Consider the following 141195-nt stretch of genomic DNA (forward strand, 5'->3'; position numbering starts at 1 on the left):
GAAACTATTGCAAGCTACTGTGTACAGGGAAGAGTGGAGACACCCTGCTTTGGGGGGTGGGGAGCTCAACACTCCAGCAAAATTCTAATCAAAATCGCAATACGTTGCATGATTTTTCTCTTTCTCTTTTATTTTACTTAACGGAATGCCTCTAAATTTCACCTGGAAAACAAAACAAAACAAAACAAAAAGCTAAGGATAACAGCCAAGACTTAAAAAAAATTTAAATTGTTTCCTACCAGACATGAATATGTATGATGTTAATATAGTGTTCAAAAGATTGCTTCTAGAATCTTAGGAGAACAGGCCAAATCCAGGGGTTCTTAAGAATTCACAGTACGATCAAGGAGGGATTTCCAAGTAAGGCATTGTGGGAAGGGGCGATTAACATTTTAACAGTAAACCATCAAGTGTCTAGAGAAAATAGAAAATAATTTTCTTATTTAATCTCTGGTCAAACCATGAAAGAAATGACTGCCGAATTTTATTGTAAAAAATTCAGATCTTAGTTTCAAAAGAAAAATCAAGTGAAAACACACTTGGAAAATATATGGGTTAAGCATGTGAAAGAAATGGTTTATTGACTTCATTTAATTATCTCTTTCACATTTATAAGAGCATCATACCACCATAAAAATGATTTATGGATATGAGGGGGAAAGTAATAAAAAGGAAAATGCAAATGAGCAATAAATATGTGAAAGCAGTCCATAAACTACAAATAAAATATGCAAATGTTTAAATACATTTTTTGGCCTTTACAGTTAGCAAAGATTATAAAGAAAAATGATAGCCAGGATGGGCATAAGTTTGGGGAAATGCTCATTCCCATAAATTTCTGTTTGAAATATAATTTGTAAAACAATTTGGAGGCCACTCTGTACCAAGATTTAAACAGAACATGCACTTTAATGTAGCAATTATATTCTTAGAAATATGATCTAAGCAAATAATTGTCCTAAGATACAAGTGTAAGTACTTCGCTTACAGTTTATGTTAATAGCAACACATTGTCAAAAATCTAAATGTAAGGAAAACAGCAATAGCTTATAGGATGCCACAAGGTGGGGAATTAGATAACCATTAACAATTATAAAACAGGAATAGTAGGGATTGATCTATTTTTAAAAATCAGACATGTTCCCTAAGGGCTTGAAAACAAATGTAAAAGCCAAAATTTGAACCAAAAAATTAAAAATTGCTCTCATACATAATAATAGAGCAGGGTATGCAAGAATTTTGTTTACACAGACCTGGAAAAATTCAGAATCTGCATCATTCAATACAACTATCCCCACAAGAATAGACGAAGAATAGGGAGGAATAGTCTCAGGGAGTACAAATTTGCACTCATTGTGGAAATTTCTCATGCTGTCTTTGAGCCCCTCTCGGTGTTCTGATGCTGAATTGAGTGTTCTCATTAAATTAACTGCACGGTGCATTCTGGAGCTTGGTACTGTATTATAACATCAATTTCCACTTGAAAGTAATTGGTTTTCACAAATTTTGAAAGCCCTTAAGAGTGCTATCATTTAATGAATATTTGGATAAGACTAGTGTATTAATTAAAAGATTTAAAATGTTAACAACAGTGAATGTTAATATAACTGCCCAAGTTATAAAATCATTCATAATATTCTAAAGCATGAGTAACAGTGTGTTCATTTGAGGGCACTAACAACCCTGGGCTTGAGAGTTAAATGTATAAATTTTAATCTGTCTGCTAAAGAGATATAATTAAATTTCAATACTATAAGCACAGTTCGCAACTAGAGTTCCTTGCTGTTTGCGTGTTATGTGGTTCCTTACAATTTTTGGAAACCTTGGAAGACTTGTCTTATATTGAAATTTGCACCAAATTGGAAACATTAGCACACTTGCTTTAGATTTTTATAGATTTCCTTGTCAATCATATTTAGGAAATTTCTTTCTGTTCCTAAGTAGAATCTAAAGTTTATCAGATCCATTTTCTAACTTAGTAATATGACCTTTATTTGCTAATACTCACTTCACTGGTTAATTTTATAGAGTTAAACTGCATTCCTGGACTAAATCCAACTTGGTGATGAGATCTTACTTTTAAAAAATATTGCCTTTTTTTGTATCTATATGAGATGATGGATGTTAACTAAACTAATTGTGGTAATCATTTCACAGTATAGGAATGTCAAGTCATTCTGCTGTACACCTTAAATTTATGCAGTGCTATATGTCAATTATATCTCAAGACTGGTAAAAATGTTGCTCAATTTTATTTGCTAATGTTTTGTTTAGAACTCTTGTTCGTGAATGAGATTCACTTTTATCAAGAATGTTTCATTCTTGGGGCCTCCCCTGGTGGCGCAGCGGTTGAGCGCTGGGTTGGGAAGCTGCCCGCAGCCTCTGCGGCACCGGTTCGATCCCCGGCTGCTCCCCAGCCACTGGAGGAGGGTCCCACATGGCACGCAGACCTCTCCTGCTGCCCGCTGCTCCCCTGAGCAGTGTACTTTTGTCCTTCTGCCTGCTCTGCTCCCCGCTCTGGCTCTGGTGAATTCTCTCACCCTCCCGCGCTTCTGACTGTACCCAGTGCATGTATAAACAAAATAAACAAACAAATAAAATAAATAAGGAACATGCCTCTATAAAAAAAAAAAAAAAAAAAAGAATGTTTCATTCTTAAGAATATGAAATATCGTTATTTGATTTTTATATCAAGCTTATGCTGGCCAATAAAATTAATTGGGGTATAGTCCCTCTTTTTATATTGTCTAGAACAATTTCTATAAGATTGATTTAATTTTCTTTATACATTTAATAGGATTAACCAGTAATAATATATGGGTCCCTAAATTTTAAATTATGCATTCAATTTCAAAAAAAATTTTAAATAATTAGCTAACTATGAAGAATTTCTATTTCTTCTGTTGTCAGTTTTGGTAACTGATGCTTTTCTAGAACTTCATCTACTCATCTAAAAACACCGGTATTCTCTCAATTTCTAGTTTTTGTCTATATATATGACCCTAGACCATATATATTATCCTAGACAAGCTACTTACTCATTCTACCCTAATTTTATTGCTACTTTAAACCAAGAACAAGATTTAGGTAACTCAAAAATTTCAATCCAGCACCACCTACTGTTTATTGCTTACCTGTGCCAAGATCATCTAGTCCTGCTTGGTCTTTGCTTCTGACGTCTGTTTGCTGCATTTATTGCTGGTGTCACTTGCTTGCCTGGTCTTTGGATACAAGTGATTGTTTGGGTCTGACACCCTTTCTATGGCTTCTGGCCCAGTCATCCATCTATATCCACCTCATTCTTACCCAGACCACTCAGGCTCCGACCCTTCCATCACAATCAACTTTGCTGCTCCCTCCTCTCCCTGAAATTATGGTGGAAGGAGCTGCTGTTTGTGCCATCTCCATGACTGTTGGTGCCAAGTAGTCTCTCCTCCGCTGCAGCTCCCTTGTGGGGATCAGGAACATCACCAAAGGAGACCCTTCCTCTCACTGATTCTGTTAGGGGTAAAAGGATGTCCTAAAGCTAATTCCATACAGGCTTTGTGGACTCCACCCCCACTTCAGACCAAAGCCATCAGGACATTGGGAGAGACAAATCCCATCACCACCAAAGGGAAGGTTGCTGGGACCTGAGGGTGGGGTTAAGCAGCCAGGTTTTGTATAAAAACCAGACACGTGGGCTTTTGGTGGGGGGGGGGGGGTGTTCCTTTTTTTTGGCTCTCTGCCACCTCGCAGCGCTCTGGGCCAGCTCTCATAGTGCCTTTGGGTTTTCAGGTCAGCAGATCGGGTAGGACGCATTAAATCCCTATTTTCTCCCTGAGTTGTACATTTCCTCATTTCCCTTTCCCTTGTAAATAAACCTTTTATTAATCTTTTGTGTGTGCCTATAGTGGAGTATTAATAAGTCCCTTTTAAGCACGCAGGTGAGGACCCACAGTCAGGCAACCTGTTTTTATATCAGGGCTGCTCTGTAACAATTCCAGTGGAAAACTGGTTACAAGCCCCACCGGATGTGTGTCTTATTAACATCACAAGTGAGTCACATAGCAGGTGTGATGAAAGAATACTCCTAAATTTTCAGCCTAATCCTTGTTTATTCCTTAATCCACTGGCTTTCAAAGTGCAGTCCTCAAGCAGCACAACTGGCCTCACCTGGAAACGTTCTAGCACTCTGGACACGTGGACCCTGCACCTGACCTACTGAATCAAAAAGTCTGGGGGTATCGCTGCTGTATTAAGCCCTCCAAGTGATTAGGGGACATGCTTACATTTGAGAATCACTGTCCTCACATTCCCCTTCACACCAGGGCCAGGAGGGTTGGGATACAGGGAGGCAGGTGACTGATCCTGATTGAGAAACCAGAAGAGCCTGGGCCTGTTTATCTGACTCCAGATAAGCAGGCTCTGGCCTGGGCTGGGGCTGCTGGACTTGGTGCATTTCCATCTCTGAGAAGGGGAGTTTGCTCCCAGCCTATTGGCTGCCTATTGGCTGAGAAGTTTCAGACGCTAAATCGTTGGGGTCATGTGCTCTACCCCAAATTCTGGCAGCAGCAGCCCAGTGGTGTAATTGCAAGGATCGGGTGAAGAGGGGAACCAGAGGCGCAGGCTGGGGAGGCTGTTGCTCAGTCTGCTTCCCTTCTGTGTGTCCGGAAAAGGGTGTGGGAGTCCTGGCCTCTCCCGATTTTCTTTCCAGTTCCGACGTGTTTTTTCTCAGAGACCCACTCTCCTCCGGGGGGAACTGAGAAGAGTGGAGGATAAAATGGCTCTTTCATTTTTAAAAATCATGTCCCAAGTGATGGTCCAGGTGAGTTAACTTGTCTCTTTTTCGGAAATGCTGATAGTCTGTTCCTTACACATTTGCTTCCTTGCCAGTCTGTATTCAGATGAAACTAGTCAGCAAACAAGTTCTCTTCTCTGCCTTTCCTCTCGAAGTATTCACAGATTCATTCAACAAATCACTCAAGGAGGTACTGACCAAGAGGTTCCAGAAGATGTACCTCCAAGAGCAGGGAGGAAGTTTATTAAGACTTTGGCTGTGCAGTGCAGTCGAGCCATCTGAGCTGGGGGTGGAGGTGGACAGCAAGTGCTGGTCAGAAAGGTCAGTCTCCCCTGGGAACTTGTTAGAATTGCAAATTCTTGGGCCCCTCCCACCCTACTGAATCAGATACTCCGGAGGTGTCCCCTGCTGCTCTTGGGTCTTAACAAGTTCTCCAGGTGATTCAGGTGCCTGCTTTGTTCTGCTTTGTAAGGTTCAATGTGTGGCTCCTGCACCAGCAGCATCATCAGGGAGCTTGTTAGAATTGTTAGAACTTATTAGAGTTGCAAATTCTCAGGCCAGAGGTTGCATCTGTTGCTCTGAAACTTCCTGACTATCTGGAGAATAACAAATGGTCAGTGTGGAGTGATGTGATGAGAATGCAATAATACCAGGACACAACAGGATAAGAAAAGAAATGCAGGGATTACATGTAGGGCTAATTATCCTATGCATGCCACCAGGGTACAGCAGCGAAGGAATGTGAAATTAGTCTTTATGTAGAGAGGTAAGCACAGCAACAGTGAAAGTTCAGAAACAAATCAATGCAGACAAAAAGATTGGGCAAATAATGAAAGTTGTATTTAACAAGAGGACAGAGTTTAGTCAATGCCTGACAGTAAAGATCGGAAACAAACAGAACACCCACATATAGAAGAAAGGGTCACATTAAATCACACTTAATTTGATCAAAATATTCCTTAGAATGTGTAAGTGATTTTCTTGAATCTAATACATGTGACACTTGAGAATACAATGCAGTGGTTATTAGATTCAATCTTGACACACAAAGCTAAATGATTCTGGGATATCACACATCTCTTTTTCCTCTAAAAATTGTAAGAAATAATAAATTTCTCGCATTAATGAAAAATTTCAGAATAAAAGTAAAATTCTTAATTTCTAAACCTATCTTATTCTGAGTTTCATAAACTGCACTTTTAGTTACTACATCTGCGTATATATATATCTATGCATAGAATTAGTACATTTTCAGGTATTTATAGATAAAGGGAATCATCTATGTGATAACCTGTAAATATTGTTTTTGAACTTCAAAGTGTTCTAGAGATATTTCTGTGGCTGTCCGTAGAGATCTCTAATTCTTACAATATCCACATGCAATTCTACAGTGTGATTATTCCATAGTTAAACGATTCCTTAAATGATTAGTGTGTGCAATACTTTACTGTTGTAATCTATTGTAGTCTACTCTAAGTGTTGTGTGTGTGCAAATATTACTACTTAGTTCAAGATATGCACTAGTACTGCTTTCAGAGGTCTTACCAAGCTCTACTTTGAAAAACATAGGCCAGTTTTAAAACTCATTTCCAGTCTTGGAGAATTCTTGGGTTCTACAGCCTGACAACAGTACATATTATCTATGTTTAGGTGATGTGACTTTGTTGTTCTCCATGGATACAAAGCTGTGAATTTGATTAGTCTCAGCTCATTATTATTTAAAAATAATTGTATTTACCTGATTCCTTTGGGTCTGTCACCTTTATTAGCCACTTGTCTGCATTTTAAAAATGAATTGTTCACGAATCCCATTCATTTGGTGAATAGTTTCTCCTTTTAAAAGATTTTTTACTTTTTTTAAGCCTGTCCTTTTCTTGGTTATCTGTGTATATATTCTGATTAATTTTGGCTTTACCCTATGCAAACGTCTCCAGGTTTTGCAATCACCTTGCTTTTGGTGGATTGTCCATGAGTTCAATTTGCTTACCAGTTATTGGGCCCTTCAACCTACCTATTTCTTACTGTGCTTGTGCTTTTTGAGGAATCGTTTCATCTAAGTTGTCAAATGTGTGTGTGTAGGGTTATTCATAGAATCCCTCCTCCTTCTGATGTGTGGGGAGTCTGCAGTGGTTAGTCACTATTTCATTCCTGATACTGACACTTTGTGTTTGTTCTCAAACTTGCTACCAAATTTATTCTCACACTCAAGTTCCCATTTGGCATAATTCAAGTGACTAAGCCCAACCTCTCTAGGGCTACTCGGCTGTACAGGCAATTGGAAAATCAAGGTACTTGTTAATTTCAGGGGTCAGTGACACTTGGAGATGTGTTCGTCGACTTGTCTCAGGAGCAGTGGGAATCCCTAGCTGTTGATCAAAAAAATCTGTACAAGAAGGTGATATTGGACAACTACAAACATATGATGACTTTGGGTAAGAATGTATTTTCCTGCTGGTGGATAAGCTGCCTATTTTGATGTGCCCAGAACTCCTGAAATTCTCACCTAACTTCTGATTTCCTGTGTAAGCCATGGGCCTTTCTGCAGGGGAACATGGGGACAGCCATCTCCGACACTCAACTTCATGTACCCACATCTTCTCAGATTTCACACCTTTCTCAGATATGAGAATCCTCTGGCTACTGTGGCCCCCCAAATTTGCTGGAGAACTATTTTTAAAAAACAGATGATTTGTGGGCAGTTGTATGAGAGAATACTGCCCCCAGGCTTCCTGCGTGATCCTGCTTTCCTTACCTACTGTCCATACATCGCTTAGGTGGGGGCTGAACATGAAAGGGAGTGTTATAAATTGCCCTGGAATAACTAAAGCAAACTGAACCCAGAAGTCACCTGGCTTATGATCAAAAGATTAGATTTAAATTCTGATAGGTAAAGCATTGAAAAGATCATTTTATTTTCCTATATGCAGGACAATGGACTTTTAAGGCAAAAGTTATCTCATCTTTGAAGGAAAAGAACTATCCCTGGATGATGGTGAGCGAGGGAACAAGTACTCCATGCCCAGGTAATTGACAAACACCTTATTAAGAAATAGCTGGGGATTATCTGTTTTTTAAAAAAATTTTAAAAAGATTTATTTTTATTTATAGAAGAGCTGGGGTATAGGCCAGAGTCGAGGGAGGGTGAGAGAATTCCCCAGAGATGGAGCGGGGAGCAGAATAGGCAGATGACCGAAAGCACTGCTGAGGGGAGCAGCGGGCGAGACAGGAGAGGTCTGCTGCACCATGTGGGTAGCTCCCTGGCTGGCCGGGAATTGAACCTGCACCACAGAGGCTGTGGACAGCTTCACTCGACCCACTGCACCACCAGGGAGACCCTATCTCTGTTTTTTTAAAATAAAATATTTTTACTACTTTTTCCTGACTTTGCTATTTTAGATATTGACTCCCTCATTACACTCATACCCCTTTTCCATCCCCCAATATGCTATATGATCACTTCTTATTAAATTGGTTTTCAGTGTCTACACAATTATGACTGACTTTATAAGGCTACTGTTATTCTCATTTGAGGCAGGTTGGGCGACTTATAATTCTTCCTGGGGCTTATATTTCCTTTAGCTTTTTTCCTCACTTTTTAGCTACAGGTCATTAATTCATCTCCCAAATCTCTGGAAAAAAGGAAAAATCTCCTGCTACATTAATTATACCAGGTGTTATTCTAACAATTTTTCTTGGTGAGCCATCTCCCCTGAAATCTCCATTTTTAAAACAAACTTTTTGTTGTTTTTATGCAATTCTTCCCATAATTCTTCATATCCCATCTGTCTTTAACAGGTTACATCGCTATTTTAGCTACTTTCATGCCAGCCCTTTAAGTAACAAAATACCTCTGCTCTTCCTTCAACAAATGTTAATGACCAAATTTATTTAAACATAGACTCAAACCTATTATTTCTATTTTGTTCCTTTTTTATTACCACTTGATTCTGTCTTATGTTGAATGTTTAGAAAATATTATTCATGGATATTTTAATCCACTTTCTAATCACTAGAGTAGCATCCCAAGGTCTAGAATTAAGGAAAGTAACAAACTGATGCTAGTTCTCCATCTTGCCAATGGTAGATTTTTTGGGTACTTATTAGCTTATCTATAATATTTTGTATGGTCAATTTTTTTCTTAGCAGTTAACTAATTTCTATTTAGATTTTATTTAGAACTTTTTATCAAAATGTGAAGTCAGAAGTTTGATAGTCTAGGCTAGACTCTAGGGTTATCAAGATACTAGAAAATCATGATGTTCATATAAGGACATACTTGAGTGTAGTGTGTGTATATTTAAGGACTCTCATTCCTCACCAACTATATTTCAACAAATTAACAAAGATATACACACATATATAAGATTATTGTTAGTGTTCATAGCAATAACAAGACTAAATACAACTCAGATATCCAAATAGAGCAGTAGCCCAATCAAGAATGGGGCCACCATTCAGTAAATACTCTATCATGTAGATTCAATGTCAGTAAAATTGACAAACCAGATTTATAATTACTAAAGATCTCCAATTTTGTTGTTAAAAGGAAAAAGTATGGGGCCTCCCCGGTGGCGCAGAGGTTGAGCGCTGGGTTGCGATGCTGCCCACAGCCTCTGCGGTGCCGGTTCGATCCCCAGCTGCTCCTCGGCCACCAGAGGAGGGTCCCACATGGCGCGCAGACCTCTCCTGCCGCCCGCTGCTCCCCTCAGCAGTGTACTTAGGTCCTTCTGCCTGCTCTGCTCCCCGCTCTGGCTCTGGTGAATTCTCTCACCCTCCCACGCTTCTGACTGTACCCAGTGCTTGTATAAACAAAAAACAAACAAACAAACAAACAAACAAACAAATAAATAAAACATGCCTCTATTAAAAAAAAAAAAAAAGGAAAAAGTATAATCACCAATCGCTATGTTTATATATAGAGAGAGATTTTAAAGGCCCTTAATGAAAAGAAAACGTGACTCCCTGCTTGGAATTCCATGTGATTTTCTTTTTAAAGATTTATTTATTTATGCATACAAGAGCTGGGGTAGAGGCCAGAGATGCGGGGGGGTGAGAGGGTTCCCCAGAGACAGAGCAGGGAACAGAACAGGCAGACTGACTGAGATACACTGCTGAGGGGAGCAGCAGGCGAGACAGGAGAGGTCTGTGCTATGTGGGTTTCTCTCTGGCCGGCTGGGGATCAAACTCATGCTGCAGAGTCTGTGGATTGCTTCATAGTGCCGTGCTCAACCCCTTGCACCACCAGGGAGGCCCCCATATGATTCTTTTTAAGTGCTTTAAAATTTTCTATTTAGGTAATTAAAATTTCAACAAGATTTTTTTCACAGTCACAAATATAAGCATTTCAAGTTTAAAGAAAATTTTCATTGGCCACATGTTGATCACATGAATTACTCCTGTACTGGGAGAGTACTCTCTCTCTCTCTCCTAGCCCCAAAAACTCTTACTTTTCACCCCACCTCTCTCAAAACTTCAGTATCTGAACGCTTTTCTCCCCAACCACTTACTAATTAGCTTGCTGTTTGTTGCTGTGCATGCTCTAACCATCTACTTTTTCTTCTCTTCCTACTAGCATGTCAGCCAGCACTGGCAAATTATCACCCCCTTAATGAATCTGCAAATAGTCTCAGACAGATTTCTCACCATGCTAAATATCGGGGACTTTGTACTTTAACCCAGCGCTATGAATGTGATGACTGCAGTATGGTTTTTAGCCATATCTCACAACTCACTGGACATCAGAGGATTCACAAGGTAGAGCAACCCCCCCAATATCATGAAAATGCAGAGGTTTTTAGGCACTGTTCCTCATTTGCGACACTCCAAAGAATGCATGTTCTAGACAGACTCTTTGAATGTCACCAGTGTGGCATCACCTTTAACAGAGCTTCAAAGCTTGTTGAGCATCAGACCAGGCACAGCGCCCTGAAGCCGTACAGATGTGATGTGTGTCGGAAGACCTTTAGGTTTCTCTCATCCTTGACTACACATCAGAGGTTGCATGCCAGCAACAGAGCCAACTTGACTCAGTCTAAAAAATTTCACACTCAAAAGAAGCTCTTTGCCTGTCAATTTTGTGGAAGGGCCTTTTGCAGTTTCTCCAAAAAAATTCAACACCAAAAAATTCATGTTCGAAAGAAATACTATACATGTAAATACTGCAAAAAGAACATCAGTCCGTTCTCGAAATTTATCCTGCATCAAAGAGTTCACACTGGAGAGAGACCCTACAAATGTAATGATTGTGAAAAATCCTTTAAAACCATTTCAAATCTTAATAAACATCAGAAAATTCATATTGGAGAAAAGCCTTTTTCATGTGATAAATGTAAGAAGACCTTCACCCAGCTTATAGATCTGACTCGTCATCAACAGAAACATACTGGAGAGAAATGTTTCCTATGCACTGACTGTAAAAAGACCTTCGTCCGCTTCTCAGATCTAATTTACCATCAAAGATCTCACACAGGAGAGAAACCCTACGCATGCAATGTTTGTGGAAAAGCCTTTAGCTATCGTTCAAATGTTGCTAAACATCAGAAAATTCATTCTGAAGAGAAGCCCTTCAAATGTAATGAATGTGAAAAGACCTTCCGTTATTGCTCAGACCTTAATCGGCATAAGAAAATTCATACTGAAGAGAAACCCTATAAATGTAATGTATGCGGAAAACTTTTTAACCATGTTTCAAATCTTAATAAACACAAGAAAATTCATACAGGGGAGAAATCCTTTGTATGTAATCAATGTGGAAAAGCTTTTAGCCTAAATTCAAAACTGTCTCGACATCAGAAAACTCATGATAAACCCTAAATATTTGGAAGATGCTTTTTACTGGAAACTGGACATTTAAACCACAGAGATCAAGGTGGGCGAGTTTTTAGTCAAGCCCGTTCTTTTGCATGAATTCATGGAATGTTTTAGAACTAGAAATACAAATGTTGAGGAAACACGGAGATCTGATCAGAAATGCGCTCTGTACAGCTTGAATTGCATCTTTGAGGCCAAGTGGCTAAACATGTCTAAGTGCCAAAACCTGACATTAGATAAGGCAGCTCGAATGGTGGAAAGTATGCTAAGAGGCAGCTAGGCAGCTGTCATGCAGAAGAACATATTCATTCTGCTATTTGTTCATAATGTATTTTTACTGGGTGAATAAAATCATATTTTAGTAGAGGCAGCACTCAAAAGCTGTGAGCTTCTGCAGGAAGAGGATGCAACCTCAATTGAAGCGTAAGTAAGAAAAAGAAAAGCCATTTCACTTCCTCTCTCTGATCATTCTCTGCCAGTGGACAGTGCAAAACCCAAAGTGGATCATGAATCAAATGAAAAGATAAAGAGTTAAGAGAGTGGGCACAAGAAAGTCAAAGGTCATGAGCCGGTGGGAGAGAAGACAGTTGCTGTTGTTGCCTTGTGTAACTGGACATGACATTTAGTCTCCTTGCTCCTTGAATGGCTAATTCCCTGAAGGGTTAGCACCTTTGCTCGACTGTCTCAAGAACCAAGGAGATGGGTGAATTGTAATAATTCTGGAGCCTGGATTCCGAACAGCTGATCTTTTGCTTATCATTTCAGTTTATTTAATAAAGTTGCTTTCCTAATTGTTATAGTGAATAAATGCTAAGTATTCAAGTTGATGCTAGTGGTGTATCATGTCTAATACATTTGGGGCTCTTACCAGAATTCTAATTGTACTTTAGTGTTCCCATAATCATCTGTGCAAGTTACCCCTGACCAGTCAGGGGGGATGGGCATGATCTAACAAGTGTCTTTAGGACTGTTGTGCCTAATGGAGCAATATAAAGAGATCTATTTATGGGAGGGTAAGAGATTAGAAACAGCCCAGCACTGTGTTCTTTTCAGAAAATTTAAAAAGTTAGAGTTTGTACCAGTTTCCTGGGATTATGCTAATTTTTCAGATTACTAGCTCACATTAAATACATGCTCCCCAATGACAGGGTGGCAGACCAAGAAATAATATCGTCAGTAAAGAGCACATACACAAGGTGAAGAGGGATCCCAAAAGGAAAGTTTTTGTGTTATTAGAATTCTTTGAGGGGGTAACAATTTTATTCCTAAAACACAGTGTGTTTTTGTAGGAATATGAGCATTAAGACATATATGAGGGCCTAAAACATGCGTGGGGAATTCAGAAAACTACAATGCCTCGATATAAAAGGGTAATGAGGGTTGGACAGGGGGCAGAGAAAAAGAAGCCTTTATTTTGATGAGTCTTTACATTTTTAGATGGTAAAACAAACTTGCACATACAACTATCATGTATGTTTACTTAGAAACTCAGTTACTTTAAACTATATATTAATAGCAAGAAAGCTTAATTATTTTCTCATTCTTTCAGCCAAAATGCCAGTGTGAATATATGCCCTGTGGATCCGCAGGGAGCTCCCTGGTCTCCACTTTATTTTTAAAGATTTATTTATGCATACAAGAACTGGGGTGCAGGCCAGAAGTGTGGGTTGGTGACAGGATTCACCAGAGACAGTGTGGGGAGAAGAAAAGGAAGATCTACTGAAATACACTGCTGAGGGGAGCAGCGGGCGAGACAGGAGAGGTCTGCTGCACCATGTGAGTTAACTCCCTCCCTGACTGGGGATTGAAATCATGTTGCGTGGCTGCTGATAGCTCGATAGCGCTGTGTCTTCAATCCCTGCACCACCAGGGAGGCCCCTGTTCTCCACTTTGGGGACCACTGCTGTGCATGATTGGAATCCATGAATGTTTGTTAGCCAGCTGGAGTTTTGGGATCCAATTTGTGTTTTTAGAAACCAGGTTTTAGAAACTCTTGCCATAGAGCTTGGCAAGCTCCAGCCTGTGGGCAAATCCACCCCCAGAGACCCCAAGTTGGCCCTTGTGTTTGCACATGATCGACACAGTTTTCACACTACAACAGCTGTGTTGAGTAGATCTGACAGAGGCTCTCCGGCCAGCAAAGCCAAAGTGGTTATTATCTGGCCATTTTAAGGAACTGTTTGTTGTCCCCAGTCCTAGAAAAATGGGAAAGGACTTAAATGTCAAATAAAAAGAGAAGAAAATTAGCCATCACTGAGCCATGGCTGTAGGTAGCACCAGTGGGGAGGGAATCAACCCTATATGATGAGCAGCTAGAAGAGTTGGCCGTGAGCTGGTGGTGCTGTGTGAGGTGTGACGGCCACATTATTTTGTCTAATAAGCTGGGTAGATGCCAGTACCACACGCTCAGATTAGGAAAAGAAACCAAAAAGGAAGGGCCCCTGGGAAGCGAATGCGAGAATATTTAGGATGCTGTGTTGATTATACATTAATAGTAGCAAAGCCTAATTATCTCCTCATTCTTTTAGCCAAAATTCCATTGCGAATATAAACCCAGTGGGATTCACAAAAGAGATGCCCAGCTGGCAGGTGGCCATTCACTCCTGGAGCTCACAGGACAGGAAGAGAGTGGGGATCAAAAGCCACAGTTGATAAGATACAGTGACTTTGAATCCTCTGTGGACTGAAGTGGATGCTAGTGATTATGATTGAGAATATACTAGAAGTAGAGATAAAAAGTATAGACTATTTTTTTAAGGCAGCGGAAGGCCCTCACAAGCCCACAGGGAGAAAGAGAGCATTGCTAAATGCACAGGTGCATAACTATACCTGCCAGCTGGAACATTCCGCTTAATCTTTCAAGCTCACTGTGCAGAATTCATTTCCTCAAGGGTGCAGGGCTGGCTCCCCACTTTCCAATACCTGCTCACTGATGTCAACTGGCCCTTGCTACGTGCCCCCTCTGGGGTGTCCTTTCTCAGGACCCTCGGGGACAGGCTTCAGGCTTCTCTCTCGTGACCGCTGGAGAAAGCTCTGCTAGACCGCTAGTGCAAATAGGCCAAGCCCACTGGGTGATCTCCGATCGCCAGGTCATCTCGTGGGCCCTTAATTACATTAAAATAACCCTTCGCAGCTGTGTCTAGGTCAGGGCCTGACACACAGCCGGAGGAAGGTGTGTGGACGCGGAGGCGCGTGGGAGGCCGAGGAGAAAGAAGACCATAACCTAAAAAGGCAGACCGGCCTGCTGTGGGATGGCGCGATTTCTGTCCTGACCACGAGGTGGCAGCATTCACACGGGCCACGATGACCACAGGTCGACCTTTGTTGACCTTCAGGAGGTCTCAGGGTCTACAAACCAAGAAGGCCTTGCCGAGACCCCCCCACTCCGGTCCCCAGGCCAAGATCTTCATACAGCAAATGCCAGTTCTACTGCTACCGTCTACCTGAGCAGCTCTTCATGGTGGCACCTCTTTTGTCTTTGATTATTTTGGGGTTTGGCCCCTGGCCGTCCATACTGCCTTTTTCTGATAACAAGCACTTCTGTTTTCCTTTGAGAAACTATTCACTCCCATTATGTTGGCCACATACCCCCACATGGGCTGAGCGCTGCCCAACTCCAGAGGATCCCCCATTTTGACTGCTGAGAGGTACCCACCGAATTAAGCAATGCAACCTCTCCAGTGGTAATGATGGTTTAATGAGCTGCCCGCCCTACACCTGGCCTACGTGGAACCGCCCCTTTCTGACATGGGTCCCATGCATTTTTGCCACGTGCACCCCTGCAGTTCCCCTGCCTCTGCTTCTTTCCAACTCTAGCCCATCTCAGCCTGCCAGAGAGGATTTCTGTTGCTGTAGGATAGGGAAAAAATGTCAGGCTTTTCTGCCCTCCCGCCATTAGGATAGATGAGGAACCCTGTGGTCCTGAATGCATGCCTGATGGCGGGCACCTGGAGTGGATACACCTGAGTTTATAAGGGCGGCGTCGCGGGGACACCAGAAGAAGCCAAGAATGAACAGAAGCAGAGAAGCCGAAAGAGAAGCCGAGAAAGAAGCAGCAGAAGCCGAGAGAGAAGCAGAGAAGGCCGGAGAGCCCAGATAAAGTGAAGACTTGCTGGGAGCTGGGAGACCTGCCAGCCTCCCGGCCCACCAGCATCCTTGCCTGCTGTGTACCAGGCAAATCCCAATAAAAGCCTGCAAAAAAAACCACCGTGGGCTCCAGGACTCTCTGACTCCTCCTCTACCCGGTCTGCTGGATCAGAAAACCTGCACTGTGGTCCATTCCTGACCCTACAGTTGCCGACTAAGAACCCTAACAAATCACGACCTACATCTCAAATCTTGCTCAAAATGGAAGCCAGATCTCAGCCAAGGGTCTTGATTTTTATGATTAAAGCCTTTATTCATTATCCACTCATGTATTCTCCTACCTAATCTTTTGGGTAACTGTTATGTGCCCGGCCCTGTTCTACACTCTGAGAAACAGCAGGGAAAATGCTCCCTGCCTTCATGGAATCTTCATCAGAACCTGGTGAGAAGATCATAACAGACCGATAATCACAAACGGCTAGAGTTCCAAATTGTGAGGACTGACGTGCAGGAAAGAATAGGTGGCTTTGTTGAAGATATATATATATATTTTTAAAGATTTATTTTTATTTATTTATACAAGCACTGGGTACAGTCAGAAGCGCGGGAGGGTGAGAGAATTCACCAGAGCCAGAGCGGGGAGCAGAGCAGGCAGAAGGACCGAGGTCCACTGCTGAGGGGAGCAGCGGGCGGCAGGACAGGTCTGCGCGCCATGTGGGACCCTCCTCTGGTGGCCGGGGAGCAACCGGGGATCGAACCGGCGCTGCAGAGGCTGCGGGCAGCTTTGCAACCCAGCGCTCAACCGCTGCGCCACCGGGGAGGCCCTGTTGAAGATATTTTTAAGGAGATTTTTATTTTAGGCTGTGTGTAAGCAGTTCCTTATCAGGGGAGCAGAATGAATTGAGAGACTAGGAGGGATTGTTGAAACCTCAGAGAGGCATCTGGCCTTTACTCCTCACCCAGGTGGAGGGACAAGGGCTGCTGTCTCTGTTGCCTCTCCAGAAACACCTGGGAATCCAGCCTGTTTTTGATGGAACAAAAAAAAAAAGTCCCTTTTTTTCCTCCTGATGGAAATAAAGCATGAGAACCTCTTGACTATGAGGGACAGACTTCAAAAATGGTGCCAAGGCTGGGAAGATGTGGAAAACATCTTCATAACCACATCTTCTGCTCCACCCTGAACACCTGGGCTCTGGGTTCAGCCCTCCAGGGTCACTAAAGACAGTGTGGGGGAGAATGAATTCACCAGGGGGCATGGGGGAGTAAGGACAGGCCTTCTGAAGGCTGCTCTTTCAGTGTGGGGGCTCTGGAAAAGCCGGTGCTCTCTTCATTACCATGGCCACATGGTGGGCACATTAGCGGGGACACAGAGCAGGCACTAGGCAGGAGTGAAGGGGCTCAGGGACAACCCCAGGAAATCCTAGAGAAAGGCTGGGGAGTCCTCCATAGAGGTTAACCCCCACAGGGTTAACTGTTACGCTAAGCATTTGGGTCTTTGACATCTGCAAGGGAGTCACAGACCCCCAAAACCAATAGCCTGAGTCACAGAACAACAGAGCTGGAAAATCTAGGTCTAATTATTGATTTCTAGACGAGGAAACTGAGGCCAAGAGAACTTGGCCGATATGTCCATGATCACGTGGGGGTTAATGGCAGAGCTGGAAGTCATACCTATGCCTCAAGCTCCAAGTAACTTTTTTTTTAAATCTCATGCTGCTTATTCTACTAGGTTCACCCTGAAATTCTCTTGATCTTGTCTCTCTTGTGGTGTCAAACCTGGGAAGGCAGAAGCTGACACAGTCTCGCAAAGCACAATGCTCTCATCCGCAGGCGCCCCATCGCACTCCTGGGCGGAGATTCAGAACTCAGCTCAGCTGGACAGCTCCCACCTTTCTGTGGGGAGTCTCAGGTCCTTTGAAAGGTTTCTGAGGAGTTGAGCAGCTTCAGGAAAGCAACAAAACCCCTCGTCTAGCTATCCACCTTGATTACAGCGAGACAGTAGCCTTGGGGAGTGGCTTAGGGGGCAGGGCCTGCTGCCCCACTGATTGGAGGGGCCAAATAGAAGTCTCCTAGTCGACCTCTGCGCTCTGGTCTTGCATTCAGGGTGCGGAGAGCGTGGGAGTGCTCACCCGGACCCAGCTCTCCTTACCTTTGGGTTCTCAGATCCTCTGTCCCCTTGCAATGAGGCTGCCGAGCTATGGTTGTGAGCAACAGTGACCTGTGTCCCTTGCTGACTGCAGCATTTTCCCTCTGCTGCAAGGGACATGGCAGCCCATGCTGAGAAGCTGGCGCACAAGATGAAGTGGTGACAAGATGGAAGAAAGCTGGCCTTGAAAGGTGACTTTGGATGAGCCAGCGTTAAATCAGTAATGCTTGGGGTCACTTGTTGTGGCACCCAAACCTAGCCCATCCTGACTAATGCACACATCTCTTCACCATAGTCTAAAAGGTCATGGCTACACATAAAAAAAAATTTAAGGTGCTACTTTTGCAGGATATGTTTGTTCCTCAACCCAGCTGGCCTTACCCTCTGCTCTGGGCAGAGAGATTTGCCCCACAAATCTAGCTGTCCAGTGAGGCTGGGGAAGCCTCATTATCACCACTGGATAAGGAGCCAGCAGGTTCACCAGAGGGAGGCAGTTTGTCAGGGCAAAGACCCCCAAAATTCCCAGGAAAGGGCCAAGAGATTTCCAGGGGACCCCTGGCAACTTTTTGAGAACGCTGACGCACCCAGCTGCCACTAGTCCATAGAGCACATTTTTGTAAATTTTTAAAAGGTGCCCCTTAGATTTGTGTATTTATTCAACTGAAGGTTTTTTTTTTAAATTAAGCATACAAATCTCGGCTAGGTGTGATGTGAACGTGACCCCATAAGGGTGGACAGCGCAGAACCTGTGCACATCTGCTGAGCAGCCTGGACGCCACTCCAGCCCCCTCTGACAGCCATGCCTACCCTGCACTCAGTAGGGATAAGGTGGTGTGCTGACATCTGAAGATCCTGGTTCTGAGATGCCAGGATCTCCTCCCTGACTGGACATCATGCTCCCTGCCTCCTTCCAAGAGCCCACCCCATGCAGGGAATAGTCTCTGACGATACTGCAGTGCACAGGAGTGCCCTCCTGGGGCAGGCGCTTGGCCCAGGCCAGCCAGCACTGAACGAGCCCGCGGAAGGCCTCCCGGAAGCGCTGGGACATGAGGGCATAAATGATGGGGTTGGCTGCGCTGTTCAGGTAGATGCAGAGGCGGCAGAAGAGAAGGAAGCCGAGGTCAAGATAGGGAGGGTTCAGGAAGGAATTCACCACCACCAGGGTGCGGTAGGGCAGCCACAGCAGAGCGAAAAGGACCACCACCACGGCCAGCATCTTGGTGACCTGCCAGGTGAGAAAGGAAAAAAGGAACACATGGGTGCCACGGGAGACACCTGAGCCCTGGGTCTCTCTGAACTTGTAAGGAAAGAGCCAAAGAGCACCCGGGCCCTTGCCAAGCTGTGCCCTCACACGAGCCCTCCCTGCCAACTCCATCCCCAGGTAAAAAACTGCTGTGCATCCTTCCATGTCCGGCTCATTTTTGCTAGGAAAGCTTCCCTGCTCCACTCTACCTCAAAAGCCCTTGGATGGTTCAGAACTCACTGGGATCATATTCACTGATGCACTGAGCCCCGGGCTCTCTGTGTGATGGAGACAGACAGCCTCACCACAGTGGGCGTGAGAATGACAGGAGTTAATGCAGGGAAGGGAGGCAGAAGAGTTGCAGGCACAGAATGTGATGTAGGCGGTAGCTGCTGCTACCACTGCTGTCACAGCCTTTGCTGCTGCTTCTAGTACAGTTGCATGCGGTTCCCAGTTGGGCAGAGTCCGGTCGGAACCCTGGTTCCACTGCGAACCAGCTGTTTAGCCGCGGACATGCCTCTCAGACTGTAGCGTCCTCTCTGGATACTCGCAGCCACACCTCCCTCTGGGACTTCTGTTCTCTCCATTCCCTCTCTCCTGATGCTCCTTCTGCACTGGCCCTTGTCTGCCTTTCCTCCTCCCAGACCTTCCTAACTTTTCAGATCTCAGCCAGCACTTTCCTGAAAGCAGACTTTATTTTTTTTTTTTTACAGATTTATTTATTTATGCACACAAGAACTGGGTTCAGGCCAGAGGTGTGGGGGGTGAGAGGATTCACCAGAGACAGAGTTGGGAGCAGACACAGGCAGATCTACTGAAATACACTGCTGAGGGGAGCAGCGCAGCGAGCGAGTCAGGAGAGGTCTGCTGCGCCATGTGGGTAGCTCCCTGGCTGGCCGGGGATTGAACTTGTGCTGCAGTGGCTGTGGATAGCTTCATAGGCTGCGTCCCAAACCACTGCACCACCAGGGTGTCCCCTGAAAGCAGAGTTTAAACAAAGTTTCCTAGAGGTGGTACCTGCTAGAAGGTGTTTCAAAAGACCATTGATTCTAAATTCTGGAATGAGAAACCCTCAGGGGGCATCTGCTACAATGGGGAGCAGAGCGCACCCCCCAGACTTGCTGCTACTGCAGGAGCCCACTGCCCCTTCCAGACCCAGGCCAGAGGTTCTTACTAGAGCTGATGTTGCTCAAAGGGCCCTGGCATTGGCTCTGCCCAGAAAACCTTGGATACGCTCAATCAGCTCCAAGAAACATGACACAACTTTCTCATGGAGAACGGGATGGCATCTCAGAGTCCATGAATTCAGTTCCTCAGAGTGATCGCTCCAAAGAGGCCCGGCCCTAAGTCAACAAACTTGAGCCCAGAAGCCATGAAGCCTCAGGAGTGCCCTAGTCAGTCTGATTTTACCAAATTTGGATTCAATTCATTCCATTTTAGGCTCATCTGGGTGATAATGACTGAACAGCAGTGTGTGGTCCCTGGGGCCAGGCTGCCCAGGGCTTACAAGCACCGAAACCTTGGAAAGCCCCTTTGATGAAGGTTTACCACCTGTCAAACTGAGTTGATAACCTCAAGGAAAGGAATTATAGGGTTGCTATAAAAGTTCAATACACTAACTCTGTAAGGTATGCCTGGCGTGTAGCAAATGCCCAGTGAATGCTAGCCATGGTTATGACTAGGGTCACTATCACTATTCTCCACCTCGTATTCCTTGATGTCCTGCTTCAATTTAATGCCTCTTTCCATGGCAACTGTACATTGCATTCTGTAAGGGCGCTCTGGGGCATGAAAGGGAGCTCAGGTCATCAGCTCTCCACTGCCAAAAAAGACATTAATGCTCCAACAAAACACTCATAATAGGCACCCTAGATGGAACATTCACCTTATGCCAGATGCCTAACATTCACCACCATCCGCTGAAGTAGAAGGGTCTTGTCATGACTCTTCTTTTATAGGGGAGGAAATTAAGGCTCAGGGAGGTGAAGTGAGTTACCCCAAGCCAGTCAGTTACCAGCAAGACAGTCCCAAGGCTAAACATTCAAGCTACCCAAAGCCTAGGTCAGGGTGGGACTTGATCTCAGCCCTTCTAGGCTGAGCCAGAAGGTACAGGGAACAGTAAGCAGATGATGGGGGGAGAATGAGCTATTGTCTGGAGCCGGAGGTGGTGATGGGCCAATAGCCAGAGGTGAAGATTTCAGACCTGCTCAGCCTGTACCCTGCCTCCACCCCTATAAAACTATCTTGTGCTTGCCAGCAGGATGAACCAGGGGGGCTGTTTGAGGTGCCGGGCGAGCCCCCCAACAGTGTACCCACCCAGGGAGACGGCACAGATGGCTCCAGCCTGGGTCAGGAGTGATTCAGCAGGGCGAGGTGTCTGCCTTCCTCCTCCACAAGCTAAGGGCTGGGGCCAGAGGCTGAGGATAAAGACCAGTTGGGTCCAGAGAAAGGGCTCCCCCTAGCTGTGTTCCTGGAAAACCTAGGAAGGCCACCCTGCATGGGGTGTGTGTGTGTGTGTGTAGGACACAGGTACACACTTGGGTTCCAGCCCTAATTGTCATCTTGAACATTCCCTTGACCCTTCTGAATATGTTTCCTTATCCATAAAAATAATATCAGGACCAGTCACAGAATCAGGGACACAGTAAGTGCTCAGTGAATCTGGGTCTCTCCCAACCTCCCCACAACCCATCGCCCCCCTAGGCTCCCTGGTTCTCGGTCCACTGAGGCAGCTTCAGTGTCAGATGGAGTGACATGGGCTTGGGGAAATCACTTCACCTTTCTGAACCCCTATTTCCCTGGGAAAAGAAAGAGAATGGGGCCTCCCGGTTGGCGCAGTGGTTGAGCACTGGGTTGCGAAGCTGCCCACAGCCTCTGCAGTGCCGGTTTGATCCCCGGCTGCTCCCTGGCCACCGGAGGAGGGTCCCACATGGCGAGCAGACCTCTCCTGCCGCCCGCTGCTCCCCTCAGCAGTGTACTTCGGTCCTTCTGCCTGCTCTGCTCCCCGCTCTGGCTCTGGTGAATCCTCTCACCCTCCCGCGCTTCTGACTGTACCCAGTGCTTGTATAAACAAACAAACAAACAAACAAATAAATAAATAAAAACATGCCCTATAAAAAAAAAAAAAAAAAAAGGAAAGAGAATGCCGGCTCCTGGGCAGCTCCTCCCTGCGGACGATTAACGAACATTACTGCACATTTAGCTTGCCGCATGCAGTGGGCTAGACCCTTGGTTAATCTCACTTCTGCAGTGTGGTGGGCACTGTCATCACCCAATACCAGAAGAGGAAACTGAGGCTCAGCAAGTGATATCTCCCAACACAAGCCCAGGCAATGGCACAACAAGGATATGAACTTAAGGGGTTTGACTCAAGAAGGGCCCAGCGTCCATCCATCTGCTGGCTCAAAACTGGGGTCCCACTGAGGCTGGAGGTCCCTACCTGCTTCCTGGAGTTGAGGGCGCCTCTTTTGCTCCGGGAGGAGACGCGCACTTGGCCTGCGGGGCCTCCCTGGTGCACGGAGCCAGCGCGCCCCAGGTCTCCAGGCGGCAGCGGCCCCACGAAGAGGACGCGCGCTATGAGGGAGTAGAACACGGTGGCGAGGCCCAAGGGCAGCGCATAGAAAAGTGTGAAGTCCAGAAAGTAGACGGGCAGGTAGAGAGAGCGCGACACGCGGTAGTCGCACCGCACTTGCACCCCGTCGGCGAACGCCTGCTCGCGCGTGTCTACCAGGAAGAGCCACAGCGCGCAGTAGGCACCGGTGCCCACCCATACCAGCGCCGCGATGCGCTTGGCGCGCGCCACGGTGCACAGAGCCTGGGCGCGCAGAGGGCGGCAGATGGCGAGGTAGCGCTCCACCGTGAACGCGGTGATGGACCCTGTGGAGGCATTAATGCCCACGTACTGCAGGTAGGTGATGCCCAGGCAGCCTGCGTGGCCGAAGACCCAAACCCGGGTGGACGCCGCCTCGGCCACGGTGGGCACTCCGGCTGCCAGGAGCACCAGCAGGTCGGCGGCGGCCAGGCTCACCAGGTAACAGTTGGTGGGTGTGACCATTTGGCGGCCCCGGACCACCACCAGGACCACCATGACGTTGCCGGCCACACCCACGGCGCACACGAGGGGCACCAGGGTCAAGGTCACCGCTTGCACTGCCACCGGAGCCCGGGGCATCGTGCCAAGGTCCGAGGAGTTCGCTTGCTCGGGGCGCTCGGTGGGGTTCTCCATGCGCCCAAGCAGCGGCGAGTTGGAGAATGACTCCCAGCTGCCCAGGCGACTTCGAAGGGATCTGGGGGCGCTCTGGGCGCGGGAAGCCGCGGGTGCCGCAGCAGTCCCCAGCTGAACAGGTTTCTCCAGCTCTGTGCGCTCTCACGGGGTGGGCGCGGGACCCTGGGGCCCCCAGAGGAGGAAGCCGGGATCCGCGCGCGCTGCCTGATCGCCAAGAAGACTCTCTGCCCGAGTTGGAGCGGGCTCCCCCGGCGTGGGGCTTGCGGCCCGGGCGTGTCTGGACTGCAGAGTGGACCCCAACAATGGACTGGGAGCCCCGGAGCCGCCTCCTCCAGGGCCGGCTGCCCCCGCCCTCTCCAGCTCCGCAGGCTCTGGACTCCGAAGCGAAAGTCCAGCCAATGAGGCGCAGCGCGTGGCGCGGCATCTCCACCTCGGAGCTGCTCTCTTGGCTCTGCTTTCGCGCCCACCGCGCGCCGCTCCTCCGCCTGCCCCGCCGATGCCGCTCGCCTGATTCCGGTGGCCCCAGCCCAGCGCCAGCTCCTCCCCGCCCGCTCCGGGAGCCGCAGCCCGGACTCTGGGGGCCGGGGAGGCCGGGGTGCCAAAGGAAGCGGGGGCACTTGGCCTCCGCTCGCGCCTCCGCCCCGGGCCTCCGCTCCCTCCCTCCCTGCTCTCCTGGGTCGACGCGGGCAGCACCTGGGGTGGGGGCGGAGTCAGCGACCCTCTGGCTTCGACAGGATCCAGGAAACCGACCTGTTTCCGCTGGCAGAAATCTTTTTTTTAATTATTATTTAAGATTTATTTATTTATGCATGAAGAACTGGGGCACAGGCCAGAGATGCGCGGGGGTCAGAGGATTCACCAGAGACAGTGGGGAGCAGAGCAGGTGGATCTACTGAAATACACTGCTGAGGGGAGCAGTGGGCGAGTCAGGAGAAGTCTGCTGCGCCATGTGGGTTGCTCCCTGGCCGGCTGGGGATTGAACTCGTGCTGCAGAGGCTGCGGGTTGCTTCATAGTGCGGTGCTTATTAACCCCTTGCGCCACCAGGGAGGCCTCCACTGCCAGAAATCTTAGCTCCCCATTCACAAGGTGGGCCCTGAGGCCCAGCACTGGGAGAAGAGGAGGCATTTGCCCATCTAGACTGGGGGTTTCCTGGCTCCTCTTAAACTTCTGTCTCCAGTTCAGCTTTTCACCCTCTCCTGCTTGCCTTCCCCAGTCCTCTTCACTTCCTCACGAAGCCCGAGCTACACTTTCTTGAAGGGTGGTCGGTGCCTTCCCACAGGCCATCTCGTATCTCTAAGATACTGCTGCTCCCACGCACACACCATTTAGCAATCTATAGCCCTGTGTCTGCCTAAAAAGGTGCATAATGGTCCCGAGTGAATGAAAGAACTTGTTTCTGCCCTGGAAGAAGCTCCCTGGAGGTGAGGCCACACTGAGCTTCTGGAAAGGCTTCAAGGTGGCTTCCCAGGGAGCCTTGCTCGATGCCTGCGCACAGCAGATGGTACAAAATTACTGCTGATTCATCTATTGTGCGCTCTGTGACTATGTGGAAATATGGTGGAAAGTATTTTCCATCCATGAAATGGAATAACGATAATAACAGAAGTCACCGCAGAGTCCTGGGGAGGTTTTCATGAGTGATGTGAGGAAAATCCATATAAATTGCTTAGGTCTGTGCTGGCCGCTGACAAGGGGTGAATGCATTCCTGATTAGCTGTTGTAAATACATCCCTCTCCCTCCTCAACGACAGCGACAGCGCACAGCTGCGGCACTACAGTGACCTACAGTGCCCTTGGGGGCATCAGCAAGTGCAATGGCAAAGCACCCTACTCTGAGCCCAATACCACGCGAGGCCTTCACATTCGTTATTCTGTTTCCCACAGCCCTGGCTAGGGGTGATTATTCCTGCTTAACCCATGAGGAAACTGAAGGTGATACATACAAAAAGGTGTGAACCCTGGTAGATTTACTTGTCATTATTTTTATTTTTATGCCTCATGTATGTTCAATTTTTTTTGGTACACTTGTGACCATGGCAGAGGGCAGCCATCCCCGGGCCCAGCCTCACCAGTCGTGGAGGGTGGACGATGACGTATTTATAACTGATGGAAATCCATTTTGGCTACATGTAGTCAAAGCTAAATGTACTGAAAAAAGGAAATAATGAAAATAATGCAATAATAAAGAGCACGTTACATTTATCAGGGTTAATGGCACCCAGAGCCGAAGAAGTATTTGAAAGTGTACACATGACTCAAGCTTGGCAATTGTCATCTAAGTCTCCGTGTAAATACCAACCACACAAGTAGGATTTGCTCACCTCAAATTCCCTCTCTTCCTGATCTCCTGCCCCTGCCTCTGCCTCCCTTCCCTTTCCTAGGACTAGCAACTGTCACCCTAGGTGACCCTGGACATGATGGAAGGAGCCCCAGTTGCCTCCTATCTGGGCTCCAGGCAGAACAGATGTACGATTCTTCCAAATGGGCATGGAATCAGAGATGCCCAGAAATATGCTTTTCCTTGATGACAGCAGCCAGCAAATGATGGATAGTGTCGGCCCCTGGATGTCTCCCCAGGTGGGAGCTGTTACTTGTTAGCTGTTTGAGAGTCACCTCAGCCACTCCCCAGGGCACTTGGCCTCTGGCTTCTCTGTCCTTCTCTGTCAGCTTCCATGTGTTGCCTTTGCACTCTTAGTCTCATCACAAAATGGCTGCTGTGCCTCCATTTTGCGCATCTCACCACATTCAAGGCCAGATGAAGGGACAAAGGAGAAGTTTTCCTCACTGATGTCTGTGCAGCTGCTAGACTTAAGTGGCCTGCTCAGCCACCATTATGGTTACCTGCAGTTCTGCATTCCTACACAAGGTCAGAACTGCCCTTCAGAACGGGTCAATCATTTATGTGAGCCAAACCTTACCAGGTGCCTTTCATATCAATCAAGAGCAGAAAGCTTGCTCACTTTGGGAAGGGTGTGCATCAAGAGGTATAATTGGGAACGCCCGGGGGGCTGAGAACAGATGCACAAACTTACTCCCGACTCATACATCAGGAGGTATGTCCGGGAACGCCCCGGGGGCCGAGGATCGATGTATGACAAGGGACCCCAGAAGCTGATCAGTGGAATGCCTTGTTGATAAGATTAGGACTGTGGCCTGGGGTCTGGGGTGTAGTTTCGATTACAACACTTGGTCATCAAGCTGATAACATGGTCAGCAGACTTGTGTCCCCTCAAGCCCTAGATGACACTCCTGAGTTTCACCATCTTTCCCCTTGTCTTCCTGACACCCGTAGCTGATGCTCTGTGATTATTCTATCAATAAAGACAGCCAGGATTTTGCTCTCAGCAGCATCCTGCCTTGTGCAGCCTGCTCTACGACTCCCGTGTCTTTGTCAGTGTGGTGTTGCTTGACGCAACAGATGTCTTTATCTGTCAGCACATTATTTCCTGGCAGCAACCAGGAGACTATCTGAAAGCCCCATTGGTCAGAAGGGCATCACGTGGCTCTCCTAGGTGCAAAGGAGGCTGGGAAAATGAATGTCTGCCATTGCGAGGCCTCCATTGTCCTAGGCTCAGGGTCCTCAAACAAGTCTGGCTGCATATTAGAATCACCTGAGGAGCTTTTAAAAGACACAAATGGGACCTCCCTGGTGGTGCAAGGGGTTACAAGTGGTGGTGCAAGGTGGTACAACCTATGAAGCTATCCGCAGCCACTGCAGCATGAGTTCGATCCCCAGCCAGGGAGCTACCCACATGGTGCAGCAGACCTCTTCTCAGCACTATGTTTCAGGATCTGACTATTCTGTTCCCCATTCTGTCTCTGGTGTATCCTCTCACCACCACCCTCCCCACACCTCCGGCCTGTACCCCAGTTCTTGTATGCATAAATAAATAAATCTTTTTTTTTAAAAAAAGACACAAATGGCCGGATCCAACTCTGGTCCAACTAAATCAGAATCATTACAACTTGAGTATTTTTTAAAAGGATCCTAGATTCTACTAAGTGCTAGGGTTGAGAAGTTCTATTTTAAGCCAATCATAATCCACTCTTGGAGTGAGAGAGGGGCTTACTTTTCCTAAATAAATTACTGCCACCAGATACTTGAATAAAATTAGAGTTCAATTAGCAAGGAAGGATGGAAATGACTTTTAGAGCAGTAATTAAATACCTGCTGCACCATCCACCCTCAGGTGTGTCTAGATGCAGACACAGGCTCAGACGGGAAAGGGACCAACTTAACCAAGCACAGTCAGGCCAGGCGCTTGGACACGAGCTCCTTCCACGTGAGAAGCTGTTCCTGCCCTGGAAGGAGGACCAAACAGGAAAAGTTATTTGGCCAAGCTGAGCTGCTGATTCAGAAGGACTTGTCCCAAACCTGGCCCAGCCTCAGGCTCCAGGCCAGGTCCTCTTGGGAGGGAGGCATCCATCTTCCTGGGAAAGCCCAGTCAGCGCTTCCAGCCTGACACAGAATTTGGGGCCAGAGGGCAACTGTGGGCATGAGGTGTGCTGGGTGGTGGGGGGAGGGTGGGAGAGTGCGGGGTGGTTGGGAGGGGACTGCTGCTGCTGATGTCAGGAAGGAGGTTCTGCTAGAGACTTGGGGGGTTTTCATTCTCATGCATTTTTGTACACTTGCTAAATAGGTTGGGAAAATAAAGAAGCTACAGAATTGCAAGTATCATTTAAAATTCAACACACTATTTTTTCTACTTCTGCATTCTGTGTGCACATGCCTGCATAGACAAATATCTGGACGGTGCCGACCTCTGAAATGGTCTGTCTGTGGGGTGAGGAGGCAAACAGAGGGTGCTGGCCAAGGGGGACTTCACCCAAAAGCAAATGAACAAACCAAACCCTTAGATTCTGGTGACAGAATGGGGGCCACCGGGAGGGGAGGGGAAGGCAGAGGAGGCCCAGGGGCCGGGGGTGGAGGCGGACTGGCCATCTGGTAAGAAAATGTCCTTCCGGAGCCTATACAGTGTTGTAAACGAATGTTGCCTCAAGAAAATGAAGAATAAAGAAAAACAAAAACAGAATGCAGGTGGACTTGACACTTACTGGAGAGGCCGGTTAGGACCGTGAGCTCTTCGTGTCTCATGACCTGGGTTTCAATCCTGGTTCTACAGCGTTTCTATGAACTGTGAGACTTTGGGCAAAGTACTTCACTTCTCTGAATTTCAGTTTCTTCACCTCAGCAATAACATCCTCTCATATACTTTGAGGCTTACATGAGATGGTTTAAATAAGGTTTAAATACGATGACGCACATAAAGCTTTTAGTGGGGTTTGGGGGGCATCTAACGGTGGGCTGAGGCAGCCCCTTCAGCCCATGAGAGCGAGCGGTTGTGCACGCTCTTCACAGCCCCATCCGGTGACATCCGTGGGTGGCTTGACATTGCCTGGTGGGAGGATTTACACCATGGAAATCAGCCGACACTACACACGAGGGTGTTTGGGTTTATTTTTAGGAGCAGTTGTTAAGCATTGCTGTGCACACTCCAGCACCTCATAAGTGCCTGGCAAGCACCGGCTATTATTATCGGTGACGCTCTAACTCTTCTAAAGAGAAGGACTCATGTATCACTTGTGCAATTAAAAAAAATGTGCAGATGAGTCACCACTGAACAAACAAGCAGCTTTGTGTGTGTGTTTGGGGGGGTGCGCCCCCTGCCATGAGCACCAGCACCTCTGGGGGTAGGTGGGAAAGTGGCTGGAGCTGGCCCAGCTCACCTCTGTGGGGTGACTCACAGCCTAAAAATTCCTGAGTTGGGGCCTAGGAGAGGAAGGAGTGGGCTGGGGTCTCTGCTCCATCCCTCTGCAAACCCAGTCACCTGGATGTGCCCTGGGTGTAGTCCAGTAAAGCGTGGGCTGGTCGGGGGAAGACCTGGGATGGCACCCCACCTGCGTGCTCTTCCCCTGGAGCTCAGGTGACCTACAGGGAGCTTTGTCAGGTGGCTCCTCGGAGTCCCGCCTTCAATTAAACACTTTGCAGGAACATAAACCAAAAGGAGGGCAATTTTATTTTTACTGCGTTTCTTAAGAAAACCCTAAGTGGGGTAACAGCACAAATACGTATCCTCCTGGCAGTGGCTCCTACGGGGGGCCCCTCTTTCTTTCCTTATCTCTGACCTGCCTGCTGACACTGCTCCATCTCCAGGCCAGTGTGACCCCTGATCCAACCTCCTTTTTAATTTGCTACGTCCTAGCCAGTGAGGTTTTTTTTAACCATGTAATTAAGCAATTTAACTAGCATTTATAGTACTCTGCACCCAACAAATGAACATTTGTCCAAAAGCACATTGTACATTTAAAAATATGAATGGGGCCTCCCTGGTGGCGCAGGTGGTTGCGCAGCGCACTGTGACGTTGTCCACAGCCTCTGCAGCCTGGGTTTGATCCCAACTGGCTGGTGAGAATCCCACATGGCACAGCAGACCTCTCCTGTCGCGCCCGCTGCTCCCCTCAGCAGTGTATTTCAGTCAGTCTGCCTGTTCTGTTCCCCACTCCCTCTCTGGTGAGTCCTCTCGCCCTCCCACGCATCTGGCCTGTACCCCAGTTCTTGTATGAATGGATAAATCTTTAAAAAAATAAAAATATGAATGATAAAAGAATCCAGAAAGATAATCCCAAGAAAAATGTAAAGATCTGTAGCATACACATGTTTTTCTGACTACCATATCAAATTTAATATCAATAATTCAAAGGCAAAAAAGATAACATAGTTTTAGCAATGTAACCAACAATGTGATTTTTTGGGGATAGAACTTTTTTATTTTCTTACATTGTTGTTCACTTTGTACAATGTGTGATTTTTTTTTTTTAATAGAGTGGACTAGAGTGGATTAGGACCAGATTGATTCAATGGGGTGGGGTAGAGCAGTAGGGCTAGAAAATATCCAGCTACATTGCTCAACTTAAGAAATAGTGTTTTTCATTCATTTTTTTACTTCCACCGGGCGTGTGTATACATCTTTTTTCTTCTTTGCAAAGGTAAAGTTATGTTTCCTGTGGGTGGAAGTCGAAAAAATTTCAAAGGCATTGTTTTGGCCTGTCTTTCCACAGGTGGAAATATTTCCAGAGGCTAGAAAGCAGAAAAATGACATTTCCAGGACTTCCTGGCAGCTGGGGTTCAGGGTGCTGGGGGTTCCACATTCCATGAACCTGGGGCATATTTGGGTGCTGGAAGGAAGCAGATGTTCAGTTTCTGTGACTGTGGCTGTCGACGCCCTGCAGGCTGAGGGGCGCTCTGCATCTCATGGGGGCTGGGGGGGAAGGTCATTCACTGGTTGTGACGTGAAGGGCATCCCAGCTGCAGGGGCTGGGCGTGTGCAAGCAGATCTCAGCTTAGAGCCCCGGCTCCGAGCGAGTGGCACATTTCGCTGAGCCGTGTCTAAAACAGGCAGCTGGTTCTGTCCCTGGCGTCTTTCTCATGTGGGCACAGCTGAGATCGCCGGCTCTTCTCACGATGGTCTCCTGACTTCCTACTTCCTCATGGCAGCCCAGGGAGCTCCATGGTGAAGCCAGTCCCGGGGCTTCGTTCCCGGTGCCCCCTCCTGCAGCGCTTCCAAATGTTTTATAATTCCCTGCATGAAACCTCCCCTGGCTTAAACTCTCTAGAGCAATGCCTCCTGCCTGTAATAGAGCCCTGTGGGGCGCCCAGACAGCTCTCATGCATTCCTTTTACAACTTAGAATTTCACTTTTTAAAAATTTCCTTCTTCACCCATTTCTCAGATTCCACAGCAAGAAAAGACCTGGAAGCTGAAAACTTTTTCTGCAAGCAAAAAACCATTTTTCTGCTTGCGCAGGATGGGTGATGAAAAGATTACAAACTCCTTTTTATCTTTTCTCATCCCTGTTGCAAAAATGACAACAAAGCGAAATTTGGGGTTTTACAGTGACCATCTAGGGTGTATGGTCCTCGGACCACTCTCGCTGGACTCTGAAGGGGAGCAGAGGGCAGTGGAGGAGGGAGGCGTGTTTGCCTAGGGAACTGGAAGAGGCTGGCCAGCCGGGGCTCTGTGACCCGGGACACGACAGTCAGGGGCAGGGAAGTCCCCAAGGATGGGACAGCGAGTCGCGTGAAGGCACAGAGGTGAGGACTCAGTTAAGGAAAGACACCAGCAGTCATGGAAGCTGTCGTCCTGCTGCAGCCCCACAGACCCTGCCAGAAGAGAGCAGGCCGCAGAAGGGCTGAGAAGGACCTGCAGGAGAATCAGACCCACGGCACAGAGAGTCGTGAGTGCGTTCTGACTTCAGTGGGAACAGAGGTGCCCGATAAAACAAAGGTTCCCCAGTTCAATCTGAATTTCAGACAAACAACAGGTTTAGTGTGTTAGCATCAATAGGCCCTAAACCTGTGTCTGTGTTGACCTGAAATTCAAATCCAGCCTGGTGTCCCATATTTCCACGTGCTAACCCTGGCAACCCCTAGGCGGGAACCCCCCAGAGGAAAAGTGAAGCAAAGGCAGAACGTAATCTAAGTTGGGGTCTAATAAATACATTTATATAGTCACAAAAAATTTAAGCTATCATGAATACGTTCAGAATTTACGTTCAATAAATTCCAAAGTATTTAGACACTTTCGTGATGCCAAGTCTGAGCTACAAGGTAAAGGAGCTGGAGCAGAGAGAACCGTGATGGACCTCCGTGGCCAGGCCCCCCGGCTTCTCTGCCCTTTCTTGCTTCCCCTATGTCTCCTTCTCGTCTCTTCACCAAGACCCGTCTTGCCCAACATCTCACTCCATCCTTACCACAGTCCCGTGTGGGTGGCAGGTGCAGCGATTGCTACCGGGAGGTCCCTCTGAAGATTCAGAGAGGGGAAGCAATGCACCCAAAGTCACACAGGAAAGCAGCAGAAGGGACAAGATTACCTCTCAGCTCCATGGGATGCCCAAGCTCCTTCTCCACACCTCACTGCTCTCTGTTCTTCAAAGTGACCCGCCAGCTGTCGTCTGTTGACCCTCGAGGGCGCTTGCGGGCAGGCCCCGCGTGTCAGGAGCAGGGGGCGTCCCCGGGGGCAGCTGCTGGCCTCGGTCCCTGTCGTGTCTTTGCTGGAGCCGGGCATGCAGGTAGCCGGCCCTCCTCGCCTCCTGAGCCGTGAAGAAGGAGGCGGCGATGCTGTGCCGCAGGCGGCGGGCATAGGTCTCCAGGAGGATGGTGGATCCAGCCAGCAGCTGCAGGGCCCCCACGGCCAGGGGCGCAGCCCAGCGGGGGCGCTGGGCAGGCAGCAGCGGGCAGTCCGAGGAGGTGAAGCGGAGCTCCCAGGAGAAGGAGCTGTGGGTGGAGAGGAAGGGGCTCTCTGGAGGCGGCTGGTTGAAGAGGAAGGGGATGAAGCTCAGGACGGTGTACGCAGCCTTCGAAAAGGAGAAAAACCCCATCAACACACAGACACCCCCTTCTCTGCACCGTCCACCACGACGTGCGGTGCTGGCGGGACAGGACAGAACTTTGCCTGCCCTCATCTGCAAGCTGGGGACAGAAGCAACCCTGCCCACGGGGGTTGAGGACGGGCAGATGAGCTCAGGAGTCTGAGAGGGGGCTTTTGGCAAAATAAAAAGCACCATGAAAATGTGGTTTTGACTATTACTCAGATTATTTCAAGGAAATGCATCCGTTTGGAAGGGTGTTTGCTGAGCCTCCCTCAGCGAACAGTTGAGATGTTCCTGGGGAAGCTTCCCGAATTGACTTCACTATTTTTCTTTTTCTCCACCATGAGAAAGATTTGATGAGCTAAATCCATGTGAAATAGATGAACTATTTTGCATGTATCCAGTTAAAACTCTAAGTGATGGGAAGACATTGTGTCTTAACAGGCAACATTCCCTGTCCCAGGATCACAGAGAATGACGACGTGATTCAAGAGCAAATGGCGCTTTAGACACGATGAGATCCAGGAATCAGGTGACACACACCTCAGACGCTGCCTGTCACTATTCTCGGCTGCAAGAAATACCTCTTAGGGCACATTCTAACCATGGATTATAGTGTGATTGAGGGAAGAGTGCATAAAATAATACATACCACTGTCACTTATTATATACTCTAATCCATTCCTAGTCTAATCTATTTCATTTTTTTTAAAGCTGGCTGTGACCCTCCTCAATTGATTTTGTGCTGCCTGAACACCACGTTCCTCTTATACAACAAGCACTCTGTAAATATTAGTTACTATCAGCTCAGGGTCAATGGCTGTTACATGAGAGCTCACCATTAAAAATAAAAAGGATTGAGCTAACAGAAACGATTGAAAACCACAAATCTTGATCAGGTAGTAAATACATCTCATGTCAAACCGGCAGTAAATAACTAACATATCACAATTAAAATAATAAGTGGGGCCTCCTCTGGTGGCGCAGGATGTTGAGCACCGCACTGTGAAGCTGTCGTCCACAGCCTCTGCAGTGTCGGTTTGATCCCGGCCGGCCGGCCGGCGAGGGTCCCACATGGCACGGCAGACCTCTCCTGTCTCGCCCGCTGCTCCCCCCAGCAGTGTATTTCATCAGTCTGCCTGTTCTGTTCCCCGCTCTGTCTCTGGTGAATCCTCTCGCCCTCCCGTGCATCAGGCCTGTACCCCAGTTCTTGTATAAATAAATAAATCTTTAAAAAATAAAATAAAATAAAATAAAATAGTAAGTGTTTTAGGCCTAAGTCCCTGCTATAACCACCCAGCCTCATCTTCACAGATGAGCCACGGAGAACATACACGCAAATGACATGGCAGTGTCACTTATTAAATAAATAAAACTTAATTTGCAAAAACAGGACTTGGCCCTGGGTTGTAGGGGGTGGAACTTTGATCTAGACCATTCTCAGCCCTCCTCCAGCCTGATATGTGCATATGTGAGCTTTGATTGATTATTAAATATCTCCTAGGTGATAGGGAACTTACCATACACTTCAGAGGTAAACACATTTTAAGACTCAGTGACCTGGAAAGGCAAAGAGGATTGATCCAATTTGCACAAGAGGAAAGTAAGGCAAGGACATGTTGCCACTTGGGAAGCGTGGCCTTAGGGGGCAGAGTATTGTAACATCTCTGGGGGTCAGTGTCCGCACCTGCATGGGGGTGGACAGAACCCACAGCGGTGTCGGGCTGTTGTAGGTGTGAAATGAACTCATCTGAGGATGTGCTGGGGCTGCCAGTTTATCCCCTTAGCTTGGCTTGGAGGTGAGAAAACTCCAGTGTCAAGTCAAGGGTTTAACCAACCCTATCCCTTCCCTCAAGGAAATGACTCCTGCCCAACTTCCCACAACAGCACTTACATCATACTTGGCCGTGAGCGTGATGGGCACAACGGGCAGCTTCTGAGCCCAGTCCACAGTTGCCTGGGCCAGGAGGAAGGCCATGTGGTCTGTGGCCACCATCATAGCGGTGGCCAGCAGGAGCAGGGCGAGCAGCCCCAGCTTCAGGAGACAGCTCGGCAGCTCCCCCTGGGACAGCCTGGGCCGGGTGGCCCGGAGCAGCCAGGCTGGTGGGGAGGCCACCAGATGTGTGGCCTGGGTCTCTGCCAGGCGCCGGGCCAGCTGCCGTGTTGCATAGGTATTATCGAACTGCAGGTCGGTCAGGTAGCGATGGAGGTACCAGGCCGAGTCCAGAGGGAGGCCCAGCATGAATAACCCCGTGACCACCTGCTGGGTCCCCCACACTGCCACCCGGGCTAGGGACTCCAGGCCAGAGAAGTCCTCCAGGACCTGCTGAGTCACCTTGAGCATGTGCAGCCGGAGGGCGGAGCCATTGCCCTGGGCCTGGAACATCAGGCCCTTGCTGCCCGCATGGCCACCGGGACCCAGAGCCCTGGATGCCATTTGCAGGTGGCGAGTGGTGTTGAGTAGACTCTCCAGGGAGCCCTCAGTGACGCATTTCAGCACCTGCCCAGCTGCACCCATGTTGGCCAGGACATTGGGCACCACGGTGACAGCCAGGATGGCGGTGCTGCAGGAGAGGAGCAGGCGGCGGCCCTGGGCCATGCACAAGGCGGGCACACTGAGTGCAAACAGGCAGCGGGCAGGGGGCACCAGGAGCAGACCCAGGAAGACCAGGAGGCCACAGACAGCTGCCACCATGTCCGAGGGCCAGAGGGGATAAAACCATGAGGACACCATCCAGTGATGGGCCAGGCCTGTGGCAGCGACAGCCAGGGATCCGCACAGGAGGAACTGGGTCAGCAGCTGGCCACGGCTGGCTGGGACAGGCTGAGAGAAAGCAACCCAGGCGGCCTGCAGTGGGGCCAGGGCCCTGAAGAGCCCCACGCGCCAGAATCTCCACCTGTGCCGAGGAAATTGGAGAAGCTCTATCAACCGCTTGGGTTCAAATCCTGTCCCCTACTTACTGTCTGTGTGACCTTGGTTAAGTTTCTTAACCTCTCTGTGCTTCAGTTTTCTCATCTGTAAAACGATGCAGTAAATACAGTGCCTCATCGAGTCACGTGTCTGGACATAGTAAGCAACAGATGTTGGTGGTGAGATAATGACAGTTTTTAATCTGTCACTGAAGCATCAGTTCTATCAGGGAAGGGACTGGTCTCTTTTCTATATCTCAGGTTCCTAGAATAGTGTCTGGCATGTGGCATAAATATTTGTCAACTGTAGCATAATTGTCTCTGTTTGCTCAGGGGGCCAGGGAGCGAGATCAGCACTGATGGTGAAGATGCTGGGGGGGTGGGGGTGGGACGGACACAGGGACGGAGGTTATAGACAAAGAAGAAGGTGTAAGTAACTCTTCAGGAAAATGGGAGAGGAAATGAGCTAGAGAAATGGTACTGAGGACCCACTTGAGGTGAAAGACCAGGTACTGTGGTTATATGGAGTAATAGGACTCTGCTGGGGGGGGAAAGTCATGGGGAGGCAGTTCCCGTGTTGGTTACAGGCAAAGCCCCTGACTTCTTCCATCATCCTCAACTAGAGGGTGAGCACATGACCCCTAGCCCATCCGAGGACCACAACTCCTGACCACAGTAACCGGCACAGGGATTGACACCTCACCCAAGATGGACCAACGAAAGCCCACCGGAGGGTTTGCTGGAATACTGGGAAAGAACTCTTTATTGGGGTCTCCCCGGTGGCGCAGCGGTTGAGCGCTGGGTTGCGAAGCTGCCCGCGACCTCTGCGGTGCCGGTTCGATCCCCGGCTGCTCCCCGGCCACCAGAGGAGGGTCCCACATGGCGCGCAGACCTCTCCTGCCGCCCGCTGCTCCCCTCAGCAGTGTACTTCGGTCCTTCTGCCTGTTCTGCTCCCTGCTCTGGCTCTGGAGAATTCTCTCACCCTCCCGCGCTTCTGACTGTACTCAGTGCATGCATAAACAAAACAAAAAAAAACAAACAAATAAATAAATAAAAACATGCCTCTATAAAAAAAAATAAAAGCGAGAACTTGCTATAAAAAAAAAAAAACTCTTTATTGTCTGGAGAGCGAAGCTGGTGGCAGGAGAGATGCTTGGAACTTTGGGGTCCCCCACATAGTGTGAGTCTGCCTGGGATGAAGAGGACTCAGGAAGGCAGAGCTAAGAAACGGAGCTGGAGCATCAAGGGAACCACGTGTGGCCCTGGATCAGGACACACCCGAAGCCAGCTCTGCCCTGCCTCATGAGGCAGCAAGGGGAGAGAACTTTTTCTCTTAAGTCAATCTGAAATGAATATTTGGCGCAACTGAGTCCTGATTAATACGGAATCTTTGACACAGGGGTCCTGAGACAATAACATGAAGGAACGATGTAAAGGACCCCAGACAGAGTCTGGCACAGAGGAAGGACCCTGAGCAAATTATATTGCTGTTGATGATAATAATGATGATGTAAATATTCTCATCATTCCCTTTGTACCAGACTCTGTGTTAACCCCTGTGAATCAAGTCATGTCCATAGACACTCGCCTGTCTTTACACAGCCTGATTGAGAAGACAAGACACGCCAGCTCATTGGAGCTTAATTCCATGAAAGAAGATCCCTCATTGTGATACACCTGGGTCTGGGCAGGGTAAGAGGAGAGTAACTAAATTTTACCTGGAAAGCCAGGAAGGCTACTTGGAAGAGGCGACATTAAAGCTGGGTCTGGCAGGATAAATATCAGTTCTTAGTGTGAAAGGGAGATTGGGCATCCCCAACAGGAGGAGTAAGGCACCTAAAGGCCCTGAGCTCTATTTCATCCTTCCCCTCAAAGGAAATAGGGAGTTGGGGGGATTAGCTCACAGAGGGGAGCTGAGGGGCATGAGGCCTGTAGGGCAAGAACAGAGATCACAATTGAAAGTTCTCCATGCGTGCGTGCGTGCATGCGTGCGTGTGTGTGTGTGTGTGTGTATTAGCTGCCTCCCATTTGGAAATCAGGAAATTTCACATTAAAATCCAGATTTCCAGCTTCCCTTAAGAAAGTGGAGGACCTAGGTTGAAGGAGTTCCCACCTTTGTGGCAGAATATGGAGCCGAGTATCCACTACCCCCTTAAACAGGGGTTCACTCTGCAGATGATACCTCCCACTCACTGGGCACTGCAGGCAACCCCAGTGGCCTCCCATCTATACTTTGCAGGCAGTTGAATTTAGGACTAAAGCCCCTCCACTGCAGAATTGGTATTTAGAGGGGCCTCCCTGGTGGCGCAAGGGGTTAAGAAGCCTGTGAGGCTGTCCGCAGCCACTGCAGCACGAGTTTGATCCCCAGCTGGACAGGAAGCAACACATAAGGCGCAGCAGACCTCTCCTGTCTCGCCTGCTGCTCCCCTCAGCAGTGTATTTCAGTCAGTTCTGCCTGTTCTGCTCCCCACTCTGTCTCTAGTGAGTTCTCTCACCCCCCACACCTCTGGCCTGTACCCCAGTTTTTGTATGCATAAATAAATCTTAAAAAAAAAAGAATTGGAATTTGGAACATGGAGACTGTTAAGGTAACAGCTAAAAATACAGGCAACACGAGCGTGGAAAGCCAGTTCAGAGTGGTGCGGGCTGGGTCGAGTTGGAAGGACAAGGAAGCCAGCTGCTGTTCATCGAGGGCTCCCTCTGAGCCTCAGAGGGGCACATGTGGGTTCAGTTCTCCGATGCTTACAGACATTATTATTACTCTCACTTCACAGATGGGGAAACTGAGGCTCAAAGAGGTGAGGACTGACCCAAGGTCGTGCAACCAGGGAGTGGCAGAACCTGAGACCTAGGCACAGACCCCTCATGCCCAACCATTGACCACCGTGGCCCCGGGTCCAAGGTCCTGGACTTACCAGGTCCTGAAGATCCGCTCAGCTGCCTCCTGGGGCACCCTCATGCTTTCCGGACAGCTCGGCCTGGGCAGCGATGGCTGGTGGAGAGTAGGTTGGGGAGTGTCCTAGAGGACACTCTAGGACTAGGGAAACCCCGTCACTTCTGCTTTTCCACCCTTTAAATGAATCCTCTGGTGTCCTCGTCCTGCCCTGCTGGGCCCACCTCCCAGGGTGTTGGGCAAGCTGCCTCACCCACTTCCCCAGCCTCCAGCCAGAGGGTGTGGAGGTGTGGGAGGAGAGGAAGAACCTGCTGCGAGGAACATGTCGTGCTCACAGCAGGAAGGTAGAACTGGCCCATTTTACAGAGCAGGAAACTGAGGCTCTGAGAAGCCTTCCGATTTTAGGGGTAGTGCTGGGACCAGCACCCTGCTCGCCTGCCCCTCTTCTTCTCCTTGCAAAGCTGTGTGCCCCAGGAGGAGCCTGGATCCTAACTCTAGGGGGTGGGGAGGGACATCCTGAGGCTTTGGGTCACAGCTGTGTGACCTGGAGGGGGAGGCTCGTGTCTCGGTCTGTTTCCTCTGCCTACAAAAGAGGCTCCTAAGGAGCCCTAATAACCGTCAACATTTACCACATACTTACTACGCAGCAGGTGTGTGTAGTATGCAACTTTACTGCCAATTTACCACAATTTTACTGCCCTTTGCGGTCATTATACTATTCTTCAGCTGTGAAAACTGAGACCCAGAGGGTTCAGCCCCTTGACCAAGCCATCAGCTCTGAGGCCTATGATGACATGCAAAGCACCTGGCTCTGCACGCAGTAGGCACTCAATAAAAGTGAATTCCCTGTCTACATACCCTGCTGCCAATATTGCCCTGCAGGTGCACTCCAGGCAGTTCTGGAAGCCAGTTCCTCCTGGAGAGCTGACCTTTGCCATCAGCATCTCTGCTCCTGGAGGCCCACAGGACAGCCCTTGAGGGCAGTGTTCTAGGTGCCTGGTCATTTCCCCTTAGAAGGACATTTTGCCTGGGTCACCTGCTCAGGTCTGAAGAAGGGTATCTGAGGCCTAGAAGGGAAGTGACATTTTCACTGTCACACATTGAGACACCTGTGTGTCAGAGGGTCTAGCACCCTTCCCAGATCATGAGCCCCCTAGGAAGCCAGCTGCAAAGTCCACAAAGGGACACAAGAAATAGACCAGGAATAGGAGGTTCGTGTACCCACAGGTGGGCAGGTGAGGGAAAGGAGCAGAGCAGGCTGGGGCCGGGGGTGGGGGGGGACTCCAGGTGTAGACCTGTTCCACAGGAAAATGGCTACTTTGCTGCAACTGAGGGTTAAAAATGAGGTCAGGCAGTCCCAGATTTTCCAATTTTTTCAAAGGTACCAGTCGTTTCCATTTTTATGAAAAAGTCTCCAAGTTGGTTTTTTTTTTTTTAACTTATTTATACAAGCACTGGGTACAGTCAGAAGCGTGGGAGGGTGAGAGAATTCACCAGAGCCAGAGCGGGGAGCAGAACAGGCAGACTGAGGAAGTACACTGCTGAGGGGAGCAGCGGGTGGCAGGAGAGATCTGCTCGCCATGCGGGACCCTTGCCGGCAGCCATGCGGGACCCTTGCCGGCAGCCGGGTATCAAACCAGCGCTGTAGAGGCTGCGGGCAGCTTCGCAGCCCAGCGCTCAACTGCTGCGCCACCAGGGGAGGCCCAAGTTTTTAAAGTCTCCAAGTTTTTAAAGTCAAAATTAAAACAAAAAGAAAGACCATGATGCAGACCAGCCTTAAGAGGTCTGTGGACCAAAGCCATCTGTGGACTACTGATTTCTGTCTGCAGGGGCTGGGGGAGGAGGGTCTGTCTAGCTGTTCCTCTGTACCACAGGGACCCTGGGCTGCAGGCAGCTGATCTGGACTTGACCTGTGTTGCTGTTTGCTGTGCTGTGTGACCTTGGACGGGACACCGTCCCTCTCTGAGCTCGTGTGTACACTGCTCTAATGAGAATGCTACACCTGCTTCTCGGAGTTATTTGAGGCTTAGTGAGATAATGTACCCCGAAATCCCAGTAAACAGCAGTTAAATGCTGCTGCCCTCAGCCCTGTGCTGCTTGTCCAGGCCTCCGCAACACTCTCAGGACCAGCTCCCTGGTCCCATCACACAGGAAACTTGGGGGAACTGTGTTACTGGAGAGTGGTCTTGGAAGACCCCAGAATTTGCCTGGTTTCTGCATAGGCATCAGGGAGTGGGTAGGTTAAGGACCATCGGGGCTTTTCCTCAAGGCCCCTGCGGGGGTGGGGTGGTGAGATCTAGGAGGAGAGGAGCATAGAGGGGAAAGGGTGGAGGTGTTTTGGCATTTCTCAGCGCATACAGACAGTCACTTCTGCCTATAGAAGCTGGCCTGTCTCCAAGGCCCACAACTTCCGGAAGGGGCTTCTGAATCTCCAAATATAGAATCAGTTTTATGGAGGGGAATTTCAGGGTGGAGGATTCAGAGCCATAAGACAGCGCAGGAAGGGGAAGTGGTGAGTCGGAATCGGACTTAGAGACCTCGGAGCACAGGAGTATGGACTTGCACGCCTGTGGGTGTGAATGTTGTCACTGTCCAGATGGTTTGAGAACGTGGCGAAGTGACTAAAATCTGAATGTGCCAGGGGGCTGCCCTATCCAGTAGAAACAGAAAGTGAAATAAACATGCGTTTCAAAATTTTCTAGTAGCCACACTAAAAATTAAAGTTAATTTTTTTAAAGTTATTTCATCCTTTTTATTTATTTATTTTTTAAGAATTATTTTTATTTATTTACACAAGCACTGGGTACAGTCAGAAGCGCGGGAGGGTGAGAGAATTCACCAGAGCCATGGCGGGGAGCAGAGCAGGCAGAAGGATTGAAAACACTGCTGAGGGGAGCAGCGGGCGGCAGGAGAGGTCTGCGCGCCATGTGGGACCCTCCTCCGGTGGCCGGGGAGCAGCCGGGGATCGAACCGGCGCCGCAGAGGCCGCGAGCAGCTTCACAACCCAGCGCTCAACCGCTGCGCCACCGGGGAGGCCCTAAAGTTAATTTTAATAAAATATTTTTTTCAACCCCACATAGCTAATATGTTACCTTTCTAACATGTAATTGATATAAAAATTATTCATGGATCACTTATATTCATTTTTTTATCCTCAGTTTTCAAAATCCAGTGTTTTCAATACATCACATGTCAGAGCAGACTGGCTACATTTCAAGTGTTCGATAGTGACACAAAGCTAGCGGCTACTATATTGGATAAGGTAGATACAGACTATTACCATCATCACAGAAATTTCTATCCCATAGGATTGCTCTAGGCCATTAGAACCCACAATCACTAAAGCTGAAATTGATCTTCCAGATCATGCAGCTCAGGAGTCACAGATTCAAGTGCCCTTGGAGATCAGGTGGGGAACACAGTCAAATAAAGAGAACCAGTGTAAGACATTATGGCCTGCTGGGGACGGTGGCAACAAGAAAGTTCATGCTCCAACTTGGATTAGCTTACCCCCACTAACTACTCAGCTCCAAACCAACAGTAACAGGCAGCAATGAGGGTCCCGTGTTGCCAGATCTGGTATTTTCTTTTCCAAGTGAAGCACAAATCCGGGCTTTTACATAAAATCTGCTGCATTATGAGTACAAGCAATCAGTTATAAATTTAAAACTCTTGGGATGGGAAGCATAAACAAAAACCTGATTGTGGGCTGGTTGTAGACCTGGAGACCACTAGCTTAGAAGCTCTGGTTCAGTGTAACCAGAGCCACATGCCACATTTTCCATGTGGCATGGAATTTTCCATGCCACATTTTCTCTAAATTCAGTCTCTATCTTCTCTCCACCCTGTGCCCCTGGAGGTGGACCTGGATGGATGGGCTTCATCAAAGGTCTGCCTTGCTTCTGCTTTCTCTTGGTGTGGTAGTTAGTTTTACAGGTCACTTGACCAGCCCACAATGTCTAGTTAGTTAGTCAAACATTATTCTGGATGTTTCTGTGAGGGCAATTTGGATGAGATTTACATTTAAATCCACGGCATCTGAGTAAAGCAGATTGTTCTACAAAGCATGGGGGGTCTCAGACAATCAGTTGAAGGCCTGAATCCAACAAAGAGTGACTCCCCCTGCAGGAAGAGGGAATTCTGCTCACAGACAACCTTTGCACTAAAGTGCAACTCTTTTCCAGGTACACATACACATATACACATCTTGTTTGCTCTATTTCCCTTAGAACCACAACCAACATAATTGTTTTGGCCCTTGGGGACCCCCAACGGGAAAGCTGAGGGCAAAAGAGAGAAAGATCCAGAGGGACTCTCTCTCTGAAGTCATCCAGGGCTGGGGGTATCCCTGGGTGGAAGGTGACGTGTCCCGTAGGTGTTTTCTCTTCCTTAGATGTTGGGCTGGGGGGTGCTTCTCCCTCCCGAGTCACCCCCACACCTGGGGCTTGTGCTTTCTCTATGCTCTGCCCACACCCTGTAACTGGATCCTTTATTAAATGCTCCCTGACTTTACTAGTTTACGTGCTTCCTCTTTCCTTTTGACACCATCTCAGATGAGGAAACTCAAGTCCAAGACAGCAAAAGACGTGCACTGACCGCACGGCGTGTTGGAAGGGGAGAGGGGATCCAGTGTGGCTGAGGGCACCCCTGGTTCAATTGCTAGCACTTCATCTCACCAGGGCCGCCTCCTTTCCTCAGCTCACCTGAGCTCACCTCAGCTCACCTGAGTTGGCACACAACTGTACTGTTACTCCGCGGCCCCAATCACCTTCATGTCTCAGCGCACTTTTTTTTTTTTTTAAGATTTATTTATTTATTTGTTTATTTGTTTGTTTGTTTGTTTATACAAGCACTGGGTACAGTCAGAAGCGCGGGAGGGTGAGAGAATTCACCAGAGCCAGAGCAGGGAGCAGAGCAGGCAGAAGGACCGAAGTACACTGCTGAGGGGAGCAGCGGGCGGCAGGAGAGGTCTGCGCGCCATGTGGGACCCTCCTCTGGTGGCCGGGGAGCAGCCGGGGATCGAACCGGCGCTGCAGAGGCTGCGGGCAGCTTCGCAACCCAGCGCTCAACCGCTGCGCCACCGGGGAGGTTCTTCTTCCACATTTTATTACACCCCCCTTCCCGAACCCCTCTAGAGGGCCTCCTGCACCTTAGTACCTCAAACAACAGTGGCACAGGCATTCTCCTTCACTGTCTCCTTAGGGACCCAGGGGATCCTTTGCTGGGACATAAGTCTGGGAGCAGGATAAGAGCGTTCTAGGAATTCAGGTAATGAATCTCCCAAATTCTTGCAATTTGCTTAACGGGCCGATGGTGACAGCTTCAGGCGCCAGCAGAGACGGGAGTTCTGCTTCCTTCCGCCTCACCTTCGCTTCCTGTGCAGTTTTCTAGCTCTTGGCCATTTGGATGGGCACGAGTCTTGTTTGAACTTGCACTGACCTGATTACACATGGGTTTGAGCGTCTCTCCGCAAAGCTGCTGGCTATTTAGATATTTCTTTTCAGAATGGCTTCATCATCTTGCGCTCCATTTTCTCTTGGGGATTATGACAGAAGGTTTCCAAAGATGGTGGCCAGCTGTCTCCCAGCTCTGTCCGTGGGGCTGCTCTCCCTGTCCGAGACTGACATCTATTTCCCTCTCTTGAGCCAGCCTAACCTTGGAACTTGCTTTGACCAGTGCCATGTGGTTGAATGGATGCTCTTGGACCCCCAAGCCCAGGTCTTAAGGAGCCCGAGAGCTCTGATTTTGCCTTCCTAGAAGCCCGCCGTCACCTGAAGAGATTCACTCCTGGATAAGCCACATGACCCCCAGGGGGCTGCAGTCTTTGTGGACAGTCCAGCTCTAGCTAAACTCCCAGCTGAGTGCCCCTGGTCACACTATGGAGAGCAGAGACCATCCTTGCAGAGCTGCGCCCAAATGCAGAAGCCTGAGCTAACAACTGCTGTGTTGCAAGGTGCTGGGTGGGGCTGCTTTGTTACAGCCACAGGTCCCTAAAATGGGTGTTTTTGCTTTAGTATTGTCCTTTCTGGCTTCCGAGTTCCCTATATCCCAGACATGAGTCCTGGGTGTATTGCCAATAACTGCACCACCCCAGGCAGCGCCCTTCCTCCCACACCACATGAGCAGGTAGCTGATTCTTTCCAGTCTCAGTCCAGTGCCACCTCCTCAGAGAAGCCCTCCCTGACCACCAGCTAAAATAGCTTCTGAGTCAGTTTGTCACATCAGCCAGTCTCATTTTCTTCTCAGCCCAAGTCATGACCCAGACATTTTATTTATTTGCTTATCTGCCTACTGCCTTGGCTAGAAGTTCTATGTCATGGGGACAGTGACATAACAGGTTCTAAATAAATGTCACTGAATGAATAAGTGGGAGAATGAATAAACAAGCAAAAAAATGGATCAAGCAGACCCCAGATCAGAGAGTGACATTGCTTTCTTATAAGTCCTGGCCTGGATTCGTTTAACAAATATTTACTGGAACCTAGTATGAGCCAGAAACTATCCTAAGCCCCAGAATTATAGCAGTGAACAAAATAAAGCTTGTATTCCAATAAGTTTATATTCTAGAGGGAAAGTTAATAAACAATAAAGTAAATAATACAGTGTCCTGACTACATACTAAGAAGAATGGATAGCAGGGAAAGGGGATGGCGAGTGATAAGGGTGATAGTCTAAGTCAGATGCTTAAGGAAGATCCTCCTGGAATGTGACATTTGAGCAGAAACTGGAATAAAAACGAGGAAACAGACACATACTTGGGAGAAAAGTCTTAGGAAGCAGGAAGAGCACATGCAAAGGCCCTGAGGCAGGAAAGTTTGAGTGAGTGGCTGAAGTGGTACAGAAAGGAGAGAGCAGTAGAGGAGTGATGTCAGGGACATCAATTCTGTGGAACCCCCAGCTCAGAAACTTGGGGCTTTGGAGTTCTCATAAGTCCAGAAAGGCAAATAATCCCCAGGCCCAGCGGTGATTAACATTCTTTATTGCATAGCATTTTCAATCGGTATTTGAAATCACAATTCATCTGGTGACATGTCCCATGGGCTTCCCTGTGCATGGACTTCTCCCTTCTCCGTCCCACAGGAGGCCGCCCCCCTCAATTCCCAAGGGCTGTAACAAGTGACTAAATACTGAAGTACTCACGTGGGAAGGAAGTGCGGCTCATCTTCCACCGGAGGCCTCTGCTTTCTCCTCCCCCCACCCTCGTTGTCAGGGAAACATCACCAGTTACTTGTACTAGACCCAGAACAAGCCCAGGGCCTGGGTACTGCCTCCCAGGAACCTCCTCCCTCAGAGGCCTAGGAGGGGAAATGAGGCTGGGCCCCTCAGTTGGCGCCTGCTCTGATGCTGAGCGCACTGGCCTCAATGGCTAGACCCTTCCTGAGGGCCACTGGCCCCGTGCTATGCAGTCCCCCGGGAAGCCAGGAAGGACCTCATCCTCCGGGACAGTCCCGCCAGGCCCTGGCTCAGGGGAGCCTCGGCTGTCCCCGCTTGCCATCTTTGCCTGCTTGAGACATTTATAAGGCCCCAATTTGGCTTTTGACTTTTCTCCCACATCTGAAAAATGTGCCTTTGAGAATCTAACATGCTTCCCCCTGGGGGAGGCCTGGGGAGGCGAAGACCAGCCACTGGAACCAGAGGCAGCTGGCAGCCACAGAGATCCCCACGGCAGAAGGATCCTGGCCTGGTTCCAGCATTATGGCCAAACGGAATCAGATTAAATGGAAAAATCCTAAAAGCGTGAATAGAGGTGTCAGCTGGGGTTTGGAGAACTCCCCGGTGTGCTCGGGAGTGCAGAGAAACAGCAAGGAGCCTCTGCCTGGTCCCCATAGCTTTGGGGAGTCATCTGTCACTTCCTGTCTCAGGATTGCAAGTAGCTCTGGCTGCTGCGTGTCAGCAGGGATAACAGTCAAATACCAGTGGGCACCAACTAAGCAGCACAAACCCCGGCTGTGAACAGCTGGAACAGCTGGACTGCAGCACTGCAGCTGCCAACACCCTCTGAGGAAGGCGGTCTCTCCAGAGGGTACCCTGGTGGGGTATTGGCTGTGGGGGATGTTAGCTGTGCCCCTAGGACGGCTCCCCCCATTCCAACCATCCAGACAAATGTCATCACAGATTTGCTTATTGTGTCTGAAATGGCATCCTAACCACACAACAGCTCAGAGACAAAGGAGCTTGTCTCTCGCGTGGCAGGTCTGGGAGACGTCTGGGGCCTGAACCTCAAGAGAGAAGGAGAAGGTGCCCCAGATAGTGAAAATGTGGGCCCAAGTGGAGCCCTGGAGGTCACCCTCTTTTGCCGCAAACTGGATGAGAGAGAGGACCGCCCGACCGTCCCGTGGGGTCCCAGCAGCAGCTGATGGCGAAGGCCTTTGGGAGGGCCCAGCCCAAAGTGTGTCCCCAAGGGGGACTCAGAGGGTCCGAAAGGTGTCGTTGGCCAAGGTGGATGGCAGTGCTGTGACATTGACCGAGTGGCTGTCGGCCCAGTCTGGGAAGGTACCCAGCTGGAAGATGGTCTGTGCCCAAGTATTTATGGCCAAGCTGAGCAGCAGGACGCCCATCAGGTTCATCAGGAGGCCCGTCCGCACCTGAAATAGACGCCAACTGAGGGAGGAGGCCCACCATCCAGATGGGAAAAACCCAAGGTCAGAGACAGGAAGTCGCTCACCCGAGATCTCCATCTGGACACAAAGTCCCCCCATCTTTGCACTGCCCCAGGCTGCCCCCATGTCCCATCCCTCAAGTGGTTTCTGGGTGCCAGCTACCATCCTTGCCGTTGCCACAGGGCTGTGGCTGTGGCGTTCACCTGACATCACACTCAGGGAGTGGGCTGTGCGCCTCTCTCCAAAAGATGCTGGAAGCCACCAGGCAGTTGGCCCAACAAGGGAGAGAGAACGAGGTGTGCTGGAGGGAGGCGGGCCCCAGATCCCTGGAGCTGGCTGAGGGGCGTGGTCAGTAGGCAGCACGTTCTGAAACTGCCTCAGGCTACCCGTCGCAGTGTGCAAATGTATTCCCCGGTCCCACTCAGAAGGGCCTAGAAAGAAACGGGGGGGGGGGGGGGGGCAGCAGCCGTGGCGGGGAGGGGACACAGAAGTCCTGCCTGGATGCCTGCCCGGCAGCTGGTGTCCACCTCCTTCTCCGGCCTGGCTAGAAAATGCCCAGACTCACCATGTCTTTCACCAGCAAGTGTCCAGAGGCGAAGGCAATTGAGTTGGGGGGCGTCGAGACTGGGAGCATGAAGGCATAGGAGCAGCCCACGGTGCCAGGAATCATCAAATAGAGGGGGTGCACTCTCAGGCGGATGGCCTGGTGAGGGGAGCAATGCAGAGAAATCACAAGAGGCCATCTGTGGGTTGGCCTCAGTCGGCAAGTCGTGGGTGCATCATCTCTCCCAAGTGCCCTAGTCACCCACAGTTCATGGGGATCATTTCTCTGGCATCTTACCTCAGATGGGACTTTTTGGTCCCTTTCAGGAATTTTGCAAACCAAAGCATGGAAATTTTCTCAAAAATCCCTAAAATCACCTCTTTGTGAGATTCTTGATGATAAGCAACATTTCACAGAAAGTGTCCTTTGCCAGTGTCTTCTCCAGCAAAATCTGTCCCTTCAGACCAGGTCAGAGCTGCCTTGCTGTCCCCAGGCACCCCCAGCACCCCATCTCTCAACAGCAGGCCCTTGCAAGAGGATGTGGCACCCTCTCCCATGCTGCTATCGGGGATGTCCAATGGTCCACTGAAGCTGCCAGGGGGCGGGTGCTCTTCCTCCCCGCCCCCCCCCGCCCCCCGGAAGGACCCTCACCAGCTCCGCCAGGACGGGCAGGAAGATGATGATAGTGGCCGTGTTGCTGGCAAATTCAGTGAAGAAGGCGATCACCACGGTAATGAGCAGCACGGCCAGCACAGGGGGCACGTTCTCCAGCGGGTGCAGCTGCCCCCCGATCCACGCAGACAATCCCGACTCCTGCAGGGGGGAGGGAGCAAGGGCACCTCTTCACACCGCAGCCTGCCACTCCCGGGGCCAGGGCCCAGGAGGGAGGGTTAGGATCCTTGCCATCAGTGACAAGCCTGCCCCTTCACCCACAGGAGGCTGGGGCTCAGGGCTCAGGGAGGGTAAGTGACCTGCCCAAGGTCACAGCTTCAAGCCTGGAATTGAATCAGCCTCTCTGCTCCTTGACCTGCTCTTGACTCCATCTTGGACAGGCCCAGGCTCAAACCCCTCAAGTAATCCACTTGGTTCTCCAAACAGTGCATTTACTTCTAACTGGAGTGGGAGACAGGACTCGCACCCTCCACGCTGAATCTTCCGATTCCCTCCCCAAAAGAGAGCTCAACACAGCATCGGGGGCCAAGTGTTTCCAGATTTCTAAGGCTCAGTGGATCAACGTGTCTGTGGGTTGCCTCGATCAATGAGCCCTGCGTTGGTCACCCTTCCTAGCGACATGTTCACCTGCAATTCCCACTGATCATTTCTCTGACTTGTTATTGATTGACTGATTGATTTCAGGAGAAAGCTGCAGTGAGAACACAATCACTCACTCAAAACATCCATTATTATTCCTATTGTACGAAATAGGTGGCAAACGGTTAAGATATACAAACATACATCCTATGTAATACAAAACGTGTGTTGGGTGTATAGCAAATACAACACAATCGATATGATTATCGGTAATAAAGATATTGGTGATCAACAATGAGGATGATTATTACAGCAATAATAATACAAATATCAACAACATTAACAACGTATTATTATTATTCATTAGCCTAAGAATCACCCTTAGCGAGGCTTGGCAGGTGCCAGGCACCTGAGCCCATGCCTTCCTTGATTCCTCGCAGCCACCCTGGAAAGGAGACAGCACCCTCCCCTGGACACACCAGTCTGTCCCTGCACCTCTTAAGAACATGCCCAGGGCCTCCCCGGTGGCGCAGTGGTTGAGCGCTGGGTTGCGAAGCTGCCTGCAGCCTCCGCAGTGCCGGTTCGATCCCCGGCTGCTCCCCGGCCACTGGAGGAAGGTCCCACATGGCGCACAGACCTCTCCTGCCGCCCGCTGCTCCCCTCAGCAGTGTACTTCGGTCCCTCTGCCTGCTCTGCTCCCCGCTCTGGCTCTGGTGAATTCTCTCACCCTCCCGCGCTTCTGACTGTAGCCAGTGCTTGTATAAATAAATAAATAAATCTTAAAAAAAAAAAAAAAAAAAAAAAGAACATGCCCAGAGCTGACAGGGTTTCTCCCGGACAGAGGAAGGAAAGGTTGAAAGATTCCTCCCTGGCCTTAGACCCCAACAGGCATCAGAGTTGCAGAATTATCTGCATGCTCTCCAGGAGTTACTTTATTCACAGTATAACTCTCCCCCACACCCACCCTCCTGCCTTCAAATGTACCCTTCATCCCCCAGAATTCAACACTTTTAAGACCCCAAGGAGGCACAGCTGTAGCGCATATTGAGCTCTATGCTACCCCCTGGTGGTGTCATGCAGCAAGGTTGCCATAAAGCTACAAGGGCACTTGGTGTAGGTGGTTTTCTTAACAAAGATATCAACCAGGGGCTTTAGGAGCTGATCCAGTCCTCTAACCTTTGGAATCAGGTGTAGGTCTACCACACTTTTTATCACACTTTTTATCAACCTAGTGTCTTCTAGTGCCAAAACAGTTTACCAGACAAAACAGACTTTATGTATTTCTTTTATGCTTAATAGAAAGTTCACTGTTTATCTAGAACTTAGCATTTCCTAACGGATTATAGAACACAGCATACTGTTTCTTTATAAATAAAACAATACACTTGCTCCTACAATTTAACTTAACAGTTTATCTCCAATGAACAAAGTAATACTGAAAATTCATTCTTCTAGAAGAACCCTTGCAAAATCACTGCTTTTTCACATCTGCCCAGCCGCTGTGAGAGCACAGTGAAGGCACAGGCTGGCATCAAGGCCCCAGGCCCTCCCCTGGCCCCAGGAACCCTGAAAGGAAAAAATGGGGCCACTGGTTTTTTCCCCAGAGTCCAGCGCCTGGGCAAAGAGCCTGACAGTAGTGTATGTGCCCGGGTGGAGAGGGGCTGGTGAGCGGGAATATTAATGACTTGGATGGGTGAGAAGCCAAGAATTTCCCTGCAGCCCGGCCTCTGGGTGACTGGCCTCTGGGTGATGGGCCCCCAGCCAATGCCCCAGCAGACACCGAGAGCCAAGGCTGAGCTTCTCAGCAGGATGGAGACCGGCAGCTTCACCAGGGAGGAAAACCCCCAACTGCAGGGGCTCTCTTGGGGACTCTGAAGGGTTTTACCTGCTCTTTTCCAGTCCCTTAGGGATCAGAAGCTCTGTTTCCTTTGAAACACACAACCCCAGAGTGTCTCAGGCACTCCAGGACCAGCAGCTGGCAAAATCAGAGGGCAGAGCCTGAGGGTGAGGAGCAAGGACTCTGGAGTAAGACTTAGTCTGCCTGCCCTCGACATAATCCTGCCTAGCTGTGTCATCCCGGAAAGTCACTTAACCTCTCTGTGCCTCAATTTCCTTATCTGTAAACTGGAGAGAATATAGTGCTTATGGCAGAAGGTTACTGTTGAGGGTATGGTGCCAGCAGGGGCCAGGGGACGAGGGCAGTTGCCACACAAAGCCCTGTTGAACAGAAGCCCAGCGGCCGTCCAGGCTTGGGCTGGGAGCCAGAGTGGGCCTCCTGGCAGGCTCAGCGTCGCGGTGGCAGCCCCCATGGAGTTCTGGGGCTTTCCCACTACCCCTGGTTCCGAGAAGCCTCTTGGGTGGGGGGTCCTGCCCTCTCCCTGCCTGCGGGTCAGGCATGGTTCATATCATCTTGGTCAATGGCATCATTTCTACCCAGTGCCTTGGCTAATTTTTCCTGTCGTCCCTTGGCTCTGATTTCCCATCCCCCACATCCAGTCATATCCACCAGCTATGTCTGGCTATGTTTTAAGTTCTCAACACCTGTCAACTCATTTAATCATTGTAACAACTCTGTGAGATGGGCACCATTGCTGTTCCCATTTTATGGATGAGGAAACTGAGGCACACAACCAAGAGGTAGAAGATCTGCGACTCCAACCCAATTATTCTGGTTCCACTGCCCATGCTTCTTACCGCAGCTGTCCTTGACCTCCTCAAAACCCCAATAACAAGTCACCTCCTTCTGGAAGCCTTCCCTGATACACTCCCAGGAGAAGGCAGTAATGAGAACAATCAGACAAACACAAGTTCAAATTCCAACTCTGCCACCTATGACCTGGGTTACCTAGAATCAGTCAGTTAACTTCTCTGTCTCAGGATTCCTAACATGCAGGCAAAAACTGTACTGCTGCTCAGCTATCCCGGAGGCCAGCTCCACCTCTGAGCATCCAGAGTCCTCTGGAATAACACTAATAATAACACTAATTAGTTTTAATAAAAAAAATCGAATGTTTCTATCTTAGTGGTTAAGAGCATAGGCCCTGGAGCCAAACTTCCGCAGCTGAAGACGCAGCTGTGTGACCTTAGGCAGGTTACTTTACCTCTCTGTGCCTCCATATCCTGATCTATGGATGGGGAATGATAATGGCCTTTACTGAAGAGGCTCTTTGGGAAGTTTAAATGAGCTGATATGTGTAAAGTGCGTTGAACACAGAGCATAGTATGTAGTTCTTCCTCTGAGCTCACAGAACTGTTACCGCCCAATTGTATTCGTATTAGAATTAGTATCGCTATTATTAGTATTATATTCAATAAGACACTTGAAGGTCCAGTCATACCTTTTCCTGCTCTTTCTTTGCAGCCCCAGTAACTGAGATAGGAACTAGGAGAGCCCCGTTTGGCAAATGAAGGGCCCCTGTGGTCCGCCCCTCTGGTCCTGAGCTGCAGCAGGGAATGGGCCTGGGGCACGCCTCCAGGCCTGCAGCGCCCCTGCCGCTCTTACCTCACAGCCTTTGGCCATGGCGAAGCCCCCTCCCAGGAGGAGAATGATGTTCCAGGGCACCGTGTCCTGGGCCTTCTTCCACGTCAGCAATGGCTCTGTCTCTGTGTTGGGAGCTGGGCAGAGAGAGCACTTTTCAGCCTGAGGAGGGGACACCAGTCCCTGCTGGGCAGAGAAGGACCCCACACACATTCGGACACTCAGCCTGGGGAGGGGACACCTGGCCTGCAGCCCCATCTTTGTGGGGGAGGTTGCTGGGGGGACCTCCAGGGAGTCACAGTCTGGCTTTAGCATCTGCTTTTGGAGCTTTAGGGGAAGAAACAAACCCACAAGTCTGCTCTATTTAGAATAATTTTCATGGCTCCCGCAGCTGAGAATTTCTGGAAGCAGGCACTGTGCAGGCAGAACATCTTCTAAACCTCACAGCAGCCCTCTGGGTAAGTGCTACTGCCATCCTCATTTACAAGAGAAAAGGCTCTCTTTGTAACTAATGTGCGCAAAGAGGGGGAAAGAGAGGAAGGAAATTCAGGAGAATAGAGACACGGGGTATTTTTGGCTTATTGAATTATGGGAAGGTTTTTATTTCCTTAACAGTTTTATTTCCAATTAAGAGAGTTGTGCCTGCCCTGGTTAGCATGGGGGCCTAATGGACATTATCTGCAAAGGGTTAGAGGCTTGGCCAGTCCTAGCACTTCTGGGCTGCCACTGCTGTGCGTGGGGACATCAAAGACCACTCAGGCCTGGCAGGCAGGGCAGAGGCCCTAAGATGCACTCAGAGGTGGGTAAGGGGACCACATTGGGCTGGTGGGTGAGACTCTGTTGTTCCTGCCTTGGAAGCTTAGGCCTGCAGACCCTCCTCGGCACCAGCTTCCTGCATGCCCTTGACACCCGACCTTGCCTTTCTACCCCCCATTTTCTGGTGGCATATTATTAGCAGCCGCAGGGTCCTGTGACCATCTGCGAGGCACTGATGGAGCTGGCAGGGCCATTTTTGTTCAGTTCCAGCAGACTCCTAGCAGCTAGAGTGCTGCCCCGCCCTGGGCACCCCGATAAACACTTGTCAAATAATGTATGTGGCACGTTTGGCCCAATGCTAAATACACACTCCTGAAATGGGACATTTCATTGCGGGCAGCCATGGGGACAGGTGTGGCCCAGTCCGTGGCGGTTCCCCACCTCTCAGGACACTTCCTGGTCATGCAACCACTGACATTTGGTGTCTCCAAATTTTTATAGTGTTGTCTAAAGCAGAAATTTATCACCAGAAAATAACATCAATAAAAGCCACTTAATAAAATCCTTCCACCAGCTGGCATGCAGCCTGAGGGTGTAGACACTCAGTTCAGATGTCGGCCTTGTCAGGGGGTTCTAGGACCAAAGGAAATATACAGTATGGAAGCATGGTGGCCTGAGATAAGCAGGCGGGGGTATTAGTAATGGCCTTTTGCTCAGTTCCTGGTATGCAACGTAGTTCCTGGGAGGAATCTTGTCAGCTGTTAACCATGAAGCAATATGGACCTGGGGGGAAAGGGGTGGTCCCATGACTTCTGACCCTTTCCTCACTCCTTGGCATACGACTCACCTCTTGGTTTGTAGCCACGTCATATCTGACCACATAGAGCTGCCAATGCAAACCCACCCGGAACCTTGTAGAAACTGAAAGTGTACATAAGCCCCTGACTTCCTACAAACAGGGCTCAGCCTTTGGATGCGAATCTGCTGAGTCAGCACCAGTGCAATTAAACCTGCTTCTTGTTAGCCCTGGTGTCCAAGTCTCCTTTGTGCCATGTAACATTTCGGCCCAAACTGGAAGAGACTGCTGCAGATGTCGGCAGGCCCAGCCCTCTGCCTTTAGCTGACAAAATATTATTTCATTAGCGAGGCAGCCAAGGTCTCAGAAAGACAGAAGAGCGGGACAGGGCGTGGCAAGGCCCTGAACTTGACTTCAAGATAATGCAGATTAAATGGTGAAATAGCAAGTGCTTCTAAGACTGTGGCAATGCAGTCAGCACCAATTAACCTCAGTTGCCACTGTCTTTTTTTTTTCCCATCTACCTCTGTCCTTGCCAGGCTGATGAGCCTTGCCTCTAAGAATGTGAATTTCTCACTTTCTTCCTCCATTTTACGGCCGCAGACTGTCTAGACAGTGGCTGACAGCACAGGCTGTGAAGTTGAACTGGATCTGTCCTATCTCTGTCGCTTTGCTGTGTGACTTATGCTAGTGACTCTGCCTCTCTGAGCTTCAGTGTCTCATCTGCACAAGGGAGCAATACAACCTCCTCAGACCTGCTGAGGAGACAAAGTGGACCCATGTGTACAAAGAGCACGTCCTCAGTCATTAACTAAACAAATACAAATGGAGGACTTACAACGTATCAAGCCCTCTTCTAGACACCGGGCCTTCAGAAGTGGCCAAACGAGAGGAAATGCCTCCCGTAGGGGAACTTAGATGGAGTGAGAAGGCAGGCGATAAGCCAGCAAACAGATATTGTCAGGAAATAGTACATGCTGTGAAGAGAAAGAAAATAGAATAGAGAATGACAAAGGAGTGGTGCTTTTATAGATGGTGTAGTCTGGGGAGACTTCTCTGGGGAGGTGACAGTTGGGCAGAGTTTGAACAGAGTGATGGAGTGAGCCAGGCAGGCAGAGATCTGGAAAAAGGGCAGAGAGGAAATGGAAGTCATCACCATTGTCCCCATCACGGTCAGCCACCAGCATGTTCCCTGCACATGGTAGGCACAGCATCAATACTTGCTGAGTGACCACCAAGCAAGAGAAATGCAGACCCACAGGATAATGGAGGACAGTGGGCGTGACAAGCAATTCAAGGTTGCCCAGCTGCTTGGGTTCTGCCTCTGGTCTCTTAACTACATGACCTTGATGAGGTGACTTTCTTCCATGGAAACTGTGATCATTCTCCAAGGTTCTGTGTCAGTTCCGAGTGCTGGGTACCAGGAGGCAGCATGTCGGCCTGCACGGCCCACTGGTGGCCAGAGGAGAGGCTGTGCTCCAGAGCCCCTCTCCCAGGCACCAGGCCACCCTGGGAAGTCCAGCTCATAGATCCCTCAGCCGGGGTCACAGATTCTGTCTATTGCACGGGCCTCACCCAACAACAGAGGCGTTCAAAAACCCCAGCTGTTGGCCCACACCGAGTATATTTCTCAACTCAAATCAGTTGCCAATATTTAAAATCAGGGAGGTTTCATAAAATTCCAGATTTTTTGCTTCTCTTGAAAAACCAGCAAATCCAGCAAAACACGCCCTGCTTTCCTGTATGGCAACACCCCCGGGGAACTCAGTAACAGCTGCTCCTTGATGGGCAGTGACTGGCCAGTTTGCCACAGACCCCGCCATGTCCTGCCACTTAGTCTCATCCTCTGCCAATTCCCTTCTAGTACAGAAACTGGCGCCTGTTTCAAAAGTGTGACAGGGAAGATGGACAGGGAGCGCCATGTTTCGTGACGTACGTTCTTCTGCCTGCTGAGCACGCAACGTTGCCCTCGGCAGGCAGGCGAGCTTCCAGCCCTGGTCTACAGAACTGCCGCAGCCGGGCTCAAGCAGCGTGTCAGAGGAAGCAGGTGGATGACTGGCCAGGGCAGGCTCCAGGCTGGCCGGAAATCTCAGGCTACAAGGGGGCCTGCTGGGTGCATATCTGCCAGACCAGGCAGATGTTTTCTCTCAGAAGTGTCCGTGGGAAGTAGAGAGATGATCGGGTGAAGAAAAGAGACAGTAATGGTGAGACAAGTGACACACAAAGAGGCCATAAGGCACGGGAGAGCGTGAGTGGGCTGAGGTTCCGTGAGGGAGCAGAGACTCTGAGGAGGTGGATGCCAAGAGGAAGCAGGACGTAGGAGGAAATGATACAAGGAGGAAGCAGAAACTGTGAGCCACAGAAATTAGGAGGAAATAGACACTGAGGAAGCAGAAACCGTAAGGAATTGAAGGCGAGGAGGAGGCAGACTCACAGGGAGCAGCAGACACCATGGAGGGATAAACACTTTAAGGGAGTGGGGCTCTGAGGAAGTGTGTGGGACTTGAAGCTACGAGGGACAGAAGCTGAGGAGACAGGAAGCAGCAGAAGCTGTGGGAGCAGATGTGAGGGTGGGCGTGAGGTGGGGAAAGGTGCTGTAAGGGAATAGAAGGTATGAAAGAAAGGGCAGGAACTATGATGAAGGAGACACTATAAAGACCCCAAAGCTAAGAAGCAGCGGAAACCAAGAAGAGACCAAGAAATAATACCTGGAGTGGGTAGAAGGGAAGCTGGTGGGAAGTATGGGAAGCAGAGGTGGGGAGAATGAGGTTTAACCGCAGAGTGCAAAGCCCTCAGGCCAGGCCCCCACAGGCCCTGAGCCAGCCTCCTCAAGGCAGCTACTGCAGTGGTTCTGGGTGCTTGTGAGGTGGTCTCCTTGCTGACCTGACAGGGCCTCCCTGCACCCCGCCCTCCATTCCCCTGACCATGGAAATAGTCATGTAATACTCCATTTTCCACAGTGAAAGACGGACTAAGGCCCCTAGTTCTTACTTCTGCCCAGGGTTCATCCGCCCTCCACGTGGTGATACGCCACCCCAGCCTGTCACAGGTGACAGGATCAGCTGACAGACACCTGCTGGAAATCAGGGCGGTCCCCCACTGGTGATATTTGGTTTGGAGGATTTGGCAAATGGACTTGGAGCCTTTGGTCCCCACACGTCCTGTTCTTTCTAGGCCTGGCCCCGTAGGCCACTGAGTTACAACTCTTACGTTGGGCCCTGGGGTAGAAAGTTTTCTACCAGAAATAAGTATTTTGGGCTTTGTGGGCCAAGAGGCAAGGTTAAGGCTATGGTGTAGACACTTGTATAACCTATGAAAAGAAATGCCCACAAAGTTCTTATTGAAAAAATTTGAAGACTTTATTTATGGACACTGAAATTTGAAGTTCATGGGTCACGTCATGAAATATTTTTCTTTTGAGTCTTCGCAACCATTTAAATGTGCGAACACTATTCTCAGCTCATGGGCTGTGTAGATGGCCACATGGGCTTGGCCAGCTGGGCTTGGCTGCCCATTATGGTTGCTGGTCCTGCCCCGGAGCAGCCTGAGCGCCCAGAGAAGGTGAAGGCTCAGGGGAAGGGGACGAAGCAGAACCGTGTGGCTAGTACAGTGGGGTGGTCAGGCCCCTGGCGTGGGCCCTCCTCCTGACCACAGTCTTCAGGGAACCCCCCCGTTGCGACCCCAGCCCTGACCATCTTACCTTTAAAGTCAAACCACCACTTGAAGGAGGGCCTTTGAGACGGGAAGAAGAACAAAATGGTGACAATGGCCACGCCGGTGACAGCATCAGAAAGAAACCTACAATGACAAGGCCCCACAGCACGTGACCCCAGACATCTCAGCAGCTCAGGGTTTGGCAGGTTTACCAGGGAGGATCTGTGAGAGGGAATCAGGCCTGCTGTCAAGGGGGCATTACGGCAGGCAGGGGGTCCTTCCTGCACCACATTCAGCATGGACGCCACCATCCACCAGGCAAAACCCTTCTCCATGCTCCCTGGGGTGTTTAGATGCTGCTTGAGCCAGACAAATGCTTATCCTCCCAACTGAAAGATCCTAGGGAGAAGGAAGAATCTGAGAACCCCAAAAGAATGCCCATGAATCCCTGTAACCAGGGCTCCCGTTAGAGTCCTATGTGCATCTGTTCAGCTTCTGCCTTTCTCCTGGGATGGGCGGCTGGCCATTTACACCACAGAGCCAGATGGAGCCAGCCTTACTGCCCCTCCAGTCCTAAAGCCCACCTTTCAAGGAGCTACAGCATGTCTTGGAGAGATGTTGAGCTCACAGAAATTTCAGAAACAGCCCTCAAGGGCAGGCACCTGCTATTTCAGGAATCTGAGACCCAGAGAGCAGAAGCAACTTCCTCAAGACCAGACCAGGTCTGTGGAGACCGGCATATTCAAGAGCCAGATTTCTGGCTCCCAGTTCAGTGGAGCCCAGAGCCTATGGCTAACCAAAGCCCTTTCAGCCCACATATTTGGGAAGAAGAGAATCTGAATGGCCAAGAACTAGAAAAGACGGTCAATATCCCTCATAACTGGAGAAAGAGAAGTGGATACCCTCATATGGGACGATTCATCTGCACTGGGTGGCAAACATGGAAAGGGTGGGAACACCTCATGAGAGTAGAGAGAAACCCAAACCAGCAGGGAAAGACACCAGGTCAACCATCTGGAGGGCGGTCAGCAATGTGTTTCAAGACCTTCTGTGTAGAAAAGCCTGGATCCAGTTATACTTCCAGGGATTTAGCCTCAGAAAATAATTGCACTCTTGCACACAGATTATGTACAGGGATGTTTATTCTCAACAAGAGTTAAGAAAAGGAAGATTTTAAAATATATTGCGCATAGCAAGGTATATATGTGTATATATATACACACTAGTATATATTTTGAAATATGCTACATTTGTTTAAAAAAAAACAATACATCAATCTTTATGTGTTGACATGAAAATGCAACCAAGATACTTTGCAATTTTTTTTTTAAAAAAAGTTGGTTTTTCTTATTTGCAGGATTGGACACAACCCACAAAGGAACTGGCTAAGATGCTCCCGTCTATAGAACATTATGCAGTGTGTGAAAAGGATGAAGCAGGCCAGAAAGAGCAAATTGTCTAGGTTGTATTATTGTATTTTGCAATTTGGGGTTCTAGGTATATGTGCATGTTTAAGCTGCGTGTGTGAGCACATTTCTGGAATATTATTTGCCAAACTGCTCATTGTAGTCATGTCAGAGGAGGGGACAGAAAGCAGGTAAAGAGCAAACAGCTTTTACTTTTCCAAGTTGGCATTTGAATTTATTATAGTGAGGATGCATCACCACTTTCATAATTAAAGAAAAAAGCAGATTACAAATAATATGTTTAATGCAATCACATATCTGTTTGAAAAATCTTTCATTTAGATTGGTTTGTGTTTAGCTAGTTGGCATGTGTTTTTTAACTTAATTTTACTGATGAAGTTTAATTAAGTATAATTAACGTGCAATAAAATGCACCTGTTTTAAGTCTATTGTTCCCTGCGTTTGACTAACGTTCAGTCCTGTAGGCAGCCACCAAAATGTACGACAGCTCTCAGCAGGCATTTTTCAAATCAGAAAAGATGTATATCAGAACTAGAGCCTGAGATGCTAGGCAGTTCTTACTCTCTTTGTATTGTTGCAATGTTTAGAACACCCATTTTTCACTGGAAAAAATAGAGCACCTACATTTTTGAAAAATAAAAAATATTTTTTGCCTCCGTGAACTGATATTGTTTCTTTCTCATACCGTCCCTTGTGAGATCAAAACTTCTCTCACCCATTTCCCTAGGGGTGCGGGGTCTGAGGGTGCAGGGGTGAAGTGTGCAGAGCTGTTCTCTAAACCCAGAGCCACAGACGGCCGGTGGACACTTGCATCTGCCAAGACTGAGCGGAGATGTGGTTGAAGGGTGAAATACACACCGCATTTTGAAGATTCAGAATGGGGAAAGAAGGTAGAAGATCGCAATAATAGTTTAGTATGTGATTCCCTATTGCAATAATACGCTGTGTTAAATATATTTTTAAAATTAATTTCATTTGTATCTTTTGACTTTTTAAATGTGATTAGTAGAAAGTTTAAATTACAGGGCCTCCCTGGTGGTGCAAGGGTTAGGCACAGCACTGTGAAGCTGTCTGCAGCCTCTGCAGTGCAAGTTTGATCCCCGGCCGGCCAGGGAGATACCCACATGGCACAGCAGACCTCTCCTGTCGCGCCCGCTGCTCCCCTCAGCAGTGTATTTCAGTCAGTCTGCCTGTTCTGCTCCCCACTCTGTCTCTGGTGAATCCTCTCACCTCCCACACCTCTGGCCTGTACCCCAGCTCTTGTATGCATAAGTAAATAAATCTTTTTTTAAAAAAGAAGAAAGTTTAAAATTACAGATGTGGCTCATGTTATCTCTCTGCGGGATGGTGCCTGCCACGGTTGCCCCCTCACCCTTCCTGAGGCACCCCTTCTCTTGCACTTTGCTAGTCCATTGCTCCAGGCTTTCCCAATGATGGTTTCTTCTCTATTTTTCCTCCACCAAGCTCCTAAGTACTGGGATGCTTAGAGCCTTCTTATGGGTGGACCCACTGATTTTTAGGGATTTAAATTCCAAATTTACATGATTTCCAGATTGATCTTTGCAACCTGATACCTCCTCTGCATAACCCACTATACCTGAAGGATCCACTCCCTTCAATTCTTCAGATGTGCCAAGGAGGTTCCTACCCAGGCTTTCAGCAGACATTCCCAGGAGTCTCCAGCTTTTACCTCTCCTCTTCCTAGCCTTGGTTCTTTCCTGAACGATCCCAAATCTACCCCTCACTCCATTCTTCAATAAGGCGCTCTCACTCCTTATTTCATTGCACTCATTACAAGCCGCAGTAATTTGGTTGTCTAACCACTTGTGTGTGTCTGTGCCCCAGCATCTAGCATCACGCTTAGCACATCACAGGCTCTCAGTGTCGATGGATGGACCAAGTGAATGGATGATTGGCTCTGGGTCGCACAGCGTGGGAGTGGCAGAGCTGGAATCAAACGCAGTTTTGTCCAAAGCCAAAGCTCCGGACACATGAGGAACCAAATATTTTATCATCCAAGCCTAAATTATATTGAGAGTAGAAGCAGCAGCTGTTACTAATTACTTGGGACAAGAGTTGTAAACCCTCCCAAGTCTCCCCAGCTGGCTGGCTCCCCGGTGCTAGCTGGACCCCCAGCACCTGCCCCACTGGCCTCTGTCCCCCGGATCCCCAGAGTCTCACCCAGGGGTGAAGAAGCTGGCCCAGCCAGGGATGAACTTCGGGTCCCGGGAGAAGAGGAGGATGGCGAACATGCAGAAAAGGATGAAAACGGCCTGCTCAGCAAACCTGTGGCACAAATATGGGGGTGACCATGGGCATGGGAAGTCCCTGCAGGTGCCCACTGGGTGTCACTGGGACAGGCCCTTCCTCTGAGAAGCTGGGGAAAGTAATCATACCCCAGAGAGCCTCCAGAAGGAGGGAAGGCGTGACCCGCGGTGTAAGCGGCTCCTTCCACATGCCCCTCGCCCCAGGATGCTTTCTGAGCAAAAGGCACCCCTTCCCCCATATATCATTCTTAGCTGCAAGGGTCCTAAGGAGAATCAAGAGAGAAAGAACGGTGAAATAGAGTCAGACAAGCAAAAAGAAAGTAAACAGCTGTATAGAAACAAGTGGACAAGGAGAGAAACAGTTAAATAGATACAGAGATGGAAAGACCCTGATGGGGGAGACAGAAGGGTAGACAGAGAGGATCCCTGATGTTGTGCACTGATCCTCCTGAGGTGCCCACGGCAGTATCAGGCATCCAATGAGGCAACCAGTGAGGAGGAAGGGGTGCATCAGGGGACGAGGAGGGGCTTTCTGGACCCCAGCACCAGAACAAGAAGCTGACCATGTAAGCCACCTCCTTACCTAACCCCCATCTCTGGGCTCTAACGCCATTGGTCCTGAAGTGGGAATCAGTCCCCAGGACCGCAGGAGTCAGGCCAGGGTAGTTCTCCTGAGAATCGAATGCCTTGATCTCCCCACCCTGAGGACCCCCATATCACGCACTTGATGGGCCCCAGATTCTGGAATTCCTCTCGAATCACTGCTCGAGCCCTATTTTCTGCATCAGTTCTGATCTCAGACTTCTTCCTCCAGCCCCTGGAATAGAAAGTGCGGAGGTTAGAAGTGCCTGCGTCAGGTACACGACTGCCTTCTCCCCACCCCTGTCAGCTGGCCAGGCCACACATCTCTGTTCTGTAGACTGCAGCGGCCTGATGACCCCATTCTAAAATCTGCTCTCCCCACCTACTGACTGGATGGACTTCTAAATATGTAAATGTGATCATAAGACTCACAGGTTTAAAATCCTTTAGGTCTCAAGCAGACAAATTAATGGAACAATATAGCAAATCCAGAAATACACCCAAAACACAAATGAGATTTAGTCCATGGTAAAGTTGTGGGAAAAATGGATTACCCAGTTCGTGGTGTTGAACACAGAGGTCAGAGGAATAGGCTTGAGAGTCCAGAAATAAACCCAGACTTTGATGATCAGTGGATTGTGACAAGGGGACCAGAACCATTCAGTAGGGAAAGAAGAGTCAACAAATCGTGCCAGGACAATGGGACAGTCACATGCAAAATAATGAACGTGGGCGCCTACTTCCTACAGTGTATAAAATTGAGCTCCAATGCACCAAAGATTTGAATATAAGAGATAAGAAAACATAGGGGAAATTTTTCATGACCTTGAGTTAGGCAACTCTTTGTTAGATATGCTACCAAAAGCACATACAACTAAAGATAAATTGGACTTCATCAAAATTAAAGACTTTTGTATGTTGACAGTGTTGAGACAGCTGGGTGGCCATTTGGAACCAAAAAATGAAGCTGGATCCAAACTTCATCCTGTACCCTAAGGATAAATTTCAAGCATAGCAAAGATTTAATTGTAAAAAAACATAAAAATACTGGGAGAAAACATGAGATCTTAAAAATATAGCTCCTGTAATAGAAAATTTTTTCTAACTGTAACTGAAAATTCAGAAGCCATATGGGGACAGATTGACAAGTTCATCTACATAAAATATTTCTGAGCATTTCTGCCTAGTGGAAAGCACTGTGGGCAAAGTAAAACATGAATCATGAAAAAATATCTGAAACTCACATTGAGAAGAAGCACTAATCTTTCAGTATCTAAAGAATATTAGAAATCAAAAAGACCAACAATCCATTTGAAAAAATATGCAAAGGACACAAACACAGTTAAACAACTTGCAAGAAAGGAAATACCAGCAACCCCCAAGAATATACGAAAACTTTTCATTTTACTCCTCAATATGAAATGTTGCTCAAAAATCGTTCTTAATAAAATACAATTTTTTTTCTCTTATTAGAGTAGCAAAAATCACTTCACTATCTGGAAACAGACATTCTCGTAGCCTGTAAATGGGAGAGTAAATTAGTAAAATTCCCAAGGGGGACAATTTGACATATCTATTAAAATTAAAATGTGTTTATTCTCTGACACGGTAGTTGCACCTATGGAAATTTATCCTACAAAATTACCTTTTTATAGTTTATCCTACAAAAATACCTGTTTCCGTGTCAGATTTCTGGAAAACATGTTTGTATCTGCACTGGTTTGCATTTGCATAAGGAGATGCTGGTAGATTACCCAAGATAGATAAAAGTGGGTCCCCATTTGGGACATGGAATGAACAGGCAAATGCAGGCATGGGTGAAAAAGGAGAATTCCTATTGTAGGTCTCTGTATTTTTTTTTTAAGGCAAAATACATTTATTGGGATTAAAGTGTTTTAATTTTTTTAACCATGATATATATCACTTCTCCAAATTAAATAAACAAATGAACATTCAGAAAAAAAAAAAAAAAACACCTCACAGGGGCTTCCCCTGGTGGCGCAGCGGTTGAGCGCTGGGCTGCGAAGCTGCCTGTAGCCTCTGCAGCACTGGTTTGATCCCCGGTCACCGGTGAGGGTCCCACATGGTGTGACAGACCTCTCCTGCCGCGCCCGCTGCTCCCCTCAACAGTGTATTTCATCGTCTGCCTGTTCTGCTCCCCACTCTGGCTCTGGTGAATTCTCTCACCCTCCCGCACTTCTGACTGTGCCCAGTGCTTGTATAAATAAATAAATAAAATCTTAAAAAAAAAAAAAAAAAAAAAAAACCTCACAATGACTATTATGTAAAGATCAAACTCCCTTAAACACTCGGTGACCTAGCTCAGATTTCTCAATCTTGGAACTTCTGACATATTGGGGCGGGATCATTCTTTATTGGGAGGTGGGATAATTCTTGGCATAGGGGCTGTCCTGTGCTTTATAGAACAGTTAGTGGAATCCCTGCCCTCTCCTCACTAAATGCCAGTAGTCCTTCCTCAGTGGTGACAACCCAAGTGTCTCAGACATTTGCCCTGTCCCCACATAGGGGCAAAACTCAGGCCCAGCTGGAAATTCCTGTCTCATTCCCTGGCCTGACCTCCTACTATTCTCCCTCAAACCTGAACTCAGTCATCTTACCTTTCTTCCAGTTCCAGAACATCCAGAAAGACCTCAGGCCCTTCGCACTTGCTGCTCCATCTCCCCAGAATTGCTCTTCCTCCCTCCCACCTCCCCCTGCCCTGCCGTAGCATTCCCTGTTTTGCAAGCAAGCACAGGGCAGGTTCACTGTGGATTTGGGCAAATGAGTAAATAGAGTCCTGGAGCCCAAGTGGAGTTAATGCCCTCTCAGGGAACCAGGTACACAGGCACACCAGGCAGGGAGTCTGGCACACCAGGGGCAGGCACGGCTCCCGGCTAAGAATGTTTCTCTGGCTTTCCCTCTGGTGTTCTTATCTAGTGTTCTCGCCTCAGAGCAGCCCTCCCTCGGCCGCGGTCCCATCTCTGAGTGACACTGCCCTCTATCCCCACCTCTTGGCACAGGAACCTGCACTTATACATGGACACTCCCGTGCTCCCCGGGCCCAGGTGTCCACAATCACAGGGCTGCCGGCCATGCCCCTCAGGCCCCACATCCACATGAGCAGCAGGAGGGCGGAAAAAAGCCTGATTTTTACTTCATTTTCCTTATGCCCCCCTTTACTGAATTAGTCTACTCATTCTTCATATCCCAGTTCAAAAGTCACTTCCCCAGGGAAGCTCTCCTGACCTTCCAGTTTACACATTCTTCCTCTTTTAGCTTCAACTTCAGCTGTAGCTCATTTTTCTTAGCCCCGACCAGTAAACCAAGTGAGAGTCCCGGGAGATGGCAGAGCTGCTCAGGATCACAGGGAATCACGACCTGAACTCTGATCCATCTGAGTCCAAAGTCTGGGTTTGCGTCCCTGGGCCAAGCTGGGCCTGGTAGCCGAGTTGCTGCTGTGAGGACATTCATGGGGTGTTGAATACCCCAAGGAACAACAGGACCAGAGCCTTTCTAGTCACAAGGTGTTTTCACATCTCTTCGATCCAGAGTTGTTTCTACTGGTCCCATCCCACAGACGAGCAAACTGAGGCTCAGGGAGATGAGGAGACTGAGTCAGGGAATGACCGCATGACAAGCCGGCTACCCCGCCTCAGCTGCAGCCCTAGTTCAGCATTTCCTGAACTCCAGGCATTCATAACCTACCTTCTCAAACGTCCCTAGACCCATAGGCCACACAGCTCATAGATGCTCAATATTTTCCTCCAAATATACTCACCATTTTAATTACAAAATGTATTTAGAAAGAAAACTTCCTATCATTCCTTCAATGGAAAAATGAGAATCACTTGTCATGAATGGAAAGAAAACATAAAATAATATATGAAAGCAAAGCAGCGTTGTTCCATGCTGTGCAGACACCACTGACCGAAGCGCCAGGTTTGTGCTTTGTGCTTTTATTTAATACATAAAGTTGATCTTAGAATGTCGGAGAGTTGTTCAAGTTGCTCCCCCAAAAGGTAACTGACTGAACTAAACCAAACAAGCCCTAGAAATGGGACTGCGGAATGGAGGCTACTCGAGGGGAGCCTGGGTGGGGAGCCCAGTGGTCTATGAAAGGATGGTGGCTGCTTGTGGGCAGGTGTGACCTGGTAACACACACCCGAGGCGTGACCCTAACCCCCTGAGTCACAGACAGTGCTGTAAACCAACGTTACCTCAGCTAAAAGAAAAAGTTGATGTGGGAATATTTCTCTCACTGTGAGATTCATGTGACTTAATACCTTGTCTTCAGGCCACCCCAATTTATTTCCTGTTCCAGGCCCCTTAAAATGGGAAGGTGCTCTCCCCTCCTCCGGTACAAGGGCTCGCCTTACTGAAAGAGCAATTGCTGCTGATGGCGCAGGAGTGGAGGGCGTGGTGGAGGGGCAGGCCCACCTGATGCTCACACACTGAGGGGTCCGAGCCACTGTCTGCTCCTGAGCCTCCGGGGAGCAGGAGGCTGAGCACGGCGGCTCCCTGGTGAGATGGAAGCAGGGACCCCAATACAGTTCAGTCTTTCCCAGAGCTCAGGCTTTTCTGTGTCTCCCCGACCCCTTCCCTGCCACTCCCCAAGATAAACCCGAGGTTACCTGAGGCTGATCCCCCCATACAGGAAGGAGATCCAGAGCCAGCCCACCAGCAGGAACAGCAGCATGAGCGGGAAGGCGAAAATGAACCAGGAGCCGAAATTCACCACGTCACACTGCGGGAAGAAGCTGGAGAGAAGAGGGAGGTGAGAGCAGTCAAGTCAGCCATGGTGGGGCGGTGGGGGGGTGGCAGAGGGACCCCCCAGGAGTCAGAGTGTTCATCCCTTCTCATAAAAGACGCTTTTCTCTTCATTCAGGGGGGATCCTGGACTTCTGATCTAGTGGGATTGCACTGAGATGGTCAAAATCTCAGAGCCCTGGGGACAGACGGGTTCCTGAAAGCGTGAGGACCATGGTGAATTGGGGGCCCACCTCAGCCATGAAAGAAGCAGCTACTATTTGCTCCCATATGGTCACTACCCAGGCGTGCAGGGCCAGAGTGCCACAGCTATTTGAAACCACGTGCTGTTCAATGTCGGCAATCCATTAAATTTTTTAAATGACCATGTGTGGGTGGATCGCCACCTCTGCCCTGCTCCCCCTGTGTTCTCACAGCCCCTGAAGGCTGTCCCCAAACAGCGCTGATGTCTGTGGGTTCTTTCTCCGCCACTGTCGCCAACCTCAGCTTTGCTCAGACGTCTTCCAGACGGAAGGTGTCAACCACATTTACTTCTTACCTGTATTTTCTAAATTTTCTATAATAAACAAACACAGCTTCAGAAATAAAACAAAATAACAATATTTTTAAAAACATTAAAATATCAGCAGGTATATGACCAGTCACTGTATTTATTATAGCAAAATAACAGTGATATAATAAGTGCAAATTATCTAAACGGCTATGATGAATAAAGTATGACACCCCAAATAGGATAATTTATAACTATTAAAAAGAATGCTTTTTTGGAAAAAAAAATTAATGACAAAATAAGGCTGTAAAACGGCATAAAGAGTATAATAACAATACAATGAAATATATATGTATATATTGTAAAAAGGCTAGAAGAAAATATTAACTGTGGGACTGAAGAGATTCCACATTTTAAACTTTTTTCTGTATTTCCTGAGTGTTCTGTATGTGCCTGTATCATGGATAATCACAATAAACTAGTAAAATCTATTTGGGAAACAAGGCCGCGGGGACTCAGGGCAGTCATTTCCCTGACCCCCTGAATCGGCTGGAGAATCAGAAGCCCCCCAATTACTTGGCATGACTTTTAATCCCCTCTGGACTGTCCAAGCTTGTGCAATCAAACATTGCATGTGATTTGCATGTGATTTGCATGTGCATTCAAAATCCTACCTATCCCATCTTTTTACTTACAGCTCCTGCGCTTTCCCCCTAATCTCTTTGCGAGTTGAAACAAAGCAGTGCTCACACCAGAACGGGGAAGCCGACTCCCTATTTCAGTTGAAGGGAAGGCTGGGACCTCACAGAGGTGGCCTTCCTCGGGGTCTCCTTACCTCACCTCCTCCCACACTGCCCTTGCCTTCTGCTGTGCTCCAGTCTTGGCGGTTTCCACCCTTGGGACAGCTGTTCCCAGTCTGGAAAGCTCCTCCCTGCTGAGACCACAGAGCCCTTCACTCTGCTCAAATATCACACATCAGAGGCTGTGCATCCCTGACCAGCTTATAATCATACAATAGCACCCACCCTTGCCACGTCTACCACTTTATTCTGCTTTATTTTATTTCATAACTATTGGAAGACCATATCATATATTCATTTGCTTTTTGTTTTCATTTGTTTCTTGGGTGTCCCCCCAGCAGAATGGAGGTTCCCCCGGGGCAGGGACTTGCACCGCTGAGTCCCCAGAGCCAGCAGGAGGCACTGGATACACATGTCCTGGTTGCTGAGTGAAGAAGGGCAAGAGGAGTGAAGGAGCAGAAACTCCAGCCAGGCGGGGGACATGTGCTTTTTACCTCTTGAGCTGGCCAAGCAGGATGAGGTTGGGGGCTGTGCCCGTGAGGGTGGCGGTGCCCCCGATGCTGGCAGAGTAGGGGATGGAGATGAGGAAGCCCTTCCAGATGTTGCTGCGATATTCCTCCTCCTTCTTAGAGTCAGCTGGAAGATCCAAAGGCGCTTCCACCTCCTCGGGACAGTCTTTGCTTTAAACAAACCCAAACAGAAGCTGTTGAGAACACACTTGGAATTCCTGGTTTTGCATGCAAATACAGTTTGTGTTGGGAGGGCTAAGTGGTCTTTCTAGAAGGCAACTTGGCACAGGCATGAAGAACCTCTGAAGACGTTCAGCCCTTCAGTACAGATGTTCTACTCTAAGAATTTACCCTAAAGAAATACTCGGGTAAAAGCCCCTGGTGTTGGGCACAGAGAGTTCACCATGGCAGTCAATATAAATTAAATCAACAACTTAAATCTCCTTTAAAAAGGGATTTGCTAAAAAAGACGACCCTCTTTCTGGCTGGACCGCCAATACAGATATTTTAAAAGGATGGTTTAAACAGCTACTGATGAAGATGAAGATGTCCACTATATAAAGCAGGAAGGTAAGTCACAGCACTAGTTTTTTAATTTTAAAAATATTCACATATGTTATGACTATGAGTATGAAGAAAAATCTAGAATGGTATATACAAAGCTCTATGGTGTTTTACTCAGGGGTGGAATTATGGATTTTTTTCATTGTTATTATTTGTATTTTTCTGGTGGTTTTCCTTGAATAGCTGTAGAATTAAAAGATAATGATGCTGACATAAATTTATTGAGGTGAAACGTCTGCACTATACTCTGCTTAGCGAGCTCACATATGTGGACTTATCTATGGTTTTTATTTTACAAAGGCATGAAAGTATATAGAGAGATATCAAAAAATAATTAGAATGGTATTCACCTGTTTTAATCTATCTTTGGGCGTAATAGGCTAAGTACATTTTTCTTTTTAAAAGTTTTTTTTTTGACTTATGCAATTATAAAATATTTATAAGTGGATGAAATGAAGAATTGCTCCTGTATAACAAAACAAAACAAAAATATTTTTAAAGAATGAAAGATTCCCCAAACATCTCTGGCCTTTATGACTATAGAAGCTCCCGTCCAGAGGGCAATGCCTGATGTGACCTGGCATCTGGAAGCAGCTGGAGATCAGTGTCACGGCCAGAGGCAGAGTCAGGGGAGAGGCCCTGGTCGGAAACCGTGTCTGCACTCAGACCTGGGGAACTAACCAGACTGAGCTTACAATAAGGACGAGAGAGCAGAAAAGACCCCTCTAACATAATCTCTTTTTTGCTCAGACGGGGAAACTGAGGCCCAGATAGCAGATGGGGTTTGTATCCAAGGAACATGGAGATCCAGAGAGTGGGGACTGGGTCTTTTCCATAGACCCAGCCAGCTCTGTACCGGCAGAGTCAGCCGATCACCTCTCTCCTCTGCTAAAGCCCTCTGTTGGCTCCCTCTCATTCAAAGCGAAGTCCCATGAGGTCCCTCATGCTCTGTCCCTCCACCGGTACCCTCTCCCACAACACGCTCTCTGACCCTGCCTCCTACCATATGCTCTCCAGCCACACTGGCCTCCTGGCTGCTTTCAAGTCTCAGGACCTTTGCACCTGCTGGTCCCTCTGCTGAGAACACTCTTTGTACAGACCCCTCACCTCACACAGGTGTTTGCTCAAGCCTGACCTTCTTAGTCAGGTCTTCCCCAGCCGCCCATTTAAAAACTCCCATCCCAGCCCCAGCACCCCCTACTCAGGCCCACTTTGTGCTTTGTTCTCTTGAATAGCACTCATAAACAATGCTATGGAGTTTGTTCCTGTACTAGTTTTTTCCTCTGTGGGACACTAGCTCCCTAGGCTGCGGTTCTGTCTGTTTGTTGCTCTATCCCCTGCCACGCATGCCTCAGTGTAAACTCTATAAATATTTGTCAGATGCATGAAGCAGACCTGATCGATACTCAGCAATGCCTTGACCAAGACACTTTACAGCCTACCCTTTGATCACCATTAAATAGAGATCATGATGCCATTAATAGCAGGACCACCATCCACACATGCGGGGCCAACAACTTGCTTGAACAACATTATCTCACTTAATCTCAAAACAACCCTCTAAGGTGGGTTTCAATATCAGGTCCAGTTGGTGGGGAAACTGAGACTCAGAGAGGTTAAGTCACTCGTCCACATCACACAGCAGGTAAACGCCAGAGCGAGTGTTCAAAGTCAGGCCTTCACCGCTCCAGATCCCAAGGTCTTAACCACGCCACCCTATGCAAAGGGCGCCAGAGCCTGAATGTGCTGTCAGTGTGGAGATGCTTCCTAAGTCACACACGCGGGAAGGACGGCTGTTGTCATAGGATACTTTGGTCTTTAGAGCCCCCTGCCCTGGCTCATGCCCTTCCTCCTCTCTGCCATGTAGTCTGTGTTCTCCTGCTCTTTGGGGCCTTCCTTTCGGACCCTCAACTGCACTAGGCCTGCAGGGATTTAACATGCTCCCTGCCTTTTCCATACATGCATTTGTTTAAAGGAGAAGCAGAGGTCCAGGCTAAGTCAAAGAGATGAATAGTGGGAAGTTGGACATTGGGTCATTTGGAGAAAAATCTGGGGTGGGAAGGGGTTGCTTGCAGCTCTGCTTTCTTGTTCATCGTCTCCTGGACAAGCACTGGCTCCTCTATGATTTTCACCAGGAACTCACTCTTCTGTGCTGGCAAGAAACTGCATCTCCGTGGGCACAGTGTGCAGGCCATTTCTCCGCACAGCAGCTAGGAGGGAAGAGCATGATGTCTTTAGTGTGATGTGCGTGGGACAGGAGTCCCATCGTGTGGAGCCGGTCAAGAGTGCTCCCCTCCTTGCCAAGACCCCACACTATTCAGAACCAAGAAAAAAAAAGGCACAAAACATTCCCTCTTCTTGTCCCTCCCATCCCTGCTTGGAGATGGCCCAGGCCTGTGGGCAGAGAGTTGCTGCTTGACAACTCATAGCAAGCCTAGGCTCCCCTGAGCAGTCATTGCCAAAGGATGTTTGGGAAAAGCTAGGTGAGTGGTAATGGGCCAGCAAGGAGATGGGTGACCCTGGTCTCCCACTCATTCTTTCAAGAAAGGACCGAGCACCCATGTGCTATTGACAAGGAGCTTGGGGTACAAAGGTGAACAATATAATTCAAAATCCCTAAACCTATTAAGGTTATATTCTAGAAGGAGAGACAGACAACAAATAAATAAAGATAAGTCGTCAGATAGTGATGAATAGTGAAGGAAATAAAACTGGGCAATGGAATGGAAAGTGGGGGCAGAATGGGGAGGGGAAGCAAGTGGCCTACTGTGGTCAGGCCAACAGAGAAGACACAAGAGCTGATGGCATTTGATGTACAACTTCGAGTAAAAAGAACCAGTCTCAGGAAGACCATGGAAAGAGGGTTCCTGGCAACAGGAATAACAAGTGAAAAGGTCTTTGCTTTTATATAAGCATAAGAATATTGCAAAAGGATTCTTGTAAGGATTGGGTAAGAATCCTGGCACAGGTGAGGTACCATAAGAAGGCTGCTGTTCGGGGAGTAGTGAACAGAGAAGGCCTAGGGGAGACATGGAGCAGGGTGGAGTAGGCAGAGGTCAACAGAAGTCAAGTCAAGCTGGCGAACCACTGCCAGATATTGCCCCCAAGAGGAATATCATTTGATCCACATTGTGCAAACATCTCTGCACCTACAGGGGGTAAAATGGAATCGAGGAGACCAGTTCAGAATGTATCACATTTTCCAGATAAGATGATGGTGGCTGGACTGGGCTGGTAGCTGAAGAGATGCTAAGAGTATAGACGTTGTGTTTCAGGTTTTTCTCTGAGATAAGAGCTTGGTGCAACTGGGAGCAACTCGCAGAGCTCAGTCACAGAAGTCCAGCCAGTCAGTCCATCAATAATGCCGCTGAATGACAAGAGAAATGAAAATCCATGTCCTTGTGGGGCTTCTCTTCTGCTGGGGCAACACACTCTAAACATAATATCCATGTCTGATGGAAAGGGCTGTCATGGAGAAAAATAAAGCAGGGAGAAGGACAGTGTTGTGGGTGGGACCCCTCTTTTAAAGGATGGTTGGGACAAGTCTGACTGAGAAGATAACATTGAACAGAGAACTGGAATGGGGGGCGTGGGTCAAACATCTGGAACAATAAAGAGCAGATGCAAATGTCCTGAGGTCACAGTATGTCTGCTGTAAGAAAGGAAGCAGAAGGGACACCAGTGGGCCTGGCGGGGCAGAAGCGTCGGGGAGAGTAGCAAGAGGTGAAGGGAGAGGAGTGGCAGAAGCTGGGGGTGGCAGGAAGCAGGCTGGATTGTGCAGGGATCTTGGGGCTAACAGTGAGGACTCCTCTGAGTCAGATGGAAGTGGAGCCAAGGGAGAGTTTGTGCAGAGGAGAGTCAGGACAGGATCTGACTTCATTTAAAAAGTATCCCTTGCTTGATAAGTCAATCTCCCCAGGAGCCTTTGACAATGATTTGGAGACAAGACTAGATGAAGGAATTAAAAGTCTCTGCAGCTGAAATCCTCACCGAGAAGAAAAGACCCAACTCTGGGCATTGGGGTGTGACTGGCAGCCACACACATGGGTTCCAGGTTCAGGTCATAGTGTCACCACTCACTATGTGACCTCAGACCAGTGGTTCCCAACTGGGGCCAATTCCACCTCCAAGGGACATTGGCAATGTCTGGAGACATTTGGGGTATCAGCCTGGAAGAGGGGAACTACTGGCATCTAGTTGGTAGAGGCCAGGGATGCTGCGAAACATCCTATAATACATATAAGTCAGTCCCCACAACAAAGAATCATCCTACCCAAAATATCAGTAGTACTGACTTTGCTTGGTTTAGACAAATCCTTTGTTCACATAAATCCCTTAATCTCCTGGTACTGCAGTTCTTTAATTCATAAAGGGAAAGCAACAATCCTCCTAGGGTTGTCAAGAGGATTAAAAAGTGAGTTCATTTGTTATAGATTGAATGTTTACATCCCCTCCAAATCCACATGTTGAAAGCTAACCCCCCACGAGCTGGTATTGGGGGTGTGGGGTCACTGGGAAGTGATTAGGTCATGAGAGCAGAGGGCTTATGAATGAGATGAGTGCCCTTTTAAAAGAGGCCTCAGCGAGCTCCCCTTGCCTCTTCTGCCAAGTGAGGACACAGGAAGGAGACCAGAATCCCCATGCTGTGGTCTTCAACTCCCTGGTTCCAGAACCACAACTGACAGATGCTAGCCCCTTAAGTCATGCAGCTGATGGTGTTTTTGTTATAGCTGCCTGACTGGAGTGGTATATTGAATGCAGGGACTGAGAAGCCTCTGGAAAAGGTCAGCGAGTAAAGATTTTAGGCTTGGGGGGGATATAGTCTCTGTCGCAATGACTGAGCTCTACCATGAGCTCACGACAGCAGCCACAGACACACGTAAGCAAACAGGTGCAGCTGAACCTTTGCTGTTGGACAGTGAAGTGGAATTTCATATAATTTCTACATGTCACAGAATATTCTTCTACCATTTAAAAAGATAAAAACTATTCTTAGCTCAGAGGCTGCAGCCTGAACTTGATGAGCCGGTTTGTCAGCCCCTGATTTAGATAATTTAGCAGGAAGCTGAGTACTCGCAAGGATATAATAAATATGGCTTTCTCTTGAAAAGAATAATAAAGGGGCCCTGGACGTCTGTACCTGGCCTGACCCACATGTTGCTCTCTCGTTAGACCTAAATAATCTTACGCCTCAGGCAAAGTTGCTCTGAGATGGTAAAGGAAGCAAGGACATCCTTGTGGGGCTCCTAGTGTTGTCTAAGCACAAAGTTACCTGCCAGGCACAACCACCTGCCCTTGCTAAGTGGATGTCTACTTCTTTACCTAATCTTAGAACGGCCTGGGTTTTCGACACACTAACCTAGAGCAAACCCTGCTTCTGTTGCCCTCCCTCCCCGGGAGCCCACCCCAGCCCAAATCCTGCCATAGGTCCTTTCTGGCACCCTCTCACCTGGACAACTGAGGCTGCCCAGGGTGTGTGCACTCTCTCACCGCCACCATGATAATAGAATAAGAAACTCAACCTGCTCAAAGCACTACAGGTGTGTTCTTGGGCATTTTAGCCACATGGGCGGGAAGGAAGAATCTGGACCCCCAGCCTCAGCTCTTTCCTGTCTCAGCAGCGGACGGGGGAATGTCCCTCTCATTCTCTCCATTCTGGCTGCTCCTCCCCTATTGGTCCCCCGAAGGCATGGGAGTGCTTGGGGGCTGGCTGCCATCTTCCCTGGGCCTGAGGCTATTCCTGCTGACCACAAGCAGGGGTCTGAAAACTAAACGTCAGATCGGTTCACCCTGGGCCACCAGGATGAGGACCTCAGGGCTCCTGTGGTGCACAAGTCCACATGCAAGGCACGAGACCCGGGGCCAAGGCATTGGAGCAGGAAGTGAAGGCTGTTAATAGGACACCGGTGCCAGTGGGCAAAGTCACTCCCCAGGGGGTGGTCAGACAGGAAGAACTCTGACCCAGTGACCCCCAGCCCCTGTGACCATCTCCAGCTCACTCTGTACCCAGGGGTCTGGGCCACCCCTGTCACATAGCATCAGATGACCACAAAAGCTCACCAGCATCCAGGTATGGCCCAAGGCTGGGTACTCACAGCCCTGGGTGAACTCAGAATTTCATGGGAGAGCCCAGCTCCACCCTAGAGGTTCTGGCTTAGTGGCTCTGGAGTGGGCACAGGCCTCAGTACTTTTAAAAAGTTCTGCAGGTGATTCTTTCATGCAACCAGCATTGAACAGAATCATCTGAAGCTACAGATGGGGAAACTGAAGCGGCCAGGGCTGCCCATCCCCGGGAGGGGCCGTGTGCTTGCCAGTTTGCCACAGTCCCCACCTGGCCCCTATTTACTCATCCATGGAAACTGGTTGTTGCCAACATTTGAGCTGGAGAGCCCGCAATGAGGCTGCGCATGCGAGACACCGGGCAGAAGCACACACACTACTGTACGCAGCAATTTGTAATAGCACATGAAATTCAGAAGGAGGCATTTTCACTTTTCTTTATGCAGATTGGTGATATCAACAAATTTTATACTAAGCATTTTTTTTCCTATGCTCATGATGATGATGATAAAGCCAAAGCACATGAAGTTGAAAAAAATACGTGCTGGGTGTTCTTAACTGTTTACCGAGGGCCCACCCCAAGCCTCCTGTGACCACAGTGCCCCAAGTGACCAGGGGAAAACAGGCCAGTGGGGCAAAGTCTCCAAAGGTTCTGACTTTGCCACGTCCAGAAATCACTGGCTGGTTGAGAGTTTGGTGCTTACATAAGATCTTATTCAAATAAGACCAGTCCCTGAGTTTGTATCAGGCAGGGACAGAGAACTTTCACATTTGTAACCCTACAGCAGCCTGGAAACAGTCTGGGAGAGCCAGGCTGGGGGGTTGACCTTCCTCTGTATGTGTGGGGAAACTGAGTCCCAGAGAGATGGGTGACAGTCTGGATCAAGGTGACTGGGTGGGTTGGGGCAGGCTCAAACTTGTTCCCAGTCTGCTGATAGCCCACCATCTGTATCTTCCCATCTCAGTGTGGAGAGCAAAGGCCCCCACCTGGGCACTAACTCGAGTCACACCTCTCTGGTGTCACTTGAAGTTGGGCACACAGAAGGCCTTGAGGAAAGAGTTCTTGTATTAAATTAGGTATGGAGCACCTGAAGGAAGGCCAAAGGCCCCCATCAAGCAGATTGACAGCCATGAATTCATTTAGCACTCCAACCACGCAGATTTCAGTATTAATACCCCCCATTTTATATATGAGGAAACTGAAGCTTAGAACAGTTAAGTGACTGGTCCACTCATTCATTCCATACATTTATTGAACACCTACTATGTGCTCAAACAGGATTCCAGGTGGACAAGACTACACCAGTGTAGGTTGTCCACAGCCACAAAAGAGATTAACATGGTCCCACGGAGGAGACAAGCGACAAGCCAATAAATCCCCTCCTACTAGGAGTCTTAAGAAACCACACATCAAGGTGTAGGGACTGAGTCCCTGCTTCTCCCAACTCCTAGAAACCCAGCGCTTTTAGAGCCTATCAGCCACCGCTCAGACGCCAGGCTCTCCTGTGTTAGGTGAGCATCGCAACAATGTACATGAAAGGAAGCGTGAGGAAGGGTAATGCTAACCCAACCTAAAAAATTGCTTTCTGGACATTCCTAAAGGAATGGTGGCAGCCAGCCTTCTGCCGGCAGAGAATAAAGGGAAATAGTGGTGATCAAGTTTAGAATCAAAAGAGGGGGAAGGACTTACTGGCTGAGGGACATTAAGCAAATATTTCACCACTTTGAACTTCAGCTTCCTCCTGTGTCACGTGGACAGGGTGACAGACACCCCCGCGGGGCTGCCAGGTCAGATGTTGGATCTAACCAGAAGGGGATGTGGAGGGGTGTGGGGAAGCCACTGCCCACGTGGCCCCTGGACTTCTGGGGCAGCGCAAGCAGCAGCGCTCGGTAAAGAAACGGAGGTCCTTCCAAGGCAGGATCCCGGGGGCTTGTCCAGCAAGCCCAATTAAAAAAAGACAAAGATGAGGCCTCCCCAGTGGCGCAGCGGTTGAGTGCTGGGTTGTGAAGTTCCCCACGGCCTCTGCGGCGCCAGTTCAATCCCCAGCTGCTCCCTGCCTGCTCTGCTCCCTGCTCTGGCTCTGGTGAATTCTCTCACCCTCCCGTGCTTCTGACTGTACCCAGTGCTTGGATAAACAAACAAACAAATAAATAAATAAATAAAATACGTGCCTCTTTATAAAAAAAAAAAAAAAAAAAGACAAAGATGGGGGGAGTTACAGCAATGCCGATGCAAAGCCCTGACATCTTTGTGCCTCTGAATGGAAGGAACTGCCTTTCTCTGATTTCTATACACTTGAGGAAATAAACTCTGATTCCTCAAGCCACTTGTAGACAAGGCATTCTTTTACTTGCAAGCAAGTCACTGCAGCCAACACAGCTGATTCCATGGGTAAAACAGTGGTCTCTGGAGCAGACAGCCTGGGTGCGGAGTCGGACTCAGGCGCTTGCCTGCTGTGTGACTTGGGGAAGTCACTTCCGCTCCCTGAGCCTTCCTTTACTCACTTGTCACAAGCCTCGTTGACTTGTGTTTTGTTTAGCGCACAGAGGGCTAAGCAAATGGCACAGCAGGGCCACAGCCATTCTCACTATCTATTGCACAAGGCCCTCTTGCTTTACATATTGATTTATTTAGTCTCTTTGACCTCCATTTCCCACTCCCACCCTCCCCAGATCGACCTTTCTGGTAGGTTTAATGTTCTTGTGAAATGTCTGGTCGTTTGTATGTATTTTTAACTTACATGACTGTGTGGGATGCTGCCTCATTCTGCACCCCCACCCCCATCACAGCTATGTATTATGAGATCCTGAAAGCAGTGTGAGTCTCAGGGGTGCGTGTGCACCCTTTGGCAGCGAGCACCACACCACAATGCTGCAGGCACATCAGCACCCGTGTCCCCTCATGGGCCTGAGTCAGGTTTCCTTTGGTATTTGCATCCAGGAGCAAAACCCAGTCTATGCACATTGAATTTGATTAAAGACTTGCAGGATGCCTTGAAGAAAGGCTGAGCCAGTCTACATTCTCTCCAACGGCCCCCGCATTCCTGCCAAGACCAGGCATTATCCAGTTTTCTCATTTTGGCCAACCTTGTTGAAGTAAATTTCATAGTTGTTTCAATTTGCATTTCTCTGGGTATTAGTGATCTTGGCAATCTCTTCAAATGATTTAAAATCAGATTTTATCTTAGCACCTACTTTAGATGGTTATTTTGAGAGATAGGGAAGACTATATAAAGGGTTTAACTCTCATCGGAGCATATATACCAAACATTCAATATCTGCACATTTGTAAAAAAGCAAGGTTCCATGCTTTACTTAGTTCTCAGGTGTTATCATGACCATCATCGAAACACTTGGCCTGTAGTGGGTGCACTTCATGGCCCACCACCCCCTTTGGACATCCCTGCTCCTCCACATTGGTGGGGCTGGCCCCCAGTCCCTTTCACAGCCTTACCTGTGTGCTCTTCACTCTCCCTGCTGGGGTCCTTCTGAGTCTCCTTGGAGCCAAAGAGACTCTTCAGAATGGCACTGGCGATGGGCAGCATCATGGCGGTGGAGGCAGTGTTGCTCAGCCACATTGACAGGAAGGAGGTGGTCACCATCATCCCCAGGATGAGCCTGGGAGCAGAGGGAGTGATAGGCAGATGCAGAAGCAGAGCCCCAGAGTCCTGTGGTCCCAATTCACCACCACTGAGGAATCCAGGCCACTCTTTTCACAAATGAAAAACCATTGACCGAGTGGGGACTAATTCATGCACTAGGCTTATTTTAGATCTAAAGACATTCACTCAATTGTTAAGAGAACTGACCACAGGTACCCAAGGCAAAGCAGTTCCAAAGACATACCAGCTCTAAAATTTTCTCTCTCATACTCCCAAAGCCTTGATGACTCCTGCAGCAGGATAAAATTGCCTTGATTTGGCACCAAGACAGTCCACCTCTTCACCCCAAGTGGCCCTCCCAGGCTCCTCCCCTACTTGCTTGCCCACTTCCACCAGACACTCTTTCCAGACTCCCTTGAACTTCAGAAGGACACTCAGGCATACCCAGACCTTCTGCCTGGTCCCACCCACCAGCAGGAACATGAGGTTCATGATCTTTTTGCTTTGCATTAAACCCTTAATCCACCTGGAATTTATTTAAATGTGTAAGTAGGAAATAAGAAAATTAGATCTCAGTAATTTTTTTTTCAAAAAGAGTAAGTCAACTATTCTGACACCTACCACTATTCCCTTTCCCTGATTTAGATTTCTTCAAAAATCCATTTCTGAACTAGTGCCATACAGTTTTCATTGTTGTAACTTTATAATATGTCTGATCCATATGCAAATGGGCAACAAGTCTCACCCATTTTTCAAATGTCTCACCCCATGAAGTCACCTCCTCCTTCTCCTGTGGGCTCACACACCACACATGCCCCTGGAGTGTCAAATTCTACTTTGCATTAGAATCAGTTATATAGATGTAATCTCTCCCACAGGATGGTTGGCTCCTCCATGGGGAAACTCATCTGGAGTCTAGATGAGTGCTTGGCATAGAGTAGATGCTAGAAACCTAGGAGTTATGCACGGCCTCTTCTTCCTCACCACCATCCCTACCCCACCTCAAAGGAGCCCTCAGATCTCCCCATTCTGTCTCCACTGCTCTTGCTCTCATCCAAGCTATCATCAGCTCTTATCTGAACACTGAGAACAGTCTCCTAGTGGCACTGCATCCAGTTACTCCCTCCTCATCTGCTCCCCCAGCATTTGCTGCATGGTTTAAGATATTATATCTTTATGGTACAGACAGAAAGAGGTTAAGTTATTTTCCAGAGCATGCCATTTAGGATTCAGCCTTCAACACTATGAGTCATACAGCTAATATCACCCCACCAAAAAAAACTCCTGGACATGAACCCCTAAGGGTGGGGCCCCAGGAATTCCAATCAACTTTCCAGGTGATTCTTATGCACTTTTGAGAACTGCCTGAGAGCCTAGCACTGTGTCTGGCACACAGAGTGGAAGCACTAAATATTTGAGGGATGAATAACTGAGCAGATTTCAGGACATGCTGAGTTTGTCAGCTTGGATGACCAAACTGACGCCAATGTCAACCTGCCCTCAGACCATCACACCACACAACAGCTGCTGTAATTCAACTTATGGAATTTCCCTTTTGAGGCTTGTTGTCCACAGATGCAGCTAAACTACAAGTTCTCCACAGATACAACTAAGCAAAGCTGCAAGATAAGCATGCGTAACTGGCAATGACACCTTGTAAAAAGGAAGGATTCATTCACAAGGAAGATCTAATTCATGTCTAATCAATCAAACTTTGCCATGCCATCCCTAGCCTTTTTTCCTCCTCCCTATACCCCTATAAAACAGATCTTAGCCTCAGAGAGGCAAAACCAGATATGAGCCTTGCCTCCTGTCTTCCTCCTGGTTGACACTTCCATAAATCTCCTTCTTTTCTCGAAAGCTGGTGGGCTGTAGCATTGGCTTCTGTGTACTTAAGGCAGTGAACCTTTGCTTGGTAACAAGGGCAAGAAGAGTTGGTTGGGGGCCCCAAGAGACTTGATGCCTTTGCCTCCCCACTTTGGAGCTGGACCTGGTACCTGGCCTTACCTGGCTGGCTGGACCCCGACAAGCATCAGAATCTTCAGGGCAATTCTCCGGTGCAGGTTCCACTCCTCAATGGCACTGGCCATGATCAGGCCGCTGAGAAAGAGGAAGTTGGTGTCCAGGAAGTACTGGGGACAGACCTTGTGGGAGGGCAGGATGCCCAGGAAGGGGAAGAGAATGATGGGCAGCAGGGCCGTCACTGAGAGGGGCAGCGCCTCGGAGCACCAGTACACAGCCATGAGCAGGATGACAAACAGGCAGCGACCTTCCTGCAGGGGAAGATGCAGACTCAGGAGGGTCAGGGGAGCTCGGAGTGGCAGGGGGAGAAAAGGGCCAAGTGGGGTTGTCTTTGATGGGGAGACAATGTCAGACACACACATTCATTTACATACCTTGAAAACAGACCCTGAATCTCTGCTTAACACACCCCGCCTTGGAAAATTTCCATTTCCCGAGTGCTTTAGCTTTTGTCTTGGTGCTCACATTCACTCATGACATTTACAGGCTTATCAAAAGTCTCCTGCAGGGCCTCCCTGGTGGCGCAAGGGGTTAAGACACAGCCTGTGAAGCTTCCCGCAGCCTCTGCAGCACGAGTTCGATCCCCAGCCGGCCAGGGAGCAACCCACATAGCGCAGCAGACCTCTCCTGTCTCGCCCGCTGCTCCCCTCAGCAGTGTACTTTGGTCGATCTGCCTGTTCTGTTCCCCACTCTGTCTCTGGTGAATCCTCTCACTCCCCACACCTCTGGCCTGCACCCCAGCTCTTGTATGCATAAGTAAATAAATCTTTAAAAAAAAAAAGGCCTCCTGCAGAGGGAATTTCTGTGCAACAAATCCCATTTCCCTACTTGTCTATTTTGTCTTCTGTTGCCTGTACCTTGGTGTCATAACCAAGAAATCATTGCCAAATCCAGTGTCCTGAAGCTTTTGTTTATGGTTTTCTTCTAAGATTTTTCACATAGTTTTAAGTCTTACACTTAGGTCATGGATCCACTTTGCGTTAATTTTTGTAGTGCTATTAGAAAAGGGTCCAACTTCAATCTTTTGCAAGTGGCTATCCAATTTTCCCAGCACATCGTTTGGCAAAGAGACTGTCTTTCCCCCACTGAATAGTCTTGGCATTGTTGTCAAAAGTCATGACCAAAGGGGTGAGGGTTTACTTCTGTACTTTCTATTTTGGTCCATTGGTCTATATGTCTGTTTATAGGCCAGTATCACCCTTTTTTTGATTATTGTAAATTTGCGGTAAGCTTTTTTTAATAGAAAAATTTGGCTTTTATTATTAAAATGGTTATTAATTACATTTTCTTCCAAATACAGGTCTTGATTGAAAAGTTTTATGCAATATTGGCAGGAAAAATTACTTTTGATTTTCAAAGTTTACCTCCCTCTCTGCTTTCACCCACCTCCAATTTCTCTAAACCCAAATGCAATTTGAAATCAAGAAAGATGAGCCCTCCAGCTTTGTTCTTCTTTTTCAAGTGTGTTTTAGCAATTCAGGGTCCCATGAAATAAATTGTTATGTTGAGGTAGTTTCCTTCTGTTAGTAGCTTGTTGAGTGCTCACGAAAAGATGTTCCCCATCACTAATCATCAGGGAAATGCAAATCTGACATATATTTCCCTTTTGTCTTAATCATCAAAGTAAATAAACATACAGGCAGCTGAGTTCCTACATCTGGATGCTTTATGGAAAAGACACTTGTAGCCTCAGTGGGTACTTCAAACCAAAGGGCATCATCTGAGGGCTCCATGGAGGCAAACAGAGTTTGCCATCCCAGTACTCCCAGTACAGCAAACAGAGATGTGGGAAAGTGGTGGGACAGTAAACAGCACCTGCTTACAGAAGCTCCTGGAATCCCCACACTCTGCCAGCAGGATTTCAGGAACTCCCTGGAGGCCCAAAGCATCCAAAGGCTCAGAATGTATTTGACCGTGGGTAGGCCTGGGAACCTGTGGTCTGCAGAGAGACCCAAACATCAGCTGAAGACTATTTCTACAGCACAGAGAAGCAAAGTAGCTTTCCCGAAGACACACAGCTTCTGAGTGATAGAACCAGGTTTAAAGCAGAAGCCTGAATCCTGACAGCAGACACAGCAGAGGTGAGGTGTCTCCATCTCCTCTCCCTGCTTCCCTTTTCAAGTAACCAGTCACCACCCGCATTCCGCTTTCTCCAGAGAAACAGAACCAGAGGATATGTGTAGACACACATGAGAGATCTATTTCAGGATTGGCTCACACAGTTTTGAAGGCCAACCAGTCCCGTGACTTGGCATCTGCACGCTGGAGGTCCAGGAAAGCTGGTGGGGAAATTCAGTTCAAGTCCAAAGGTCTGAGAGTCAAGGGGCTGCTGGTGTAACTCCTAACCTGAGTTTGAAAGCCCAAGAACCAGGGGTGTGTGCTGGACAGAAGAAGAAGGATGCCTCAGATCAAAGCAGAAAAAGAGGGATTTGCTCTTCCTCCCTTTTTTGTTCTACTCTAGCCCTCAGTGATTGCAGGATGCCCACACTAGGCAGGGATCTTCCTCCTCGGCCTGCTGATTCAAATGTGACCTCTTCCAGAGACAGCCACACACACAAACACACACACACACCCCCCCAGAAATGATGTTTCAACCGTCATCTGGGCATCCCTTTGCCCTGTCAAGTTGACACATAAAATGACCCATCATACCACCTGAAGGTAGATTTGATAGCTTAGTGATCCCCCCGCTTCCCCACCCACACAAAATGCAGATTCCAGGAGGACAGGGCATATAGTGTGAGGGCACAGAGTAGGCACTCACAATGTAGAAGAACTAATGCAAGTGTCTGCAGTTCAGAGAAAATGCTCACTTCTATCATCTATGATGACACAGACTATCATCCATGCATCCACCCACTCAGCAAACATGACTCCTGGCCCACGCTAATGGCATGAATGGCACCAAAGTTAAATCTCTAAGCAAATAATAGAGTTTTCCTGGGAGAGACACTCTCGGATCAGAACTGGGAGGGTAGGCCGCCAAACTGCAACTTTTGGTTCATACATTCAAAATTATTTATTAGCTTACTGTTCCCCTGTGTGGAACCAGAGTTCCATAGGGGGCCCCTGTTTATTTCGTCTCATTCATTTCTGCATCCTCAGCACCTAGCATATTGCCCAACATATTGTAGGAGCTTGGGGTCTGTGCAGAATGGGTGAATGAAGGAAGGGTTTACGACCTCACTCTTCACTAGGACGCAGCTGGGTGTTTAGGATAGAGAGATGAAAAGGGGACACCTTCCCGCAGGAGCTCAAGGTGGGGGCGGGGAGGAGGAGCCAGAATCCAATCAGCGCCGCATAGAGCAAAATGCCCTATGGTCGGTGTGGCGCCGAGCCAGGAGCACGTAGGGCACAGTCACTAAGGCAGCTTCGAGGACAAAGGAGAAGAGCAAGAAATACTTCGCGCAGGAGCCAGTTTACCTAGATCCTAGTGAAAGAAGCCTTTTACAGAGCTCTCAGCTCACACCCTCCCGTTGTCAGTGGGCATTTGGGCATTTGTCTTTTCGACCTGAGGGCACCTTTCCAGACCAGCAGAGGACGGGCCTCTTTCAGCAGGAACTGTTCAGGCATGCATGTACATCTGTGTGTGTGCATGTGTCTAAGTGTGTGTGCACACTCATCTGTATGTGGGTTATATTCATGAATAACACCAAAGTTAAACATTTAAGCAAATAATACAGCTTTGCTGAGAGTGGCACTCAAAGATCAGAACTTAACCCATGACAAGGAAAAAAAAGATATGACTGCAGATGTGATGGCTTCAAAAGGACAGTTCCTCTCAGCAACGATCTTCGAGTGTCACTCTCAGGAAAGCTCTATTATATGCTTAAATGTTTAATGGTGCCACACATGGGTGTGTCCCCACCACACACGCGCACAAACACACACACACCCACGTGGAACAGAGCCTGTTGACACAGGAGAATGCTCAGAGCCCTCTACTGTTCCAGAAGTTTGTGAAATGCTTGTAAAAGAATAGTAGCAACAACTTTATACCAAGACATTTGATAAGTTAGAGGAATAGCAGCATTTCTTCAAAAACAACTTACTCAACTCTCAGAAAAAGAAAAGCTGGCTATTTCAGTGTCTTAAAGAAACTGAGTCAGTCGTTAAAAACCTTCCTGCCAAAACCACAAAGGCCTGTTGATTTAGTGGAAATGACCAGGCACTTAGAAAAAATCATAATACCCATCTTACACAGGCTCTTACAGAGAACAGAGAAAAAGGAAACACGTCCCAATTTGCTTTTTGAGGTCGGGATAGCCCCATTCCCTGGGAACACCATGGCTGACGTCAGTGGCAAAGAAAGTCCCCTGGGAAATTTGGACGAGAAGCTGTGCTCTGCTTTCCTTTCTTCCTGTCATCATTGTGCAGAATAACCAAGGTGATAACAACAACCACCACCACCTACAATTTTTGAGTAATAAGTTCTGGGCGTTTTTACACATATTAACTCATTAGAGGAGGGGTACTATTACCCTCCCCACTTTTCAAGGGGTGTTATAAAACACAATTATTCAGGTCATGCGTATAAAACTGTGACCAGGTAACTCAGTCCTACGTGAGTGTGCATAGTCTAAACAGGAATTCCAATGTTCGAATTCTTTTCCCCTAAACATTTTTTTTTAAGATTTTAATTATTGATACAAGAACCGGGGTACAGGCCAGATGCGCAGGAGGGTGAGAGGATTCACCAGAGACAGAGCGGGGAACAGAACAGGCAGACTGACGAAATACACTGCTGAAGGGAGCAGCGGGCGAGAGGAGAGGTCTGCTCGCCATTTGGGTTGCTCCGAGGCCGGCGGGGATCAAACCGGCGCTGCAGAGGCTGCGGACAGATTCACAGCGCTGCGCTCAACCACCTGTGCCACCAGGGAGGCCCTCCCCTAAACATTTAGGGACTCTGAGTATGCTAGTCGCCTACAATGACTAAGCATTACTACTGGCCAGGCATGTTTCCTAGTAACTGACATGCATTACTGCACTTTGTCTCAGAGCCACCCTTTGAGACAGGTATTTCTCCCCATTGGACTGATGGCACAACTGAGGCAAAAGAGTTAAGTTAGCACAATGGACTATGGTGGTGGACCCTGGGTAATTTGGTGGTGGGTGCATGATGGTCGCAATACCTGATAGGGGTATCCAAATATAAACTCATTTAACAATCAATTGATTAATTTACAAAATAAATAAAACTTTGAGAAAGAAACAATAGCTTTATGAGCATGTTACATACAAGAAATGCATCCTTTATAAGGGTACAGTTTGACTGAGTTTTAACAAATGTCCATACCCACATAACCACCACCCCCATGAAGATAGAAAACATTTCCATCACCCCAGAAAGGTTCTTTTGAGCCTTTCAGGTGATCCTCATGCTCTCTCCAAAATGCAGCTATAATTTCCATCACTCTAGATTGGTTTCTCCAGCCCTTGGAATTTATGTAGGTAGAATCACACAGGATACACCTCTGCTCCGGATGGTGCCGATGGGATTCACCCATGTAACTGCGTGCATCAGTACTTCACCCTTTTTTGTTGCCAAGTGGTATTCCATTCTGCGACCATACCACCACCTATTTTCACAGTTGGATCATTTCAGATACATCTGCTTTGGGGGTGACATCCTATGAGTCCTTTGTGTAGTGCATCAATTCTACACGTGGGGGAGAAGGGAACTGTCAAATTCTGACAGCAAGCATTGCCCTTCCTGACTCTGAGTCCCAGGCCTCTACTCGCCTCTCCTTCTCCCCAGGATTTTCTTTCTCTTCCTCTCTACCCTCTCCCTCCTCATTCTCCCTTTCTCTTCTGCTCCCTGTTCCCTCTCCAGGTCCTCTTGCCAAGATGTTCCATCAGCCCTTTGTGGGAGAATGCCTGCAAACGGTCTGTGTCAGCTAGGGAGGTGACCCGCAGGAAATGCAGGGGCTGGGAGGCCAGTCCTTGGCCAGCACGGGGCTTTGGCAGTACATGGATTAAGAGTGTGTTTCACTACCTTGCTGGTTAGGGACTGAAGCAGGGCTGAGCTGACCCAAATAGCTTCCCCGCCCCAGATGAGCTTCCCGTGGGCAAATGGATTCAGAATTGCTAGTTTGGATTCAGAATTGCTAGTCAGACATCTGGTGGGGAAATAAGTATAGCTGCCCCTTGTGCCCCCCAATCCCTGCCTTGAGGACAAAACTGACTTCCAGAGAGCCAAACTCTCCGAGAAGGCTTGAGGGCAAGAGTAGGGAGTGAGGCCTTCAAAAGCTGAGGGGTGAGTTCTCAGGAAACAAGTAGGTCAAGCCCTTCCCTCTGCACTGCTCATGGCACCTGCTGTCCCCTCTGCCTGGCCCCCTCCCACCTGCCTGGCCAGCTCCTTCTCATTGCTCAGCTTCATCTTAAAGGTCACCTTTCAAGGAGTCCTTCTCTGATCACACTGTCAATTATGGTCTGATCCTCATTGTCTGTTCGTCTCAAGCACTTATTAATAGCTGAAGTGTTTCTTGTTTGTTCACATGTTCTCTCTCCCTGCACCTAGACCATTACGAGCTCCTTGCAAATAGGGCCCTTATCTGTTTTTGTTCACCTCTATCCCCAGGGCCTCAAGGGATATTTGTTAAATGAATGAATAAATTATCTAAGTCAAGCATTACAATCTCAAATGCAGGGGATGATATAATGAGTGAAGTGGTTGTTTTCTTGAATGTGATTGGCATTTCTGAGAGTGCAGTTATTTTAACAGTGGGAAAAAAATGCCCAAGTTTGATGAGGCACTACAACTGGTATTAGGCTTCAGTGTCATGGGGGCAATAGGGAGGAATGGTGACTGTGGCTAAGAGGAGAGTACAGATCTTTCTAAGAAGAGCAATTGCTGCTGAGCTCCTGCTTGTTGCCTTGGAGGACATGGACCACATGACACCAGATTAGGATTTTCAAGAGAAATTTAAAAATGTGCTTCTATGTAAAATCTCAGTTTTAAAAATTGCTTAATATGAGGAAAATGTGGGCCAAAAATGTACATTTGCAGGTAAATCCATTTAGAACTCCCATTTAAGTGGTTTTAAATTGGAACCCCCCTGAAAATGCTCCAATATACACAACTCTCTGAATCTAAGATCAACTTGTTCACAGATTACTAGGGATCACAGGATGTTGTGTTAAAAATTCCCACTCCCTTTAAACATCCCCATTTTAAAGGTATAGAAACTGAAATCCAAAACGCAGGACCAAGCAAAACACAAGGGTGGACTCATGACTCCCAATCCTGGTTACTGCTCACATAGTAGACCAGGAGTGGAGTCCAGGCCAACCCATGATTCTACCTCAACCCACAGCACATCTGTCCCACCTCTGCTGCAGGGCCCTGCTTGGTAACCTCAGTGCAACTGCCTAGCCTTGCGCAGGTTCAGTCTGAGTGTTTGCAAAATGGAAGCTTCTCTTGATCCCTCAAGGGCAAGTTAGGACAGAAGGGCAGCATCATATGATCCTAAGGCCCTGTTCCTTTGAAATTTAACTTCTGCAGTTCAGAGGTTGGGGGAGGAGTCTGATCTTGCAGGCTCACTGTCTGGGTCATCTCAAGGTCAGCAGTTTGCTTCTGCTTCAGGAAAGGGATGCCTGCTAAGGTGACCCGGGGTAGGAGGAGTTGTGGCTCCAACTGAACCATCTCTCAATTCCCCGGCCTCTCCCCTAAAGCATCAGAGGGGACATCAGGACCTGCTGACACCTGGGGTGCCGGTTGGGGGGTTAGGGTGAGGACAGGGTGAGGAGTGTTGGGGGAGAGGTGTGGAGGAGTAGCTTCAGGCCTCCTGTGGCTACTTTTAAGCCATTCAAATTCTAGGAAATGGCCAATTCCTGTTTCTCAGTCATACTAGCCACACTCCCAGTGTCTGCCATTCTGGACATGGAGGGTATAGAACATCTCCATCATCACAGAAAGTCCTTGAGCTGCCCTAGAGAATTCAGGCCTGAGGGCCCAGGAGCCTGGGTGCAGTGGTTTTGCAACTGAGTTCTTAAAGGAAAGTCATGACATCAAAGAGGGTCCTATTCAAGTTCATGTACATGAAAGCATTCTGAAATAAGCTTGAAGTATGCACTATCTCAGGAGAGAGATTGTGAATACATTCAATCTCTTCTCTGTGCATTCTATTTCCCAAAGACCATCCATAAATATGCATATTAAAAAAGAGAACATTCTCTGAATTTGAAAGTAATGAATCAGTACTATTCTTGGGTTATGCTCTCCTTCTCTGACAATCAGTAAATATTTCATTGTTAACTAGTGGAAAATTGAGGCCAGTCTAATTTCTTCCTCCTTATAGCTCATTTGAAATTTTTGGCCTGGAGAGTTGTAAGATTCTTTTGTGTAACCTTCAAGTCCATTAACGTTATCATGTGTGATGAGGAAAACAATCTTTGTTTTTCTGAGCTGCTGCTTAGGCATTTCACAGCCTCAGCATCACAAACAGAGTCTGGATATTTAGATAAGGACTTGAGTCTAGGATGCCATGCAAGTCCTCATTTTGCTTGTACTGAGACACATTTTAAGTTAATCACATAGAATTAAGTCCCTGAAAATTTAGTGACCTCTGTCCCAATCATCTGGTAAGAATAGGTGCTTGCTACTCTGCTGTCTTTCTCCTGCTCACTGGTGCCCACACACCCTGCTGACCCCAACTTTGGGATCTATGAGTAATAAATCTCATGACTGTACATCCTCTGTGGGTTTGTACTGAAAATGAGCCTCCAATCAAAACAATCCTGGGAGCTCAGATGCTGGATGTTGAGGGAGCCACTTGCCGAGACTGGTACCCTCATCCGGCAAGTGTCTGCATCTACTTAATACACCAGCACCAGCGTCTCAAGATACAGTAAAATTCAGTGTTGAAGAGTTGCTGAAAGTTAATTATGGGAGTTAGATCACCTACAGAGAGGTTCAGAAACATTTTCTACTATAAAAGATACCAATATTACTTTCTGTTTTATTTGCTTTGCTCTCTTCTTCAGCAACACCAATTATGCAGAAGTTGGACTTCCTTTGTCTTCCATATTGATTATTTTTCTGTCATCCTTTCTTACCATTCCTTTCCCACTTCACTTTGGTCAGTCTTCTGTAGCTTGTATGTCATGCCCCTGACTATGTTTTTGCTATTTCTCCATTATGCGGTTCCAAATAAAGTCTTTATTATAGTGTGGCTCTATTTTTCCCTTACACCTACTTTCCAAAACACTGATTCTTTTCATCTCCTACTTTTTATGGTCTCTTTTTGAGCCCTTTATTTCTAGCTTGAGACTTATTTGAAGAAGGCCATCGTTGCTATATATGTATTTTTTAAATTCACAGAAAAGTATCTGTTCAGCAGTTTTTCCTCCTTCATCCACAGTTCTTCTAGTATTTATTCTTTGATTACTTTTTATTTGCTGTTCCCTTTCTTCTTATTTCTCACACTCTTTTTTTGGTAGGTCCCATGCTGGCCATTCATCACAGGATTCTGGCATTTTTCTAAGAGCAGTCCATTGTCAGAAGGCAGTGTGGGGAAAGGTGTGGAGGATGTGGGGCAGGGGTGTCTAAGCACCAGCTCTGTTGGTCATCTCAGAGACCTTCCTCCCAACACTGCCCTGAAATACATCGCTTCTTTTAGCAATAGACTTGCTGTGTAGACTCAAGAATGTCATAGCTTCTTGGTGTTTCTATTAACTTTTATGTCTCTCTGATTGGCCGAAAGAGAAAACCAGAAAATAACCATCACAGAGCCCGTCACCACCGGTCCTTCTCTTCCACCTACCTCCCCAATATCCTGCTTCTTCCCGAAGCCCTCCTCAGATGGTTATCTGAACTCTCTATTGTTACACACATCTCAAGGATGTGCCCTCACCCCTGTGCATGCTTCAGGCTTTGCCAAGATTAAGAAGGGCTCACAGAGTTTTTTCTTGGGAAGAAAAAAAAAAAAACTTCTGAAGAAGTCAGCAGTCTGTCCAGGAGCTAGTTTGGTCCAAACCCACTGCCACATCAGCTGTTTTTCACACTCCAGGGAGTGGGGGAGTTTGTGGTCTCACCTCCTTGCATCAGATATGGCCTTTTCTCCTCCCTTTGTAGCTTTTTGTTGCTGCTTCTGGACTATTTCAGAAAAGTGAATGGAACAGAAAAGTCTGGATTCCTCCAACTTAAAGAAGTACCTTCTACTTAGTAATTTTGTCCTCAAAAAGGACTATATTTCCTTTTGTTTATTTGTATTTTTCAGTCTTTCTACTATAAACATGCAGAGCAGAAACACCATGACCTTTGGAATTAGACAAGTCTGAATTGGAAACACAATTCCTCCATGCTCCAGTGGAGAGATCCTGGACCAGTTATTTATCTTTCCTCACCTTCTGCTTCCTTCTTTGCACAAAATTGTAGTCCCCACCTTGGAGAGTGATTTATTTCATGTAAGAGACTACTGACCCAGAAATTAATACATGGGAATGCCAATAAACACAGTCGCGAGTCACATAATGACATTTAGGTGAATGACGGATCACATATACAAAAGTGTCCCCATCCCTGGCCTTGGAAGCTATGTGTGTGTACACAGAGTGATACCGTGAGATAAATGTCTCGTGTAGGACACTGTACCATTCAGGTTTGTGCAATTATGCATTCGCACAACAAAATCACCTAACAACGCTTTTCTCAGAACATACCTGGTCATTAAACAACACATAACTGTGAGCTATTGTGAATGGTATAGGAATTATTAATCGTCATATATCAACGTTACTTCATTCTTAATACACATTTACTTTCCTAAAGTTAGACTTAAAAATTTCTGTTCTTAAATCTTAAAACATGAGGGCCAGAGTGAATCTGAGATTATTTAATTATTGGTTCTGGATGAGGGTGATTTTGTCCCCTGGGGACATTTGTCTGGGGTCACTTAGGGTTGCTGCTGCCAGCTAGTGGGTTGGGGTTGGGGAGCTGCTAAATGTCCTACAACGCACAGGACAGGCCCCGCCTCACAGAATTCTTCATTGCCAGTGGTGTCCATGCCATAGCGCCCCAGTGGAGAAACCCTGGCTTACCACAACCCATAGAGCAGTCACAGAGAATGTTGCCCAAAGAGGAAAGTGTGTGACCCTCCCGAGGTCACACAGCTAGTCACAGATGGGAACTTGTTTTACCTTATTTCGCTGAAAGACCATTGTGCCCTGAGCTTTATCAGGGTTGGGAGTAGAACTGGAACTAGGCTGAGGCAATTGGACAGGCCTGCCCCTGAGCCCCTGTTTAATAACTCTGTTGGCTCAAATGGGTCTTTGCCATGGCTGGGAGCAAGAATGGGGGCGGGGGTATTCCCACAATCCCTGACCAGCCCAATTCATGCCAACCCAACCCAGACATTTCTTACCAGAAGCCTTATAATCCCTCGCTAAAGAAATCCCAGCGTCTCGGGTTTAGCCATTACATTACCACAGGGATTAAAGTCTGCAAGCAAAGCACGCAGAGGTGAGGCGAGAGAAGGAAGAAAATGCCGTGTCAGATGGTTAATTTTTGAGCTGAGGAATGATTTCCAGGCAGACATAAGACAACTTCTCCCTGGTGCTTCCAATCTTGCCCCCTCACCCAGGACAGGAAAGAAAGAGAAGTGGCACCATCTCCCAGAGTGGGGGCAGAAGCTGTCAGAAACCACATCCTCCACCACCATCCTTCCAGCCCCGTCGCCCTGCAGGGTTGCAACAGGCATTTCTGCCAGGGCACTGGGCTGTGGCCAGGTTCTCAGCGGGCACCATTGGCTCCATGCCAGGAGAAAGCATGGCCAGCCCTTGGGGAGCAGGACAGGGGCCAGCTGCCCACTGTGGTGCTCTCCTACTATCCACTAGAGGCCTGTTCCCAGGGGTGTCCAGGGCCTGGCTTGTGGGACAGCATGAACTTCGAACTCTAGCAAGGCCAAAGCCATGCCTTAAACCTCCCTCTGAACCCCCTCCCACCCCAGCCCGTGGCTGGGCCTGTGCAGTGGTCAAAACCACTGAAGCCACTGAGGGTTTGAAAAATCTTGGCTCAGGTCCTCACTGCTGGTGGGGGCGACCTTAGGCAGCCTCATCCCAGCTCGCAGACTCTGTTGCTCAGGGATAGCACACCAACCACAGCATCCAGAGCTACCAAGCGGGGCAGCGCCTCGAGGAGAGACAGCCCCTGAGAGGCAGGAGCTGTTGGGATGAGTGGAAGGGGCAATAATCAGGAAGCTGGAGGTGGAGCTTGAAATCTGGACCCAACGCCAAGAAGCAGAGGAGCCTATGAACTTGGCATCCAGCATCCAGCACCTCACTGGCCCACAGAACCAGTGACTTGACTCTGTTCCTCTGTTTCCTCATCTGCAAATAGGGGATGATGATAAGACTTTCGACCTCATAGAGGTATTGTCGCAAAGAACAAAAATTACTGCAGGTTAAGTGCTGGGCACAATGTAGGGGGCAGAACGAGCAAGAGGTAACATGCTACCCGCCACGGATGGGCTCTTTGAACCATCTCTTGTCCTCTTTATCTTAGAAAAGGCATTTCAGGCCTGCCAGGCGGGGCATGAAGGCAATGATTCCAGGGGGACAGATGTGCCCGCCACCCCACACACCCCTCCCCAGAAAGAAAGGAGTTTGGAACACCAGACAGCAGTCCCAGGCACAGCACCCAGTCTGGCAAAAGGGAACCCCACCCAAGATTTCTCACGTCATGCACGGCCAGCTCCAGGGCGCTCCCTTCCCCTAAATCACAGTGTGATTGGCAGCCCCTCAAGGAGTTTGGCGTCCCCGCTGCGCACCGGTGCAGACATGGAGGGCTTGGCCAGGGTGGGCAGCTGAGGCTCATGCGGACAAGGCCAGAAGGAATCACACCGTCGTGGGTGCAGATCTGGTCCTTATAAGCTGCGAATTTGGGCTGGTGGGTTGGCCTTTCGGAGCCTCGGTGTTCCCATGGGCAAGTTGGGATGCGCGTTGCCCCGCTCCGAGAGCCAGAGGCCATCAAAGGGGAAATGGATGTGGATGTTCACGCTGTGTGAGTGCTGGGAGCTCTTCCACCCTGGCCTTTCAATCAACATCCATCCCTGCCCCAGAGCAACACCACGGCAAGCGATGAGCACCTAAGACTTGCCAGGCCTGGCTCCTGGATCCCCAGGTGAAACCACCCACAACCGCAGGAGGCAGCTGCAAGTGCTGTCCCCAGAGCATGTGGGGCTCAGTTTACATGACCCAGAGAGCTGCGTGACTTGCCCAATGTGAAGGGGACATGAGGACAAAGAAGATGCCATTCACTGAGGGCTTACTCTGGCCAGGCACCGAGGTGCCGCAGCGTCAGCTCACTCACTCGTCCCATGACCCTGTTCAGAAATGAGAGACTGAGGCGCAGGGAGGTTCAGCTACCTCTTCATCTGTGCACACGTCCAGCAGGGGACGAGCTGTGAGGCCCCCGCGGTGGGCTGAGCCTGGGGCGCCAGTTCCCAGCCCAGTGGGGAGCAAAGTCGGTGTTTATTCAGCAGTCCTACGTGTGCTGCCGGCTAAGTCCTCTGCAGTCCTTTTGACTTCTACTCCTCACACACTCCGGGGGTGCTAGCAAAGGAAATGGAAGGACGTGTGCTCAACAGAAAAGCATGTGAAGGCCCTTCCGCATCCTCTCTGGATCTGTTCAGTCTGGAGAGTGAGGAGAGCTGACTTCAGTGCCCATTTTCCAGAGAGAAGGCTGACGCATGGCGGGTAAAGCCAGAAAGGAGCCCAGGGCAGCCCAGAGGGGAAGAGTTGCGGCAGCCCAGAAGTTTGCTCTCTAATTTCCAACCAGCACTCCCTCCTACCCTCTCCTGGGCCTGGAAACACTCAGAGAGCTGTTGGGGGCCACCTGCATGCATCTGGGCCCAGGACTCCCTGGGGCAAGGAAGAGGCGGTGGAGAGGGTCCATCATCTGGCCCCAGGAGGTCTCTGGTTGGTCGCCCCATCCCCCCAGCTTCAGTGGAGGATGTTAGACCCCTGGATTCATTAGCAGATGTTGTAACAGGTTCAAGTTCTTGGAGCTATTCATTAAAAATGTTCCTGGGCCAGCTTATAAGTCAGAGGTGCCCTGGCTTCACTAATCATTCATGAACCACCCAGGAGGGTCAGGGGCAGGGGGACTGCACTGAACTCGGAGCCCCCAGGGGCCCGGCTCAGCTAGGAGGGTAGGTCACTCACTGTGACCTTGGGCAGCTCCTTCCCTCCTCAGTGTCCTCATCTGTCCAGAGGGTCCTTCCAATTCCTAACATGGGGTGGGGGTGCATCTAAAGGCCCCCTCCAGGAATTTCCACCTCCCACTGCTGCTTACAGTCCCCTTACGCCTTTCTCAGGTTGGAGCGAAATCCAATCCGCAATTCCATCGGGCTCTTGAGCTTAGTTTCTCCATGATCAGGGAGGCAGGGGTGTGCCTCTAGGATGGTTATCATCAGCAACAAGGAAAATAATTGGACGTTTTTTAAACACCCACGATGCTTCCACCTCGGGACCTTTGCACTTGCTGTTCCCCCACATGGAAAGCTCTTCTTTTATATGTGCTCAGGGCTGGCTCCCTTACCTCCTTTGGGTTTTTGCACAAATGTGATTTTCTTCAGGTATTTGCTCAAATGCTCCCTTTTCAGTGAAACCTTCCTGATACCCCACTCCGTCTTTGCTGTTATTCACCATAGCACTATCATCCAACATACTATAGATCTTATTTATTTATCCATTTGCTTGTGTGTCTTACTATTGGTCCCTTACTATTGGTCCCCACTATGTCCCTTAGAATAGCAGCTGGCATGTAGTAGGTGCTCAATTAATGCTTTTTTTTTTTCACCGAATGTATTAATTACTTGTGGACAGTGCCTGGCACACAGGAAACACTGAAAAAATACCCATTTTGATTCCAAATGTCATTCTGGATATATTCATTAAGCACCCACTATGTGCCAGGCACTAGGGGCAAGATGGGCGGGATTCCTCGTTATATTTACCAGTTAAACACCAGGCTTCCCTGGCTCCTCCCAAGCCCCACAAGGTAGGCAGAACCATGAGAGAGATGAGGAAACAGGCTGGCAAGGGAAGTGCCTGCTCTTAGCTCTTGGCATGACCAGGATCCATCTGGGATCCCTCCAGGTCATCTGAGGTCACAGCCTGGTGCCCACTACTTTGCCTGACTTTTCTCGGGCACTGAGCATCTGCCCTGCCCCCGACATTCCCAATTTCTTACTGTTTCCCATCACCTCACTTCCCCTCTTGTCCAGCCTGCCCTGTCCCAGGCATCCAAGAGCCAATGCCATAGCAGTGGGACACTGGCTCCTGCTCTGAGACCCAACTGTGCAGTTTTCAAGTCCCCTTTGACAATGACCCTTCACTGCCCACAATCCCTCACTTCTCGGACCCCTAAGGCTCTGGGACTCAGGCCAAGAATATGAATCTGTAGCTCTTCTCTGAATAAGCACTATCTCATTTAATCTTCCCAGCAGCCCCTAGAAACAGGCTTTATTCCATTTTCTAGTGGAGGAAATAGAGACTTAGAGAATTCGAGCACCCACATAGTGAGTAAAAGAGGAGGCCAAGAATATTCAGAAGGAAGTCTTGTTCCCAATAAACCAGAGACCCCTGGACACACCACTTACTTGTAATGCCAATAACACCTCTGTTACTACCACCAATAGTGATAATAGCATTTAGCTAGTACCTCTCAGAATCCAGGCAAAGCCCAATGTTTTTTAGGAACTTGAACCAATCTTCATAACATTTCTAGGAGGTAGGCCCCACCAGTGCCCTCATTTTATAGAGAAGGAAACTGAAGCACAGAGAGGTTAAGAAATTTGCCCAAAGGTCACACAGCCAGGAAGTCAGAGAGCAAGACTGGAACCGAGGAAATCTGGTGCTAGAGATCAAGTGATTCTGGGGGACACACACCAGCCCAGTTTTCCAGAGCAGGAAAAATGAGGTCCAGAGGTCCACGGAGGAGAAAGATCAGGAGCAGGAACCGCCAGTTTTCATGGACTGATGTGCCGGTTACAGAGGCGTGAGAAGACTCTCTCAGGACCGGACTCAACTCCTCTAGCGCCCTCTGCGAGAGGGAGCCACTGGGCCAAGGCAAGGCACCCACCAGGCTCTACCAGGCACTGTCAGGCCCAGACACATCATGATTCCAGCCCCAGGCAGACTCTAGTCGACAGAGCAGACATGTTCCCAGGTCTCCCAGCTCTGAGATCTGCCCAAGCATCTGTTTTCTAGACTCTTCTGTAAAACGCTCTGCCCTCGCACTACAGAGGTTTGCTGAGTCCAAGCCCTTGCTAGAGAAGTCCAGGGGGGCTGCAGACGGGATGGGGGTAGGAAATGGTTAAAATGAGCTGGGAGAATTTTCCTTCCCTCTCTCCCTCTCCCCCAGCCTTCCAGGGCGGCAGAAAAGCAAAGGGCTGGTCTTGAGAGAAAGGTGAGCGCAGCATGTGAAAGTGAGGGGACAATGGGCTGTGGGTGGCGGAGAACAAGGGCTTCTCTTGTTACTTCTCCCAGCCAAGCGGGGAGGCGCTGTGCCAGCCAGCTGAGCGCCCAGGGGGCAGGGGGACGGGTCAGTTCTATCCTGCGAGGAGCTGGCCTCCAAGCTGGCTGGGGCAGTGGTTTGGCTCATCTGGACCACCCTCCAGCTCCAGGTCCTCGCCACCCTGCGGCCTCCAGCTGCCAGGCTATGTGGCTGCGGGTAAGCACCTGCCCTCTCTGGGCTTTGGCCTCCTTAACAGAAAGCTGCCTGCCTGCCTCACGGGTTTGCCGGAGCAGAAAGGATTTAGTGCATCTGGAACAGGGTTCAGGGGGCCACTGGCTTGGGGGCCTGAACGTTCTGTGTGCTGGGGGCTGTTCTGCACATTGCGGGGTCTTTACCCCTGGCCTCTACCTACTGGATGCCAATAGCACCTCCATCAAGTTGTGACCATGAAGGTTGGAAACCAACATTTTTTGAGCCCTTTACAAGCATTATTGTTGATTATTATCCTACCCACAACAGATGAGGAGATGGAGGCATAGAGTGGTTTAGTAACCGACAAAGGTCACACAGCTGTCTTAAAAGTCAGGATTTAAACCCAAGCAGCTAAATCCAAGTTCCCATCCACTTGCTTGACCACCCATGTTAGTTTCTGTCTTCAGAGAGCTCCCCAAACTTCTCTCCTGCTCTAGTGTCAGCATGGCATGTCTTTCCTCCGAGAAGCCTCTCTGCCTTCCTCCCTCTATCCAGCACAACGGTCCCCTCGGCCTTTGCCTCCACTCAACCATGAAGGAGGATGAGCTTTCAACGAGGCAGACATAGGCTCTAACAAGGGACCCCCCACTCACTCAGTGGCTGTGAGATGCTGAGCAAGGAGCCTCAGCCTTCTCCTCTGTAAATGGGGCATAGCCCGTGTCACACAGCATCTTCCAGACCACAGACTCGGGAGCAAAATGCCAGGGTGTGAATCCTGGCACTGCCACTTCCAAGCCTTGGGCAATGAACAAGTGACCGAACCGCTCTGTGCCTCAGTTTCCTCATCCCTGCAGAGCCCCAGGAGAGACTGCATCTGCAGGGCTTTGAACCATGCCTATGTGAGACACTGGCGAGGGCTCTTGAGAGGCCTCTTGGGGGACAGGGAGAGAGCACGAATAAGGCATGTGATCCGGGACATCAACAAAGTTGAATCACTTCCTGCTGCCTCACGGGTACCAGCACATTCCTGTGGGAGAGCTTGATACAGCTGATATCAAATCCCCCTCTCAGCCCAGGCTGCTGATAAGGACCCCCGCAGGAGGGACAGCGCAAGGAGCAGCAGAGGATCCACCGGGCCGGCTGGCAGGGGTGTGCTGGCCTCCCCAGCCTTTCTCCAAAGTCTTTATCCACCTGGGGGGCACTGTCCAGTGAGTCGAGCCGGCCCCTCAGCACAGGCCCATCCCCATAGGCTGCCCTCCCATGTGGACTTCAGGGACAAGCACACAGAGCAGAGAGCCTAGTGTCCCTCTTTTGCAGAAAAGAGCAACAGCAGCACCTACTATGGAAAAGAGCAACAGCAGCACCTACTATGTGACAGGCACTTTCAGGTCTTCCCAGGTTTCTTTATGCCCACTTTCTGGATGAGGAAATCAAGGTGCAGGGGAGGAAACACTTGTCAGGACATACTGAGACCTGGTGTGTCTCTTCCCCAACTCATCCCCACTCAAGAGTGGTTCGAGCGCAAGTCAAGTGTGTGACTTGTTTGGGGCCCTGGCCAGGTCTGGCCGAGTTAAGGTGCTGACTTTGTGTCTTCACGGTCTAGGGGTGCCAGAAAAGCCGGCTCATCAGCCCGGAGGGCACTGTCCTGTGGAGCAGGGTCAGGAAACACGATCTTGCTCCCTGCAGCCTCCCCGGGAAGCACATCGGCCTGTTTACACACCTGGCAGGAGCTTGGGGAAAGTGGAAAGTTGGCCGAGCCTCAGAGGAATGGCCCCACAGCCAGGGGGCTGTGGCGGGGAGAGCCTGGGGGCACAGATGAGGGTTCTGGAGACTTGGAGAGTCTGGGAAAGTCTCTCCAGGCCCACTCTGGGGCTCAGTTTTCCCAGCTGAAAAATGTAAGAACTAGAAGGCCTGAATCCACCCCAAACCTCACCCAAGTGGGTGGTAGTCTGGGGTTTCAGAAGGCGCATGTTTTTGAAATCAGTGATACCTGAGTTTAAATATAATTCATTCATTCAGCACTTGTTTACTGAGTACCTACTATGTGTCAACACCATCCTAGGCACCTGGGATGCTGCAGAAAACAAGTCAGATGTGAGTCCTACCTTTGCGTTGCTCACAGTCTAGTTGGGGAGGGACTGTGAACCAATAATTTTAATTGGCATGACTGCCATAAAGGAGATAAAATAGGAAGTTGTTTAAAAGTGTTTTGTGGGGCTGAGGTGGACAAGTGTTCTTGAGAAAGAGTAAACAAGGATGACACTTCAGAGGAGGGGTCGTTGAAGCAAAGACTAACTGCCTGTGGTGAGAACAAGCTTGCAAAGCTTGAAGAAACAAAAGCAGGCCTCTAAGGCTGGAGCACTACGAAAGGAGAAGAGCATGGGAGGTTGTAACAACCACAGTCTCTAATCTTGCATTTGATGTTCTGACATCCTGGGACCTTGCTGACCCTCAAGCATCAGCCCCTCCCAGGGCTGGCCACTCACCAGAGAGAATAAACAACTGGCCTACGTGCATGCGCTTCCAATGTAAACCAACCAATCCAGAGCCCGCACCCCTAGATACCGCCTTCACTAGGCTGTCTCATCCCAGGCCACTATCCACCTGTCCAAATCACCCCAGGGACAGCCCCAGGTGACCAGAGAGAGCCCCCAGGGCACACAGAAATCATTCAAACAACCCAACCAGTCCGGCAGTCTGCTCACCCTGCCTCTCCCATTCCTTAAATGTTTAATCTATGGCCAGGTAGTGATAAAGACCATGAAGAAAGATAAGGCAGGGAAGAGAATGTAAAAGATTTTTCATTTTCCATTGTAGACAGGGTGGTCAGGGAAGGCCTTTGAGGAAGTTCATCTTTGAACTAAGATGCATGAAGCAAGGGGCAAACCTTGCTGGTACCTGGGGAAGAGCAGTGAGGCACAGGCCACAGGAAGTGCAAGAGTCCTGGGGTGTGAGCAAGCTCCTGATAATTGCAAAACAACGAGAAGGGCGGTGTGGAGTAGAGGGAGTGAAGCGGCCAGGCTCCTAGCAAATAGTCTATAAACAGTGGCTGTTCTTTCCTCCCTCCGCTCAGGGCCTAAGATGCTCTGAACAGGAATAAGGAAGCTTGACCTCTGGCCCCCCTCACCTCTTATCCACACTTGGATTCAGAGAGGACGTGAGCAGTCGCTAGAATACAGCATTGACGGCTGGGAGCCTGAGATGGTGGGGGGCGGTGGTCACTGGACAAGGAAAGAGGGCAGGAGGTGCTCATCCCCACCTGCCACTTACCCACCGTGAGGCTTCAGGCACCTCCCTTTCTTCTGTGGGCCTCAGTGTCCTCTTTATGCAAATCAAACTAAAATGATCATCAGGTTTTGAAATGCTGTGACTGACTGCAAAAACAATAGCTAGTATTTACCAAGTGTTCACTTCACCAAGTGACTTAAATATAGGCATTCACCCCAAATGCAACACTGGGGCGTGGGCTATGATTAGACCCAGTCTCCAAATGACAAACCGAGAACCCACGATTACAACAAAGCTCATTCCACAAAGTGTCTCCCATTTCCCTGAAGTTGGCTTCAAAGAGCCCCCCCAGAAAAACATGCGTGAAGATTGGGTTGCCAGGAAACAAAATGTACGTATCCCTGATGTATATATTTTGCATACATGAACTTATTGCTTCCTCACAAAAGCCTATGAGGAGGGGACCATGAACATCTCCATCTTGCAGAAGGGGAAACCAGTTCAGAGAAGTGCAGACAGCTTCCTGGATCACACAGCTCATCAGGGCAGGCTGCAGCTAAAGGAGCCCAAAGCCAGGAACTTTTCACCAAGGCAGGGTCCCTCCTGAACATCAGGGCCTGCACCCCAGCACTAAGGGACCCCAGCACAGGATACACCTGTGAATGATGGGCAAATTGTGCACCAAGATTCAGAAGAACCGACCCCACAGGTGGGGCTGCCAGCTATGATTTCCTGCTGCCACTGAAACAAGTAACAACAAATGACCCCCAGCTAAACAAGCATTTTTGTTGTGGCTAAAACAAGAATTTTCTCTTACAGATCAGAAGTCTGAAATCATTGTCACTGTGCTAAAGTCAAGGTGTCATCAGGGCTGGTTCCTCCTAGAGGCTCTCCAAGGGATCCACTCCTTGCCTTTGCCAGCTTCTAGAAGCCACCTGCCTCCCTTGCCTCAGGGCGCCTCCCAAACTTCCCCTACCCCTAAACTTACTGCCTGACCCTCTGTTGCTCTCTTGTAAGGACCCCAGTGATCACATGGGGTCCACCCGGATAATCTCCTCGTCTCAAGCCCCTTACCTGATCACATCTGCAAAGACCCCTTTCCATGTAAGGTGGCATCAGAGACATACAGGCTCAGGGGATTGGGACACACAGCTTTTGGTACATCACTGGCCAGGGAGCTTCCTTTACTTAATCACCACTAAGTGTTAAGGTGGAAAGAAGGTCATTCAGGTGCCCTCTCATTCTACAGGCAAGACCAGGCCTCCATGGCTGGCTGGCTGCTGGGTTCATGGATCTCCAGACAAAGCACCTAGGCAGGGGACTGGTCCAGTATTTCTTGAGGTGAAAGAGGTCAACCCCAGAACACTTCGCATCATTCACAGAAGAAAAACAAAGAATCCGTTTCTGATTCTGTCCTCCTTCTCCTTCCTTCCAGAACAAAGTCTCAGTTTGGTGCTAGCTTGTCTTAAGTCCCTCCTGGCCATTTTTCTCTCCTTTAACAAAGAAAGGGCTGCTCTCAGGCCCTCAGCATCAAGTAAGTTGCACAAGGTGTCAGAAAAAGCCAGCACTTAGTAATTGTTTATTTGTTGCTGGTTTTCTTCTATTAATCATTCAGATTCCTAGATTTTCAGACAAGGTCCTTAAATAAAATTCCCTTTTTTTTTCCCTTCTGATTTAAGTCATTGTATTTGTTTTTAAAGTGGGGGGAAGGCAATAAGGCATCAGTGTTTAAAAAGCAGATGTATGATAGGAATGTAATCAAGTATATAATATCAAGAAGAGGAAAAATGACATGGATGGTATTTGGATGATTGAAACCAAATCAGACACTTTTGGTGGATGTCGACAGATTCCCTGGCCAAGCTCTCAATGTGATAATAAAGTTAAAAGCACTAGGCAGTGTCTGGCCAGAGAAGGTATTTGACTCAAGGGGCTGGACTTGTGCTTTCTTCCGGGATATTCCTACTAGAGAAGACTCAAGGGCCTTTCAGAATCCTGTCCACCCTATCTCCCAAAGCCCAGGATGGAGAGGACAGGAAAGAAGTGGTTGAAGTCGCTGTGTGACCTCAGGAACACTACTTAACTTCTCTGTGCCTCATCTTCCTCCTCTGTAAAAGTGGGGATCACCGTTATTCCTACATCTTAAAGCTGATGTGAAGAGTAAATGAGCTAAAATATGAAAGGCATGTAAAACAGAATAAATAAGAAAAAGCTGAGCTGATATTTTTATAAGTACCCAGTAAGCTTTGGGCCCCACTAGACAATGTCTCTATCTTCTAATTAAGTCTCACAACAGCCCTTTGGGAAGGTGTGAATTCTTCCCACTTCACAAATGAGTAAACTGAGACTTAGAAATGAGGAGTCTCTAACCCAGGGTCCCCTGTCTCGTACGTAGTTTCAGCACCGAGACCCAAACCCAATTCTTCTCAGCTCCCGGGCACATCCTCTGTTCACCATTTAGCTTCTGTGAGTTTGTTTCCTCATCTGCAGAATGCGCATGCTCTGAGCGCTGAGTAAAAAGCAAGACGTAGTGGTGCAGCCACATATATGATCTCACTGGACCCAAATAAAAACCAGGGAAGAAGGTGCTCTTAGGGCCATGTTATACATGTAAAAGCCGAGGCCCAGAAAATACCATGTCCAAGGTCACAGAGCAAGTATGTGGATGAGAATCCAGATCTGATTCCAAAGACTTCAAATGGAATAAAATGACCATTTTGGGGGGTCATCCACCTAAATTGCACCCCTAATCCCTGACACAAGAATTAGGCAAATGCAAGAAAGTGGGCCTCTGACCTTACAGGTGCACTACCATCCCCTAAAAAGATTCACCACCCCAGAGCAAGTCGGCTTGATACCTTTGTGCAAATTAGGACAAGGAGCCCTTCCTCGGGAGATCCAGCGCTGCGCCAGGGGACAGCTTGACATGTGGCGTACAGGATGGTCAGTCTCACCTCCAGCCAACTCCAGGCCCTTTGCACACTGCACAACCCATACAACGCCCGGTGGCAGTCCTGCCTAGAACACCCCAAACTCCTCCTCCTGAAAGCATCCTTAGAAAGTCCCCTGTGAACACCCAGTGTAAGAACTCATCTCGGCCAGATGGTCATCCAGCTTCATTTGCTTGCAGTGGGTACAGGCAGGAAAAGGGGCACACACGAGGCTGGTATTCACAAGCTTTAACCATCTTGTTTGTCCCCACTGGTGTCCGAGGCTAGTCTCCAAACTTCCAACCCATGGGTGGCCATTTTTGGAAAACTTGTGTTTTGGAAAACGTGCGGTTCCTCCAGCAGCACCCTGACTTCGAAGCCTCTGGCACTCCAAGCAAGAGCTGGGATCCCTAGTGGTGTTGGAAATTGCAACCACTGCATTCCAGAAGTGCATCCCACTTCTTTTCATGCCTGCTGACAGCCTTCCCTAGCCAGGAGGACATAATGTAAGAATTGTTCCCCCCTGCCCATCTGCCCTTCAGATTAACTCCAGCCTCCCCACAGCCCAGCTCACCAGTCGCCAAGGGACAGGTGCTTGAGGGCAACCCTTCCAGCTACACAGACACCCAGGACAGCAGAGCCACAGCGGTCAGGCGTCAAGGTGCAGCTGGAAGACCAGGACCCAGCCAGGGGCAAATGGCAAAGACCGAAGAGTCTTGGACAGGTTTCCTGATCTGCTATGTGCAAACAGGTGAACATTTTTGGGAATCCATATGTACAATGCAACCTGCACTGGTAGTTCCAGAAGTTTGAGGTCAAAGAGGCTCGGAAGTGGAATCTGATGTGGGCACCGAGGGCTCTTGCTCTGAAGCTACAGTTGCACATCAAGCATTTTTTGCTGTGCTGTTAGTCTCCAGCCTTTGTTTGGGAGAGGTTATCACAGGGTTAAAACTGATTTAGATTACAAGAATTGTCTTGAGTTTGCATAGCAAACTCACTCAGTTCGCTTTATATGTATGTCACAGAGCAATAAAAACTGCGATGTTCTCTGTTTAATGTTCTCTAAGGATGTTTTTATTCATGCTGTACATTAGACTGAGAAACATGTCAGCTATTCATATCCAAGGACATATATATCTCTCTCTCTCCTAGGTGGGGGGTGCTTTGAATGTGCTGACAGAGATTTTGAGGGAGACTAAGCAGGACCTGTCTCCTGGAAAGAGACCCTGGTTGATCAGTCACTTAAAGCGGCAGTGACATCTTGGGCTACCCAAAAGGTCCCCACCAGGGAGCCAGAGGGAAGCAGGCAAGGTTCTTAATGAATTATAACTAAGGAAAGGGTGTAAAATGCAAGGGTTCAATGAGCAGACCTTGCACTCCGGGTCTGCACTTGGACAAGTCACCTACCTTGCTGCGCTTTCGTTTCCTCAGTACAGGAATGCAATCGGAGCTGCCTCCCTGGTTGTGGCCAGTACGTGGGACAGTGCCTGAGAATCTTAGCATGGCGCCAGGAACAGAGAAGAATCAAGTGTTCAATAAAACTCCCTCCTTATCAGGCTCCCCGCCATTGCAGGGGCTATAGGCACCCTGTTACCTGCACATAATGGGGCTTATATGGAAGCATAATCACTCTGAGGCTGGTAAGGCCCTTTCCGAGGCCTGTGCTGGAGTCTGTATTTGTAAATCTGTACAATTTTTCTTAAAGACAGTCTTTCAAATGCTGCAGTCATGCCTGGCTTAACAGTGGGATATGTTCTGAGGAATGTGTCCTTAGGTGTTTTTTGTGGTTGTGTGAACGTCAGAGTGTAATGACACGCACCTAGGTGTTGTAGACTGTGACACAACTAAGGCCACTGGGACCACTGTCGTCTACGCAGTCTGTCATTAACCAAAAAACGAGGCTAAGGGGCACATGACCGTCCACGCTTCAGGCTTTATAACACTTGGCTCTGCCCCTGGGTTCACAGATCTTGCTAGAGGGCAGAGCAGAGAGAAGCTTTCAGAAGGCTGCTGGGGAGAGGGACCCTGTGTGTTGCCTCTCTTCTCCCTGAGCGCAGCCTGGGGCCTGCAGACCCACCATCCTTCCACCAATGATGCCTCACAAAGCTAGGTGACTCCTGGCTCCACCCCTCCCATCACTTCTCAGAAGCCAGCATTGCTGATTGACCCATTTTTCAGACAAGCAAAGTGAGACCCAGAGGAGAAAGGAGGTCACTCCACGGTCCTGAGGTCAGCCGGAATAGCCCAGATGGGCCAGTTTTTGAAGAAGTGACCTAATCCTTATTCCAGCATCTATTATTTTTCTCTTCGATGGCAAGAAAGTCTAAAAGAGTGGACATTTGCACAAGCAAGACCTTGCCTGGGTATTAGCCCTGGATCTCCTTGGCACCACACAGTACCAACCTCCTCATGCCTGTGCCCTCCTCCAGCGGCCCTCTCTGAACACCTCTTCAAGCTCCCCTGGTCTCTGCTACGTAAAGCACCAATAAATTGCACCCTCTATTTTCATTTTAACGAACATTGACTATCTTGTTGAGGCAAGGTGACGCAAGTGCTGGAGATAGAAACCTTGTCTGATGAGCCTGGTGGCTTCCCACGATGCCCAGGGTGGACTGGGCACAGGCAAGGAACCCAGCAGAGACCTACAGGACCATCTTCTTCCAGCCCCCATTGGTGTTGACTTTGTCATGACTCTCCTGACCTCAGCCTGCAGCCTTTGATCTTCTAGGGGTTACTTTGAAAGCCTAGAAACGGCTCTGCGAGGGATTCTGGCAAGCCAGGGGCTGAAGCACCCCTCACTCAGCCGCCTGCTGTGATCCTGAGCGAGTCACTTCATCTCTCTGAGCCTCACTTTTCTTCTCTGGAAAATGGGATAAATAATCCGTCCCCCCCCCACCCCCCCCACCCCCCGGGGCACTGAGAGGATTAAGTAAGGTGGTGTGGTCAGGCAAAGTTTAGCACTGCACCTTGCTGCAGCCATAAACCTTGGCAGGGACCCGCCAGGGCACTTACTCTGCACCGGCGGGGTCTGCGAGATCCACACCGTGGCCTCACCTATATTTACAGCCCTGTAGGCTGGCACTGTCACTTTCTCCGCTTTTACTTATGAGGACACTGAAGTTCAGAGAGGTGAAGTGACTTGCGCCCGTCACACAGCTTGGCTTCATCCGTGGTGATCAGCAAGCGAGTGCGCCGCACGACGCCAGCGCGCAGAGCTGAACAGAGACACCATCTCCCCAGAGAGGAGACTCAGCAGGCTGAATGGGGCTCAGGCTCTAAGCAGCTGCTGGAAAAGGGGCACAGAGGTTTGGGGTGTCCACAGCAGCCCCGGGCAGGGAACAGGGCGGTGGTTTGGAGAGGTGGGTCTAGACGCAGCCTTCGGAGGTCTCCAGCCTCGGGCGCGGGCCCGGGCACGGAGGGGCGCGGGCGGAGGGGGCATTACCTTGGGCGGGAGGGCGAAGAGCACCGGCAGCAGCGCGAGCGGCGTGAGCAGCAGCACCAGCAGCCGCCGCGCGCTCCACACCTTCTTGGCCACGGCCGCCAGCGCCGCCATCGCGCGATCGCCCGGCGGCGGCCGAGCTGGAGCACCCGACTGCCCGCGCCCGCCCCGCGCCCGCTTAAGGCCGGGGGAGGAGCGGGGAGGGACAGCGCAGGGGTCCCGCCCTCTCCCCGGGCCTCCCGGAGGGAAGGGTGGGGCCTGCTCCCCGGGGACCGGGGAAGGAGCCTGGAGAAGTCGGGAGGAGGCAGGCACCAGACCCCAGGACCCAGAGTCCACCCCTGGAGGCTGCGCGGCCTCGGGTTTCAGGTTGTCAGATGCCCAGCTCGGGGCCCAAGGCGGCTCACCCCCCTGTGCGGTGGGCAGGAAGGACGCGAGGCCCTCAGCACTTACTGGTACTGCTGGGGTCGTGACCTTGAGCCATGGCCTCTGCTCCCCGGTGCAGAGGGTTACCCTGATTTTCTCCCAGGGTGGGCGAGGCATCTGTAGGGCTGAGTGCAAGTGCTGGTTGTCTGCAAGTTGCATCCTTAAGTTTTTAAAGAATCTGCCAAATTGTTTTCCAAAGTGTTTGCCTCCTGTTACATTTCTGTTAACGGTTGTGAATGATCCAGTTTCTGTGCGTTCTTGCCAGCATTTGGTGTTGTCGCTAGTTTTATTGTAGCCTTTCAGATAAAGCGTGGTGATAACTCACCGTGGCTTTAATCTGTGCTGCCTCAGTGACTAATGATGTTTAACAACTCTTGCTGTCAGTATTTTCTCTGTAGTGAACTCTCTTCCTGTTGCCTCTTTTTTTAAAACTGGACTTTTTTTTTGCTATTGAGTTTTGGGCGCATCTTATATATTCTAGATACCAGTCCTTTGTCAAATATGTTGTCTGCAAATATTTCCCCCAAATCAGTAGTTGGTCTTTCCATCTTGTTAAAGCCTTTCACACTGCAGCAGACTTTGCAATTTGGGGAAATAAAAATTATCTTTGGATCATGCTTTTTTTTTGGCGTAAAACTTTGCATAGCCCTAGATCCTGAAGATTTTCTCATCTTTTTTTTCCCCTTGAAGTTTGACAGTTTGTAGTTTTATCTTTTATGTTTAAGTCTATGAGTTAGTTCAGTTTTATATGAGGGAGAAGATTTAATTTGAAGTGGGGTTTTGTTTTTGTTTGCCTATTATTGATCAGTTAGTGCAGCATCGTTTGTTTAAAAAGTTATCTTTATTCCATTGAATTGCTTTTGCACTTTTGTCAAAAATCAATTGAAAAATATTTGGTGGATCTATTTCTGGTATTTCTGTGCTCTTCACTGATCTAATCACCATGTTAGATCAATCTCCCAATACTACATTGTCTTGACTGCAACTATAAAGGGGCTTGAAATTGGAGACTGATTCCTCCTACTTTATTCTTTTTTTTCAATATTATTCTAACTATTCTAGTTCCTTTGCTTTTCCACATAAATTTTTAGAATACCTACAACAATCCTTGCCACGGATTTTGGTAGGAATTGCATTAAATCTATGTATCAATTTGGGGAGAATTGACATCATGATTATGTTAACTCTTCGAACCCATTAACATGGTAGCTCTCTCCATTTATTTAGCTCTTATTTTGTTTTCATTAACACTTTGTAGTTTTTGGTCTAAAAGTCATATATATGTTTTATGTTATATTTACACATAAATAGTATATTTAAGCAATGTAAGTGGTATTTTTTAGCGTTCAAATGCTCACTACTAGTATATGGAAATACAGTTGAATTTTATATGTTTATCTCATGTCCTGAAACCTTGTTCAACTCATTTATTATTTTTATTTCTTTGAACTTATGTTGTCAAATCCTTAGGATTCACTACATAGACACTCATGTCCGCAAATTAGGACAGTATTTTTCTTCTTTTCTGACCTGTGTGCTTTTAATCTACTTTTCTTGCTTTATTGCACTGGCGATGAACTTAGAACACTATGGTTGAGTAAGACTGCAAGGATGGGTATTCTCACATGCTTCATGATCTTAAAGAGAAACAGTCTTTCACCATTAAGTGTAATGTTTGCTGTAGTTGTTTTATATATACTCCTTAACAAATTGAGAAAGTTCCCATCCTTCTTATTTTTTCTGAAAGTTTTTATCATGAGCAGATGTTGAATTTTATCAAACACTTGTTCCCCCTACATCAATTAATATAATCGAGCGGTTTTTCTTCTTTTAATATGGTGGATCACATTGCTTGGTTTCAAATAATTTAAACAGTCTTATATTCCAGTCTTATATACCACTTGGTCATGATGTACAATTATTTTTATATGTTGTTGACTTCTGCTTGCTAATACTTTAATAAGGATGTTCATCTGTAAGGATCTGTAATCATGAGGCGTAGTATCTGTAGCTTACCCTTTTTGGCTATCTTTCTCTGATTTGGCTTATACTAACCTTATACTATAAATTGGGAATTATCCCCTTCTGTTCTATTCCCTTGAAGAGAGATTATGTGGAATTGGTGTTAATTCTTGCCTAAGTGTTTGTTAGATTCACCAGTTAAGCCATACAGACTTGAAGATTTCTTTTTTGAAAGGTTTTAAATTACAATTTTGATTTCCTTAATCATCCTAGGGCTATTTGAATTATCTGCATCATACTGAATGCATTATGATCATCTATGTTTTTTGAGGCGTTGGTCCATTTCATTTTAGCTGTCACATGTCTGTGTTTAGAGTTTCTAGTGATCCCCCTTGATGTCCGCATGTTCTTTGGTGATATCCCTGCTTCATTCATTCATTCACACATTCCTTATTCATTCATTTGGTAACTTGTATTTTCTCTGGCTCTTTTTCTTTTCTGGTCTTCATAGAAATTTTTCAGTGTAACTATCTTTAAAAAAAAAAAAAACAACTCTTAAAAGTTGTTTTTTGGTTTTCAACGTCATTGACTTCTAGTTTTAACTTTCCTATTTCTCCCCCGCCCCCTTTTTTCCCACTCACTCTTCCTTTTTGAGGATCTTGAGTCAGGAGTTTAAATCATTTTGAATTAAATTAAATCAATTTAAATTAATTGATTTGAGTTCAAAGTATGTTTTGTTTTCCTTTGAGATTTCTTCTTTGACCATGGATTATTTACTAGTTGTTTAATTTCTAAGTGTTTGAAGATTTTCCTATTATCTCTTTGCTATTAATTTCTAATTCGATTCTACTATAGCCAAAGAACTATAACCCTGTGTGATTTCTTTTAACTTCGCTGAGGTTTGTATTGTGACCCTAATGATTATCATGCATAGTCACTTGAAAGAATGTACATTGTGCTGTTGCTGGGTGGGCTCTATCTGCGTCAACTACGTTCTGTAGTTTGATGGGATTGTTGAGTCCTTCTACACCCTTGCTAATTCTACATCTAGTTGTTCTATCAATTATTGAGACAGGGGTGGTAAAGTCCCCAACTATAATTGTAGATTCATCTATTTATTCTTTAATTTCTACCAGTTTTTGCTTTATATATCTTCAAGTTCTGTTGTTGGGTCAGTGTCTACAAATTCTAAATCTTTTGGGAATTGATACCTTTAGTATTACACAAAGGCCCTCTCTGCCTCTGATAACTTTTTTACTCTGGTCTACCTTATTTGATATTAATATAGATACTTCTGCTCTTTTTGATTAACATTTGCCTGACCTGTTTTTCCATCCTTTAACTTTCAACATGCCTATCCTATCATATTTGAAGTAAGTTTCTTGTAGACAACACAGTCTGCTTGAATTGTCTGGGAGATGGCCAGTTCTTCAGGAACTTGAAGAGCTCCCAGCAGGCTCTAAGCCTGGGCTTAAGAACTACATAGGGATGCCCTATGTTTATAGAAAAATGGAGGAGGAAGGGAAACTGAGAGGCTTGGGATTGTGCCATTTTAGATAGGAGGGTCAAGGGGTGTCCTTGATGATTCAGGACCCTAACTTAAGCAGAGACCTAAGGAAAATAAACAAGTAGACCCTTTGGCTATAAGAAGGCGCCTTCCAGAAGGAAGGAAAAGCCAAACACAATGGCTGTGAGGCGAGAGACACAACTGGTTTGGCATGATCGGATAACTGGGGTGCAGAGATTCAACAAGCAGGGCAGCCAGCAATGAGACGACTTAAGGTCTTGAAAGTCTGACAAAGATTTTGTATTTTTACACTGAAGGACAGTCATGGCAGGATTAAGTAGATGGGCATATTCTGCTTTCATTATTTTAATAACAGTTTATCGACCTATAATTCACCTAGCGTACAATTCATGCGTTGCAGTGTTTTCAGAATACTCAAAAAGTTGTGTAATCATTGCTATCATCAATTTTAGAAAATTTTCATCATCCCCCAAAGAAAACTCATTCTGGTGAAATGTTTGTTTTTCTTAAAACTTGTGATTTAGAAAAAAATAATCATATTTTAAGTTATATCTACTTACATTTACAATGTGAAGAAATGCAAAGAAAAATAGTAAATGGCCATAACACAGAGAATGCATGGTTATGGCAAATTCAAAAAATTGAATGCAAAGATCTGAAATTTGGGAAGAGGAGAGATGGCAAAAGAAGACCCCAGAAAGGGTACAGCGCTCCTTCCTATCCATGCTCCCCCATGCTGCCCCATTCCCATAAACCCCTAGAGCAAGTTATTTCCAAAGGACCCTCCAGGCTGTGCTGAAACTTTCTTTCATGTCCTTTCAAGGTCAGAGACCTGACCTTGAGTCAGCCTAACAATCAGCCTCACCAAAGGTTCCAGTCTGGGTAGTGTCAGAAAACCCTGGGTGGAGGATGAGGTCCTGAAGGGAGCACTTTGAGGACCATGGAGGCCTGACTGTGGGAAGATGGGGTCCCGCAAACCAGAAAAACCATTCTGGGGCTCTTGGACCAGCTGACATCATAGAGATTCTAGCCTATTTTCCAAAGGCTGAATGGAAGCAGCTGGGACCGTGGCTATTACACCCAGGGCCTCTGGACTGGATCCCTTCTTCTGGAACCAGCTGAGATATTTATTTCAGTATTAGAGTAGATGTTTCACTCTGGTGGCACAAATAACAACAACAATAATCTAACAGCCTTTTTGAGTCACACAGCTAATATAATGTCATTATGGTTATCATCCTCCTCATGTCAAGCACACACATACTGGGCAGTGCTAGCACTGTTTCCAGTACTTCACGTGTATTAACTCATGAAGTCATCCTCACACTGCTCTATCTGCATTACCTTTTGGAGTCTGCCATCTTGCAGCCAACAAAGCTATATTCGAATTCTCGCTGGAACACTTCCTTGTCGCACATCCTGAGGCAAGAGGTTAAACACCACTGAACCTCAGCTTTCTTTTCTTTTCTTTTTTTTTTTTTTTTTGGGACCCTCGCCGGCGGCTGTGGAACGAACCGGTGCTGCAGAGGCTGCGGGCAGCCTCGCAGCCTAGTGCTCAACTGCTGCACCACCAGGGGAGGCCCAACTTCAGCTTTCTCATCTGAAATTGGAGCAAACATCCTTTGTAACTCATAGGGGCATTAGCAGGATCTGTAGGCAAGGCTGTAGTAGGGAAGTGTTCAACAGTTGTTATTATTTCGCTGGTGGCAGACCCTGCTAACCTATGTGCATCCCACATGCTCCTTTTACGGGGCGATGGGCTCTGTCCCCACTCAGAGCTGGGGATCTATATCCCCACTTTTAGAAAGTGGCAGAATTGATGCAATGTGACTTCCAAGGTTAAACCATAAAAAGGATACGGCTTTTGCCTGATTCTCTCACTCTTGGGCACTCGCCCTTGATCCCCAGTGACCACATTTGAAGTTCAAACTAAAAGAAGCAGAAAAATCACACCTAGAGAAAGCAAAGCTCCCAGCAGCCAGCCAGCAACAGCTCGCTACCTGCAGCGGAGCGAATGAGCCTTCAGACCCCCCCAGCCCCCGACCTTGGGCTGTTTCAGCTGAGGTCTCAGGTGAGTGGAGCAGAGACAAGACCGCTCCTGTCCAAACTTCTGACCCACAGAGCCCACGAGCATGATAAATGGTTGTTTCGTACCATTACTTTCTGGAACAACTTGTTACCCAGCAATAGACCACTATCACTGCCACTATTACTTTTCTCCCCTGCCCAAGGGCTTCCCACAAGAGGAGAGTCAGTTAGACATGTGGCCGGAGAAAAGGACTTCAAACACTGCAGGGGAAAAGTGGCACCAGGGCTGGATCCACGGGCCCCTTTTCTGGTTTTTCCTCCTTTAAATTGAAAAGGAAGGAGAGTACAGGGGGATTCTTAAAGATCCTCCACAGCCAATGGATGGTTTGACAACCATTTATTTTAATTCCTATTGGACAGAGGAGGAGACTGAAGCTCAGAGAGATTAGGACATTTGTCCAACGTCACATAGCTAGTGGATGATAGAGCTGAAATTCCAATGAAATTCCAATGAAATTCCACCACTAACCGTCATTTTTGGTAGCAAAGGACAGTCTACGGAAAGTGTACAAATAAATGAATTATAGTCATCAGCCCAGTTGTTAGGGGCTTGCTACGTGCCAAGCACTGTGTGGGACACTTACATGAATGATGGGGTCCTGCCTAGTTCAACCCCACGTCCTACCAGCCTCCCCTCAATCACTGTGTGCCGCCCCGTGGTGACGTTCGTTGTGCAACTTGAATTGCGTTGGCTGCTCCCTCTACCTGTGAATCTCTTTCTGCTACTTCCCTGCCACCCCGCAGCCGGTTCCTTCTCCTCACTCAGGTCTTGGCTCCATCAGAGGGGCCTCCATAACCACCTCACCGGAGGAAGCACGGCCTTTTCAATTCTACACCACTCGCTCTGTGTAAAATCTCCTGATTCGTTCTCTTCACAATGTGATTCACTGTCTGAAATGATTCTCCATTAGATTAAACTCTACAAGGTCCAAATTATCCCCTGCCACATTCCCAGGGGCTGGGACATAGCAGAGATTCAATTGATACTGAGTAATCGAACGTGCTCTCTATCATTGCATTTTATTATTATGAACGTCCAGCAAAATCTGGAACATCACTCATTCAACAAATATTAATTCAGCAGCTACTATGTGCCAGGCGTGGTCCTGGTGCGGGCGATAAGACAAGCCTCTGCTCTCACAGATCTCCCATCGTGGTACAGGGAGTCCTCAAGCCACGGGCCCTGTTGGTGTGACTTTAAGCAAAATGATATAAAACAAAACCAATTTTACTGCAGGTTAATTCATATAAACAGGAGTTAAGTCCTGACAGCATGCTTCTGGCCACAAAAACATCAAACTTATATAAAAAGACCCAAAACACTGCTAGCATCCACAATCATTTATATGTATTCATTCACCCATTTCCCAAGCAGCTTATTCTGGGTCAAGGTAGGGGTCAGGAACCTACCCTGCAGCTCAGGGTGCAAGGTGGGACCCACCCTGGGGACCTTCCATCTCAGGGCACATCCCACCCACCCCCCTCACCCAGCCTGGTACGACTGGCACCTGCCGATGACCCGCACGTGCACATCTCCAGGGGATGGGGAGACACCAGTGTTCCTGGAGGAAACCCACGCAGACTGGGGAGGAGGTGCAAACTCCCTCAGACGGTGGACCCCAGGGAGTGTTTTCGTTTTTTTCTCCCCTACACTATAAGAAACAACATTGACTGAAATGTTACTCAAGAGCCTGCTGTATTCTTTAATAAGGTAAATGAGTGAAATACATAGTGTATCTCAAGACAAATAAGGCCAGGGAGAGAGTGTGCAGGGAGCGCTGGCACAGTCTCTCCTCCCCCTCCACAGAAAGGGCTCAGTGCCCCCCTTCACCCCCCCTTACCCCCCACCCCCAACCCCCACTGAGCCCTGCACCAATGTCAGCATCTTTCAGTGTGACAGTTCGGTCAAGGTCTCTGCAGCTCCAAGAGCAATATTGGCTTTGAAGCAGGTCCCAGCAAGTGGGCCTCCGGCTGGGGTTGGGATCAGTCACCCGTTTAGATACCCTGGAGGGGGGCATCCAGCAGCTCGGCCTCGCAGGGCCTTTCCTCACTGTGGCAAGGGGGCAAGCCCGGGACTTTCCTGGCCTGGAGCTTCGACTAACTTCGGGTTCTGGGTCATCTCCTACCCCCTCTCGCAGGCAGAGTAAAGGTTTACAAACATGACGAGGTCTTTGATCGGAACCAGTCCCCTAGGGTTCTGACTGTTTTTTGTTCCAAGCTGCAGGCCAGGACCACACTCTGCTATGCCTCCAGCAGAGACAACTGTGGGTAGGTGGAGGAGGGGTTGTGTGTGGGGGGTGAAGGGCTGGGTAGAGGAAGGGCAGCATTGGGAAAAAGATTCATGTGGCTCCTTGATTTTCTTTCCAGTGAGCAGGCTGGGCTCGTAGGAGGGAATTCAACTCAATAAATGTTTATGGAGCACCTATTACTCCAGGCACATTACAGATGCTGGGGCTAGAGCAGTGGTGCAAACAAGGCCCTGCCTGGGAAGACAGAAAGCAAAGGAACAAGTGAAGAGGAAGGGCAGCAGGTGGGGTGAAGCGGCCAAAGATAAAGCTGGGGAGGTGGATGGACAGCTGGGGCTGGGAGTGTTACCTTTATAGGGGCTGCTCTTAGGAGGCATTTCAGACAAAGCAATGTTGGCAAAGGCACCAAGGAAGTGAGGGAGGCAGTCGTGTGATCTATGGGGAACAGTGTTGCAAACAAAGGGAACAGAAAGTACAAAGGCCCTGAGGTAGGAGCACCACCAGCTGTTGGGGGAACAGGGTGGCTGACCCAAAGTGAGCATGCCAGGGCACAGTGATAGCACAGGCCTCACGAAAGTAAGAATGTTGGGTAAGGGCAGGTGGGTCTGTTGGCCCTGAGTGAGGTAGAAACACAGGAATGTTTTAAACAGAGAAATTGTTATACAGCAACCCCGATATTAAACGGGTTCCTGGCTGTGGGTCCTCACCCGCGCGCTTTAAAGGGACTTTTGAATACTCTACTACAGACACACACAAAAGGGTTAATAAAAGGTTTATTTACAAGAGAAAAAGAAATAAGGAAAATGTACAACTCAGGGAGAAAATAGGGAAATAAAGTCTTTAATGCGTCCTACCCGATCCGACGACCTGGAAACCCAAAGTCACTCTCAGAGCTGGCCGGACGCTCCGAGCTGGCCGAGAGCCCCAAAATGGAGAGCCCCCAAAGCCCACGTGTCTGCCTTTTGTATCCACCTGGCTGCTTAACCCCACCCTCAGGTCCCAGCCACCTTCCTTTTGGTGGTGATGGGATTTGGAGTTCCCAGTGTCTTTGGCTTTGACCTGGGGTGGGGGTGGAGTCCACAAAGCCTATATGGAATTTGCTTTGGGACATCCTTTTTCCCCCTAACAAAATGACATGATCTGAATTGAGATTAAATAGGATTCTCCAAGATGCTGAGTGGAAAGCAAGACTGTGGGGGGATGAGGGCAGAAGCAGGGATACCAAGGAGGCAGCTGGAAGGATTTAAGCAAAAGATCACTTGCCTAAGCCAGAGGGTGGCGATGAGGAGGTAGTGGGCGGTTCTAATCCCATATTCACAACACACCAACAGCACACCTATCATAAGCCTGCGTGCTGCCGGAAGAAGCCTACGATCCACATGCACCTGGTAACCAGCACTGGGTTCCAGAGATTTCCTTTAGAGATGGAAAGGAGATGATACCACCTGGAGATGATACCACCTTATTTTTAGGGGTTGCAAATTCAAGTGCCTACTGACACAAGCAGCTTAAGGGTGAAGGGGTCTGAGAGTAATAAACACCTCCCTTTCATTTGAAAATCTATAAAGGAACAGAAGAAAAAGCGTGATGATGAATCCAGAAGGAATAGGGAAGGATAGGGATTGGGGTGACTTGGACCAGTTTGAGCTGGTTGGAACTGGTTCTAATCAGCCAGATCTGGTTGAAGCCAGTCTGAACTAGTGGGAACCGGTTTGCTTCTGTCTGAACCAGTGATAACTGGTTTGATCTGGTTGGAACTGCTCTGAACCAACTAACTGGTTTGATCCTGCTGGATAGTTTGAGTCAGCTGGAACTGGTTTGATCTGGCTGAAATCAGTTTTGAGCTGGTTGGAACTGGTTTGAGCCAGTTGAACCACTTCCCCTCTCTCTTTCTTGCTTCCTTCCCTTGTGTAGGGGTTTATCCCAAGGGTCTACCTTACTAAACATTCTACATACTCAACCACATCTCAGCATCTGCTTCCTGAGGATTCTGACCCAGGACAGTGCTTCACAGCAGCTCCCCCAGTCAGGCACCATTTTCCAGAGGACACTCAGGTTCAGAGGTGCTGGGTGGAGGGGTGGCCCATGTCAATACGGAAATGTGGGATGGGGAGCCACCACACTTCTGAACAGAGAAGTAGCAGAATGTGGCTATGACAGTGGGACTGCTGAGTGAAGAATGCAGGGCCCAAAAGAGAGGCGGAAGGAGAGGTGGGGGAACCTCCCACAACAGCACCGTCTGGAGAAAGAAGCAGGGGGGCCTCCGAGATGGCAGCAGTTTCTTCGGGCTCCAGCAGAGCCAAGATGCTCAGTAAATACCCAGTGAGTGAATGAGTGATGAAGTGAAAGAAGGAATGACAAGACTAAGACAGGAGAGGACTAGACACACCCACGTCTGCCCTTCGGCTACATCCCGTGTGATTAACTTGGCGCTCCCCACATAGGGCTAGTCAGTTAAGGTGTAGAGTAAATAAATGATCAGGTTGCAAGGAGAGAGCACAAGGAGGGGGGGAAGAGAGAGGGGAAGGAGGGTGGAGAGCAGACAGACAGAAGTGCAGGAGGAAAGGAAGGAAAGTGGCTCATTGACTCCTTTGCAGAGAACGACAGTGACTGGCGCCCTCTAGTGGCAAGAGAGCGCCACTCCTCTAGGTTGGGAGAAAAGGGAATTCCGTCCTTTGGACACGCAGAGCCCAGAATTCAGGACACAAGGGAAGGTCCCAGTTTTCAAAGGCATCCTGGGACATCCTGGCCCTTGCAAGAACATGAGTTCCCAGGGTCGGGTTCCAGCTGTCAGCAACAGCTGGGTTAAGACTGGGGTGAGGTAAGTGCGGCACTTGCCTGGAGCACAAACTTAAGGGGGTATCTAATTACTGAAGGAGACAGTATTTTTAGTTTTAAAAATCAAATTGGCAAACTATGGCCTCCAAACCACCGTTTTTATAAATAAAATTTTATTGGCACCAGACCAGAGTTCCCTTCTTAGTTTACAGCAGTGATTATCGTCCACGTGCAGGTGCCCCCAAATCCCAGTGCTCCAAAAGGAATATATTTTACATCAGAACCAGGGCATATCCTGATCCCCATATACATCTGAAACAAGTTCCATGAGGCAGTATTTATACTACCACCTGTAAAGAATTCTGATGATTCTAGTTTCTAGTTCATTTTAAAAATGCTGGTCACATCCCACTATGTAGATTTTATGAGGATAATCATAGACACCCCAAAAAAAGCTGGGTTAGAGGACTACCGCAGGCCTGCTGTCACCCATGAGACTTTGTCCTTGTCTTACCAGGACTGAAAAAAAGGGTGTTCTCATTACATGGTTCAGTGCTTTTTAAAGTCATGTTCAGATACCTGGATACACATGCCCCAGTGAGGAAGCCGGCCCTGGTCTGTTCCCCGGCTCTGCCTACCACATCCCTCATGTACACGTGAGTGCCCGCGCAGCCGACCGCAGAGGATAATGACCCGTTACAAGCATGGTCACAGACAGCACTCAAGAGCAGCGCAACGCCTTTATTTAGGGCTCCGGGGCTTGCAGCATTCCTGCACGCGCACTTCCCGCGAACAGCTCGACTGCCCGCGGTTGCCCCACACGCCTCTACCCCACCATGGACCGCTTCCTTCCTCTCAGGCGCACTTCATCGAGTTTTTTGAGCACTGGCTGGGCCTTTTTGGAGGCGGTGGAGTAGCTCTTCAGAAAAGCTTCAAAAACAGTCTCGGAGTTGGGATGGGTACTGAGGAAGGCTTTCTCCAGCACATAGAGGTCCACTCCCTTATCTTCTGGAAGGGCTGAGATGTAACTCAGCCCAAAGTCTATGAGCACGATGTTCAGCTGTTCCAGGGGGGGTTTCAGGAGCATGTTTGAGGTAGTGAGATCACCGTGAATGAGGTCTTCGTCATGCATTCGAGCCAAAACCTGCCCAACAGTCCTGGCTAAGCCAAAGAGATTCTGGGGTTTTTTTTCAGTCTCCATTGTGGATTGAATATAATCCCGAACAGTCACTGAGCCTTTGATTTCTTCCATGTATATGCAGTTGGAAACATAGTCCACAAAAAAGACAACAGGGGCAGCTATTCCTGCAATCAAGACATAAGAGTTACACAAAGAGAAAAAACACTTATCCAGCTTTCTCTCAGAGGCTTGTATTTACAGATGAGTAATAGCAACAACCTTGAGCTGAGCTCCAGGGCTGGCTGGAAAATGAAAACAGAGAGGAAGGAGAGACTTCCTGGAGGCAGGACGCCTTAAAGAAACTGCATCCTGGCCCAGGACCCCTATTACAAACAAAGCCTTTTCTAATTGGTCTCAATGGATGGGACCTTCATTTGGGCCTCTCGCCACTGTAAGAATATTTTTACTTCTTTTGCTCTTTGCCCCTTGTTTCCTGAACCACTCAGTCAGTCCCCTTTGTCTCCAAAAGGCTGCAGAATTGCAGGCATGTCAAGTCCATGGGACTAGTTTACAGGCTGGTGATCTTGGGTCTCCTCACTCATGGGGGTCCTAGTAGTTACTCTCATCCTCCTAGTGGTGGGGTCTTGTCTGTTCACTCTTGATATCTGCATTCAACAACTGCACGTTAAAAATGACATTACAAACACCTGCACCCCTATGTTTATAGCAGCACTATTTACAATAGCTAAGCTTTGGAAACAGCCCAAATGCCCAAAAATAGATGACTGGATCAAGAAGATGTGGTACATATATACCATGGAATATTACTCAGCATTCAAAAAAGATAAACACATGCAATTTGCAGCAACATGGATGGCGCAGGAAGGGATCATGCTCAGCGAAATAAGCCAAAAAGAAAAAGAAAAATACCGGATGGTCTCACTCATAGCAGGAATCTAGAAAACTTAAATAAGGGACCAGGAAAATGAATAACTATAAGAAAGTGAAAATCAAAATCAACAAAAAACTATGAACCAGAGACACTTTTTGGGGGGTGGGGGGCGGGAGGGGAGGGATTGGGGTCAGAATGGGGGGTTTGCAATTGTATGGGGGAATATAAAAATAAAATTTATTATTTAAAAAAAAAAATGACATTACAGGACTTTCAATCTGTCCCAAACCTGGAGCCCTATGTGTCCCTCATGCTGAAACAGAATCTCCCTCTACACACACACACACACACACACACACACACACACACACACACACATATTCTTAAGAACCCAAGGTGCAATTTTCTCTTCGATCTACTCTTTGTTAAAGGTGTACTATCACTTGCAATAGAAGCCTCACTTCTAACTCACCTGCATGACATCCTTCTAGTGCAGGAAAAGAGAGGGTTCTACTTCCATCTCCTTTATTAGCTGTATACCCATAAACATTAACTCCTCTAAGCCTCCATTTCTGCTTCTATAACATGAATACAATAACTCCAATAGTTTGATGAATCAGTGAATCTTTACTGAATGTCAATCATGCTCAGGATGCTTTTCTAGATACTGGAAACATAATTGGGGATACGGAGGAAAACAGGCAGCCATGATCCCTACTTAATAAACTTATATCCCAGAGAGGTGAAACAGAAAATATGAACACAACTTAAGTCCGAGCAACAGGGAGATGTGTCTGCTTACTCGATACTGACCTTCCTCCAGATTTCCAGCAAAAGCACTAATGAAAGGAAGGTAGGAAGTATTAGAGTACAAAGTCGGTGTCTGAGTCAGAGGGATATGGGCTGAGAGTCAGGCTAAGTCACCTACTCACTGTAACCTTATGGAAGTGATTTTCAACTTCAGCCTCAGTTTCTCCTATGAGGTCGAGATTGAGGGTTATGGTGCATGTATTCCGCAGTTACTAAGCACTAAATGCCAATCACACTTTCAAACATAATAATGGCATACAAAGACCCTTCTATCTACCGGATCACGGCTTCCTGAGGCAGGGGCACTGCTACTGTGACTTTCCTTTATAGGTGAGGAAAACTGCAGCGAGTGGCTACATATGAAGCAGCAGTCAGTGTCTGAACCCAGTGAAGCTGACTTCTGGGCAAATACTTGTTATGACATCTGCTCAAGAGTGATAATGAAGAGCTAATGATCAAAAATTGAGATGGTGCAAACGTAGAAACCGAGGCTCAGGTTAAATAACATGCTCAACGGGAAGCAACAGCGGCAGGCCTGGAAGTGAGCCTGGTCCCAAGACTCCATGACCAATGAGCGTAGCTGTCAGGCCAAGCAGCTTTTTAAGAGTTAATTAAGAGAGGTGTGAAAGAACGACATTTTTGGACCTTCCTGGTGGTGCACGGGGTTAAGACGCAACCTTTGAAGCTGTCTGCAGCCTCGGCAGCACGAGTTCGATCCCCAGTCAGGCAGCTACCCACATGGCGCGGCAGACCTCTCCTGTCTTGCCCGCTGCTCCCCTCAGCAGTGTATTTCAGTCAATCTGCCTGTTCTGTTCCCCTCTCTGTCTCTGGTGAATCCTCTCACCCACCACACCTCTAGCCTGTACCCCAGCTCTTGTATGCATAAATAAATCTTTAAAAAAAATGACACTTCTCGGTGGAAAGCCACGGAGAAGGTCCAAATAGAGAAACTGAGGCAAATCGAGGCACGGAGTTCAGGTCCCGGGGCCTCCGGGTGCCCCCACCGCGCCCCCGAGCGGGGCGGCGGTACCCGCGTCACTGGGGAGGCCCCACGCTCCGGAGCAGCGCCCCCTCACCTGCGCGGCGGCAGCGGAGCAGCGCCCGGGCCTCCTGCACCGTCCGTCGCCGGCCGAGCCGCGCCTCCAGCGCCGGGTGCCGGTAGCCCTTGGGGAAGCGGTGCTTCACCACGGCCGCGCGGCCCTGGAAGCGGCCGCGGAACACGCGCGCCTCGGCGCCCTGCTTCACCAGCTCCAGACCGCTCAAAAAGCGGCTGTTTCGCTCCCGGGCCGCGGCCAGTGCCTCGGCCTCCAACGCCTGCTCCTCGTTCTTCTCAGTCACAGAAGCGCCGGTCGCCGCCATGATTGCGTCGCCGCGCCGCCGCTCGGGCACGCTCGGCTCTCTCCGGAAGCTGTTGGCTCTCTCCGGAAGCTGTCGGCTCTCTCCGGAAGCTGTCGGCTCTCTCCGGAAGCTGTCGGTGCGGCTTCGGCCCGCTCCGGAACTGCTCGGCCCCTTTCGACACTTCCGCCATGTAGAAGAGGTCCCGCCTCCCAAACTCTCCGCTCTTTCAGCACCGAAGACTTCTGGGGCCCCGCCTCCCAGCTCTTCGGCTATCTCCGTAAACCCTCGGTAGTTCTCGGCTAACAGCGCTTTGCTTGTGGAAGCTCACGGTGACTGGCGCGACTGGTGTTGATGAGCCCCGCCTCCTAAATCTCTGGCTCTTTTAGGAAAGTTTTGGTGATGAGAAAATATATTATTGAGCAAATGAATAGAATGAAGATTCCAGCAGAACTTCCAGCCCAGGTGCAATGAACATTCCAATGCAGGCAACATCAACAAGTTTGCTTCCTTGCAGCTCCTTCCCTTTCAAGATTCATGGCCAGGGCCTCGGCGCTCTTATCTACGAGGCGGGGCAGTGTCTCTGAGGCCATCCCCAATGCCTGCATCTTTTCCCCCTTGCCTTGCCCGCCCCCCGCCCCCCCAAAGTCTGGAGACTTTGCTGTACATGTTTGTGCCTGCTGAAAACGATGTTATCAACACAACAGATATGGACACAGTTGTGTGTAAAAGGAGCCCTTGGTCTTTAAACCGGTGCTCAGACCTTCCGGGGCTACCCAGGTCTGGGACCTCATGCATGAGTAATAAAGCTTCTCCTGGCCTCGCCATTCCTGAAGTACCGCTTGTTCTTCCTCTGCCTGGGTGAAAGGCTAGAATTTATTTCTACAACGTTGGTGCCTCTTCAGAAAAACATTTTCGTAATCTTTGGTCTTTTCGGGGGTCTTGCTTGATCCTGAGGAGCTGAACCCCCAGAAGTTTTCCTAGTCTCTTGCTGCCTAAATTATGCCCATCCATAAAAGGCTAACACCAGGCAGATCTGTGCGTACCTAGATAATGCACCATGTGCCACCACCATCTTACTGCTGGGGTAATAATAGCTACAGCCTGTGGAGTGCAGTCAGGAATAACTGGGCTAAAATACAAAAACCATCTTCCAGGAAAAAAACAGTTGAAACTCAGAGGGTGGTAGGGATGGTGAGGCTGCAGAGGCCGTGGGATCCAGGAAAATTTTCCAGAGGAGACAGAACTAACTGAATTGGGAGAGATTAGCCAACAAACTTTTACTGTTTGCATCTGTTTTATCAATTGGAAAGCTAATACAGGCTATAACAATTTATACAATACAAAACTTTGCACACATGAAAACTCAGGTTGCCTATCAAATCACTAATCTGCCCCAGTGAATATTTACTAATTCATTCAGCAAACATACACTGAGTGAACACTAACTGTGCTAGATGCAGGGACATGCGCTATACAGAGAGGAAGGCGTCTTCCCTATTGTGTGTTGTCCAGGAGGAACCCTGGAGGCATGTCTCATTGTAGCAGCCCCTCCTTTATCCCATGCATTGACCACCAGTGCTCAGACTAGGAGCAAGGCAGTTCACAAGAACCTGACTTTACTATCACTGACAGGCTGTGTGTATTGTTACCATGTTACTTAAGGTACAGAATAAGCTGCTTAATAAACAAACCTAAAACTAGTGACTGAAATATGAGATGTTTATTCCTCTTACATCACAGTCCAGATCTGTCATCCTTAACTCATTGCTGTCTTCTCTGAATCTATTCTCCTCCCAACTCCAGCTGGCAAGAAGGAAGCCAGGGGTGAGGCAGTTTAGAACAAGCGGTTAAGGACTTGATCCAAAGTGCCACACTGACATCCACTCCCTCCTGTTTGTCAGAACTAAGCCACGTGATCCAAGCTGCAAAGGGGCCTGGAAGACATATTCTCTAGCAGGGCAGCCATGGACTTAGCTACAGCTTTGGAAGATGATGACAGTGGGGACAATTACTGGACCTCCATGGTTTGCTATTTTAAGCTGCAAGTAGCAGATTACCCAATTAGCTTAATTGGGGTAGATAAGCAATTCATTTATTGTTTATCTCACAGAATAGTATTTTAAGAGGTAGGGAGTCTCTGGTATCTTTCAGTCACTTTATGAAGGACCCAAGATCTTTCCACCTTCATGTGTAGATTCATTGTCTTCACCAGCCCCAGTATCTTGCTTTGGCCTTTACCCTTTTCATCTTATGGTTACAACATGGCCACTGAAGTTCCATGCGTCATAAGAAGACACAAAAAGAAGGCTGGTGCTCTCCCCTATTCACCTCTCTTTGTCTCAGACAAAACCCTGCTCTGGAGGTCCCTCTGCTCCCCATTAGACTTCCTAGGCAGGGCCTGGACTACCCCGGGCTCACCTGTCTTTACATTGGCTGTGCAGGAAGCTGGAACTGTGAGCATTTGGCATTTCAGCCTCTACAGCTGGAGACAGCTCTCTGAGCAAGGGGGAAGGAGCTGGCCGTAGCTGTGGGGGAGGCAGCCAGACATTTCTTCAAGTTTCAAATTCATCATCTTCAGAATGAGAATAAGTAATTTTACTTTCATAATTGCTTATAGAAATGAAAAAAGCGGTGCCTGGTGGAGAGCAGGTAATTTTCATAAGTTCATTTTCCTGCTCCATCATGGGACTCTCTTTGAAGTACTGAGGAAAGGCCTTTGGCCCAGGGTTGCTATGACATCACCCTCAGCTCTGCAGTCCCAGCCTCTCGTACACACACAGGGTTTCAAACGCCAGACCCTTTGTGTTTGCACAAGGTGGTTTCCAGCAGCTTTCCAGTCCAGACTCAGAGTTCAACCAGAACCAATTCTATTTATAACATCCAGTTTCTCAAGTTTGTGGCCCCATTATCACAATTGTTAGCATCCATATAACCATCTCTATGGTTACCAGGTCTGAACCCCTCCTTTGGAAAATACACTGTGCAAACAGACTGCCTATGGTCAGACTGGTTCTGGCTTCTATGGTAGGAAACCCAGTTTAAAACCTTTCAATGGGCCCCCATTGTGCTTAGAATAGAGACGCACATGGTCCTCCAGGGGACCCCTACATCTCCCTTCCACACTCGTTGCCCACTGTGTGTATTGCCCTTTTGCCCTGTGACCATCAAGCACATTTGCTTCCTCCTAGTTTCTCATTCTTATCAGACTCCTCTTGGCACAAGACTTTTGCACCAGCTTTTGCCCCACGCCAGAAGTGTTCTTTCCTCTCTTTGTTGCCTAGATCCATCTAGGCATCCCTCCATTCTCAGTTTAAATGTCACCTCCTCAGGGAGGACCTCCCTGACTTCTCAGAGAAGGGAAAATTCAACTTTCATAAGCTGCGGTGTCCCCTGGACCTCTCTCTTCTTCTGCATTGTTACAGAATCTGTTGTTTACTTGTGTGACTGTTTGATTAGTGGGAGGATTTGGTTCCATGCTGGCTGTTGCCTCCAGGCCACCCTCAATTTTTCCTCAGACAGGGGCCTTCACCAGAGAGAATGAGTGAGTGTCGGGAGCAGCTGAGCAAGAGGGAGACTGCTGTCTTTCATAACCTGACCTCTAAAAGGCCATTGTCACTTTTTCATTGCACTCTATTGATGAGAAAGGAATTGCTACATGCTTGGAGCTTGCCACCCTCAGGGGAAGCCACTTTTGAAGATGCCTACCAAAGTACCCTTAAAACTTTTCCTTTGTCATTTGGGGCAACAAAGGAAGACGGATTCTCTGTTTTCTAGAGATTCTGCAACAAGCACGCAGACATCCTCGTCCTCACGACTTCACGCAAGCCAGAGAGAACAAAGAATTTTGGAGCGTTCGTGCCTTTTTCCAGAACTTCTGAAGGTTGTCTCCCAGGACAGAAGAGCCCAGGTCTTGTGCCCGGCCTCCTGGTGGACAATTCCAGAATGTTGCAGATGAAGGAGGCCTCCTGGGACTCCTGTCCATGCCAGAAAGGCAGTTGGGTGTGACAGATCAGGGCCTGATTTCTCCAGAACTGGGGTGGGCTTCATGCCCAGCTCAGCTGTGGACTAGTGCGTGTCCTTGCACACTGTTTACGCATCTTACTTATTCTTTGTTTATTACACAAGCAAGTTACTTTACTCCCCCCCTTTGCCTCAGTAACGTTCATAAAATGGGAGTAAATTGTGATAGTCCCATCTTACTAGGCAGTTAGCAGTGAACTAGTACATGTAACATATTTCAAAGTTTGTAATTATTGTTCCATCATTTAAGTTATTGTTCCAGGATTTTGAAGACCAATTTCCTCCAAAACGTTGCACCTAGAAACAGCCATTTAATTATACTCATGGAATTTCTGGGTCAAGAATCTAGACTGGGAACAGTAGGGGTGGCTTGTCTCAACTCCACGAAGTCCAAGGCCTCACCTGCAAAGATCTGATGTCTGGAGGCTTGTTCTGAAACAGTGCTGGGCTGACATAAAGTCTGGATCCACCACTGACGCCTTCACACGTGGCCTTCTGTGTGTCTGGGGCTTCCCTACAGCATGGCAGCCTCCTAGAAGTCGGACCTCTTACCTGGACGCCTGGGGCTGCAGGTACCAGTGTCCCTGTGACCCAGGCTCGGCTGCCACCCCATGTCACTCTGCGTCCCCTACTGGTGAAATAATCACAGACCCACTTAGATTCAAGGGAAGAGACAGAGATCTTTGGACCATGTTTTCAACCTGCCCCAGCTATTATTCCTTGCAGAACTGTATGTGGGTTCCCTAGGCTTGGGCCTGGCTCTCTCCTGTTTGGCCTGTAGCACACCATTCGAGCTGCACGGGGCGTGCTGGCTGAGGCCCTTGGGTGCGTGTGCGGATGTGTGAACACTCCTAGGGAAGGTAGATAAGTCTGTGCCCACGTGAATGCCGAGCCTGCAGGGCTTTTGCCAACAAGTAAGAACTAGTGGGGGTGTCCCCAGCTGGGCTCCTTTCCAGAACTCCCAGTTCTGAAATCAAACCGCCCCCTAGTTCAACGTGGATGCCTACGGGGCACCTGAAAGGTCACCCTGCCGAAAGAGAGCTGAGATCTCTCCCCACCCCAAGCCGCTCCTCTCCCAGGATGTAGGTCCTTTTCCAGTCTGTCTGTCTCCCATCTGCCTACCTTTTTCTCCCTACTCCTATCACCTTAGTCCAAATGAACGCCACCTCTCACCTCCCAACAGCCTCCCCGGCGGGCCGCTTTCTGCCCTTGCTCCTTAGAACCCATGAGAACTCCCCGATGACTTCTCGTGTGACTTGGAATAAAATCCAATCCAATCCATTCCTTCCTGACATCTCAAGGCCTTACATGACCCAGCCCCCGCCATCCCCTCCCTCGGCCCAGCTCCCTCCACGGCTGTCAACCCTGTGCTCTGGCTTCCTTTCTGTTGTTCTTTACATTCCTGAGCTCAGTTCCAGCGCTGGGCTCTGGCCTCTGCTGCTCCTTCTGCCGGGAACTTCAGTTCTCAGCTCAGCTATCCCGTGCTCAGAGCGCCCTTCCCAGATCCGGAGTTAGAGCAGCTGCTTGGACCTGCCAACCTCCTCAGCCTGAACCCCTCACCCTGCCTTCATTCTCCGCCTGGCCTGTACCACCAGCTGCCGTTTTCTCTGGCTCTTTATTTGTTTCTCTTCTTCCTGAAGGAGAAAGTAAATTCCACAAAAAAAAAAAAAAAAAAAAAACCCTACCAAACAAACAAACAAAAAAAAACACACTCTTGTCGTGTTCTTCAGTCCAAGCCCAGGGCCCAGCACATGTGGACAGTGGGAGGTGCCCAAATCTAAGTGTCCAGTGAAGGGAAGTGACTCCAGGGGAGACTGAGTGGTCAGAGAGGGTGTGAGTGTCATGGTCAGTGTAGACGAGAGACAGAGAGAGACAGGGAGGGAGAGAGAGAGAGAGACAGAGAGAGAGAGATAGAGAGAGAGAGAGAGAGAGAGACAGAGACAGAGAGAGAGAGAGACAGACAGACAGAGAGAGAGAGAGAGACAGAGAAAGAGAGAGAGAAAGAGACAGAGAGAGAGAGAGAGAGAGAGAGCGCGCGAGCATGCGGGCAGCCTGCACTGGACAGTGGTCATTAGGACGTGTTCTTCCTGCAGGAAGGAGAGCTGATGGGGACCCCCACCCCACCCTCACCACCAGAGATGACAGCGGGGGGGGGGGAGCACCCCCGGAAGGATAGCAGGTGGGGACCCCCAGCCATCCCCGCGCCGGGCAGGGGGTGTTCCTGTCTCTCCATCCAGCCCCTGGACAGCCGGGGGCCAAGGCCGGTTGACGTGGCAGCGGCTCTACCCGCGGGCAGGCGGGAGGGAGGGACCGAGGCGAGAGGCGGGCCGGAAAGTTTGTGGGGCGGCCGAGGTGGGGAGGCCCTCGGGGGATGCGCGCAGCCCCCCAGCCGGCAGCCTCGCCGTCCCGCTCGCCATGGGTAAGTCTAACGTGGCCCCGCTCGGCCCGGGCCGGGCCCCATCAGCGCGCGCCCCGCGCCCTCCCCCATCAGATTCCGCCCACTCGGCGGCCGAGCCCGGACGGAGGCCCCGGCTGGGGGCTGGGAAGGAACTTGGGCGCACTTCCTTCCTCCCTCCTTCTGCCCCTCTCCTTTCTGCCCAGAAAAAGTGACCCGAGAGGGCTGGTTACTCGCTTTGAGTGCTTATGGGGTTCTCAGTCCCAGGCACGTGAAACGGATCCTATTTTGTACCTAAAGAAATAGACGCTGCATGAGCTCGGCAGCACATCTGCGCGCTGGGCACTGGTCTAGGCCCACGGCGCCTGCAGGACAAAACCGGCAAAAGCTGACCTGGACGTGATTCAGCAGAGAGACAGAAAAGATTTGAAGCTAGGATCGTGGGGGGAGTGGGCAATGGCGGTGCTGCTGCAGGGGCCCACGGTTTCTGTTTTTCTCTCTGCATTCAAAAGCCTCAATAAATGGACACAAATGCCCTTCGAGAACTGAGGTGCTCTGCGATACATAAAATAGAGTGGCGTGAGGGAGAGTGAAGGGGCAACTGGGCTTTGTATGTGAGCAGACAGGGCCTTTCCTGGAGTAGGAGGCACTGGAGCTGAGGCGCACAGAAGTGGGCTTGCCGAGACCTGGGAGAAGAGCATCCAGATGGCAGAACAGCAAGTGCAAAGGCCCTGAGGCAGTGGCCCAGCCAGGGACTGGAGTACAGTGGGCGAGGGAGAAGGGTAGGAAGGCAGTCAGGCAGGTGGGGCCAGAGTGTGCAGGGATTAGTAGACCTTGGTGAGAAATCTGGGTTTTATGCCAAATGTCATGGGAAACTAGAGAAGGGCTTTAAACTGGAGAGGGACTGAACTAAACTAAGCATGGCCTGAACTGTGTTTTAAAAAATCGCTCTGTGTTGTTTGATGGTGAATCGTGATAGCTAACTGGGGCTGTAAGGTAGACAGGCACATGAGGTGGGTATTACTGTTATCTCCGTTTATAGATGATGAGGTTCAGAGGGGTTAAACGAGCTGCCCAAGGTCACACAGCTCTGGAGAGGAAATCCCAGATAGAATTCCAGCACTCTGGCCCCAGTCTGCATCCCCAACGCCTGGACTGCTCATGGACGGGGTAATAGCACAACTGGAAAGCAGTTCCAGCTCAGAGACCATACTGTTAACTACCAAGGCACTGAGGGAAACTGAGGCCCAGAGAGGTCAAGGTGCTTCCATGGGTGTTCAGCCAGGCCCTGGCTGCTGGCACCTGCCCTTCCTATCCCTTTGTGCCCCCTAAGTTAATCCAGAGCTGCTTACCGAGCATCTACTATGGCAGAGCTGGGGTCCTCTATCACCGGGACTCGAATCTGCGCAGATGCATTTTCCAGTGGAAGCTGTGGGCGTCAGCTGCACCTCTGAACCCTTTGGCGTCGTTCCCTTTCACCTCCAGAGGAACCCAGGCAAAGGCAAACAAATTCTGTGCTTTCACTTGATTGCCTCCCTTGACCTGAAAGAACCTGCCCTCCTGGTATTAAATGCCAGAAACATAAGAAGGTGGGGAGAGGACTGGGGTGCTAGAAAGCACAGGCCCTGGGTGGCAGGATCTCCCCAGTGCTTACCGCTGGTCATGAACAGGAAGGACAAAGCCACCAGGGAGTGCTGGTAGAGGGCTATTTCCAGGGGTGGGGGCACTGGTGGGGGAAGAGAGGGGTGAGCAGAAAGTGGGGGGGGGGTGAATCTTCCACCCATGAAACTCCTCCCCCTGTAAAAAATGTTGCCTAACAGGGAAGGACAGAAGCACAGTAAGAAAGAACAGAGCAGGGCCTCCCTGGTGGCCCAAGGGGTTAAGTCGCAGCACTATGAAGCTATCTGCAGGCAGGGAGCTGACTTCATGGCGCAGCAGACCTCTCCTGTCTCACCTGCTGCTCCCCTCAGCAGTGTACTTCGGTCAGTCTGCCTGTTCTGTTCCCCACTCTGTCTCTGGTGAATCATCTCACCCCCGCACCTCTGGCCTGTACCCCAGTTCTTATATGTATACATAAATAAATCTTTTTTAAAAATAGAAAAAAAGAGAAAGAACAGAGCAAACTCTTGTACGCCAAGGTTTTAACATCTCCATGTGGAGTGGCTAACGGACTGTGGACTGTCAACCAGACTGCCTGGCTTTGAATCTCTGCTCAGCTGCTTGCTACTCTTGACCTTGGACAACTCATTCACCTCTTTGATCATGAGCTCACTCATTCATAAACAACACAAAAGCCCAGCTCATCAGTAGTCAGTAGTAAGAATTCAATGAGTTATTGCACATAAAGCACTCACAATAGTGCCTGCTCCAGAGAAAAGCCAAAACCTGGTAATGTAGTATTATAAACTCGTCAGGTCTGGGGTGGGAGTGGGTGAGATAGATACTAATGGTTTACTCTAGATGCTTCCAGAAGTATTTACATTTAAGTATGTGAATTAAAAATTAAGGGTAACTGGGCCTCCCTGGTGGCGCAAGGGGTTGAGACGCAACCTATGAAGCAATCCGCAGCCACTGCAGCATGAGTTCGATCCCCATCCAGGGAGCCACCCACATAGTGCAGCAGACCTCTCCTGTCTTGCCCACTGCTCCCCTCAGCAGTGTATTTCAGTCATTCTGCCTGTTTTGTTTCCCACTCTGTCTCTGGTGAATCCTCTCACCACCCCCACATCTCTGGCCTGTACCCCCAGTTCTTGTATGCATAAATAAATCTTTAAAAAAAATTAAGGGTAACCGCTATAACTGCCAACCAGTACGGTAGCCATTTCGACACATGTGGTTATTTTTACATTTACGTTAATTAAAATTAAATAAAATTTAAAATGTAGTTTGCAGTCACAACAGCCACCTTTTAAGTGCCTCATGTCCATATGCGCTGGTGACCATCATCGGACCCCTCTCATCACTGTCCTCGCGCCCTCCAAAGCCCCACGTGATCCCGTTCCTGCCTCCTCGACCCGCGCATCACCATCTTCTGTCAGTCTCACTGGGCTCCAGCACTCTGGAGAGTGCACTCTCTAGCCACATCAGCTCTGTGACTTACTTGCTGTGCAATCATGAGAAAGTTTCCAAATCTCTCTGTGCCTTGGAGAATGATGCTAACAATACTATGTTATAGTTATAGGGTTGTTGTAAGAACCAAAGGAAGAAATGCGTGTAAAGCTCTTAAAACAGGGTCTGGCATTTACTACTATATAAGGACTAGGCATTAATAGTAATAGTTATTGATCGGGCCTCCCTGGTGGTGCAAAGGGTTGGAGCACCACACTATGAAGCAATCCTCAGCCTGAGTTTGATCCCTGGCCAGCCAGGGAGCAACCCACATGGCGCAGCAGACCTCTCCTGACTCGCCCGCTGCTCCCCTCAGCAGTGTACTTCGGTCAGTCTGCCTGTTCTGTTCCCCTCTCTGTCTCTGGTGAATCCTCTCACCCCCCGCATCTCTGGCCTGCACCCCAGCTCTTGTATGCATAAATAAATAAATCTTAAAAAAAATAGTAATAGTTATTGTTCAAGTGCAGCCCAAACTGTCCTGCCTCAGAGCCTCTGTTTTCGCTCTCCGCTCTGTCTATTATGGTCTCCCAGATTTTTATGGCTTTCACCCTCACTTTACTCACATGTCTGCTCAAATTTTCTCTCTTCAGAGATCCCTTAGTGGGCTATCCTGTTCAAAATGGAACTCATCCTTCATGTCAGTCCCTTTTGCCCTCTATTTTTTTAATGATAACTATCACCACCTGAAGTCATATATTTATTTGTTCATCATATGCCTGTTGCTACTAAAATATCATGACCTTACATCCTGGGTCCTGTTGCCAACCCCAAGAACATTACCTGGCATGTTGTAGGTACTAGATAAATTTGTGAATGATTGGGTGGGTGGATGGGTGAATGGATGGATGACATTGAGGGATAGATGGATGCATATGGGGGGTGGGTGGAGGGATGGATGGATGGGTTAAGAGATGGAGGTTGGATGGATGGGTGGTCCAGCTAGGAACCATTCTGAACTCTGCCCATATCACTTTGTTTTCCAGGCCAGCCACCACCACTGCTGCTCCTATGTGCCTCTGTGTCTTTGCTGGGTGGCCTGACCTTTGGTTATGAACTGGCAGTCATATCAGGTGCCCTCCTGCCTTTACAACTTGACTTTGGACTAAGCTGCCTGGAGCAGGAGTTCTTAGTGGGCAGCTTGCTTCTGGGGGCTCTCCTCGCTTCACTGGTCGGGGGCTTCCTCATCGACCGCTACGGCAGGAAGCAAGCCATCCTCGGGAGCAACGCGGTGCTGCTTGTGGGCAGCCTGACCCTGGGCCTGGCTGGCTCCCTAGCCTGGCTGGTCCTGGGCCGCTCAGCGGTTGGCTTTGCCATCTCTCTCTCTTCCATGGCCTGTTGTATCTACGTGTCAGAACTGGTGGGACCACGGCAGCGGGGCGTGCTGGTGTCTCTTTATGAGACAGGCATCACTGTGGGCATCCTGCTGTCCTACGCACTCAACTACGCCCTGGCTGCTGACCCCTGGGGATGGAGGCATATGTTTGGCTGGGCAGCCGCACCCGCTCTCCTGCAGTCCCTCAGCCTCCTGTTTCTTCCTGCTAGTACAGTTGAGGCTGCAGCCCAGAAGGACCTCATCCCCCTGCAGGGAGGGGAGGCCCCCAGGCGGGGCCTGGGGAGACCAGGGTACTCCTTTCTGGACCTCTTCAGGGCACGGGATAACATGCGAGGACGAACCACAGTGGGGCTGGGGCTGGTGCTTTTCCAGCAGCTGACAGGGCAGCCCAACGTGCTGTGCTACGCCTCCACCATCTTCCGCTCCGTTGGCTTCCTCGGGGCGTCCTCAGCTGTGCTGGCCTCTGTGGGGCTTGGGGCAGTGAAGGTAGTGGCTACCTTGACCGCCATGGGGCTGGTGGACCGAGCTGGCCGCAGGGTCCTGTTGTTAGCTGGCTGTGCCCTCATGGCCCTGTCGGTCAGTGGCATAGGCCTCGTCAGCTTTGCCATGCCCATGGACACAGGCCCAAGTTGCCTGGCCACGCCCAATGTCACCAGGCTGTCAAGCCTCCCTGGGGACTCTGATCTGCCAAGGGAGGAGTCTCCACCTCTGCTGCCAACAACCAGTGGGAACCACAGGGAGCCAGTTTTGTCAACCTCTGAGCAAACCAAGTTCCACCCCATACCTGGGGACCCAGCAGCGCATCATCCCCTGTCAACCCTGAACACCGCCTCCCCTGCACCCCCTGCTCTTGCCCCAGAGCACGCCCTGTTGCATTGGGCTGCCCTCATCTGCATGATGGTTTTTGTGAGCGCCTTCTCCTTCGGGTTTGGACCAGGTAAGTGGGAGTTTTCTTGCAGAGACTCTAGAACCTTCTACCCCTCGTAGTGGGAAGCTTGGGGGCCACATCAGTCACGGGTAGTGGCTTGACATGATGCCAGTGAAGCTTACTCTTTAGGGCTCCTCCTTGCTTGAAGACTCCTCCGGAGGGAGAGGCCTAATTACATATGAGTTTTTTTTTTTAATGAGGGCCTCCAAATCATGTAAGCCTTTGGCTTCATGAAACCTGAATTTGCCCCATTCAAAGGGGTTTACTTGAAAGGAATGTAATGACTAGGGTGATCCAGAGGAGATTGGTTACCTTATAGGAATTCTTACAGCACTGTGGGCAAACAGCCCAGGAGAATTTAGGGTCAAGAGCCTGAAATTCCGCTGGGGTCACATGGTTGAGGGCAGCCTGCTGGATCAGGGATGCCAGGCCCCAGGTCCCTACGGCTGCCTAAGAGCCCTCTCTTCATTCCTGTCCTAGTGACCTGGCTGGTCCTCAGTGAGATCTACCCCACAGAGATCCGAGGGAGGGCCTTTGCCTTCTGCAACAGCTTCAACTGGGCTGCCAACCTCTTCATCAGCCTCTCCTTCCTCGACCTCATCGGTGAGTCCTCTGACCTCATTCCTTGCTGCGGTTCCTTCCTCATCCAGGAGCAGCTGCTTCCAGACTGAGCCAGGGTTCCTGTATTTGCTGAGTGACAAGTGACAGAAAATCCAGTACTAACCACTTTGTGAACCAAAGGGAATGTTTTTGTCTCAAATCACTAAGATGAGTGTGGTTGCTTCAGACAGGGCTGAGCCAGAGGCTGCAACAAAATTGCTGGCAGATTTCACTCCCCCGACTCTGCTGTGGCTGCATTCTCAGGCAGACCCACCTAGAGTGGCAAAGATGGCTGCCAGCTGACTTCTTCAGCTTGGCAGCCCTGTGGAAGGAGAGTGTCTCTTCCCCTGCGACTCACTCACATGGGCTTGGGACTGACTCTTACCGGCTCAGCGAGATCATCTGCTTATCCCTGAACCAACCACTGTGGCTGGAGGCCTGGAATATTCTGATGCCCAGGCCTGAGGTATATACCCATTCTGGAGCCAGGAGGTAGGCCTCAGCCATGGACTGAGAATGAGGGGGGTTCCCCAAAGGAAAATTGGGGTGCTGGTGTCAGAGAAAGGGAGAGGGGAGGCTGTGGAACAAACACAACAGAAGATATGACCAGAAAGCCTTCTGTGTCTTTCTAGGCCTGGTCAGGGAGGGGGCTGGCTTGACTGACATACTTGGGAGTAGAGGCTCCGTTCCCTCCACCCGGGAAGCCAGCCCTGATGGTTGTGGTGGAGGGAGGGGAACAGATTCTGGGTGAGGGAACAGAGGGTGTCTGGAGGCCTCAGTGTAGGCTCTGGCCCACCCTCCCCAAGGCCATTCTCTTCTCTGCAGCCCTGAGTCCCCATTCTAAAGCAGGAGAGCTCTCACATGTTTCCTGCTTATAGCCCCTAGCCCCCACTTGAAGCTCCAGGAAGAGGGGGCGCTGGTTTCGGGCCCTGTCCTGGATTGCTGAGGCTTGTGTCCTGTCTCCCAGACCAGAGCAGGCCAAATTGACTGAAACTCATTTCCTGAATGCAGTCACCGAATAACCAATTCATGGAGTTTTTGAGATTTTTTTTAAGCTGGGGTTTGCTAAGGCTGCACCCCCACACACATGCTGCTGCTGGCATTTTAGATTCGGGTGAGCGGGCTTTCCTGTAAATACAGGACGCCTTGGTGTGCTTGTGGATTTGGGTACCGGCCCCTTCCCTGCTCCCACCCATCCAGTCCTACTCCTGCTCTAAGGGACTTAGCCAGCAGCCTGCAGGTCATTCTGCAAACCGACCTTCTGGAGAATCTTCTATGAATGAACTGATATTCAGTGCTCAGCCTGGAAGCAGCCAGTTGGGTCCAGGCTGTGCCTCTGCCCACAGTCCCGCCCTCCTCCTCCCAGGCACCATCGGCCTGTCCTGGACCTTCCTGCTCTACGGGCTGACTGCTGTCCTCGGCCTGGGCTTCATCTATTTGTTTGTCCCTGAAACAAAAGGCCAGTCATTGGCAGAGATAGACCAGCAATTCCAGAAGAGACGGTAAGGGGGGCACGGTAAGGGGTGGGCGGGGAGGGGCGAAGAACAGTGTCATCAAACCCCCAAGCACTTTGCTTTAGGATTTCAGTTCTCGTACGTTCCCTTTTCTTGTGTCTTGCTCTCTTACTGCCTGGGCCCTGAGTTTCGCCCTGTCTTCATACATGAGCTGTTCTGCGTGAGTTGGCTTGTGTCTTCAAAGCAGTTTCCTCTACTTTAAACCCAACTCATGCAATTATGGAATCACAGGAATTAGAAAAGCAGAACCCCAAAACTACAGAATCGTAAGAGTCATAGAAGCTTGGAGAAACAAAATATTATAAGGATGACCTGGGAGAAACCAGGGTGGGGGGCTGGATGTCCCCCTTCCTAGCAGGAGAGTCACAGCTGCCCCGGATGACGGTGGTTGGGAGAACTGGCTGTAGGGGGCAACAGTAGACAGGGAGGCCAGGGGAACCGCTGGGTAGTCCAGGCAAGAGAAGACAGGAGGGTCAGGTAGGAGTGGGGGTGGAGTGGGGTGAGGGCCCCAGGGGCTGGGCCACTCCCATCTTCCCTGGGCCCTGCCACTCACCGATCCCACTCACTCTCGATTTGACAGGCTCACCCTGAGCTTTGGCCACAGGCAGAGCTCTGCTGGCGCCCAGTACAGCCGCATCGAGGTCTCTGCAGGCCCCTGAGGATGCCAGGTGCCCCGAGGATGCCGGAACCGTGGCCTTAGTAGCCCATCTCCAATGTCCTGCTTCCCTGGGCCTGGGGACACAAGCTCCAGGTGGTCCTTTGAGACTTACCCCTCCCCCAGAGGAACACGTGGTGCTGGGGAAAAGGGAGAAGAATGCGAAGACCTACATCTTCATTTTCAGTCTGACTCTGAAGGTCCCTGAGGCTCTGCCTTCTTGCCTCAGTTTCTCCAGTGACTGCATCGCTGCCTCACTTCACATCTGATGGAGTCTCCATTGCTCCCTGCACTACTCAAAGAGTCTCTAGGGCACCAGTGGTGACAGGAAGCTTCTCCATATTGCCCAGATGTCCAGCTGAAAACCCCATGCTCTGCTCACTTCCCTCTCTGGCGAGGGGGAAGTCTGCTGTTGGACTCGTGCATCTCAGTCTTGTTCAACCCTGGGTAAATATCACTGAAACTATTCATCATTCACCAGCCACTCAGACTAGTTGATGGGACACTTGAGTTCTAGTCCTAGTTTGGCCCTTGTCGTTACTGTGAAACAGGGGAAACTGGCCTCAGTTTCCCCCATAAGGGCAATGGGAGACCTGGACCAGGTGGTTCTGAATCTCTCTTCTGACACCAGTGAGCTGGGCTTCCCAATGCTGGCAGCGCAACACATGGTCAACATGGGCCCTGCTCTCCAGCTGCTTGTCATCCTTTTGGGGGATGGAAGACTTAATTAGGGGAGCAGAATTCTAGGGTGGTGTGCACAGAGATCCAAGAGCCATCAAGGTGCATGCAGGGAGCTCAGGCTGCGACCAGGCTCTGCAGAAAGGAGGTGTGTTTGGAGGCTGATCAAACCGGTTGTGGGTGTTGCCCCCACTTTTTCGGCAGCTGTTGACCTCCGGTAAGTATCAAGGCCAAGCCCCAGTTTCCACATCTGTAGGAGGGTGATGGTTATGCATGTGGGGGTGTATTTGATCCCCAACTCCCTCTAAGAGCTTCTCCAGCTGGTCCCATTCAGCTAGTCAGGGCCTGGGGGATTTCTGCTCACCCTCAACCCCCAGCTCCCCACCTTTGGACCCTGTAAAGGATCATCTCCCAAAGGTGAGTCAGATGGAGACATAGCAGGTAGCTCAGGCCAGCGGTTGCTAGAAGGGACCAGGCAGGAGGGATCTTGGGTTCTGGGAGGATGAAGAGTTAGAGTAAATCCAGGAGGACTGACAAAAGGTGCTTTGTCACCCATGCCTGCTTTTGGGGGTTGCCAAGCCCCTCAACTTCTCTCTTTTCTGGGTGCTTCCCTTACATCCCTGGTGGGGTGGAGTAGCCTGGGCAAGTCCTCACTAACGCAGGTAGGGAAATGACATCACAAAAGCAGGTTTTCGAATCACCATTTCCTTCAATGTCCTTGGGATGCTTTTTCCTTATCCACAAATATAACAAAACAACGCTGAACAAAAAGACATCATTCGCGGACCCATTGTACTGCCTTGTGAGAGCTGACTGTTACACATTCAGGATTTTTGCAAGCTCGTCATAAAACACACCCATCAAAAAATTAAACTATTTAAATTTAAAATCAAATAAATTATACTAAAAGCAGAGGTAATAAGTACTAAAAATATTTTACTATTAGCTGTGCTCCTGAGATTAAGTACATCCATTATAGCTTGGGAAGGACCAAAGGAGACAGCATTGCCTCCCTGTTCCACACTCGGTGACATCAAGGTGGGGGGACTGCGTTCCATGACATCACATTGGTCACTTGAAACTGGCCGTGGGAGAGTATTTATTCCACACAGATTGGGACACACCACACACGAGGGCTTGATTTATTGTTTTGCTGATTTTCCAGTATGAAGAACGTGAGGGATAAAATGTTAACCCATAATGCAAAATAAACTTAGAAGGATCAAGTCTGTAACTGTAACTTGTGAAAGACACAAAAAAATTCGAGGGGCTCTTCTTCCAGTATTCAAACCCTGTTATGTAATTCAACAAACAAGTTGCTCGTGCTGCTGCTGAGGGAGTTCGAGCTACATCTTCCGTGTTTTGCTTTGGATTTACTTGTTTCATAAGCAAAAATTTCAACCAGCATTTATGTACTAATTCTGTACTAATTCTGCCACGATGTGAAAGCAACTTTGTGCTGGGTCGTATTGTTATCAATCACTGTTTTGTAATCTAATTTTGTCAAACCATGGCTTTGTCTTGCATGCCAGACTTTGGCAAAAAATCAACAAAAACATTCTGTGAGAATTAATGGGCTCTGTGGAATTTACAATAGGGTATTTACAATAAAGTGTTATTATTTGCAAATTTAGAAATTTTGTGCAACAAACACACCATTTATCGCAGTAAAATTTACTCACACACACACACACACACACACACACTTTTGAAATTTGTGATCTTTCATGTAAACTGTATTTTTACCTCCTCTTGACGAAGATCCGGGCGCGCTGGGCCTGCATTCTGAAGTCCAGCCACTAGGTGGCGCAGAGTAGCCCCCGCTTCCTATAAGACCTGGATTGGCTGCAGATGCCACACAGCTCCTCATTCCAACAACCTAAAAAAAGTAGAAACAAGAAATTCTAGCAGCAGTTATTTCAAGTCAGCGTGATCTTGGAGTGTTGGTGAGATGGGAAAGTAGAGTTGCTCCCCATTTAGAAACTTTTATTATGTGAGTTCAGGCTCATGTGTCTTGTTGCTGTAATGAAAGGATTAGGTTAAGTTTAAAAAATCATTTAAAAGACATTTTTTCACTTTGCAAAAATAGCAAAACACTGACAAATGGAAGGATCAAAGATTAAAATTGCTCATGCCCAGCAGTGGCTCGCCACATTGTATGTCTAGTTACTTAATCTTTTGTCGATGATGATAAATCAAGTTAGTTAGAAATGTAGGTACCTTTCTGGAGAGAGCTATTTTTTTTACATCCTTGAGATCACACTGTACGTAAACTGTGGCATTTGCCTTTTTTAGATTATCGAGCATATGGCTTGAGGCTAAGCTCACATATAGATGTTAAGAATCATATCAGCAATTTCTCCCAGTGTCTGGCTTTTTCTTTACTTCTGAGTGTGTAGAAAATTGAATTATGTGTGTACCAAGTCAACATTCCAGTTTTCCTGGCAAAGACTGATCTGCCAGTGGAAACAGAGTGTTTTCATTTTCTTCCTTTCTTCTCCCTGTCATTCTTCGCTGTTCTGGTTTCTCTGTGCGCATATTTCTCCCTTGACTTGGCACCGTGTAGTTGCTAAGTTCTTCCAGATTTGGGGTCTCATGCCATCCCAAATCTCTGCGTTTGCTAGGCTGGGTCGGTAGTTACTGAGATGTGATCCAGCGAGCTCTGTCCGAGGCCATCTCGCCATTAGATGTGACTGACGGGGTGGGAGGCCTGACATCTGCCAGCTTCTCCACCATACTTCTGAGAAGTATCTTCACAGCACTTGGCGCAAAATAAGTTCTCACTACGCCCTTGATTGTTGAAACCTGCTCAGGGAGCTGTTGGCAGGAGATAGGCAATTATCACTCCCAATCAAGTCCTCAGTGCCCTCTTCACCGAGGTCTTCAGAGCTGAAAAGCACTAGAAGTCTTCTCACGCCCTTGTGCCCAGGGTCAGACCAGCTTTTCCTGGACTAAGTTTTTAAGACAATCCAAATGACACCCAGGGAGCACCTGAGCGATGCAGCTGTCCAGGGTCCCGCTGTCTCTAACCTGATCTGAAACCTCATTCTGTGCCACGTGAGAAGCCAAAACTCCCTGTTAAATAGTGGCATTTCACTGCTGTGTCTGCGAGTTGCTCTCATGGCTGCACTTTCCTGGATGTTGGCATCAGAGGGCACACTTACCCACTCTGTTTCCCTCTGTTCACACGCACCGGGACTGGTTCTCTACCGCCCTGTGTGATCACTGGGCAGATCCTGTGGCCTTTCCGCTCACTGTCAAGTAAACAATAAATGGCAACACCATGAAGAGAACAGGAAAATGTCTGCCAGTCACATCCAGAGTAATGGGTTTACATTCAATCACTAAAATACTGAGTCTTGTTGAAATTCCAAACTTCATTCATGTTACCCTCATTCCTCTCCCACTCTTACTGCTTCTCCCCACACCCCCACCTGACCCCAGAGGGAAGGCACCTGCTGGTGCTGTTATGACGTGCACTGTGTTTTCGGGGTTCAGCGAGTATGTGAGGTTACTTCCTTCTATTATTAGTGTGTGTGTGTGTGTGTGTGTTTGGGGGTCTTGACAATACCCTCCCTCCCACCAGGAAGCTCTGAATAGTTGCTAAAAGATGCACGTCTCCTCTGACAGGCCACTCCCATCTCGCCACAGACCCTTGGCATCCCACGGCCCAACACCTGTGTCAGGGTCCCTCTGCTTCCGGCAGTCTTTCCGCCAGGAATCCCAGGTGCTCCCCGCCAGCTGCTCAGGTTCAGAACCAGTCTCTGGAAGAAACTCATGCTGTGGACGCACCCTAGAGTCACCTCCTGTTGCAGCTGGCAGTGGCCCATCATTTGTGGAGTCTGAGCAGCCACAATCTCAAAAAGCTGTGGTTGCTAGCCTGCATTAACTCTACTATGG

At 48.8% G+C, this 141195-nt stretch overlaps 6 protein-coding genes across 7 annotated transcripts; 2 read left to right on the forward strand and 4 right to left on the reverse strand.

Moving 5' to 3' along the window:
• Nucleotides 1–4441: 4441 nt before the first annotated feature.
• LOC119254526 (putative zinc finger protein 840) lies at nt 4442–12359 on the forward strand. Its single transcript, XM_037521627.2, has 4 exons — nt 4442–4807; nt 7086–7212; nt 7708–7803; nt 10353–12359. Exons 1-4 carry the CDS (start codon nt 4763–4765, stop codon nt 11591–11593), a joined length of 1509 nt encoding a protein of 502 aa, XP_037377524.1. The 5' UTR covers nt 4442–4762; the 3' UTR covers nt 11594–12359.
• A 6277-nt stretch (nt 12360–18636) lies between these two features.
• On the reverse strand, nt 18637–23290 carry LOC119237688 (thyrotropin-releasing hormone receptor-like). Its single transcript, XM_037501638.1, has 2 exons — nt 22505–23290; nt 18637–19047 (listed from the first exon to the last, which is right to left on the reverse strand). The coding sequence occupies exons 1-2, from the start codon at nt 23288–23290 to the stop codon at nt 18637–18639; spliced, it is 1197 nt and encodes a 398-aa protein (XP_037357535.1).
• Nucleotides 23291–32218: 8928 nt separating this feature from the next.
• OCSTAMP (osteoclast stimulatory transmembrane protein) lies at nt 32219–38539 on the reverse strand. The gene is made up of 3 exons (XM_037501639.1): nt 38485–38539; nt 34554–35556; nt 32219–32644 (listed from the first exon to the last, which is right to left on the reverse strand). Exons 1-3 carry the CDS (start codon nt 38526–38528, stop codon nt 32219–32221), a joined length of 1473 nt encoding a protein of 490 aa, XP_037357536.1. The 5' UTR covers nt 38529–38539.
• A 6891-nt stretch (nt 38540–45430) lies between these two features.
• Nucleotides 45431–107011, reverse strand: SLC13A3 (solute carrier family 13 member 3). Of its 2 annotated transcripts, none has more exons than XM_054698049.1 (13): nt 106883–107011; nt 80617–80709; nt 78462–78625; nt 71091–71157; nt 68369–68554; nt 66449–66574; nt 61960–62052; nt 61150–61254; nt 57588–57685; nt 52360–52472; nt 48258–48419; nt 47628–47765; nt 45431–47047 (listed from the first exon to the last, which is right to left on the reverse strand). In XM_054698049.1, exons 2-13 carry the CDS (start codon nt 80697–80699, stop codon nt 46871–46873), a joined length of 1512 nt encoding a protein of 503 aa, XP_054554024.1. In that variant the 5' UTR covers nt 80700–80709; nt 106883–107011; the 3' UTR covers nt 45431–46870. The 2 variants fall into 2 exon arrangements, with proteins under 2 accessions (XP_054554024.1, XP_037355696.1); XM_037499799.1 differs by having other exon boundaries at nt 80617–80882.
• An 11045-nt stretch (nt 107012–118056) lies between these two features.
• Nucleotides 118057–122132, reverse strand: TP53RK (TP53 regulating kinase). Its single transcript, XM_037521631.2, has 2 exons — nt 121803–122132; nt 118057–119209 (listed from the first exon to the last, which is right to left on the reverse strand). Exons 1-2 carry the CDS (start codon nt 122083–122085, stop codon nt 118731–118733), a joined length of 762 nt encoding a protein of 253 aa, XP_037377528.1. The 5' UTR covers nt 122086–122132; the 3' UTR covers nt 118057–118730.
• Nucleotides 122133–128437: 6305 nt separating this feature from the next.
• On the forward strand, nt 128438–138940 carry SLC2A10 (solute carrier family 2 member 10). Its single transcript, XM_037499817.2, has 5 exons — nt 128438–128503; nt 132571–133857; nt 134329–134451; nt 135815–135950; nt 136543–138940. Exons 1-5 carry the CDS (start codon nt 128500–128502, stop codon nt 136619–136621), a joined length of 1629 nt encoding a protein of 542 aa, XP_037355714.1. The 5' UTR covers nt 128438–128499; the 3' UTR covers nt 136622–138940.
• The last annotated feature ends 2255 nt before the right edge of the window (nt 138941–141195 follow it).

The sequence above is a fragment of the Talpa occidentalis genome, unplaced genomic scaffold, assembly GCF_014898055.3.
Source record: "Talpa occidentalis isolate TD23 unplaced genomic scaffold, MPIMG_talOcc4v2.1 talOcc4.10, whole genome shotgun sequence".
Lineage (NCBI taxonomy): Eukaryota > Metazoa > Chordata > Mammalia > Eulipotyphla > Talpidae > Talpa > Talpa occidentalis.

Bases quoted from the DNA above. Each gene is read 5' to 3' on its own strand.
- LOC119254526 (XM_037521627.2), top strand. From the start codon at position 4,763: ATGGCTCTTTCATTTTTAAAAATCATGTCCCAAGTGATGGTCCAG. The intron at 7,213-7,707 runs GTAAGAATGTAT...TCCTATATGCAG, and splicing joins CAAACATATGATGACTTTGG to GACAATGGACTTTTAAGGCA. The intron at 7,804-10,352 runs GTAATTGACAAA...TCTTCCTACTAG, and splicing joins AACAAGTACTCCATGCCCAG to CATGTCAGCCAGCACTGGCA.
- LOC119237688 (XM_037501638.1), bottom strand. From the start codon at position 23,290: ATGGAGAACCCCACCGAGCGCCCCGAGCAAGCGAACTCCTCGGACCTT. The intron at 19,048-22,504 runs GTAGGGACCTCC...CTCACCTGGCAG, and splicing joins CCCTCAACTCCAGGAAGCAG to GTCACCAAGATGCTGGCCGT.
- OCSTAMP (XM_037501639.1), bottom strand. From the start codon at position 38,528: ATGAGGGTGCCCCAGGAGGCAGCTGAGCGGATCTTCAGGACCTG. The intron at 35,557-38,484 runs GTAAGTCCAGGA...TCCTCGGCACAG, and splicing joins GAGCGGATCTTCAGGACCTG to GTGGAGATTCTGGCGCGTGG. The intron at 32,645-34,553 runs GTAAGTGCTGTT...TCCTTTTCGAAG, and splicing joins CGCTCACGGCCAAGTATGAT to GCTGCGTACACCGTCCTGAG.
- SLC13A3 (XM_037499799.1), bottom strand. From the start codon at position 106,993: ATGGCGGCGCTGGCGGCCGTGGCCAAGAAGGTGTGGAGCGCGCGGCGG. The intron at 62,053-66,448 runs GTAACCTCGGGT...TTTCTATTCCAG, and splicing joins TATGGGGGGATCAGCCTCAG to GGGCTGGAGGAAGAAGTCTG. The intron at 61,255-61,959 runs GTGCGTGATATG...TTTGTGCCACAG, and splicing joins CAGAATCTGGGGCCCATCAA to GTTTGCTGAGCAGGCCGTTT.
- TP53RK (XM_037521631.2), bottom strand. From the start codon at position 122,085: ATGGCGGCGACCGGCGCTTCTGTGACTGAGAAGAACGAGGAGCAGGCG. The intron at 119,210-121,802 runs GTGAGGGGGCGC...TCTTGATTGCAG, and splicing joins GCTCCGCTGCCGCCGCGCAG to GAATAGCTGCCCCTGTTGTC.
- SLC2A10 (XM_037499817.2), top strand. The intron at 133,858-134,328 runs GTAAGTGGGAGT...TTCCTGTCCTAG, and splicing joins CTCCTTCGGGTTTGGACCAG to TGACCTGGCTGGTCCTCAGT. The intron at 135,951-136,542 runs GTAAGGGGGGCA...TCGATTTGACAG, and splicing joins CAGCAATTCCAGAAGAGACG to GCTCACCCTGAGCTTTGGCC.